At 38.3% G+C, this 120,169-nt stretch overlaps 3 protein-coding genes, 2 long non-coding RNA genes and 1 pseudogene across 6 annotated transcripts; 5 read left to right on the top strand and 1 right to left on the bottom strand.

Moving 5' to 3' along the window:
• The first annotated feature begins 21,608 nt into the window (after window positions 1–21,608).
• On the top strand, window positions 21,609–24,487 carry LOC139189015 (uncharacterized). Its single transcript, XR_011572473.1, has 2 exons — window positions 21,609–21,708; window positions 23,445–24,487. It is a non-coding gene; the product is annotated as an uncharacterized lncRNA (long non-coding RNA).
• An 18,267-nt stretch (window positions 24,488–42,754) lies between these two features.
• LOC139188562 (uncharacterized) lies at window positions 42,755–43,177 on the bottom strand. Its single transcript, XM_070806172.1, has one exon. It carries the CDS (start codon window positions 43,175–43,177, stop codon window positions 42,755–42,757), a length of 423 nt encoding a protein of 140 aa, XP_070662273.1.
• A 25,887-nt stretch (window positions 43,178–69,064) lies between these two features.
• On the top strand, window positions 69,065–72,212 carry LOC139188743 (uncharacterized). The gene is made up of 2 exons (XR_011571988.1): window positions 69,065–69,378; window positions 72,012–72,212. It is a non-coding gene; the product is annotated as an uncharacterized lncRNA (long non-coding RNA).
• Window positions 72,213–72,280: 68 nt separating this feature from the next.
• Window positions 72,281–75,113, top strand: LOC139188742 (protein ANTAGONIST OF LIKE HETEROCHROMATIN PROTEIN 1-like). Of its 2 annotated transcripts, XM_070806442.1 has the most exons (4): window positions 72,281–72,793; window positions 72,888–73,113; window positions 73,209–74,223; window positions 74,321–75,113. In XM_070806442.1, exons 3-4 carry the CDS (start codon window positions 73,867–73,869, stop codon window positions 74,855–74,857), a joined length of 894 nt encoding a protein of 297 aa, XP_070662543.1. In that variant the 5' UTR covers window positions 72,281–72,793; window positions 72,888–73,113; window positions 73,209–73,866; the 3' UTR covers window positions 74,858–75,113. The 2 variants fall into 2 exon arrangements, with proteins under 2 accessions (XP_070662543.1, XP_070662542.1); XM_070806441.1 differs by lacking the exon at window positions 74,321–75,113 and having other exon boundaries at window positions 72,282–72,793; window positions 73,209–73,795.
• Window positions 75,114–75,843: 730 nt separating this feature from the next.
• Window positions 75,844–82,996, top strand: LOC114823140 (ceramide synthase LOH2-like). Its single transcript, XM_029098503.2, has 6 exons — window positions 75,844–76,281; window positions 77,850–78,058; window positions 78,283–78,438; window positions 78,573–78,758; window positions 78,850–79,028; window positions 82,614–82,996. Exons 1-6 carry the CDS (start codon window positions 76,165–76,167, stop codon window positions 82,631–82,633), a joined length of 867 nt encoding a protein of 288 aa, XP_028954336.1. The 5' UTR covers window positions 75,844–76,164; the 3' UTR covers window positions 82,634–82,996.
• Window positions 82,997–83,988: 992 nt separating this feature from the next.
• LOC114823141 (alpha-amylase-like) lies at window positions 83,989–88,170 on the top strand (annotated as a pseudogene).
• The last annotated feature ends 31,999 nt before the right edge of the window (window positions 88,171–120,169 follow it).

The raw sequence follows: 120,169 nt of genomic DNA, 5'->3' as shown, positions 1-120,169 counted from the left end.
CTCATAAAAATTTGAAAAATTGTTTTGAAAAACCCAAAAAGAGTTGTTTTTGTGTGTTTATTTGTGTCTTAGGGTACCTTCCAACACAATGATGAGGATTTAGTTTTTAATTACCTGACTGTTAAAGAGAGTCATAAACATGGATGAAAATTGATTTCCTCTTTGGTGTATGCTTGGTTGTGGTTATAATTTATGAATTCACATGCAATCATAAAGGAAAAATCAGTTTTTGTAACATGCTTGAAGGAAGGAACTCAAATGAACGCTATAACCTTGTGAGACTTGAGCCTAAACGTTTATTTGGAGAGTTAATAATCTGTGCATCATTGTTTTCTAAAGTCGTTGCATGATCTCATTATTCTTTGCTTGGTTGCTACTTAGAAGGCGTTTCATCATTTAGTTCCAAATGCTAGAACTCATGCCTATTTCATTCAAAGCATGCTATTGATTTGCATAACACATATTCAAGATGAAGTTGTGTAGTAACCACCAAAGCCAAATTGTCGTGCCCCTATTTCATTATGTGTTTAAGTTTAACCCCGTTGAGCCTTGTTAAGCCTATGTTCTTTGTTAACCCACACTATCCTTACCTAGCCTAGTTTTAGGACCATTCATACCCTTGTTCTTGAAGCATAGTAAAGCATGACCTAAAATGAACTCCTCTTTGATAAATGTATTGCAGAAAGCAAGTGTGGGGGAAGTGATTCTTGTGTGTGTGTGTACCAAAGTCCTTAATAAGGCACGGGTAGAGAAAAGAAAAAAAAAAGAGCTCTAAAGTGTTGTTTGTTAAAAAAGGGTCCAAAACATTGAATTCGGCCCCAAGTGTTGCATGAATCTTCCCTTTATATGTAAAAGTTGATTATGCATTCTAAAGTGAATTCCAAGTGTCTATTTCATTGCTTTGCTTGCTATCGCTTTAAGAACGTTTGTTATTCATATCCTTTCTTTGTTAGCAATTACCCCCAAGCCCTGTTACAACCCTTGACTTCAATCTTGAGTGTTGTGTGTTTCAATTTGTGGAGTTCGAAATTGGTATGAGCATATGGTGTCACTGGTTCTCGCATCTAAGTAGTAGCATACAATTCATGAAATCATATCTAAACATGTTTATTAACTCCAGAAATTGCTTTCTTTGTTATAACATATGTGAGTACTAGTCTTCCATGTTTACATCAATCTTCTCACATATAACTAGTGTAGGTGTGTAGTCAGAAAATGTGTGTGAAAATAGAGAGTATCTAGTAAGGAATTGAGGGAATTCTCTAAGGCATGTTACTACATTCAAAATGTTGTTTTAATTGATTAAATGTGAGCTAGTGAATGGTGATTATGATTAAGTATGCTCGAGGGTAAAGATTGCTTAAATCTATGAAAGTGGTGATCTTTGGCATGTCATGTTTCATTGAAAATCCCTGAGGCAAATGTTGGAAGGTTAGGTTGTGTTTTGTTTGTTTTTTTTTTTTGTTTCATTTTGTTTCTTTTGTTTCTTTTGTTTTGCTCGAGGACTAGCAAAAGCTAAGTGTGGGGGAATTTGATAGGAGCATATTTATGCGACTTAGTTAGCTTGTTTTTGTGCATTTGTGTTGTTATTTCTTACTTAATTATGTATTTTAAGCTATTTTCGTGTGTTTGTAGGTTCAAATAACAAAGTTGTCAACAAAGTGCTATTTGCAGCACTTTGGAGCATTTTTGGGCCAAGATTGGATAGCGCAAGCATGGAGACATGAGGATGGACGTTTTTTAAGATTAGAAGGCTAGAAATCAGCATGTGTGTGTGGTGTTGACCTACAACTACAAACACTCATCCACTACACCCATTACATCCACTCATTACCAAACACTCATCCACTACACCAATTACATCCACTCATTACCAAACATCCATCCACTACACCCATTACATCCACTCATTACCAAACACTCATCCACTACACCAATTACATCCACTCATTACCAAACACTCATCCACTACACCCATTACATCCACTCATTACCATAACATACACCACCACCTTAATTAGATGGTGGTTCTCTCCCTAGCCTATAAATACATCCACCCTTCACCATAACAAAGGAGAGGAGAAAAGATCCATCAAAAGACACTACATTCACATCTCACAACTCCATACACTTAAACTTTCATTCCTTGGCCGAGAGAACACAATCCACCCATCCACCCTTCACCATAACTCACCTATACCCATCCACAACCATAATTTACCACTCATACATCAAACCACACCTTGTGCCGCAACAAAGAGAAGAAGGAGGACCCTTGGACGTGCTTGCCATTCAAGTTGGATTGTTGGAGCGTTTTTAGGTGTTTTCATTCTTTTGTTTTCAATCTCTAAATTTGTTTATCTTTGCTTTGTGAGTATGAGGAACTAAACCCCCCTTAGTGATAGGAGCATATTTATGCGACTTAGTTAACATGCTTTCTTGCATTTACTTAGTTAGTTATTGCTTATAAGAGTGTTTTAAGCTATTTTCGTGTGTTTATAGGTCCTAATAACAAAGTTGGAAAGAAAGTGCATTTTGGTGCAATTTGGAGCAATTTTGGGCCAAAATGGATTGCATGCATATGGAGCAAGTGGGATGGACGTTTTTGGTGTTTTAAAAAGGGTTTCAACACATGCAAAAATATGAATAATGAAGTTAAAGTGTGGAAGTATGCAGACACATACACTTAAGGAACAATTTGAAAGGAAAAGAAGTGAAATATGCCATTTGTTGGATTGCTTTACAAGATGTATTCACATTTTCAGCAACTACAAACATAATTGCAAGCTGAAATGATGCATAGCATGTGTGTAGAGGTGTAAAGTGGCTGAAAGTTGATGTTTGCAAGATGAAATGATGCAAAACATGTGGGTGAAAGTTGTCTAACAGCTAGTACATGTGGAAAAGGGATGGAATACAAGGCAAATGCATCAGAAATTGAAGAATGAAGGCACATGGACAGCTACAAAGAAGTTGAATTAGCAAAAGACGAATGATTGCCTTTTGTTAAAGGCAAGACACAATGATAAAAGAGCATGTAAACTAGCTGTTTTTGCATCATTTTGGTCTTTGTTTGTATTGTTTATTGAAGCCACTTGAGTGATTCTTTGCTTTGGAGCTTCTATAAATAGGGAGTGAAAGGAAGAACACAAAACATTACACTACATCAAAAACACAATCAGCCACACCACCCATTCTCCATCCATTCTTTTAGCCAAACCCATCTACACATTCATACACTACGTCACAAACACATTTTCAGCCATCTTTCTCTCTTTTGCCACACCCCCCATCCATCCTAAACACCACCATACCATCTCCCATCCATTCCTCCATACAAATACCATCCAAACCTGTCCCCAAAACCTTGTGCCACAACAAAGAGGAAGGAAGAGAAGCCTTGGACGTGCATGCCATTCAAGTTAGGATTGCTGGAACGTTTTAGGTGTTTTCTTTCCCTTGTTTTCAATGTTTAAATTCAATACTCTTTGTTTTGTAAGTATGAGGAACTAAACCCCCCTTTGGCTAGGGGGAATTCGAAACCATGTTTATGCTTGCAATATGATTTGATTACTTCTAATTGCGTTTCATAAGCTGTGAATTCAATTTACTTATCCGTTCGTATAAAAACTTATTTGTGTATGTTGGTTGAGAGTGCACGCTTAATTTTCATGCATGAATTTGATGCTAGAATATAAGGGAGTTTCACCTAATCGTTATGAACTTATATTCGCAAGTAGTGAAGGTTGCTAGTCACAATCGCGTTAAGTAAATTCTTGGCATAAATTTCATGCAATTCATAGTAACGAGTGCCTCGTCAATGCTTATGTTTTTCATAGAACTTAATGATTCTTGCTTGTATCTCTATTATGCAATTCATGTAGGGAACTTGTAGGGAATGTTTTGGGTTGTCGTATGCAATCATCCAACTCAATAACTTGTGAAAAAACTGAGGGTTAATTAGTGCAATTCACGGTTAATCTGGGGCGTTGAGTATTCATAGTGTATCGAAAAGCAATTGGAGATCGTTTTGTATGCAAGTGTAACATGTGTGGTGAAGAACCTCCTAGCTAGCCTTCCATCCATAAGCTTCATTCAAATTCGTTCTACAATCTATTTTAATTACAAAGTTTTGTCTTGTTTTCAATTTCGTCAAAACCAAATCCCCCTTTATTTTAAAGTGTTAGATTAGTTAGAAATCCATTTAGTTTGTGTTTTTAAGTGTTTTGATTCAAGTTGTAACCCAATTTCGTCCAAATTTGTGTTTGTGTTCAAAACTGCCCATAAAGTGTTTTTAAGGCAGTTTTGAGTGTTTGTTTGCTGTTTTGAGTCTTTTGGTTTGTTTCAGTGTTTCAAACTTTAGTTTTACATTCTTTGAGTCTAGTTTAGTGTTTTAAACTTTGTTTTTACATTTCTAAGTCATTTTTCAAGTGTTTAGCAATCCCTCCTAATCCCCTGTCCAGAACGATCCCTACTTACATACTTTACTACATTTGATAAAAAGAGGGTTTAATTTGTGTGCTTATATGTTTCGCATCACTTAGCTAGGGGGAATTCGAAACCATCATGCTTGCAATATGATTTGATTACCTTCAGTTGTGATTTCATAAGTTGTGAATTCAATTTGTTTAACTGCTTGATTGATAACTTATTCGTGTATATTTATTAAGAGTGCACACTTAGTTTGCATGCATGAATATGATGCTAGAGTATAAGGGAGTTTCACCTAATAGTTACAAACTTATATTCACAAGTAGTGGAGGTCGCTTATAAACGATAGCGTTAAATAAATTCTTGGCAGGAGTTTCATGCTCATCATAGTAACGACTACCTCGTCAATACTTATAGTTTTCATAATGCTTAATGATCTTTGATTGTATCTTTATTGTGATGTTCACGTAAGGAACTTTTGAAGAATGCTTGAATTGTTGTATGCGTTTTCCCATCCAATTCAATAACTTAAGGAGAACTTGAAGGTTAATTTAAGCGGACTTAATTAACCTGGGGTGTTGAGTTTCATGATTGATCGAAAGAACAACTGAAAATTGGTTTATGTGCAAGTATGTCATGTGTGGAGAAGAACCTCCTAGCTAGCCTTCCATCCATTCAATTTATTCAAATTCGTGCAGATTTCATTAGTTCTTTAATTTACTTGTTTTGTTTTCAAATTCGTCCAAACCAAAACCCCCTTTACTTTAAAGTGTTTTATTAGTCAAAATCTGTTTTGATTTGTGTTTTTAGGTGTCCCAAAAGTGTGTTAGAGTCCAAATCTGCCCAGTTTGTGTTTTTAGGCAAATTTGAGCGTTTTTAGCTTGTTTTGAGTCCTTTGAGTTTGTTTTAAGTTCTTTGAGTCTAGTTTGGTGTTTTAAACTTAATTTTACGTTTTTAAGTCAGTTTCAAGTGTTTTAGCAATCCCTCCTAATCTCCGGCCTAAAACGATCCCTACTTGCATTTATACTACAATTGACAACAAGAAGGTTTAATTTGTATGTTAAGATAATTTTCGCATCAGTGCACACTATATTCAAAGAAATTAAATATTGTAAACACTTTTTCATTTTAGAAGAAGGATGCCTACGAGCACCATCATCCAATTCTTCCAGTAAATTTTGTCAATCAATTAATTGAATATCTTAACTTCAAAGTAAATACAGATGACGACTTCGTGTCATTCTTTTTATTCATTTGGTATAAGAGCCAAGTGATTGGTGATTGAGTAAGTCATTTATAGTCATTTCATTCTACCCAGTTTTTGGTCTTTGCAGTAATTTAATATTTTATCTATTCATTTGTCACGTCCCAACCCTCGAATAAGGACTATTCACAAGTTAGGGTGTGAGCCATATCTTAACTATAGAAATAAATTCTATAAGCAAGATATGGTTCACACCCTAGCTCGTGAATAGTCCTTATTCGTGGGTTGGGGTGTGACAAAATGGTATCAAAGCTTAGGGATTAGATACTCTAGGATTGAACTTGTGATGATCACTATGTTTGTCGAATTAGCTTAAATTTTATGTTTTTTAACTTTGGACTAATTATGTTTTGATTCTTATATAGTGAAAGTGGCATTGGAGTCATCAGAATAATGACTGGATGAGTAGTTTCTTGTTATCTAGATTGTGGGTCTTGACTTGTATTAGTATGCTACTAGGACAATGAACTGAGGCAAGTTACTAGGAGGAGAAGGAGGAGCCCATAAAGTAACGGTATAAATATGTGTGCATATTTATATATGTATGGGGATCCATTTCCTTTGGATTTGAGTTTTTTTTTTTTTTTCTTCAGAAAAACGTTGAAGTATTTTAATGGTCTTCCTTTATAGAAACAGTAATTTCAGTACATGTTGTTTAACACTTGCAATTTGTTCGCAGGAATTTGTGTTCTTTAGTAAATGTTTGTAAATTTTGATGGGGATATGAATTCCAATGTAATTCATTCCTACTCACAAAGGAAAAATAAAGAAAAATGGTCATTGCAAACTAAAACTTTCATTCCTACACGAGTTGGCAATGTCAATAATAATTCTCATTCCTAAATTGTGATGAGCTAGTGAAATCTCATTCCTACATAGTTTTGGGCTATGTGATGAGTTATAAAATTTTAAATTATGTGTGGTGAGAATATAGGAATCCAATTAGTAAGGTGATTGGTGAGTTACATTTCCGATTTGTGTAACCATCAATTTTTCTATTCTAATTTCATTATTAGGTGATTTTCAGTAAAAGACTAATTTCGTTTTCTTATCAAGTTCACTATAGAGGTGTTTTGCTAGAGTTGGAAGGCCTAAATTGGAGAATTGCAATCCACATGACATGGAAGGGTAATCTCCATGCAACCACTCTAACTAAATACTTCATCAATGTTTTTCAACTATTACTATAATATTTGTGATATATTCTACGTCTTTTAGATTTGTTTTACCTTACTTGTAAAACTATTAAGGTCTTGCAAATTTCGAGGGCGCAATTTCTTTTAAGGAGGGTAGATTGTAATACCCCGTATTTAAAAAAAAAATGGTTATATATATGTGTGTGTGTGTGTGTGTGTGTGTGCGAAGTTATTTTTATGTAATGAATTTATTGGATTTCTTTTTATACACTATGTGTACAAGAACTTATACTTTTGATATCTAAACAAGTCTCAACGTAAGTTCATTTTGCTTCAAAATTATTTCAAAAACTAGCCAGTATTATTTCATGTTCATATGTGATTAGAGATATTTTAAGTTTGAATTGGAGAAGGGTGATTATATGGGATTGGACAAGTAAGAAGAATTTTTATGCAAAGGATCTTAATATAAGTTAGTTACATGCGATGTTGGAATGATTATTTTAGAGATGAAGATGTTATGGACACTTGGATTTTGTTACTCGTGTGATGTAAGGGCGAGTAATTACGAAGGAAATTCAAGTTTGAACAGGTCTATGGATTACTAAGTTGGATAGATATGGAGTTAGTAGTCATGATTTGGCGGGAGTTGTAAGAAACTAAAGTGTTTTCATTGGAGAATTAGCATACAAATGATTATATACGCAATGAGTATCACTGAACAAATTGCCAAATTTATTCCTAAGATGATACAAAGAATTATGATCACTTTGGATTTGTAATTTTGCAATTGAATTATGAATTATTATATAGTTAATATGAGCTCTAGGAGATAGGTTTGAACTTAGTGTTGGTTCATGATTTTAGAGAATCACTTGCAAAATTATTGTTACATACAGAACCATAATTATGAAGGAGAAATAGTGCTTCAATATGAGGATTTGGGTACTTATACACTAGTCAGAAGAATTTGAGAGTACCTATATCAATGCAGAAGGTATTCTACATGTTTCAATGTTGAAGAATTCAAAAGAAATGTATAAATATGTTGTTGAGACTTTATATAATGATAATTAGGCTTGAATAAATAGTAGAGATGGTGAAAGATGCTCTAAGAGGAGGGGATGAACATTGGTTGTCTGTCAGCTAGTTTGATGAAGATATGACGAGTTTGGGAATCAAATTAAAATGGAGAAGACAGCAACTGTATTATAATATCGTCGATAGGAAAGCAAAGCAATTTTTAGTGGATAAGCTTCCGTTAATTTTAAGAAGAAAAAGGATTGAGGAGTTGATGATTTTAAAAGAAATGAAGTTGGTCAAGAATAGATGATAAATAGAATTGGTGTTAAGCTTTTGAATAATTATTGCATTGATATAAATTGATGGTAGTATGAAAGGTGGCATATTCTTCGAAGAAATAAAAGCTTATTTTTGAAGCTGCATGGTGATGAAAATAAGAGCAAAGGACCTAGAGGGAATGAAAACCACAAGTATACACTCTTGGTGATATGTGTATAAAAAAAAAAGTGAAAGACAATAGAGAAAGTGAAGGTGGGAGCGCCATAATTTAGCGACTTGGAATTTCATAGGATTGAATAGGAGAAGTAAATCTCTGTTAGCGGTTGTGAAGCCTCTTTCTTTGCTAAAGAGAAGGTTTTTCTTATGTTAGTATACATATGGCACAGAACTTGTGGTTGTATACTGCAGATGTGTGAGGGCTTCAAAGCAATAGTGATACATAAACAGGAATGTTTGAGTTTTTTGTTTCCCAATTAGCTACAAGATCATAATGCAATCTTTAATGTTGTGGTTGGGCATCTACTGATATGGGCTGTGTGATCTGAAAACTCATTGATTGAATTAGCACATTTATAGAATGATGAGCACTTCCTGATAAAGGAGTAACATGTGAAGGCACTACAAAAATGAGTTTTGCTCATAAGCCATGTTAGTCGTGAATAAAACCAAAGCCAATTCCTTTGCGAAGAATTATACACTGGAAGTGTGAGGGTTTTCGTAAAAGGAATGATAAGGCACTGAAATTGATGCTTATTGAGTAAGCATACACAATTAAATTAAACATGATGATGCTTCTTAAGCAAGAATATGAATGGACATGTTATGAATTCAATGATGCTGGCTAATTGAATTTTGATCATTTAAAGTCAAAGTACATATAGGTGGATATGCAAAGGCATAATCTATAATGGAATTGAATACAGCTTTAAGGCTAGAGAAATGTACTTTGTGATAATTTAGCCGAGTAAGGGCTAAGCACGATGTCCAAATTGTAAAGAGTAATTTGTTTATTAAAAGAGAGAGAATAAAAAGCAATTATCTCTTATAATGAGTAACTTTAAGGTATGAAGAGTTAGAGACCTTCCTACAAATACCTTAAATGTGGGAGAAGTCTACTTTCTAGAAAATTCCTTACTAAAATCCCAACATGTACTTTTGAGGACTTCACAACTACTGTCGTATGAAATATAATTTCAAAAGATGGATTGTGCACATCATTAAAATAGTCAACCTAGTAGTGAATCCAATTATTAAAGATTTGACTAGAGAGTAAGTTGATTATCGAGGGGAATGAGGCTAAAGCCAACATAACTAATGAATCAGCCGGGCGGAATTGATAGGAGATCCCATGGTCTAAGTTCTATAGGCAAACAGGTTGTGCATGATTCAAAGAAGTTCACACACTATATACCTCATTCCTATGATGGAGGAAGTGTGTTGCAGAAGTTTTAGGGTGTATATTTATACTTAATGACAATGATATCTTATAAACAAGAGGAATATTGCAGAGTATTCTCAATCAGTGGTCACTTATGTGAGAGTAGAAGTTGGTCGCTTCTATGAGAATGAGATGGCTAAATTCTCTAAACTCTCATGAATCCGGGATTGTTCAGGACCAAAATGAACACAACCGTATGAACCATAATATATTAAGATTAGTAATGTGTGTTGCTTATTGTCTCGGTATACTGTTGCGATGAACAGTTCAAGATCTTTCACATCCACTGCGTCACCAAGTAAATCTAATAAGTATTCCCTAGGGTAGGTTCAAGTCCAAAGGACACCTCTCCCGATGCATCTCTTGTCCACCTGTACTCTCAAATTCTTCCTAATTTTTCATTCATGCGAGGGATTGTTGGAATTTATATATTACTAGCCTTTCCACGCGCTCACATGCATGTGAAAGACATTTTTTAATCACGGCGCACTACGCGTGACTTACGCATTTTAGATGAATTTATATGCGAGGATTGGTTCAATGTAGAAACATAAAATAAAGGCGACTATCATCTCTAATAATAAAGGTAGGAATTTAAAGTATTTTATCTAGAATATGTAAAAAAGAAAAGTAATAAATAACAGAGAATATCCTTATAATTTAGTTGCAACATATGCATCTTGTTGCTCTAAACCAAGAAACGTAATGGTGCACGAAAGATATTAGTAAGCATATAATATTATTTACGTACCTACATACTTTTTTTTTCTTTTTGTTTTTGTAATTGAATCAATGGTATACATTACGTTTTTTTTTTTAATTGGAAATTAAAAAAAAATAGTTTACAGTAGACTTAGTTTAGTAAAGAGTAAATACAATAATAGTGGTAAAATAAAATTAGTTTAAAGCAGATGATTTAGCACATAGTGACATAGGAAGAGAGGAGGAGGACAAAGGAATGATCTCTAACCTAAAGCTATTTGAAAACTATTTTGTTACCCCATGTCGTGAATCAACCATTGGAGGTCTAGTGTGGGGTTGTTTTAGAGGAAAAAAGATGAGTAGTTTAATTTCATATGTGATAGACGCATATTTATGCGACTTAGTTAACTAGTTTTCTTGCATTTACGTTATTAGTTCTTAGTTATTTTAGTACTTTAAGCCATTTTCGTGTGTTTGTAGGTCCAAAGGGCTAAGGTAGCAAGAAAGTGCATTTTGGTGCATTTTGGAGCAGTTTTGAGCTTGTAATGGATTACATATGATATGAGCAAGATGGATGGACGAATTTGAAGACAAAAGAGGCTAAGAACATGCTAAAAATCTGGTGAAACAAATACAAGTTGCAAGAAGGGATAAATTTCTAAAAGGATTGGCCAAAACTTCACTCAAAACACGTCAATGCCGTGACTTTTACTTCCACCTCCACCAGAAATTTGAGTAATGATGCAATGCTTAAATCACCATGACATGTGAGTGGATGATGCAATGCTTAGCTAACCATGACATGTGAGTGGATGATGCAATGCTTAGCTAACCATGACATGTGAGTGGATGACTCAAAACCTACCCCAACAACAATTCCCACTCAATGCCATGACTTACCTACCCATTCCACCAGAAATTTGTGCTTAAACAAGTCCATCATCTCCCTATAAATACCATGCAGCAACCTCATTGAAATCATCCAGAAATTAACCATTCTCCAAGCCTTTCCTTGCCTCTCCTACATATCTAAACCCCTTCCCATCCATTCCTCCAAATAACCAACCCTTCAACATCATTCCAACCTTGTTGTGGCGGCAAGGAGAAGGAGAAAAGTCCTTGGACGCGCTTGCTATCCAACATGGATCGTTGGAACGTTTAGGTGCTTTCTTCCCTTTGTTTTTCAATGGTTAAATTTGTTTATCTTTGTTTTGTAATAATGAGGAACTAAACCCCCCTTGGCTAGGGGGGGATTCAAAACCATGTTTATGCTTGCTATATGATTTGATTACTTCCAATTGCGTTTCTTGAATTGTGAATTCAATTTACTTATCCGTTCGTATAAAAACTAATTTGTGTATGTTGGTTGAGAGTGCACGCTTAATTTTCATGCATGAATTTGACGCTAGAATATAAGGGAGTTTCACCTAATCGTTATGAACTTATATTCACAAGTAGTGAAGGTTGCTAGTCACAATCACGTTAAGTAAATTCTTGGCATAAGTTTCATGCAAATCATAGTAACGAGTGCCTCGTCAATGCTTATGTTTTTCATAGAACTTAATGATTCTTGCTTGTATCTCTATTATGCAATTCATGTAGGGAACTTGTAGGGAATGTTTTGGGTTGTCGTATGCAATCATCCAATCTAATAACTTGTTGAAAAACTGAGAGTTAATTAGTGCAATTCACGGTTAATTTGGGGCGTTGAGTATTCATAACTTATCGAAGAGCAATTGGAAATCATTTTGTATGCAAGCAAGACATGTGTGGAGAAGAACCCCTTAGCTAGCCTTCCATTATCCATTCAACCCAAATTTGTTTAAAAATCTATTTAAGTTTTTAGTTTATTCGTTTTTACTTTCAACTTCACCAAACTCAAATCCCCCTTTTACTTTCTTGTTTTAAAATCTTTTGTTTACATTTATAACTTTGTTTCTTTTTGTTTTTGAGTCAGTTTAGAGGTTTTAGCAAGCCCTCCTAATCCCCGGTTTAGAACGATCCCTACTTACATACTTTGCTACAATTGTCAAAAAGAGGGTTTAATTTGAATGTGCTTATATTATTCGCATCAAATTTTGGCGCCGTTGCCGGGGAATAGCAACTTTGCTAAATCCCCATTGTTTCTTTTTATTTCTTTTTTGTGTGTTTTAATTTTAGTTTTAATTTTATTTGATTTTGTTTATTTCAGGTACTAGTTTATGACTCGTAGTTCTCAACCAGTTCGTGCACATATATCGGAGTTTGACGACAATTTTGAACGAACTTTGAGAAGGAAAAGGAAAGTACCAGAACCTAATCCACCTAGTTCTAGTTCTGAATCCGAATTTGAAGAAAAGGAGGAGGCAGAAAAAGACATGGAGGTGGACAATCGAACAATCAAAGAACTTTCAGCCTCGGGATTAGACAATGCCGCGCCTCTATGTATCCAATACCCCGCAGCAGCCCGAGGAAAGACAGAAGAATTTGAATTGAAGTCAAGCTTGTTACACCACATTCCGAAGTACCATGGGTTGTCCATGGAAGATCCTAACAAACACTTGAAAGAATTCGAGGTAGTGTGTTCGAACATGACCCCCGTCAATGTCGATGGGAGTATTTTGAAGATGAAAGCCTTCCCTTTTTCTCTCTTGGAAAAGGCGAAGGATTGGTTGTACGAATTGGCGCCCGGAACCGTCACATCATGGGAAAGCATGAAACGTGCCTTCTTGGAGAAGTTTTTCCCAACTTCTCGAGTCATCCTCCTACGGAAAAGGATAAGTGGAATTCAACAAGAGGAAGGTGAATCTTTTCCTACTTATTATGAACGTTTTAAATCTCTTGTTGCTTCTTGTCCACAGCATCAGATGAATGAGGAACTTCTTTTGCAATACTTCTACGAGGGGCTACTACCTATCGAACGTCAAATGCTAGATGCCTCGGCGGGAGGAGCCTTGGTGGACAAGACCCCCACGGCAGCAAAGACTTTAATTTCCAACCGTGCGTTGAATGCTCAACAATACGAAGGCGTTGGACAAAGGAGTAACCCACGACCACATCAAGTCAATGAGGTAAGTGCCATAACCGAACTTCAAAATCAAATGGCTAACCTTACTACTTTGCTTTCTCAGGTAATGGAAGGTCCAAAAGTGCAAAACGTGGCAGCTTGTGGCGTGTGTTCCATGCAAGGCCACCTTACGGACAAGTGCCCACAGTTGATAGAAAATGGAGGGTGGGAGACCCTCAATGCCGTAGGATTTGGCAACCAATACCAACCAAGGAATGACCCCTTTTCCAATACTTACAATCCCGGTTGGCGTGATCATCCAAATTTCAAATGGCGAGAACCCCAACAAGGCCAACAACAAAGCGGATTTAGGCAACAACCCCCGGGTTTCTATCAAAAGCCGTTTGCACCAACTCAACCCCAAGCACAACCTGCCCAAAAATCAGGTTTGTCTATTGATAATGATCAAATTTTTAATTTACTAACTTCTATGGCGCAGGGAATGCAAAATAGGGACAAAAAGGTGGACGAGTTGGAGAAACAAGTAGGGCAAATTGCCGAGTTCATGGGGCAGTTTCGAGAGCAAGGCAGGTTGCCTAGCTCAACCATTGCAAATCCAAAAGGAGGCTTTGAATCTGCCAAGGCAATCATGTTAAGAAGCGGGAAACAAGTTGGAACAGCCCCACCACCATCCAAATCAGCCCCAAACAAGGTGGAGGAAGTGATAATTGAAGAGGAGGAACAAGGGTTGGCCACGGCAAGGAAAGAGGTTCCTTTGCCGCAAGTCTCCATGGCTCCTAAGCCATCCAATCTGCCAAATAAAGGTACAACCGTGTCCAATTCCATTCCTACTAATGATTTTCCTTTGAATGTCCCCTTTCCTAGTAGGTTCAAGCAAACAAAGAAAGAAGAAGCTGAAAAGGACATTCTAGAGACGTTCCGGAAAGTGCAAGTCAATATACCTCTCCTTGACGCAATTAAGCAAGTACCTAGGTACGCCAAGTTTTTGAAGGAACTATGTACAACAAGAAAGAGAATTTCAAACAAAGAGGTTGTCCAGGTAAGTGAGAATGTTTCCGCTGTTTTGCAAAGAAAATTACCTCCTAAATGCAAAGATCCGGGAAGTTTTACAATTCCATGTGTTATAGGCAATACTAAATTTGAACATGCTATGTTAGATCTAGGAGCTTCAATTAATGTCATGCCATACTCAATATATGCATCCATGAACTTAGGAGAGCTTAAAAAAGATGGTGTTATAATTCAATTAGCCGATCGTTCTAATGCATATCCGAAAGGAGTTTTGGAGGATGTATTGGTGCAGGTGGATAACTTGATATTTCCAGCGGATTTCTACATTTTAGAGATGGAGGACTCACCAAATGTCACCCCATTGCCGATTCTACTTGGGAGGCCATTCATGAAAACAACACGCACCAAGATCGATGTGTTCAAAGGGACGTTGACAATGGAATTTGATGGGGAGATTATTAACTTTAACATTTCTGAAGCTATGAAATTTCCTAAAGATGATCATTCTTGTTTTTCTATTGATATATTGGATGAATTGGCACAGGATTATCTTGATATGTTGGAAGACGATCCACTCGAAACGACAATTGCACAAGGATTTGGCACAAAACCCAACATGGCCGTACCAAATGATGAACATGCCGAGCTTGTGGCTGCCTTGGAATCATTGCCAAAACATCATGGTAAGCCGTCTAACCCAATTCCAATTCCCGTTTCAACTAATACGTTGTTACCTTCTGTGATTCAGGCCCCCGTTCTTGAGCTTAAACCGTTGCCGGATCATTTAAAGTATGCATTCTTGGGAGAGGAAGAGACGTTGCCCATCATTGTCTCTTCATCACTCACGGCATTAGAGGAAGAAAAGTTGATTCGGGTGTTGAAAGAGCACAAAACAGCCATCGGATGGACATTGGCCGATATTAAGGGAATTAGCCCTACAACGTGCATGCATCGCATCTTTCTAGAGGAGGGGGCTAAACCAACTCGAGAGGCTCAACGCCGACTCAACCCTCCAATGATGGAAGTCGTGAAAAAGGAGATTATAAAGCTTCTCGATTGTGGGGTGATTTATCCAATTTCGGATAGCCGTTGGGTCTCACCGGTTCAAGTTGTCCCAAAGAAGTCCGGAGTCACTGTGGTGAAGAATGCCGAGGACGAGCTTGTACCAACCCGTATTCAAACAGGTTGGAGAGTATGCATTGATTATAGGAAGCTCAACAACACCACAAGGAAGGACCACTTTCCACTACCATTCATCGATCAAATGCTAGAAAGGTTAGCCGGTCATTCTTTTTATTGTTTTCTTGACGGTTATTCGGGATATAATCAAATTGTCATAGCTCCGGAAGACCAAGAAAAAACCACCTTCACGTGCCCATTTGGTACTTTTGCTTACCGCCGCATGCCATTCGGTTTATGCAATGCACCGGCCACGTTCCAACGATGCATGGTAAGTATTTTTTCAGATTTTATTGAGAAAATTATTGAGGTATTTATGGATGATTTTAGTGTCTTTGGCGATTCGTTTGATGGTTGCTTGGAAAATCTCACATTAATCTTAAAACGATGCATGGAAACTAACCTCGTTTTAAATTGGGAAAAGTGTCACTTTATGGTAAAACAAGGCATAGTTTTAGGGCATATTATCTCTGAAAACGGCATTGAGGTGGATAAATCCAAAATAGATCTAGTACGTCACTTACCCTCTCCGACTTCGGTTAGAGAGGTTCGTTCGTTTCTTGGTCATGCAGGATTTTATCGTAGGTTTATCAAAGATTTTTCGAAGATAGCACAACCTCTTTGCCGTCTCCTACAAAAAGAAGTGGCGTTTGAATTCACCAAGGAGTGCACGGCATCATTCAATCAACTCAAGGAGTTGTTAACCACGGCACCCATCATTGTTCCACCAGATTGGAGCCTACCTTTCGAGCTTATGTGCGATGCATCCGACTATGCTTTAGGGGCTATTTTGGGACAAAGGAAGGACAAAAAGCCACACGTCATCTACTATGCCTCACGGACGTTGAATGATGCACAATTGAACTATTCCACTACAGAAAAAGAACTTCTTGCCGTTGTTTTTGCTTTAGATAAGTTTAGATCATATCTAATTGGTACTAAAATAATTGTTTTCACTGACCATGCAGCATTGAAGTACTTGCTCACCAAAAAGGAGGCCAAGCCACGGTTAATTCGGTGGATGTTGCTACTTCAAGAGTTCGACATAGAGATTCGTGACAAGAAGGGAAGTGAGAACATAGTGGCTGACCACTTGAGCCGAATGGTGCATAATGAGGAGGCTTTGCCGATTTTGGAGACATTCCCCGATGAACAATTGATGTCCATAAAGGTTAGTGAGCCTTGGTATGCTGATTTGGTGAACTTTTTGGTGACAAAAAGAATTCCAAGCACTTACACTAGGCACCAATGTGATAAACTTAGGCATGATGCACGGTTTTATGTGTGGGATGACCCATATTTGTGGAAATTTTGCCCGGATCAAATTGTTCGTCGTTGTGTGCTTGATTCTGAATTTCGTTCAATTTTAAGTTTTTGTCACACATATGCATGTGGTGGGCACTTTGGCACACAAAGAACTGCCCTTAAGGTATTACAATGTGGATTTTATTGGCCTAGTATTTTTAAGGATGCTAGAACTTTTTGCTTAACATGTGATAAATGCCAACGAATGGGTAATATTGGTGCTAGGGACCAAATGCCGCAGGTTTCTATCCTAAATGTTGAAATTTTCAATGTTTGGGGTATGGATTTCATGGGTCCCTTTCCTTCTTCGTATGGTTTTATATATATTTTGCTTGCGGTTGATTATGTGTCAAAGTGGGTGGAAGCAAAGGCCACCCGGACTAATGATTCTAAAGTGGTTGCAGATTTTATTAGAACTAACATTTTTGCAAGGTTTGGCATGCCACGAGTGATCATTAGTGATGGAGGGTCACACTTTTGCAACCGGACCATTGAGGCGTTATTGAGGAAATACAATGTCAATCATAAGGTTTCTACGCCTTATCATCCTCAAACTAATGGCCAAGCCGAGGTTTCCAACCGTGAGATCAAGCAAATCCTAGAGAAGACCGTTGGGCCAACAAGGAAGGATTGGAGTTTACGGTTAGATGATGCACTTTGGGCGTATCGTACGGCGTACAAGACACCCATTGGAATGTCCCCCTTTCGGCTTGTCTATGGCAAACCGTGCCATCTCCCCGTTGAGTTGGAGCACAAAGCTCATTGGGCCGTCAAGAAGTTTAACATGAACCTCGATGAAGCGGGAAGTCACCGGAAGTTCCAATTGAATGAGCTTGATGAGATACGGCACGAGGCATACGAGAACGCAAACATTTACAAGGAAAAGACCAAGGCGTTCCATGATAAGATGATTAGAGGCAAAACGTTCGCAATTGGGCAGAAAGTGCTATTGTTCAATTCCCGTTTACGTTTGTTTCCCGGTAAGTTACGTTCCAAGTGGATTGGACCTTTTGTTATTACTAATGTTTTTGTTCATGGTGCAGTCCAAATCCAAAGCTTGAAAACGGGACACGAATTCAAGGTGAACGGGCATCGTTTGAAGCCGTACTACGAGAACTTTGAGGAGCATACCGTGGATGACATTCCCTTGCATGCCGTGGACTCCATTGAGGAGTGAATGGGTTCTTCGTCCGGCTGTACGACGTTAAAGCAAGCGCTACTTGGGAGGCAACCCATGCATGCAACAAAGGAAGACCTAGAGAACACTCCAAATTCCAGATTTGCGTTCCTAAACCCTTCTCTTTGTTGTTGTTTTCATTTATGCCATGTTAAATTGCTTAGTTGCTATTTTGTTTGTTTGTTTGTTATTTGTGTTAGTCTATGCTTGAAACATTGAGGACAATGTTTGATTTAAGTGTGGGGGGGTAACCAAAGTGTTTTGATGCAAATTCGTGGGATTTTATCACCCTTAACTTAAAGACTTGTTCCTTGCTTTTTTTTTAAGTGTTTTTAAGTTGTTTTGATGTGTTTTAGTGTGTTTTGAAGTAAAAATCCGAAAATCACATAAAAATTTGAAAAATTTGTTTTAAAAACCCAAAAAGGGTTGTTTTTGTGTGTTTGTTTGTGTCTTAGGGTACCTTCCAACACAATGATGAGGATTTGGTTTGTAATTTCATGGCTGTTAAAGAGAGTGATTAACATGGATGAAAGTTTGATTTACTCTTTGTTTATGCTTGGTTGTGGTTATAACTTATGAATTTACATGCAATCTTAAAGGAAAAATCAGTTTTTGTAACATGCTTGAAGGAAAGAACTCAAACTAACGCTACAACCTTGTGAGACTTGAGCCTAAACGTTTATTTGGAGAGTTAATAATCTGTGATTTATTGTTTTCTAAGTCGTTGCATGATCTCATTATTCTTTGCTTGGTTACTACTTAGAAGGCGTTTCATCATTTAGTTCCAAATGCTAGAACTCATACCCATTTCATTCAAAGCATGTCATTGATTTGCATAACACATATTCAAGATAAAGTTGTGTAGTAACCACCACCATAACCAAAAAGCCGTGAATCCCCTATGTCATTATGTTTTGTACGTTTTAATCCCGTTGAGCTTTGTGAGCCTTTTCTTTGTAACCCACATTACCCTCACCTAGCTTAGATTAGGACCATCCATTAACCTTGTTCTTAAAGCGTAGTAAAGCATGATTCAAATTGAATTCCTTTGTGGCAGAAAACAAGTGTGGGGGAAGTGTTTTTCATAAGGAATTATGTGCCATAGGCACGGGTAAAAAGAAAGAAAAAAGAAAAGAAAAATATGAAAAGAATGCGAAAAGAGTTGAAAAGAAGTGAAAAAGAGTTCTAAAGTGTTGTTTGATGAAGAAGGGGTCCAAAACAATGAATTCGACCCTAAGGAGTTGTTTAAATCTTCCCCTTGTGTTTTAAAGCTAATTTCTGCAATCTAAGTAAATTCTAAGTCTCAATTTCATTACTTTGCTTACTATCACTTTAAGAACGTTTGTTTTCCTTATCCTTTCTTTGTTAGCCAATACCCCAAGCCCCGTTACAACCCTTGACTTCTATCTTGAGTGTTATGTGTTTCAATTTGTGGAGATTGAACTTGGTATGAGCATATGGTCACTGGTTCTCGCATCTAAGTAGTAGCATTCCATTCATGAGATCATATCTCAACATGCTTATTAACTCTAGAAATTGTGTTCTTTCTTATACATATATGTGAGCATTCGTTTTTATATCTACATCAATTCTCTCACATATAACTAGTATAGGGTGTGTAGTTAGAAAATCTGAGTGAAAATAGAGTGCGTATCTTGTAAGGATTGAGGGAATTCTCTAAGGCATGTTACTACATTCAAAACATTGTTTTAATTGGTTAATTGTGAATTAGTAAGTAGTGACTATGATTAAGTATGTGCTTAAGTGTTAAATTGACTCAATTCTGTGGGAATGATAATCTTTAACATGTCATGTGCATTGGAAATCCCTAAGGCAAATGTTGGAAGGTTAGGTTATGTTTTATTTGTTTTATTTTGCTCGAGGACTAGCAATAGCTAAGTGTGGGGGAATTTGATAGACGCATATTTATGCGACTTAGTTAACTAGTTTTCTTGCATTTACGTTATTAGTTCTTAGTTATTTTAGTACTTTAAGCCATTTTCGTGTGTTTGTAGGTCCAAAGGGCTAAGGTAGCAAGAAAGTGCATTTTGGTGCATTTTGGAGCAGTTTTGAGCTTGTAATGGATTACATATGATATGAGCAAGATGGATGGACGAATTTGAAGACAAAAGAGGCTAAGAACATGCTAAAAATCTGGTAAAACAAATACAAGTTGCAAGAAGGGATAAATTTCTAAAAGGATTGGCCAAAACTTCACTCAAAACACATCAATGCCGTGACTTTTACTTCCACCTCCACCAGAAATTTGAGTAATGATGCAATGCTTAAATCACCATGACATGTGAGTGGATGATGCAATGCTTAGCTAACCATGACATGTGAGTAGATGATGCAATGCTTAGCTAACCATGACATGTGAGTGGATGACTCAAAACCTACCCCAACAACAATTCCCACTCAATGCCGTGACTTACCTACCCATTCCACCAGAAATTTGTGCTTAAACAAGTCCATCATCTCCCTATAAATACCATGCAGCAACCTCATTGAAATCATCCAGAAATTAACCATTCTCCAAGCCTTTCCTTGCCTCTCCTACATATCTAAACCCCTTCCCATCCATTCCTCCAAATAACCAACCCTTCAACATCATTCCAACCTTGTTGTGGCGGCAAGGAGAAGGAGAAAAGTCCTTGGACGCGCTTGCTATCCAACATGGATCGTTGGAACGTTTAGGTGCTTTCTTCCCTTTGTTTTTCAATGGTTAAATTTGTTTATCTTTGTTTTGTAATAATGAGGAACTAAACCCTCCTTGGCTAGGGGGGGATTCAAAACCATGTTTATGCTTGCTATATGATTTGATTACTTCCAATTGCGTTTCTTGAATTGTGAATTCAATTTACTTATCCGTTCGTATAAAAACTAATTTGTGTATGTTGGTTGAGAGTGCACGCTTAATTTTCATGCATGAATTTGACGCTAGAATATAAGGGAGTTTCACCTAATCGTTATGAACTTATATTCACAAGTAGTGAAGGTTGCTAGTCACAATCACGTTAAGTAAATTCTTGGCATAAGTTTCATGCAAATCATAGTAACGAGTGCCTCGTCAATGCTTATGTTTTTCATAGAACTTAATGATTCTTGCTTGTATCTCTATTATGCAATTCATGTAGGGAACTTGTAGGGAATGTTTTGGGTTGTCGTATGCAATCATCCAATCTAATAACTTGTTGAAAAACTGAGAGTTAATTAGTGCAATTCACGGTTAATTTGGGGCGTTGAGTATTCATAACTTATCGAAGAGCAATTGGAAATCATTTTGTATGCAAACAAGACATGTGTGGAGAAGAACCCCTTAGCTAGCCTTCCATTATCCATTCAACCCAAATTTGTTTAAAAATCTATTTAAGTTTTTAGTTTATTCGTTTTTACTTTCAACTTCACCAAACTCAAATCCCCGTTTTACTTTCTTGTTTTAAAATCTTTTGTTTACATTTATAACTTTGTTTCTTTTTGTTTTTGAGTCAGTTTAGAGGTTTTAGCAAGCCCTCCTAATCCCCGGTTTAGAACGATCCCTACTTACATACTTTGCTACAATTGTCAAAAAGAGGGTTTAATTTGAGTGTGCTTATATTATTCGCATCAATATGTACCTAATAATATGATTCTGTTTTACCTTTCCTTCCTTCCAGATGTACATATTAGGCTGTCAATGGTTGTTGCTATCTGAGCTGCATTAAACCTTGAACTTGGTGGCGCTAAGGACTTTAATATATGTTCGCTTTCCTCAAGGTTTGTTCTTTAGATATTTCGCATGCTTTCCTTTTCCCGAAGTTTTATAATTTGTACGATCATTTAATTCAATATGTTACTTGATTTTATGTAGAACTGTTGTGTACAAATGCCACCAATTCATCCCAACCCGTATCCCACAATTCAGACCTAAGTGAAGTTGCTCGATTCCTATCCTATCACATTTCCAGAATTCACAGTAATTCTCAATTAACCGTTACAATGAAAAGATTTAAAAGTCATTGTAAAAGATATCAACAAACGCATATTACATTCAACATAGAAATGTACAAACTCCAACCTAAAATCACTATTCGTTCAATCTTAATAGATGTGTCTTAATTATTAAAGACAAAAAAAGTAGAAATCATATTACCCACTGATGTTGGTCCTATGTCTTCTTGGTTTACTTCTGTTTGATTTTGTACTATATTTACTGAGTTCAATCGGGTTTGATAATTGGCACGTCGTCGCATTGAAATTCAAGCCCGTTGTGATGAATTCATAGATTGTCATCTTTGCCTTTATTGATTGCTCCTAATACCTTTGGTCTAGCTATCGAGAATTGTGAACATTTGTTTGTCTGAAGTGAACTTCTTCATTGCTGACCTACATTGAGAAATTGCCAAAGAAAATGAATTTTATTTTTGAAAAGAAGAAAAAATAAATCATCTATACAGAAGAGGAATAATGCAGATAAGGTAAAAACCTCTGACATATTGCTTCTATCAATTCCCTCCATACTTGATATGTTGAAATCCTGAATTGAAAAAATATATATATATATATTTGGAGGCATATATAAACAGACTTAAATATTCGTACATTTGGGATGATAAAGGCTGTTAGGTTTGCATTTGGCATTCAAAGTAAATATTAAACATGTTGTGCCATTGTCTACCATCTAACCAAATTAAGAATGACAAATATAAATACACGGTAATCACACCAGCAAAGCCTACAGTACATAAACAATGCAGAGCACAACAACAGCCTAGTAAACACGCAATAGAGGGCCGAAAACACAGATATACGCAACATGATGTATAACTGGCGAAAATTACATTTTAAAATTATCTGTAGAGAATTATACAGATGAATTAAAACCACATATTACTGATGATTATTCTTAGGGGTGGATCATTTAAACATATTAGAACGATTATCCAATTATTGGCTGGATGATCGAAAAATTTACCTCTGCACGGGTACTTGGATCTGCATTAAGTTTGATAAGCATCAGTTCACGTTCTATTTGTGGCTCCCTTGAGATGTCCTTGACCTGATAAAGCAGAATTATAAGTGAAGATAATGCAGAAACTACCAAAAGGTTTTACACGAAATACTAAAGACGTCCACTAACCTTTATCACATTCACCAACTTGTTGAGCTATTCAACAACCTGCCTCAACACCTTTTCAGTCCCAAACACAACTATGGTAAAGAGAGCCTTGTCCTTATTCAAACCAACAGCAAGAGACTCGATATTGTAACCTCTCCTGGCGAAAACCCCTGCTATTCGGTTTATGATTCCACTTTCATACCCAACAAACACTGAAATAGTACGACCCCTGATTCATGCCAATTTGCATATACAGTATTTCAATGTAAACATACACATTATTTGAAACGTTGATAGGAGCATATTTATGCGACTTAGTTAACATGTTTTCTTGCATTTACTTAGTTAGTTATTGCTTATAAGAGTGTTTTAAGCTATTTTCGTGTGTTTGTAGGTCCTAATAACTAAGTTGGAAAGAAAGTGCATTTTGGTGCAATTTGGAGCAATTTTGGGCCAAAATGGATTGCATGCATATGGACCAAGTGGGATGGACGTTTTTGGTGTTTTAAAAAGGGTTTCAACACATGCAAAAATCTGAATAATGAAGTTGAAGTGTGCAAGTGTGCAGATACATACACTTAAGGAACAATTTGAAAGGAAAAGAAGTGAAAGATGCCATTTGTTGGATTGCTTTACAAGATGTATTCACATTTTCAGCAACTACAAACATAATTGCAAGCTGAAATGATGCATAGCATGTGTGTAGAGGTGTAAAGTGGCCGAAAGTTGATGTTTGCAAGATGAAATGATGCAAAACATGTGTGTGAAAGTTGTCTAACAGCTAGTACATGTGGAAAAGGGATGGAATACAAGGCAAATGCATCAGAAATTGAAGAATAAAGGCACATGGACAGCTACAAAGGAGTTGAATTAGCAAAAGACGAAGGATTGCCTTTTGTTAAAGGCAAGACACAATGATAAAAGAGCATGTAAACTAGCTATTTTTGCATCATTTTGGTCTTTGTTTGTATTGTTTATTGAAGCCACTTGAGTGATTCTTTGCTTTAGAGCTTCTATAAATAGGGAGTGAAGGGAAGAACACTAGAGATGACACTACATCAAAAACACAATCAGCCACACCACCCATTCTCCATCCATTCTTTTAGCCAAACCCATCTACACATTCATACACTACATCACAAACACATTTTCAGCCATCTTTCTCTCTTTTGCCACACCTCTCATCCATCCTAAACACCACCATACCATCTCCCATCCATTCCTCCATACAAATACCATCCAAACCTGTCCCCAAAACCTTGTGCCGCAGCAAAGAAGAAGAAGGAGAAGCCTTGGACGTGCATGTCATTCAAGTTAGGATTGCTGGAACGTTTTAGGTGTTTTCTTTCCCTTGTTTTCAATGTTTAAATTCAATACTCTTTGTTTTGTGAGTATGAGGAACTAAACCCCCCTTGGCTAGGGGGGAATTCGAAGCCATGTTTATGCTTGCTATATGATTTGATTACTTCTAATTGCGTTTCATAAGTTGTGAATTCAATTTACTTATCTACATGAATTAAAACTGATTTGTGTATGTTGGTTGAGAGTGCACGCTTAATTTTCATGCATAAGTTTGATGCTAGGATATAAGGGAGTTTCACCTAATCGTTATGAACTTATATTCACAAGTAGTAAAGGTTGTTGATCACAATCGTGTTAAGTAAATTCTTGGCATGAGTTTCATGCAATTCATAGTAACGAGTGCTTCGCCAATGCTTATGATTTTCATAGAACTTAATGATTCTTGCTTGTATCTCTATTATGCAATTCATGTAGGGAACTTGTGGGGAATGCTTTGGGTTGTCGTATGCAATTCATCCAATTCAATAACTTAAGGAAAATCTGAGGGTTAATTAGTGCAATTCACAGTTAATCTAGGGTGTTGGGAATTCATGGTTTATCGAAAAGCAATTGGAAATCGTTTTGTATGCAAGTGTGACATGTGTGGAGAAGAACCCCTTAGCTAGCCTTCCATCCATTCACTTTTCTCAAATTCGTTTTAGAATCTGTTCAATTTACAAGTTTTGTTTTTGTTTTCAATTTTTGTCAAAACCAATTCCCCATTTATTTTAAAGTGTTAGATTAAGTAAAAATTAATTTAGTTTGTGTTTTTAAGGGTCTTGAGTCAAGTTATAACCCAATTTCGTCCAATTTAGTGTTAGGTGTCAAAACTGCCCAGAAAGTGTTTTTAAGGCAGTTTTGAGTGTTTGTTTGCTGTTTTGAGTCTTTTGGTTTGTTTTGGTGTTTTAAAGTTTAGTTTTGCATTCTTTGAGTCTAGTTTAGTGTTTTAAACTTGTTTTTACGTTTTTGAGTCAGTTTTCAAGTGATTTAGCAATCTCTCCTAATCCCCGGCAACGGCGCCAAAAATTTGATGCAAAATATATAAGCACACAAATTGAATGGCATGAAATTCGTAGGAGTTTATCAAGTTGTTTTGCATGAAATTCGTAGGAGTTTATCACCCATTACTTCTAGTGTTGTTCCTTGCTGTTTTAAGTGTTCCAAAAGTGCAAAACATGGCAGCTTGTGGCGTATGCTCCATGCAAGGACACCTTACGGACAAGTGCCCACAATTGATAGAGAATGGAAGTTAGGAGACCATCAATGTCGTGGGATTTGGCAACCAATACCAACCGAAGAATGACCCATTTTCTAATACTTACAATCCCGGTTGGCGTGATCATCCAAATTTCAAATGGCGAGAACCCCAACAAGGCCAACAACAAAGCACACTTAGGCAACAACCCCCGGGTTTTTATCAAAGGCTGTTTGCACCAACTCAACCCCAAGCACAACTTGCCCAAAACAAATCAGGTTCTTCTATTGATAATGATCAGATTTTTCAATTACTAACTTCTATGGCGCAGAGTATGCAAATTAAGGACAAGAGGGTGGACGAGTTAGAGAAGCAAGTAGGGCAGATTGCAGAGTTTGTGGGCTAATTCCAAGAGCAAGGCAAGTTGCCAAGTTCAACCGTTGTCAATCCAAGGGGAGGATTTGAAACTGCCAAGGCCATCATGCTAAGGAGTGGGAAAGAAGTAGGAACTGACCCACAACCATCTAAATCTGTCCCCAAGGAGGATAAGAAGTTGCAAATTGAAGAGGATGATCATGCCAAGGCCACGGCAAGGATTGAGCAATCCTTGCCGCAACCCCCTGCACCATCTCCACACCCCAATCCGTCCAAATCAGGTAAGAAAGGTCCAATTCCAATTAGTTCTAATGTTATTCCTCCAAACGTACCGTTTCCTAGCAGATTTTTACAAGCCAGGAACGAAGAGGAGGAAAAAGATGTTCTGGAGACGTTTAGAAAGATGCATGTCAATATCCCTCTCCTTGATGCTATAAAGCAAATCCCGAAGTATGCCAAGTTTTTTAAGAAGCTTTGTACAACAAAGAAACATTTTCGGGAGAAAGAAGTGGTACATGTAAGCGAGAATGTCTCTGCCATGTTGCAAAGAAAGCTGCCACCTAAATGCAAGGATCCCGGTAGTTTCACTATTCCTTGTGTAATTGGTAATACTCGTTTTGATTCTGCCATGTTAGACTTAGGTGCATCTATAAATGTCATGCCTTATTCCATTTATGCATCTATGAACTTGGGCGAGTTGAAAAATGATGGTGTGATTATTTAATTGGCCGATCGATCTAATGCCTCCAAAGGGAGTTTTGGAAGATGTTTTGGTGCAGGTAGACCACTTGATTTTCCCTGCAGATTTCTACGTGCTCGATATGGAGGATTCAGGCCACTCTCCACCATCACCACTCTTACTTGGACGACCTTTCATGAAAACAGCTCAAACCAAGATTGATGTGGCCAAAGGAGAAGTCACTATGGCATTTGGTGGTGACATGATTAGTTTTAAAGTTTCTGAATTTATTGAGACTCCTAATGTTGTTCGTTCTTGTTGTGCCATTAATGTAATTGAAAATATAGGGCAAGAATGTTCAACACTAATCAAGAAGAATGTACCTCGAACCACCATCGAGGAAGGAATTAGAGTGAACAACAAGGGGTGCACGGCTCCAACCTTGAAATCACCAAATCTGGCCGAAAGCACCCCTTGTGCATCTGTTCATTGTGCTGCCACTTCTTTGCCGTACATGGGTAAGCCATCTTCTCCACTTTCAATTCCCATTTCGAATAATAGGTTGTTACCTTGTTTGGTGCAGGTACCTAGGTGTATTCAAAGTGGTGGGAGAGTTCATGTTGATTTAGGGAAGCAAAGCACAAAAATCAGGAAGGATCATTATCCCCTTCCATTCAAATATCTAAAGCATGAAGTGGTTCGTAGGGCAGGTTGGAGAGGAAGCATCCCTGCATGTCGTGGGGTCTAATGAAGCCTCAAAGGAGTATCGTCCGACTGCAAGACGTTAAAGCAAGCGCTTCTTGGGAGGCAACCCATGTATTCAAATAAGGAAGATTTTTGAATCGTTCCATAATCAGTTTTGCATTTCTAAAAACCTTCCCTTTTCTGCAGTTTTATTTTGCCTTGATTATCATTTTTATTTGTTGCTTGTTTAATTGTTTTTTGTGTGGGTTTATTTTTGAAACACTGACAGTTATGCAAGGTATTTTTACATTCATAAAAAAAGAAAGGAACATTAAGCAGATAAATACAAGAGGGAGCCTTCACAAAGGCTGCTTAGGAGAAGTCTCAGTAGTCGGCCGAGCCTCAACAGTCAGCGGGGCCACAGAAGGAGGAGGTATCGGAGGTTGATCATTTGGAGCTTCACTACGCGGTACAGCCCTAGAAGACGAAGGCAAATGCTGTTGGAACAAACCCACAAACCTCCGATGATCAAGTAAAATCTGACCGTCAGATTCCTGCATCTGGTCAATTTTCCTCTTCATGTTTGTGGCATAGTTGGGTGCGAGCTTGTGCAACTGTTTATTCTCATGCTTGAGTCCTCTAATCTCCTGTTTGAGACTCATCACTTCAGCCGCCAATGATTCAACTTGACGGGTTCGAGCAAATAGGCGTTGGGCCATGTTGGACACAGAACCCGCACACTGCACACTAAGAGCCAGAGACTCCTTAACAGCCAACTCATCAGACCATCTGGAAAGCAATCTGTTATCTTTAGGAGTGACAAGGTTCCGGGCCACCACCGCAGCGGTCATGTCATTCTTCATCACCAAATCCCCAACGGTAAGAGGACTAGTAGGGGATATGAAGGATGGGTGCCATATGTTGTCTGGAGAAGGCGGGACTGCCTCTTCACCAAGGTTCAAGTCAAAACGACGGTCGGAAGGGCCAGACATTTTCAGAGGTGTTAAAGAAAGAAGAGGTCGGACAAGTCAAGATCGTAGAAGTGCAAGAAGGGAGTTTTCTATAGGCAGAAATTCAAGTGTGCTCTGAACGTCCTACGTACCTCTATAAAAATCAGCATGTGATGGGATTTCAGAGATTGAAGAGGCGAGTTCAGAAATCGAAGAGGCCAACTAAAAAAATCAAAGAGGCGCTAGCTTTCTCAAAAGCTGGGCTTGCTCAGAAACCACGGCCAATCTTCTTTTCCAGATTTGTCCGCACTTGTCACATGCAACCTCTGCACTCGACGGGATTTCAGAGATCGAAGAGGCAATTCTAGATATCGAGAGGCATCTGCTTTTCCAGACGTGTCAGCATCTGTCACATGCAGAGTAAGCTTTGCGGAAATCACGGGTAGTTTGTCGAAGCGCCGATTCCAACCATCTGCTTTTCCAGACGTGTCAACATCTATCACATGCAGAGTCAGCTTTGCAAAAATCACAGGCAGTTTGTCGAAACGCCGATTCCAGATATCGAAGAGGCACTTGCTTTTCCAGACGTGTCAGCGCCTGTCATATGCACACTCAGCTTTACGGAAATCACGGGCAATCTATCGACGATTTCTGGTGAAGTAGAAAGCACGTGAAGTTTACTGTTCAATCATCCAACGGTTGCCGACAAGAGTGAAAGAACAGTACCGGTTATTATTTCCTATAAATGTCGACCTTCACCCTCCATGGCAAGGCAGACATACATAACCTTCCGTCATCTCTGAGAATGCGTTTCCAACAAACCCTCTCGAGTCACTCAGTGTTCTTTATTCCTTGGGGTACCTCTGCAAACAACCCATCCAAAGCAAAAGTATTTCATATCATGAAGGTTGAAAGCAAGAGTATCTCATATCATGTTTTCTCCCTGTCCTTTTCCTTGTCGTTGTTTTAGGACAAGGAGAAAGTGAGTAATCAGCCAGCACTTGGTATCAATCTTTCGATCTAGAACCGACTGCCTGGAACCCCTTCTTGATTACTTACCTAGCCTTGCTCTTGAGTACTCATCTTCATCATCTTATGCTTCCTCTTCGTCTACCACATCTGCCTGGGGAACAGATAAGGAAAGTGAAAATGATACCTCGAAGCATGTGGAGACAATTTACCAATTCATCCTCAGCTAGGGACAAGGAGAAAGAAAGCAAGAGGTGGGCACTTGGAAAGATTGAAGAAAGAAACAGACCAACACCTTTACCTCGTGCCTGCCCGCCGTGCAGAAGAAACAAGCAGAGAAAAATGCAGACTGCACTATTAAATCATCCCAGCAGAAGGAGTCTGATTTGAAACCAAGGAACTCTCATATTTCTCGCTCAGAATTCCAAACCAGTTCGAGATCAAAGCTGTGGAAAGTCAACAAGATCATCTATCTCCAAAACCAGATTTGCGTTCTTAAACTTTACTCTGTCTGGTTTTTACTTTGCCATATTTGTCATGTTTATTCGTTAATTGTTTGTTTGCTTATTTGTTTGTGAGTTTATGCTTAAAACATTGAGGACAATGTTTGATTTAAGTGTGGGGGGGTAATCAAGTTGTTTTGCATGAAATTCGTAAGAGTTTATCACCCATTACTTCTAGTCTTGTTCCTTGCTGTTTTAAGTGTTTTTAAGCTATTTTGGAGTATTTTAGTGTGTTTTGACATAAAAATCCGAAAATCTCATAAAAATTTGAAAAATTGTTTTGAAAAAAACCAAAAAGAGTTGTTTTTGTATGTGTCTTAGGGTACCTTCCAACACAATGATGAGGATTTGGTTTTTAATTACATGATTGTTAAAGAGAGTTATAAACATGGGTGAACATTTGATTTACTCTTTGGTGTATGCTTGGTTGTGGTTATAATTTATGAATTCACATGCAATCATAAAGGAAAAATCAGTTTTGTAACATGCTTGAAAGAAGGAACTTAAATGTTCGCTACAACCTTGTGAGACTTGAGCCTAAACGTTTATTTGGAGAGTTAATAAACTGTGCATCATTGTTTTCTAAAGTCGTTGCATGATCTCATTATTCTTTGCTTGGTTGCTACTTAGAAGGCGTTTCATCATTTAGTTCCAAATGCTCCCTATTTCATTCAAAGCATGTTATTGATTTGCATAACACATATTCAAGATGAAGTTGTTTAGTGATCCAAGAGCCAAAAAGCCTATCCCATTCATTATATGTTTAAGTTTAACCGCGTTGAGCCTTGTTTAGCCTACGTTCTTTGTTAAACCACACTATCCTCACCTAGCCTAGATTAGGACCATCCATACCCTTGTTCTTGAAGCATAGTAAAGTATGACTCAAAATGAATTTCTTTTGATTAAAGTATTGTAGAAAACAAGTGTGGGGGAAGTGATTCTTGTGTGTGTGTGTGCCAAAGTCCTTAATAAGGCACGGGTCAGAAAAAAAAAAAAAAAAAAAAAAAAAAGTTGTGAAAATGTATGAAAAAGAGTTCTAAAGTGTTGTTTGTTGAAGAAATGGTCCAAAACATTGAATTCGGCCCTAAGTGTTGCTTAAATCTTCCATTTGTGTTAAAAGTTGATTTATGCATTCTAAAGTGAATTCTAAGTTTCGATTTCATTATTTTGCTTGCTATTGCTTTAAGAACGTTTGTTATCCCTATATTTCCTTTGTTAACCATTACCCCAAGCCCCGTTACAACCCTTGACTTCTATCTTGAGTGTGATGTGTTTCAATTTGTGGAGTTTGAATTTGGTATGAGCATATGGTGTCACTGGTTCTCCCATCTAAGTAGTAGCATTCCATTCATGAGATCATATCTAAACATGCTTAATAACTCCAGAAATTGCTTTCTTTGTAACACATATATGTGAGTGTTCGTTTTCATGTTTACATCAATCTTCTCACATGTAACTAGTGTAGGGTGTGTAGTCAAAAAATGTGTGAAAATAGAGAGTATCTTGTAAGGAATTGAGCAAATTCTCTAAGGCATGTTACTACATTCAAAACATCATTTTAATTGGTTAAATGTGAACTAGTAAGTGGTGACTGTGATTAAGTATGTGCTCAAGTGTGAAGATAACTAAAATCTGTGGGAATAATGATTTTTAACATGTCATGTGCATTGGAAATCCCTGAGGCAAATGTTGGAAGGTTTAGAATGTGTTTTGTTTACTTTGTTTTGTTTGTTTGTTTCGTTTTGCTCGAGGACTAGCAAAAGCTAAGTGTGGGGGAATTTGATAGGAGCATATTTATGCGACTTAGTTAACATGTTTTCTTGCATTTACTTAGTTAGTTATTGCTTATAAGAGTGTTTTAAGCTATTTTCGTGTGTTTGTAGGTCCTAATAACTAAGTTAGAAAGAAAGTGCATTTTGGTGCAATTTGGAGCAATTTTGGGCCAAAATGGATTGCATGCATATGGAGCAAGTGGGATGGACGTTTTTGGTGTTTTAAAAAGGGTTTCAACACATGCAAAAATCTGAATAATGAAGTTGAAGTGTGCAAGTGTGCAGATACATACACTTAAGGAACAATTTGAAAGGAAAAGAAGTGAAAGATGCCATTTGTTGGATTGCTTTACAAGATGTATTCATATTTTCAGCAACTACAAACATAATTGCAAGCTGAAATGATGCATAGCATGTGTGTAGAGGTGTAAAGTGGCCGAAAAGTGATGTTTGCAAGATGAAATGATGCAAAACATGTGTGTGAAAGTTGTCTAACAGCTAGTACATGTGGAAAAGGGATGGAATACAAGGCAAATGCATCAGAAATTGAAGAATGAAGGCATATGGATAGCTACAAAGGAGTTGAATTAGCAAAAGAGGAATGATTGCCTTTTGTTAAAGGCAAGACACAATGATAAAAGAGCATGTAAACTAGCTGTTTTTGCATCATTTTGGTCTTTGTTTGTATTGTTTATTGAAGCCACTTGAGTGATTCTTTGCTTTGGAGCTTCTATAAATAGGGAGTGAAGCGAATAATACTAGAGATGACACTACATCAAAAACACAATCAGCCACACCACCCATTCTCCATCCATTCTTTTAGCCAAACCCATCTACACATTCATACACTACATCACAAACACATTTTCAGCCATCTTTCTCTCTTTTGCCACACCCCCCATCCATCCTAAACACCACCATACCATCTCCCATCCATTCCTCCATACAAATACCATCCAAACATGTCCCCAAAACCTTGTGCCGCAGCAAAGAAGAAGGAGGAGAAGCCTTGGACGTGCATGCCATTCAAGTTAGGATTGCTGGAACGTTTTAGGTGTTTTCTTTCCCTTGTTTTCAATGTTTAAATTCAATACTCTTTGTTTTGTGAGTATGAGGAACTAAACCCCCCTTGGCTAGGGGGGAATTCGAAACCATGTTTATGCTTGCTATATGATTTGATTACTTCTAATTGCATTTCATAAGTTACGAATTCAATTTACTTATCTACATGAATTAAAACTGATTTGTGTATGTTGGTTGAGAGTGCACGCTTAATTTTCATGCATAAGTTTGGCGCTAGGATATAAGGGAGTTTCACCTAATCGTTATGAACTTATATTCACAAGTAGCAAAGGTTGTTGATCACAATCGTGTTTGATAAGAGCATATTTATGCGCCTTAATTTAGCTTGTTCTTATGCATTTGTAGTGTTTTTCCTTAGTAAAGTAGTCTTTTAAGCTAGTTTTATGTGTTTTCAGGTTCTAAGGGCAAAGGATGCAAAAGGATGCATTTTGGAGCAAAGTTGAGCTTGGAATGGATGTCATATGTTTGGAGCCAAGAGGATGGACGAAATTGAAGATTTGAAGATGATGTTTCCTACTTGAACAAGGTTTCCTAGTCGAAGTAGGAAAGCGCCTAAGTGAAGATGGAATTCTAGTTGAATTAGGATTCCTAGTTGAAATAGGTTTCCTAGTGAAATTGGGATTCCTAGAAGATGAAGATTCCTACTCAAACAAGGTTTCCTACTTGAAGTAGGAAAGTTAAATCCAAATGGCATCAAGTTTCAGCAACAAAGAAGTTTTCCAAGTCCAAGAAGGAAAAGGAATCCAAGATGAAGAAGGAGAAGAATTCCAAGTCAATGGAGGATTGAGACATGTTTTCCTAATGCTAGAAGGACTCCTAAGTGTTGTAGAACACAAATGAGAAGTTTCTAGAGTGTTCCCCTCCTTGCCATGAGTTTCCTACATTTCCTATCAGTTTTTGGGCTTTCTAGAAGCCTTATCCACCTTATCCCTATCCAGCCGCACCTAGGAGGCTTTTTCCTTTGCAAAATCTGATTGTTTAGACCTATTTCCTTGTGGATTTGGGTTATCCAAGTCCATATCTGATTACCCTAGGGTTTTAAGTGCCTATATATACTCCTATTAACCCCTAAATCAGAACACCACCTCTCACAATTCATCATTCACGCCAGAAACATACACTCACCTTTTGCCGCACCCTTGCACCACCATATTCCATAATTTCTGCCCAAAAACCATCCTAGCCGCACCACCCATCAACCTTAGACACCACCACACATCCCCCATCCATTCTACATCACAATTAACCCCAAAAACCTGTCCACAAGTTCTCTGCGTAGCAAGGAGGAAGGAGAATTCTTGGATGCACTTGCTGTCAAGTTGGAGCATTCTAGGTGTTTTCTTTCTTTGGATTTTAATGTTTAAACTTATTTATCTTTGTTTTGTACGCATGAGGAACTAAACCCCCCCTTGGCTAGGGGGGGATTCGAAACCATGTTTATGCTTGCTATATGATTTGATTACTTCTAATTGCGTTTCATAAGTTGTGAATTCAATTTACTTATCTACAAGAATTAAAACTGATTTGTGTATGTTGGTTGAGGGTCGACACTTAATTTGCATGCATGAATTTGATGCTAGGATATAAGGGAGTTTCACCTAATCGTTATGAACTTATATTCACAAGTAGTAAAGGTTGATGATCTCAATCGCGTTAAGTAAATTCTTGGCATAAGTTTCATGCAATCATAGTAACAAGTGCTTCGTCAATGCTTATGATTTTCATAGAACTTAATGATTCTTGCTTGTATCTCTATTATGCAATCATGTAGGGGACTTGTGGGGAATGCTTAGGGTTGTCGTATGCAATCATCCAATTCAATAACATTAGGAAAATCTGAAGGTTAATTTAAGCGGACCTAATTAACTTGGGGCGTTGGGAATTCGTGGTTTATTGAAAAGCAATTGGAAATCGTTTTATATGCAAGTGTGACATGTGTGGAGATGAACCCCTTAGCTAGCCTTCCATCCATCCATTTAAACCAAATTCGTTTTAGAGTCTTTTCAATTTACAAAGTTTTGTTTTGTTTTCAAAATTCGTCCAAAATCAATCCCCCTTTAGTTTCAAGTGTCAAATTAGTTAGAAATCCATTTAGTTTGTGTTTTTAGGTGTCTTAAGTCAAGTTAAAATCAATTTTCGTCCAATTTGGTGCTTAGTGTCCAAAACTGCCCAGATTGTGTTTTTAAGGCAGTTTTGAGTGTTTTGGTGCTGTTTTGAGTCTTTTGGTTTGTTTTGGTGTTTTAAAGTTTAGTTTTGCATTCTTTGAGTCTATTTTAGTGTTTTAAACTTGTTTTTACGTTTTTGAGTCAATTCCAAGTGATTTTGCAATCCCTCCTAATCCCCGGTCTAGAACGATCCCTACTTACATACATTGCTACAATTGATAAAAAGAGGGTTTAATTTGAGTGCTAGTTAATTTTCACATCAGTGTTAAGTAAATTCTTGGCATGAGTTTCATGCAATTCATAGTAACGAGTGCTTCGCCAATGCTTATGATTTTCATAGAACTTAATGATTCTTGCTTGTATCTCTATTATGCAATTCATGTAGGGAACTTGTGGAGAATGCTTTGGGTTGTCGTATACAATTCATCCAATTCAATAACTTAAGGAAAATCTGAGGGTTAATTAGTGCAATTCACGGTTAATCTGGGGTGTTGGGAATTCATGGTTTATCGAAAAGCAATTGGAAATCGTTTTGTATGCAAGTGTGACATGTGTGGAGAAGAACCTCTTAGCTAGCCTTCCATCCATTCACTTTTCTCAAATTCGTTTTAGAATCTGTTCAATTTACAAGTTTTGTTTTTGTTTTCAATTTTTGTCAAAACCAATTCCCCATTTATTTTAAAGTGTTAGATTAAGTAGAAATTAATTTAGTTTGTGTTTTTAAGGGTCTTGAGTCAAGTTATAACCCAATTTCGTCCAATTTAGTGTTAGGTGTCAAAACTGCCCAGAAAGTGTTTTTAAGGCAGTTTTGAGTGTTTGTTTGCTGTTTTGAGTCTTTTGTTTTGTTTTGGTGTTTTAAAGTTTAGTTTTGCATTCTTTGAGTCTAGTTTAGTGTTTTAAACTTGTTTTTACGTATTTGATTCAGTTTTCAAGTGATTTAGCAAACCCTTCTAATCCCCGGTCTAGAACGATCCCTACTTACGTACTTTGCTACAATTGATAAAAAGAGGGTTTAATTTGTGTGCTTATATATTTCGCATCAAACGTAAACCCAATTATCAATAAGAAAACAGAAATAAGCAGAAACCTGCTTATCAACAGACCTAAAATTGATTAATCATGTAGCTTTACAGCTAAAAAAGGGTACATACATAAGAAGCTGCACATGCAAAACCTCAACTCACAATTGAGCAAATTAAAAAAAAAAAAAAAAAAAAAAAAAAAAAAAAAAAAAACCCACATCAAAATTCACAAACTTGATACAAACTCATGTCATAATACAGTTGAAATACAAAACTATGCAACTATCTTACAATTGGGCTTTATAAAAAGGTGAGACTAAACCCAAAAGAACAAAAAATCCAGCAGTAAAATCAAACTAAAGAATCAAACCCAAGGAACAAAATCAGAAAAAAAATAATAATAATGGAGAAATGGAGGTGAAAAGAAACGTATTGGGATCTTATGAAGAGGGATCTGGGACTTGAAGTAGATGTGATCTCCGAGAAGAGTGAGAATTGAAATATATGCTAATCAAAAGTCCAAGCAACTAATGAGGAAATTTTCGAGCAGTGCAACCATGTAAATCCATGGAATTTTCAAAGCTTCGACACTATAGTCCCAATCATTTTCACGAATCTACAAGGAACAAAGAAAATGAAAAGAGTGAAAAATCAGAACTGGATGATAGGAGCATATTTATACGGCTTAGTTAGCTTGTTTTCTTGCATTTACATAGCTAGTTTCTGCTTATTAGAGTGTTTTAAGCTATTTTCGTGTGTTTTCAGGTTCAAATGACAAAGTTGGCAAGAAAGTGCAATTTAGAGCAGTTTTGGGCCAAAAATGGATAGCACATGCATGGAGCAAGGTGGATGGACGTTTTTGAAGTTCAAGAGGCTAGGAATATGCTGAAGAGATGAAGAAAATAACGTCAAGACAAAGAAGATAAGGAATCAGCTAAAAGGAAGGAACATTATCCAAAACATTATCCAACCTTATCTTATCCAAACTATCCTTATCTTATCATAATCTTTTCCTAACTTAATTCCAGCTACAAGGGGGGATCAATTTCACATTAAATCACCTAAATACCCCTTTCTAGAAGCCCTATTCCTGATCCTAAGTGGTGCCGCACCCTCTTATACTTAGCTCCTAGTTAATCTGCTAGATATCCCATTCTAGAAGCTTTGTGCCGAATTCCCTAGTCCTATTCCCCTAGGATTGTGTAATCCTTCTCCTCCACAACTTTTGTGCCGAAACCCTAGCCTATAAATACATATTTTCTGACCACAATTTCGCACAACACACCATAGAGAAATAAGAGAGAAAACTATACATGAGTGCCGTAGGTTTTTGAAGGTGTTTGGAGGCTTATGAAGGAGAAGGAGAGCCTTTGTGTTGTGCCCTTGCACCCAAGGATTGTGCCAAATCTGCCATTGGAGTGCTGGAGCGTTTCTGGGTTCTTTCTATCCTGAGTTTTAGTCCAATGTTTAGTTTAATTTGGTTTTCAATTCTGAAGAACATGTGGAACTAAAATCGTTTTAGTTAGAGGAGAATTCAAAGCCATGAATCGTGAATGCAATTTACTTATCTGTTTGATTGATAATTTGTTCTTGTGTGTTGATTAAGGAGGCCTACTTAGTTTGCATGCATGAATTTGATGCTAGAATATAAGGGAATTTCACCTAATCATTATGAACTTATATTCACAAGTAGTAAAAGTCACTAGTCACGATCATGTTAAGTAAATTCCTGGCAGAAGTATCATGCAGTTCATAGTTATGAATACCTTGCCAATACTTATGATTTTCATAGAACTTAATGATCTTTGATATGTATCTCTATTATGCAGTTCATGTAGGGAACTTGATAACAATAATTTGGTTGCGCCGCTGAGTCCAATTCAATGAATTTAGGAAAATCTTACAGTTAATTTGTGCTTCTCACGATTAATTTAGGACATTGCCATTCATGGTTTATAGGAAGAATAATTGGAAATCGATTTGTATGCATATGTGTCATGTGTGGAGAAGGACCCTCTATGTGTCATGTGTCATATGTGTCACCTTAATTTCGTGCAACCTTTACTTAGTTCTGCAACTTTTTAGTTTTAAGTCAATTTTCGTCCAAAACAAACCCCCCGCCAGTGTGTCGTGTTAGTTTAGTTAAAATTCGTTCAAACCAGTCCCCATTTAGTATTTTGAGTCTTTTTAGTTTAATTTTTAGTCCAAATCACCCTCTAGTTCTTGTTTTGAGTCAATTTAACTTAGTTTTGTGTTATTTTAGTCAGTTTAGCTTGTTTTGAGTTATTTGAGTCTAGTTTTCAACTTTTAAGTTTAATTTGTGTTGATTTGCATCCCTAACTAATCTCCAGCCTAGAACGATCCCTACTTACGTGTACTACAACTATCTTAATAGGGTTTAATTTGTGTGTTAGTTTTTACCACATCACTGGACTTGGGGATTTTACGTGTCTCTGTAGATGCCCAATGATGCGAGAATTACTTGACACACAAATTAAACCCTCTTTTTGACAATTGTAGCAAAGTATGTAAGTAGGGATCGTTCTAAACCGGGGATTAGGAGGGCTTGCTAAAACCTCTAAACTAACTCAAAAACAAAAAGAAACAAAGTTAAAAATGTAAACAAAAGATTTTAAAACAAGAAAGTAAAAGGGGGATTTGAGTTTGGTGAAGTTGAAAGTAAAAACGAATAAACTAAAAACTTAAATAGATTTTAAACAAATTTGGGTTGAATGGATAATGGAAGGCTAGCTAAGGGGTTCTTCTCCACACATGTCTTGCTTACATACAAAATGATTTCCAATTGCTCTTCGATAAGTTATGAATACTCAACGCCCCAAATTAACCGTGAATTGCACTAATTAACTCTCAGTTTTTCAACAAGTTATTAGATTGGATGATTGCATACGACAACCCAAAACATTCCCTACAAGTTCCCTACATGAATTGCATAATAGAGATACAAGCAAGAATCATTAAGTTCTATGAAAAACATAAGCATTGACGAGGCACTCATTACTATGATTTGCATGAAACTTATGCCAAGAATTTACTTAACGTGATTGTGACTAGCAACCTTCACTACTTGTGAATATAAGTTCATAACGATTAGGTGAAACTCCCTTATATTCTAGCGTCAAATTCATGCATGAAAATTAAGCGTGCACTCTCAACCAACATACACAAATTAGTTTTTATACGAACGGATAAGTAAATTGAATTCACAATTCAAGAAACGCAATTGGAAGTAATCAAATCATATAGCAAGCATAAACATGGTTTTGAATCCCCCCCTAGCCAAGGGGGGTTTAGTTCCTCATTATTACAAAACAAAGATAAACAAATTTAACCATTGAAAAACAAAGGGAAGAAAGCACCTAAACGTTCCAACGATCCATGTTGGATAGCAAGCGCGTCCAAGGACTTTTCTCCTTCTCCTTGCCGCCACAACAAGGTTGGAATGATGTTGAAGGGTTGGTTATTTGGAGGAATGGATGGGAAGGGGTTTAGATATGTAGGAGAGGCAAGGAAAGGCTTGGAGAATGGTTAATTTCTGGATGAATTGAATGAGGTTGCTGCATGGTATTTATAGGGAGAGGATGGACTTGTTTAAGCACAAATTTCTGGTGGAATGGGTAGGTAAACTCACGGAAATGGTGGAGAATTGTTGTTGGGGTAGGTTTTGAGTCATCCACTCACATGTCATGGTGAGCTAAGCATTGCATCATCCACTCACATGTCATGGTGAGTTAAGCATTGCATCATCCACTCAAATTTCTGGTTGCTTTTAAGTAAAAGCCACGGCATTGAGGTTTTTGAGTGAAGTTTTGGCCAATCCTTCTAGAAACCTATCCCTTCTTGCACTTTGTATTTGTTTCACCAGATTTTTAGCATGTTCATTTGATGTTTTCACTTCAAATTCGTCCAAACTCCTTGCTCCATGCATATGCACTTCATTCCAAGCCCAATTTTGCTCCTAAAAGCTCCAAAATGCTCCTTTTTGCATACTTTGACAATAAAACCTGAAATTGCACGAAAATGACTTTAAACACTAAACTAACTAAGGAAAAACAACATAAATGCATGAGAACAAGCCAATTAAGTCGCATAAAAATGCTCCTATCACCCAACAAATGGGTAATTGAGATAGAGTGAGAGGAAGATCAGAGCTTACATGAAAGTTGCTGGTGCGGTTGGATCTGAGTGAATTAGTGGGAAGAAAACTCCTTTGTATTTATGCTGGTACGGTTGGAAGAAAACTGCAGTTTCCTTCCATTACGCGTGTTCTTCTCGCACGGTAGTGGGAATAAACTGCTTCTACTATTTTGTTAATTTATTTTTTTATGACAAAATTATCCTGGCTCTTTTGTTTGTATTATTTTTAGCTAGTTATGGATTTTTTTGTTTAAGGGGCTTTATAGTCCAATTATTTTTGGTGAAGCCTTGAGACACCAAACTCTCATTCTGGCTTTCTAATATTAAAGATAATATTAATAATTATAATATTTAATGAAAAATATTTAACCATTTGAAAGGGATCAAGGCATGCCTTGGTAAAGGTATCATCCAATAGATGAATGTTTTTATCTCTTAATCAATCAGTATCTTAGGTTTTATATAAACTCACATTAGTATAGCCGTGAGAGAAATAGAAGAATTAAAAAACAGAGAAGAGTTTTTCTCTAAGGTCTTTTATTCTTTGTTAGTCAAATTTCGAGTCGTGTCTTGAGAGTACATAATATATGAAGTTCACCTGAGTCCGAAGATTGAAGTGTTTCGACTTCGGATTATAGATTGTTGAATCATGGGAGACAGACGCTTACCGAACTACAAGCACAAGAGTAGGGGTGAAATTTTATCTTTAGGACATTGCATTTATGCAAGCCTCAATCTCCAAGTTTGTCAGTTTTTCTAACTTTCTCTCTAGTTGTTTATATTAATCTTATACATAATTGATGTTGTGAATCTCTTTGTAACTATTATTATTGTAATTCTTTTTGTTATTTTCATATTTTCTATTATTACTTCAACAGCTTAAATCATAAATTGGCAGGTAAATACACAATCTTCAAGACAGTATGCATGGAATGCTACTAATTTGAGTTATTTTATAAGAGATACAAATTATAAAGTCAAAGCAAACACTAATTCTCTGAACCCTGGAAAACCTTAACTATGCCTTTTAGTCAAATTTCTTAACAGTTAATACTCTAGAAAAACTGTTAACTGGAATTTAATTTATAAATTGACTTGGCTAGTAAAAATACTTTTAACTTCCGCCTTTCCAATAATCTTACTGTCTCCTGTTTGAGTCCTCAAATAGGTATAAGGGCAAAGATGCGGATCAAATCCTTGGTATAAGGGCAAAGATGCGGATCAAATCCTTGGTAAACAATGGAAGATAGTTTAAAATGATTTGATGATATTTGAAAGCAAATATGAATTCAAGAAACCAGGCTGCTGCTGAAGAATGTGACAGTAAGTGATTCAACAGTACTGAGTGACCGCAATTGAAAGAAGAGCATTCCCTGCACCGCTCACACACATATCCAATTTCAAAGGGGATTAGTATACCAAATGTGATCTACCAGATCTTAAAATCTAGAAGTGATATTATTAGCTTAAAAGAGCTGAATAATACTTTGTGCTGACGATTCTCCCTCACAAACTCTTTAATGGGATCATGCTTACAACCTTAGAACTAATCTATTTCAAAGACCGATCTACCAAGTTATCAATCGCTCTAGAGTAATGTTGCAAGCTGTGCCCAAACAATTTCTCTGTCAGACCATTACTAATTCAGAAGGGATATTTCATTGTGTTTTTATTCAATGTTTGAGTAGTAACGAGCGGTCGAGCATTGTAATAACCAAGGAAGAAAATATCGGTAATATCGGAAATATCGGTAGTCCGAAAACACGGAAATATCGATGGAAATATCGGGATAATATCGATATCGATAAAAATTACATGGAAACCACGGAAATTGTAAGAAAAACTTGGAAATTTTTATTGAAACTTTGCAGGATATTTATTTAGTCAATTATCTATTAGTTTATCACAAAAAATTGGAAGGAAATGCATTGCATGATGGATTTAACTGATTTAAGTTGATTATATAGCGAGCTGGCAAACATTGTAAGTGTAGAAAATATGTAGTAATTAATGAAATAAGTTTAAACACACCATAATCATTTATATATAATGAATTAGTACAATATTTTACACTTTATACATTGTATGGTAAGATACATGAGCGACTTAGTATCACATAGAGTGAACGTGGTGAGTAGTTCAAAAGTAGATACTTGAAAAGAAATTAATCAAATTTTAGTATGATGTAATTATTTGGACTTGATTTAAAATAGAAATTTATCATATATAATATATGTAACTGAAAAAAAAAAATCAAATTTTAATATGATGTAATTATTTGGACTTGATTTAAAATAGAAATTTATCATATAGAATATATGTAACTGAAAAAAAAATAATCAAATTTTAATATGATGTAATTATTTGGACTTGATTTAAAATAGAAATTTATCATATACAATATATGTAACTGAAAAAAAATTAATCAAATTTTAATATGATGTAATTATTTGGACTTGATTTCTCTTTATACATATATTCTTCTTCCTATTTTCTAGTATTTCAGTTTAGTAAGTGATTTTAAATTTCGGAGACGAAATTCTTTTAAGAGGGGTAGATTGTTACACCCACCCCAATTTAAATTGTATTTTCACTAAGTTTGAGTTTATCTTGCTTTTAAAATTATTTTTAGATCTTAATAGGTGTGCCCAGGGGGCCCACCTTGCTTTTGTGTCCCCGTCTCTCTTTTCTCTCAGATCTCTCTTTTCCCTCACTCTCTCATCTCTACCGTGCTCTCTCTCTGCACTCTCTGCACTCTCTCCTTCTTCCCGTGAACCAACTCACACGCCACACCCTCACTTCCACACCACTTCAACGGCGACACCTCCTCATCGCTCTCTGCACTCTCTGCACTCTCTCCTTCTCCCCATGAACAACCCTCATTCTCCCTCTTCGCCCTCTCTGCACTCTCTGCACTCTCTGCATCTCTGCACTCTCTCCTTCTCCCCGTGAACAACCCACACCCTCACTTCCACACCACATCAACGGCGACACCACCTCATCGCCATCTCCGTCTCTACGTCTCTGTCTCTGCCTCGGTCTCTCCGTCTCCGTCTCTGCCTCGGTCTCTCCGTCTCCGTCTCTCCCTCGGTCTCTCCCTCTCCATCTCTGCCTCGGTCTCTCCGTCTCCGTCTCTCCCTCGGTCTCTCCGTCTTCGTCTCTCCCTCGATCTGGATCCTTCTTCTTCGATCTGGTTTCTGGATCCTTCTTCTTCGATCTGGTTTCTGGATCCATCTTCTTCGATCTGGTTTCTGGATCCCTTTCTCACCTCCCGGCGGCGGCGACGACGACGAATATCGCGATAATATCGCTAATATCGGTAATATCGCGATATTAGCGATATTATTGCGATATTTTAAAGATATTTTATTTTTACTAAAAAAAATATCGCGGGGTCAAAAAAACGATATTATCGGCGATATTTCGCCGATAATATCGATATTTAATTCCTTGGTAATAACTATCACGGCGACGATTCTGAACAAAAAGCATGGCCCAAAATGCATTGGTAGATAACCAAAAGATGGGTGCGTATCTGAACATGCTATGAAAATCTAAATAAGAAAGTACCACAGGGCTTAAAACTTCAACACAAGACTGATTTCCGGGAATTAGCAATGTAAGTGAGTTCCGTTCAGGTTGCTATGAAAAAAAATTCATTTTAGAAGTGTTCTTCATCTTCATACTCCATGTTCCCTAGTTCCGTCCAGGTTGCTATCTTCATTTTCTCTTCATCATAAAGTTTTTCAGTACCAAAGTTTATAAACTATTACCTTAGATCAAATTGAAAATCTCATCCTTTCACGCGACTATTGAATACTTATAAACTCGAGGCCAAAAACTAGTTTTGCACGTAAAATGAAATTGGTTCAGGGGCAAACTAGAGGTTCTTCATATCAAATCCTTTGCATCATTTCACTACACCTGACCATTATTCGTTTCTGACAAAGGCAATTTACAGCCAAAGAAACCCTTCTCAGTTTCCCTTGTATAACTAATGCTAATTTCTTATTTCAGCTTCGAATCGCTTAATGTGATCAAATTCTCATATCCGCTTGATTCTCCCAAACTTAAGGTTCATCAATGGAGTTGAACATATCTACTCTTTCTTCATTTGAAGAGTTATTTCCTATCCAGTTTTAATTTTCGGATGCGAATCGAAACAATTTCAACCCGCATTGCCTACTCAAGCTACCACAACAAACAACAATACCAAAATTTGATCAATGGAAAGTTGGAAATGCAATCAAATCAAGAACAACCATGACAAACCCATCTTGTATTAGGTACAAGATTTTTATATGGCTCTTTGATACTTCTGTAAGGCTCTTCACTGCTAAGTAACACAACTGTCAATCAACATAGAGAGAGAGAGAGAGAGAGAGAGAGAGAGTTTCATCTGAGTCAAACAAGAAACATCTCTGACGCGTTCTCCGGACGACCCCGACGCGGCAACGCTTAACAACGACCATTTGGACAACACCTTCTTTTCTTCTCATTTTACACCTTAGGTTGATTTTTAAAATATGTCATCAAGCTTTAATTTTTTTCATTGTACGCCATAAGATATTGAGACTCCATTAGTTTACGTCTTTGATCGAATTGATTTTTGATGACATACTGAGCGTGAGCTTTTTAGAGCAACTTCACCGTGTGGAGTAGCCCAATGGACCGGCTCCAGAACAAGGGGCAATAGCCCCAGCAATCATGTCCAGCCCATGTGGGCGATTGCACAGAAGGGGGCCCGAGTGAGAGGTCCGACGAGAATTGGTGGCCCGAGAGCCCGAGGGGCCAGGTGACGCCAAGGCGATATCAGCCTTAATATAAAAATATAAAATATTAATAAAAAAAAGTAAAAAATTTAAAAAAAATGTAAAACCCAATAGGCTTCTAACTCAACGGCTCTCGCCAGAGTTCGTCGCCAAGGCTGATGATACACTCACAGAAAAATGGCAGAGACTAAACCCAAGGGTTTCAACTCGAAACACAAAAACCAAAGAATAACTCAAGCAATTGAAGTAGGGCAATAACCTCACCTAGGTTTGAGCAATGGAAGCTTGAAGCTCTCGGCTTCAATGGTGGATCACCCAAATGGTGCTCTAATGATGCATGCAAGGATATATTCGAGTTCCTCTCATCCAAAGGATTGAGATTTCAAAGTTTGTTAGTTTGATTTGCTTCGGTTTCGAAGAAGAGGAAGGATGAGAGCTCTCTGTAGAAAGAGAATGAGAGGGTCGAGAGATTAAAGAGAGAGAAAGGTTTCAGAAATGAGGGGGAAGGGTTGCATCGTAGAGAGAGAGAGAGAGAAAGTGTAAGGGAAATGAGAGAGAGGGCTAGGTGAGGGAACTGTTCAAAGTAAAAGAAATCTCACAAGTAATTATTTTGTATTATTTTATAAAATAAAAAATACTAATATTTTATTGTCTATTATCATGGCTATTCAGTGTAGGGGTGAAGATGTTAAAGGCAGTTACTATTCATTAAGATAGTTACTGTTCATTGGAGGCTATTTAATAATGACTTGTCCTAGGGGGCCTTTACAACAGTGGAGTTGCTCTTACATGAGCTAACATGTTAGTCACATTTGCATCATGTTCAAATAAAAACTCATAAAATTAATAAATGATTAGATACTTATAGAAACAAAAGATATAAATTGATAGAATTTTAATACATCGGAGTGCAATGTGAGAAAAATAGATGTGGATGCAAATTTTCTCCTCTTCAATCTTGGACGATTTTGCACCTACAAAACAACTAGCACCTTAGGTTAAGGCCAAGAGCCTCACGCGCCCACGATGAATGGGGGGGGCTTTGGCCGAAGAACCTCCGATGCCAAAGTTAGAATTTTAGAGAGAAATAGTGTTTAGAGTATTTGTGATTTTTTGTGAGAGAGTTGGAATGAATTTTTGGTGAGAATATGTGTTTATTTATAGAGTTAGGGTTTGCCCTATTTGAATAATAGTAGTCAGCCATAGGGTTTTTGTGGGGGTTAATTTCATGTTTAATTTGCCAATTTATTGGCTAATTAAATATGAAAATAATAAATGGGTGGTTATAAAAATGAATGATTATTTTAATAAGGAAAATGGGAAAGATGAGGATGTTATGGAATGTTTGAAATAAATGGCTAATTGAATAAGGAAAAAATGAGGTAAAAACATATATGAAATAGGTTTTGAATTGTTACCCATTTTGGGTACTCCTGACTTGGTTGATGGATGATTCTCCACTGCTCGCGTGTAGGAGACCCGGTATGCCTCCAGGGTATTTTTGTCCTATTTTGTCCAAAAATCCACGTGTCGCCTAGTGAATATTTTTGGCTCCACAAATGCCCCCACACCTGTTGGGCTGCTCGTAGGAAAGGGCAGCAGGTGTAGAGATCTTCTTGCTTTAGGAAACGTAAGATTGCTTCTTATTTTGATGTTGATTCTCTCTTTAATTGGAAATTAGGCCCTTCTAGGAAAGGGAAATAAACTTCTCTCAAAGCCTATTTAAGTCCACCTTAAGTGGGTTATTAAATCAACTTTGGAGAGCAATTTATTCTACCCCACAAGAGAGAGAAAGTTAGAGGATATTTGTTCCCCCTCCTCTAGCAATCTTCTACATCTTGCCCGTGTAAAGGACCGTCTTTCGTTGATTTCTTCATCTTCTCCGTGCTGCACCGATGTAAGAAAAATTTAATTTTTCTTGCCTTCTTCTTGGATTAGTGCTATTGCGGGGCAGCCATCGGGGTGATGCAGTACGTCGGCTAGCAGGGGCCAGGAGTTGGCTCGGCATGGGCCGAGGAGATGTTGTGGCAGGGACCACTGCTTGGGCAGACTTGGCTTGGCTTGAGCCAAGGGCAGCTTGTGCGGCTGGGGTCGCGGATTGTGGCGCTGGGGCGCAGTGCTAGGCGAGCCGCATGGCTAATGTCCTTTGGGCTCTTGGACTTGACTCGGGCCAGGCTGGCGATTGAGAGAAATGAGGAGATTGCGGGTCTCATGGACTGCTGGAATGTTGGGCATGCAGGCCTTTTGCCTGCTGGAATGCTGGGTTGAGCTCCCCTGCTGAGTACCATGAATGTCGTTGGCTGCTTAGTCTTCTTTGCTGAAAGAAAGGTGGGCTGCTCCAGAAAGATGAGGTAAAGAGGATCAAGGCGGATGCATTGGCTCGTTTGATCGCTGTCGTGGAGCTTACTATGAATGAAGATGGAAAGAAGAGATCTTCCCCGCCTGCTCATGAGATGCCTAGTTAAAAAAAAACTGAAGACTTTTTCTGCTGCTCATGAGGGTCCGCTTGCTACCGAAAGGTATGTGATTGACATGACTTCTTCTAATGGGAAGAAAAATAAGGCTGCTAGATCTGAGCATGTGGCGTCTTCCATGTTGAGAATGGCTAGTACAATTTTGGATAAGATTGCTCAGCGTAAAAGTTTTATCATGCCCCCATTGCCGAAGTCTGTACCAGGACGTTCTTTGGGAGCCAAGTCCGGTTCACCTTTGTAGAGACTTGCTATTATGAAGAGTGGTAAGGTGGACTCTGCTGCTAAAGTGGCGCCAAAGCCTGCTCCCTTTGCTGCTGAGATTGATTCGCCTCAGATTGAAGATCTTAAGCTTGCAATTTCTGAGCTTCGTTTCGCTACTTATGCTAAAAAGGTAGTGGATGAGCTGCAGCGCGTCCATGTTAGTCTGCTTAAGAAAAATGAGCAGCTGAAGGGTGAGAATGATGGGCTTAAGGTTTTAAGACCTTCTCCATTTCTTCGGAAGACTTGCTTGCTTTTACTTTTAAGGCTTCCATTGGTGAAGTAGTTGGAGAAGTTAGTGCCCAGACTGGGGCAGCCAGGGGTGAAGCGTCGGATGATGCCGCTGCTAAGAGCATTACGGCTGTTGAAAGTGTGGCGACCGAGTAGTCGTGGGATGTCCAAGCTGCTGTAGTGTAGTATTTTAGGTAGCCTTTAGGATTTTCTTTGTTTTTCCTTGTAGCTTTTGTTTTGCTTGAACTCCTTTGGCCTTTGCTAGTTGTTTATAAACATGTTTTCCTTCGTTTTTCTTCATATTCACTTCTTTTGTTCATGCCCTAACCTTTAGACTTGATAGACCAGTGGCAGGCATGCTACTTTTTTATAAGCAGACAAACTTGCGTAGCCTATGCAGCCGTAGGTGTTGGTGTAGAACTTTGCAAAGTTGTTAGCCATAGGGTTGGCAGCCGGATGCCTTACTTACAGAAGCAGACAAGTCCGCGTAACCACTAGGCTGTTAACCTTGACTTTCTTCAATTCCGTAGGTTGCGTAGCAAGTATCACAACACTTTAGGACTTGGTGTAGGTTGTTCCGCGCTTGGCAGAGGTGAAGCTTATCGACTACGTAGCATGTCGGCAGTGGATAAAACTTCGTATATGCACGCTAGCTTGTTTAACCTTTCACAAGAATGTGCGGTTGTATAAGTCTAGTGCGGCTTCACTGCTCGAAAGGCAAGCCGTAGGCAGTCTTCCAGAATCCGTAGGCTACCTTAGTGCACTCGGTAGCAGCTTTAGGATTCCAGGGCAGCCGTCCATCGGATGTACTGCGTAATGTGCCCTCTCCGTCTCTAGGGCCCGGTTCCCCACGGATTAGGCCAAGAGACCCAAAATCCTTCAGTTAGCTAAGCCTTGAAAAAGACCATTGCGGCTACTTCTAGGAATCCCGGCGCAAGCCATCGTGCATCTAGTTATACTAGGGCAGCCAGGCTCATCCACGTCTGGATATTCGGAGTGTAAAGTTTATCCTCCCGTCTTGGAGAGCTGACCCATATGGGTGTCGGAGAATTGGTTTACCCTCTCGCACTGGAGAGCATGGTTGGTCCCTTGGGGGGCGCAATTCCTGCGATGAGTCCCTAAGAAGGGCGCAGTCTTCTTTTGAAGTGCAGGAGTGATTAGTTGTTGTAAGCATGCAGCCAAGCTAAGTTGTGATTACTTCTAAATTCCTCATTGAAAAACGAGTGAAACGAACGAGAACTTTAGCTGTAAGGTAGGAACTGCATAACAACTGGATAGTCCTCAGCTTGTGAGGTGGTGCCCGTCGAGCTTATTGAGTCTTCGGGTTTTGATGTAGCGGGAGGTCACACATGGTACTTCTTCAGATTGTAGGCCATCCATTTCTTTTCAATCTTTTTGCCGCTTCATGGTGGTGAGGGTGTAATTACTCTTGCCCCCTACTTTGCTGATCTTGTACGGACCTTCCCAGATGGGATCCATCTTTTTGGAGCCTTCTCTGCCGGCAGTGATGAAGGCTTTTCTGCGTCGTCGACATGCAAATGCCAGAAGTCTCCATCGGGTGGAGTAGACGCAGCTAGAGTGTGCTCGGCTACTTTTGAGGCATCGTTGGGCCACTCTGTTGCGTCACCTAGGCTCGGCGTGAAGACGCAGTAGGGAGCTGTGGAGATGAGGCCATGTCATACGCAACAGGAGATGCTCAACTGCTGGTATTGGGCCACTCTAGAGTTGAATCATTGAGCAAGGGTCGGCTAGGGCCGTGTGATGCGCAGCAAGAAATGGTACTCAACTGCCGGTACATGTTGCTCCTATGTAGAATCTTTTAGGGTGACGAGGACAAAACTTGCTTTCGAGTGTGTCCTTCCAGTGTTGCGTTCGTCAGAAAACTTTACATCCGCCAGGGTCTACGCCTTTATCGTCGCGCGTCTGGATTGGGCTGAATAGTACGTCATTAGGATGATTGCATGCGTTTGAAAGTAAAACTTGTGCTTCTGGGTTGCAACAACTATCGCCAAAGTTAGCTTTTGAATTTTTAATAACATCGAGGAGAGCTTTTGAACTGTAGAATACAGGTAACTGTGGAATACAGGTAGTCGGGCCCCCATCTCTTCTCGCATGATGGTAGAGCTTATTGCTACTTTAGATACCGTCAAACATGCGAATAAGTCCTCCGCTGCTTCTAGGGAGGTGATGTCGGGTACTTCTTCAAGTCCTTGAATATGCATTGGCGAGCCTCATCCCAAAATGCATGCTTCTCTGCTAAAGCAAAAGAGTCTGCCAGAGTTAGATCTTCTTTCATGATCAATTTTCCGAATAGCGGGTGGTCTGCTGGAAGTCCTTTTTGGAAGGCTGCTCTAGCTATCGAGTCGTTGCATCCGACTATTTTTGCCTTCTCTACTTTGAACCTCCTCACATAGTCGCGAAGTGACTCATTTGGGTTATTCTTGACGTTGAACAAATGATCAGATTTCTTTTTGATCGAGCGATAGGATGAATATTCTTTGGTGAAAACCAAAGAAAGTTCGTAGAAATTTCGGATGGATTGTGGCGGCAGGGTGTAGAACCAATCTTGCGCCTCGCCTTGTAGAGTGGTGGCGAATATCTTGCACATAAGCTCATCATTGTTTCGATAAAGGATCATTGCGCTTCGGTAGCGCTTTAAGTGTCTCTCCGGGTCTTCATCCCCTTTGAAAAATGTGAAATGTGGCATGCTGAACTCTCGTGGAGGCTCTGCCTGCTCGATCTCGTCCGTGAAGGGTGACCTGCTTATGTTGGTCATGTTCCGTCGTAGTGCCTCGTCGGTGACCTCGTTGCGTTGGAAATCATGCAATCGTTTGGTCAAGAGTCTCTCTACTTCTTCCTGAATTTGCCTTTGTTGGGGTAGCGGAGCTCTCGGCTGCCCCCAGCCATGACTTGCTGGTCTAGGCTGCTCTTCCATGTGTTTAGCTCGTCTACGCCGCAGATGCAGTGCATGTGGTGCGTTTCTAGCAGGCGAGCTAGTTCTTCGCAGGCTGCTAGTTGAACTTGAGCTGGATTGAGTGACTGCTTCTCTCCGTTCGTCGTGCTGTCTACTCTGATGTGAGGTGGATGATGCTTCTTGTGGGCTTAGCCGCGAATGAACACTTTGTCCGGAAGGTTGCTCATGTTGACTATCGGAGTGTGACCCCAACCGTGAATGTATGCTCATCTGTGGGCCTAGTCGAGAGTACACGCTCCTCCGCGCGCTAAGACGGGAGTATACGCTATTTCGGGGGCCCAATCGGGAATGTACACTGCCTGAACGTTCAGCTCGTGGCTGGTCGAATGGCTGCTTGCTGGGACGCTGCTGGAAAGGTTCGTCTGCCCTTGTCCTACTTCGGGATACCTCGTCCGGGGCACGTTGGATCCCGATGCGTTGCAAAAGTTGATTCACCAAAGTTGTCTGTTGTGCAAGGGCGCTCGTCAACTCTATGACTTGTCGAGACAAATGTTGTTCGCCATTTGGATTGGAAGAGCTTGGAAGGAATGCGCCTCCTTGGGCAGTGGAAATGTGGTAGACTCCAGGCGCGAGATTTGAGTTGGGAAATGTCAAATCCGCAAAAAAAATGTGGTGAGAATGCCCCCGGCTCGATGGTAGGTCCGGATGGTTGAGATAGTCTTGGGCCGACTTGGGCTGCTTAGAAAGCCACGGGAGCAGGCTGGGCCGTGAGAGTGGGTTGCTCGTCGGGAGCAGGCTGAGTCACGAGAGCAGACTGCTTGGCAGGAGCAGGCTGGGCCACGGGAATGGGTTGCTCGTCGGGAGCAGGCTGGGTCACGAGAGCAGGCTGCTTGGCAGGAGCAGGCTGGGCCACGGGAACAGGCTGCTTGGCAGGAGCAGGCTGGGCCACCGGAGTGGGCTGCTCGACGAAAGCAGGCTGGGCCACGGGAGTGGGCTGCTCGTCGGGAGCAGGCTGGATCACGGGAGCAGGTTGCTCAATGCGCGGTGCATGTGAATGCGAGGCTTGGGCTTGGGTCCACGTAAACTTGGATGGCACGGCTTGGATCGTGGTCTTGGTACCGTAAACCTTGGATGGCACGGCTCGGGCCGTGGTGAAGGCTCCATGGACCTCGCCACGAGTGGCTACCGAAGTAGCCATCGCGGTGGTTCCCATGGTGGCCGTGGTGAAGGCACCATGGACCTCGCCGCGGGTGGTTACCGAGGTAGCCACCACGGTGGTTCCCATGGTAGAAGCTTGTGGTGATGATGCCGCTCCCCTTATTGTCGCATTTTGCCTCACGGATCTCCGGGCCGTGGTGAAGGCTCCATGGACCTCGCCACGAGTGGCTACCGAAGTAGCCACCGCGGTGGTTCCCATGGTGGCCGTGGTGAAGGCACCATGGACCTCGCCGCGGGTGGCTACCGAGGTAGCCACCACGGTGGTTCCCATGGTGGAAGCTCGTGATGATGATGCCGCTCCCCTTATTGTCGCATTTAGCCTCACGGATCTCCGCAATCCCATTTCTTGAACATTAGAAATTTCACTTGTGGAATTTTCTAAATTTCTAGCCATTATATTTTGCTTATACGTTTTATCAAATAACCTTTGCAAGTAAAAAATTCTAATAATAAGAACGTATGAAAAATATTCAAATGGACTAGAAAATAAAGAAAAAACCTTTTTGTGCGAGAGTCTTCTACGAGTATGGATTTCAACTCTCAATGAAAGCACCAATTTGTGGATGCAAATTTTCTCCTCTTCGATCTTGGACGATTTTGCACCTACAAAACAACTAGCACCTTAGGTTAAGGCCAAGAGCCTCACGCGCCCACGATGAATGGGGGGGGCTTTGGCCGAAGAACCTCCGATGCCAAAGTTAGAATTTTAGAGAGAAATAGTGTTTAGAGTATTTGTGATTTTTTGTGAGAGAGTTGGAATGAATTTTTGGTGAGAATATGTGTTTATTTATAGAGTTAGGGTTTGCCCTATTTGAATAATAGTAGTCAGCCATAGGGTTTTTGTGGGGGTTAATTTCATGTTTAATTTGCCAATTTATTGGCTAATTAAATATGAAAATAATAAATGGGTGGTTATAAAAATGAATGATTATTTTAATAAGGAAAATGGGAAAGATGAGGATGTTATGGAATGTTTGAAATAAATGGCTAATTGAATAAGGAAAAAATGAGGTAAAAACATATATGAAATAGGTTTTGAATTGTTACCCATTTTGGGTACTCCTGACTTGGTTGATGGATGATTCTCCACTACTCGCGTGTAGGAGACCCGGTATGCCTCCACGGTATTTTTGTCCTATTTTATCCAAAAATTCACGTGTCGCCTAGTGAATATTTTTGGCTCCACAATAGAACTTCATGGCTCATTTTGAATTTCACCTCAAACATGGAGGGTGTAAAATGTAGTATATAGCCTAATTTTTATTAATACAATATAAACTTGACTGGTGCACGGTACCGGGCGTTGGGATTTGGCACCTGCACCACCTTTGGCGACTTGCCCTTTCGGTTATGCCGCTTTAGCCAGGTCAAATATGCAGCTTTGCACATCTTTCAGATTTGGTTGAGTGATGAGGTTGCAGGCAGCCGTGGATGGATGATCTGACCGGTGGGTCCCCTTTTTAGCATAGGATAGTTTAGTTGTCTTGTAGTTATACTACAGCTGGCTGGATGTACTTTCGCCTTGAGCGATAAGTTATGTAGTCTCTTCTACGAATGATGACTTTACGTAGGCTCACACCTCCTAGATGATTTCATGTAGCCTTTCTATTTTGATAATAGCCTATTGTAGTTACCGGTACATATCTGGTACGTCTATCCTTTTGTGACATATTATTATGGATAGTGTTTGCTATTTTCATACATGTGAGAGCCGCTTAGAAGTTTACTATAGCTGTTGTATTTTTGAGCAAATTACTTCATATAATTTTCTCGGTCACTTGGAGCAATGTATCCAATTGGCATTTATGTATTTGTTTCAAATGATCAATGAAACATCATCTCTCGTTTTATTTTATTTTTAATTTAATTCAATTGAGAGCTGAGAACACACCATTGTAATTAATTTAATTGCGATGTATGGTACATCAATACTGTTTAAGATTATATTCCTTACTGAAAATGAGATCAAGTATTATTGCCACTTTAGTCAAAATTTTCTTGACCATTTAAGCAAAAGTGTGTAAGGATATATGTGACATAAAATATACCCTTTCAAAGAATTACCTGGAATGAAGGTGCAAATTTTTTTCAATAAAGTTGGATAAGTTCATTAACAACCTAAAATTCAAGTGGTTTTAGCTCAATTTTCCCACATGTAGCTAACGAATGCATTATGTTAAAATTCTTCTGTGGAGGACGAAGACCCCAACAACATGTTTTTCTGAAGAAAAATCAATATGTGCGTCCTTGTTTTTCATTGACCTCTCGGACATGTTCGTTGATCAGGTGGCATGTTCTTTCCCCTTCACGGCCTCGTATTCTAGCCATTGGTATGAAAGGACAATATTAACCTCCGTACCTGACACTCTATTTGTGTCTGAAATTCACATTTTGGCCAAGATTATGTTTAGGCCAAATTGCTGATGGCTCGGAGAGAAGCCACAAATATCGGCCTAAAGCCATCTCCAACCGAAGGAGAGCCAGATGACTCGTTTTAGCCCTATAGCCCTCCAATAAATTAATATTTTAATGAACATGTTGTGCTAGGATAGCATCAAACCCATTGGAACCAACTCAAGCTAACCCACATGAAATATATCAAATGGAATGCAAGAACAAAATATAAAAGAAACCAAGATTTTAACGAGATTCCTCAACAATCAGTGTAACTGGAGTACGTCCTTGGAGCAGTAGGAGCTCACCCAATAATCCACTATCAACCAAATGGGAGTTTACAAAGTGTTGGCAATCTCACAACCCAAAACCCCAATACAACCAATAGCTCTCACACACCAAAGAAACAAATAGAGAAAGAAATATAGTGATTAATTTCTTCTCTATACAAAGTTCAAAGCTATTACAACAACAACTACCTTGGTGGGTGATTACTAACCAAAGAGAGCACTTTCTTCTCTTCAAAGAGGGGCTTCAGCACTACCTCTTCTTTCTCTTCTCTGCTGCTGCCTTTATTTTTCTGCTACTCTTCCCAAATGGCAGTGGCTACCCTAATTAAAACCTAGCCACTATCCCGTGGCTTTCACAAAGGGCCAAATAAAAAGGACTTTAGACAAGTTGCCTTTTTCTTTTCCCCAAAACAAGGAAATGACACAATGATGTTGTCCACCTTTTGTTTTCCTTTATTTAATCAAAAGGTATTTGCAAGTTGGCCACTTATTTTGGCCACTATCCAACAGAACAGTGACAAACCATATTTCTTACCATCTCCAACCGAGGGGCTAGAGGGTCATAGGCCAAACATAGCCTTGTGACAAAAAAGCATCTCCAACCGAGGGAGCCAAAGGGTCATAGGGCCAAACATAATTTATTATTTTAATTGAATTAGTATGGTTACATAAATTAAACTAATTCAATCATTTTTCGAGATGGAATGTCAAGAATTCTTCGAGTTGGAATCTCAATAATTTTACGTCTCGGATTTCGAGTGTCACGTGTTGATCTGTGAGTAACTTCGCATAATTCTTGTTTAATGTTGTTTAATGGCTTAGGTAGTTATAGGAAAAAAAAGTAAAATTTTTAAATTTTGTAAAAAAAAAAAATTGTAAAAAAAAAATTCAAATATAACGGCTAGCTGATGTCAGCAAGTAGCCGTTGGGATTCAAATTGGTGGACCGCTTGGGGCTTGCTGGCTGGCTGGGTTAGGCCAGTCGGTTGCCCCGATTCTCCTTTAATGGCCCGGTGGGGCCCACGAGCCATTTGGCCTAGCCTTCGGTTGGAGACGGTTTTCATGTCATTTAGAGCTATTTTCGGCCCTATGGCCCTCTGATAGGAGCATATTTATGCGACTTAGTTAGCTTTTTCTTGTGCATTTATGTTGTTATTTCTTATGTGATTTAGTATTTCAAGTCATTTTCGTGTGGTTGTAGGTACAAAGGGTTAAAGAGGCAAAGAAGTGCATTTTGGTGCCTTTTGGAGGAGTTTTGGGCATAGAATGGATATCACATGCATGAAGCAAAGTGGTTGGACGAAATTAAAGATCTAAAGAAGCTAGGAATGTGCCAAGGAAAGGAAGAAAATAAATTGAGGACCAAGGAAGACAAGGAAACCATTAAGAATGAGGAAAGACTAGTCAAACTTGCCTTATCTTGTCGCTACCTTTCCTAATCCTAAATTACCAAAGATTTAGTCACACGAAGGGTTCCTAAATACTTTGGGACATTTCATTACATATTGTACAAGTCCTAAACCTGCCCTAAAAGTCCAAGCCATACCATCCTTCACCATTTCTCTTCCTTGTCGTGCAAGAGAGCCATTCCTTTCCTATTTTCTGCCATAAATCACTCCATTTTACCACCCATGCCGTGCACATTCATCCATGTTCCCTCCTTGCACTCATTTGTTGCACCATTCCACTTCCTTTCCTTTGTCTACCATGTGCACAATATCCTTTCACCTCCTTGCACTCATTGATTCACCATTTACTCACCTTTCCACCCATGCCATGCATAATTACCCTTGTCCCCTTCATGCACCAGATTTCTTGCACTCATTTCATGCACCATTACACTTATTATCCACCCACGTCGTGCACCACCCTTGTCTCCTTCATTATTTCTAATTTCATGCACCAAAACATTGAATCATTGCACTCAATTGCTGCACATTCTTTGTCCCCTTCACCCATCAGATTTCATACAACTTTTACCTCCACTACATGCACTCATTGATGCACCATCCACCACCTTTGGAATCTCATGCCATGCATCATGACTTAACCTGCACCTTTGACTCATTTCTGCACCATTCCACCTCCTTTTCCTTTCTTTACCATGTGCACAATCATTCATGTTCCCCACTTACATTCATAGCTGCAAAACCACTCCATTTTACCCCATGCTTTGCATCATCATCTCACTTTCACCTTTGAATCATTTCAACACCACTCCATGCATTCATTGCTGCAACACCACTACATTTTACCCTCATGCTTTGCATCATTACTTCATTTTCACCCTTGAATCATTGCACACACCACCATTTTCCCCTTCTTGCCGTGCACTTCCTCTATAAAAGGAAGTGTGTGTGGCAACCATATAGTTCAGTTTTTGCTTGATCATTCATCCCCATTTCAATACAACCTTCATCCAAACACATCCATTCATCTTCACATCCATTCCTCCATACAAACAAACCTTCAAACACTCACCAACACCTTGTGCCGTAGCAAAGGAAGGGAAGGAAAGTGCTTGGACGTGCTTGCTGTCCAACTTGGATCGTTGGAGAGTTTAGGCGTTTTCTTTCTTTTTTTTTCAATGTCTAAATTTGTTTATCTTTGCCTTATGAGTATGAGGAACTAAACCCCCCTTAGCTAGGGGAGAATTCAAAACCATGTTCATGCTTGCAATATGATTTGATTAATTTCAGTTGTGATTCATAAGTTGTGAATTCAATTTACTTATCCATTTGAATTAAAACTGATTTGTGTGTGTTGGTTGAGAGTTCACGCTTAATTTTCATGCATAAATCTGATGCTAGGATATAAGGGAGTTTCACCTAATTGTTATGAACTTATATTCACAAGTAGTGAAGGTTGCTCGTCACAACTGTGTTAAGTAAATTCTTGGCATAAGTTTCATGCAATTCATAGTTACAAGTGTTTCCTCAATGCTTATGATTTTCATAGAACTTAATGATTCTTGCTTGTATCTCTATTATGCAATTCATGTAGGGAACTTGTGGGGAATGCTTTGGGTTGTTGTATGCAATCATCCAATTCAATGAAATTAGGAAAATTTAAGGGTTAATTAGTGCATTTCACAATTAATCTGGGGCGTTGAGAATTCGTAGTTTATTGAAAAGCAACTGGAAATCGTTTTGTTTGCAAGTGTATCATGTGTGGAGAAGAACCTCCTAGCTAGCCTTACATCCATTCAATTTACTCAAATTCATGCAGATTTCATTAGTTCTTTAATTTACTTGTTTTGTTTTCAAATTCGTCAAACCAAAACCCCCCTTGTTGAGTCATATTAGTTAGAAACTGGTTTAGTTTGTGTTTTTAAGTGTTTCGAACCAAGTTAAAACCAAAATTTGTCCAAAAGTGTGTTTAGAGTCCAAATCTGCCCAGTTTGTGTTTTTAGGCAGATTTGAGCGTTTTTAGTTTGTTTTGAGTCTTTTGAGTTTGTTTTGAGTTCTTTGAGTCTAGTTTAGTGTTTTTAACTTTGTTTATATGTTTTTAACTCAGTTTAGAGGTTATTAGCAAGCCCTCCTAATCCCCGGTCCAGAACGATCCCTACTTACATTCTTTACTACAATTGATACAAGAGGGTTTAATTTGTGTGTTAAGTTAATTCCCATCACCCTCTGGTCGGATCGGTTGGAGATAGCCTAAATGTGAGATACTAGGCCCAGTGGTGAAATGTTAAGAGTTCGACCAAGTTTTAGGAGACACGGGACTATGCCAAGGTTAAGATTGGATTGTGACTTGGTCGAGTCCTAGATAAGATAAGACTATTGGAGGATTGAAATTCATGGCTATATGAGGGATGAATTTATTACGTATGAAGACTAGGTTCAGAGTCCTAGTTCCTTACGAAGAGGCCAAGACTCAATAAGGATAAAGTTTTAGCAAATGATGGATTTGTCAGGACAATACTAAGAGCATCCCAATGTTTACTGAGGAATCACAGTCTTGGTAGGATTCTATTATTCAGTAGGCTTGGCCATTAAGGAATCATCCCTATAAATATAAGAGGATTTGCAACGTAGAGATATCCTTCAACTTAACACACAAATCAATGCTCTATGCAAACCCTCTCACACTTTTAAGAAAAAATTCTAACCGCCCTACTTATTATTAACACAAGTACTTTCTGGTAAAACAGATTTAGTTTGACAGCCAATGGACAATTGCAACAATTTGGTTAAGCAGAGTTTTCCAGAGGTAATTAATGAAGGTGACAGTTTGGTTAAATAATACTCGAGTTGTACAATCAGTTTTGGTTTAAGAGTCTTGACAGTTTGGTTAAATAACAAGTTCTCCTTGTTATGTTCCTTCCTAGTGCAAAAATATTGTTAGTATAATGGCACAAGTAAGGGTGTCGAACCACAGGGATTGATTGGACCTCTATAAATTACTAACTTTGAAATAACCCTAACTAAAGAATGAAAGTAACCAATTAAGAGTAGTTTTTGTGCTGTAAACTTAAATAACTTAAAATGCAAGAAGAATGTAGCAATGAATAATATAGTGATGTAGAAACAATGGAGATGAGGCCAGGGATTTGAATTCACCATTACAAAACCAATTCCATGTTTATAAAGTTATGCAGCATTCAACTACCAACATGTTTCCTGAATTCGTTTTACATATATATGATCAGCCATATGATGTGTGGTTTTGATCAAATTCTCCTAATCTGGAACCTAATTGGGATGTTCAACTTCGGTTCCTAATTAACAGTCTTTAGCATGCAAGAAAACATTACATAACCAAAGCAAATACATGGCAAGATGTTTGCATAGCATTCTCTTCATTCATTCACATATCTACCAAGATTAAGCATCATGTTTACTATAATCTTGATTAAATGATCTGTAGTTAACCCTAATGGTGATCAAACATTAAAATCAACAAACAAATTTCACATTAGATTTAGTGAATGAAATAGGAAGTAGATTGATAAACTAAATACTTTAACTTAAAAACATGGATCAATTTTGCAAGGCTACATCGAAATCCCTAGCTATGAACTTAGTTACACATCAACGAAAATATACAACATGAATGAAAATTAATTCAGGAGAGAGGAAACCCTTGAAGCAATTCTGATATTGAACTTCTCCAAGAATAGCATGTCAGGATGAGTCTTTGGTGATGTTAGAGTGTATAGAATGGGTGGAGTTTTGGGTGTGGATGAAAAGAGAGAAAAATAGTGATTGTAGTTGTGAAATTCGCTCAAAATGAAAGGTCTGTGTAAAAGTGGCTGAAAGGCTAGGTTTTATGATGTTAAAGTGGCTGTTACAGATTGCCAATACATCCCAGTAATTGGGCATTTAATTCCCACATTTTTTTGTTGTTATTGGTCTTATAAAAAGCCATATTCATCACCATATTCAATTTCCACTTTTAATTCTTTGTCTACATCAGCATCTTTATTCAATTCTCCACTTTTAGCACCATTTTGCCTTATTTGTCCTTAACGGAGCTCCAAAATATGATTAGGTTGCACACTATCACAAAGGAGGGTAAAATGCAACTAGTTTAACTCAAAAATATCACAAAGCGACTAGGAATGGATGGTATAAATGTATGAAATATATTAGTTATCACTCCTATTTCAACTCATTATCTCTCTTAGGTCTCAATCGGCGAAAAGTCTTTGATTCTTTTGCCAAATAAGGTCATTTCTTTAGCCTTATAGGTGAAGTGAAATGAACATTGAAAATAGTAATGTCGTTAAAAAGAAAGCATCAATGGTAAAAACATTAGCAAACCAACTAGAATTGACCTTTCCGGTGCATAATCTGCACAAGAGCCTCCTACTTCCATCACCCTAGACAATGTTACACGTCGAGAGGTCAAAATAAATCTCGGCGATAAAAAATTAATGGCAACGGCTATTGCAATTAAGCCAGCCAATTACAGCGTGTAAAAAAAGATGGCCAAGGAAGAAGACAACGAAGATGCTGAGGTTATGTCCCCATATAATGTGCTACCAAAGTCCTTTATATGACATAAATTTGTCGAACACACTAAACAACTTGAGACTATTTTGAAACATGAGCTCGATCCACTTAGTCTCAAACAAGATACAGCGAACAATTACCATGAGAGAATTAAGTAGAACCATGAAGAGACAAACCTCTTATTGACATCATTATTCATCGAGATTTGGCAGACAAGATTAAATTCTATGCCGAACATGACCCCTAATAAGAAGAAAGCCAACTAGTGGAGACAAATCCTTATTGCATCAATAGTTTGAAGAAAACTTAAGTGAGAGCAAAGTCAATTTGGAATCTCCCTATGGATTTGATGCCAACAAGTTGATGCGACTAGATTTAAAGAGAAATGAGATCCAATGATGGTTGATATGGATGAAATTCAGAGAACGATCGATTTGACTATGAAAATAGGGGGGCGGTATTCCCAAAATTCATCCATCCTCATCCTATTGCCGTCAAGAAGTTTGAGTATCCTTGAAGTTTTAGAATCCCTACTTTAAGAGTATTCTCAAGTGAGTCGAGCCTTTCATCAATCGAACGCAATGATAGATTCACCGCTCAATGTTTAAATGCCAACCACGACTTTCACAAATTGCTACTTTTTAGTTTCTCCTTGACTTCGATTGCTTTCTCATGGTACATTATTGTACTGTCGAATTCGGTGCAAGAGTAAAAAATCGTATTAAGACTTGGTCTAGTCTTAGATAAGGTAAGACTAAGGGTAGGCAAACAGGCCCTGAACCTATGGGTCGGGGACGGGTCCAGTCAGTTTGGGGAGGATACAGTGCGGGTCCAAAAATTCTAAACACCATACGAGGCGGAAAGGGTCGGTTTAAAAAGTTTGAGGAAACGGGGCCCTTGGCCTGGACCATTTTGCAACGCATACACACTGTCTCTTTCTCAGTCTGAAACTTTCAATCTCTTTGTGATTAGTTTATGCAAGAGATGTTTGTAGACCTTTAATTTGATGTCTTTGTTAATTTCATAGCAACAAGTCTTATAAAGAAGAAATGACATCAAGTCTTGATTAATGAGCAACCATGGCTATTCAATTGGGCTGAAAAATCAATTGGTTGAGCAGTTGACACCATAGGTTTGTGTTATTAAGGATAAATGCTTGAGTAGTTAATGATTGGCAGAAAAATCACATGATATTAAAAGGACAATTGAGAATTGGATGTAAATGAACTTACTAGGATTAAAACAACAGAAGATCACCATCTTTCACTGGGCAAACCTTAAACCAATATTCATAATCTCCAAATAAAATGCGTGTAGATAGAAGATTGAAATTATGATCATCATCACTTCGACATTCCCAGCATGCATCATGATCAACCTATCATTCCTTTAACCTTTACCCCATGCCCTTCCACCAAGATTGCTGGTGTGATGACACCACGTCCATTATTGTTGACGCCTGGGGTCGTCGCTACCTCGATTTCAGCTGTGGGAATCTCCGTCAGAAGATTGGCAAGAGGTCGCTAACGTGGTCAACGTCCTACACAGCCACACCAAGAAGACCCACCAAACGGGTGTCTAGTGCAAGAACCGAATCGATACAATCAAGAAATGATCTTGATAAAATTGGGTAGATCGATACTAAACAAGTGTTTTTGTTGAAAATTCGTAGGATTTCACCTCTAACTAAAAAGAGATTAGTTCCTCATGTCTTTGAAAACATAAAACCAAATTAAAAGCAACATTGAAACAAATCTAAGGATAGAATACACCTAGAAACGCTCCAGCAATGGCAGATTTGACTCCAAGGGTCTCATCTCCTTCCTTCCTTGCAAATCTGTGCACAAGTATGTATTTTCTGATGTTTTGGCTCTTGTTTTGTGTGGTGGATGGTGTAGTGATCTGATGGTAGAGGGTGGTGATCTGAATGAAAGCTGCGGCACTTGTATTTATAGGGAGAAAAGGCACGGCCTAGGTAGCATTGGAGAATGATTGGCACTCCAAAACCCAAGTGGAATGGGTTAAAACAATCAGAAACCAAGGGGAATTAGGTTTGCAGGTTCTAGAGCTTTTAGAATAGGGGGAGGCGCCAGATTTGTAGGGACTTCTAGAAATAATGCTATGTGGCTGATTTCTAGAAAAATAAGGCCTAAAACATGCGGCACCAATGTAGGAATAGATAAGGCTTCTAGAAATCAGGTTTTTAGGTCCCCTTGCAGCTGGATTTAAGGCATGATAAGATTAGGATAGGATAAGATAAGATAAGGTTCATTTGGATAAGATAAGGTTGGATAAGGTTTTGGATAAGATAAGGCAGTTTGGATAATGTTCCATGTTTCTTGCTCTTTCCTTATCTTCTTTGTCTTGGATTTATTTTCTTCATCTTTTTAGCACATTCCTAGCCTTTTGAACTTCAAATTCATTCATCCATCTTGCTCCATTCATAAGCTATCCATTTGATGCCCAAAACTACTTCAAAATGCTCCAAATTGCACTTTCTTGCCAACTTTGTCAATTGGACCTACAAACACACGAAAATAGCTTAAAACACTATAATAAACACAAACTAACTATGAAAATGCAAGAAAACAAGCTAACTAAGTTGCATAAATATGTTCCTATCAGATACAATCAAGAAGGGACCTTCATGCCATTAGGTTTGAGTCTTCAATCCTTTACGTGTTCCCATTCCACTTTGACAAAAAAAAAAAAAGCGGTGCAGCAGTTAAAAGGACTTGTGGACCCTAGAAACCAGCCAATTTCAAAAGAGTCGGGTTTGGTCCGGTTCTATTTTTTAAAATCCTACAACTTACCCTGCCCCACCTTGTTTAATTTCCAAACAGGTCTGGTCCAATCCCTCCAATTTTGAGCCTGGATCTACCCTTGCCCACCCCTAGGTAAGACTATTTGAGGATTGATATTCATGGCTGGATAAAGGATGAATTAATCACGTATAAAGACTACATTTAGAGTCTTAGCTATTTACGAAGATACCAAGACTTGATAGGGATAAAGCTTCAGTAGATGAATTATTTGTTAGGATAATAGTAAAAGCAACCAGATGTTTGCAGAGGAATCATAGTCCTAGTAGGATTCTACTATTCAGCACCCTTTGTCACGCCCCAATCCCTACATACATCCAGGATTGACGCGCAACAGTAGACATAGAGGGATGCCAGGAAATACTGAACTAAAAATAACAATAATCACATCTGTTTAAGGAAAAGTTTAGGGGTAACCTAATCACTCCAAACTCTCTGAACTTTATCTGCTACCCCCAATGCTCCATGTATTTACTAAAACCTGCACAATCACCCCTACACCATGGGAATGGTGCATCGGACAAACAATAACTCGGACAAGCCGCGAAGTTTGTGTGAGTGACAATAATGCAACATATGCGATAATAATAAAAACCATCCATCGATCGTGATTTATATACATCAAACATAAAATCATATTTTATGAAATCATAATCAAGCCATAAAAAATCCTGAATGAGTCACACAGACATCCATCAGCCCGTTTGAAATCAAACACAATGTTATCAATCAATAACTCATACAATGCACCAAAATGTAAGGCTAGAGCGATACAGTTCGGCCGAAGCCTATATCTCTGAAGAATGGGATTTTGAACCACTCAATGAAATCCAACAACATCGGGTTCCGAACCACTCAACAGAACCAAAATACCAAACAGGATTTCAAACCACTCAACGGAATCTAAACCAGGATACGATTCTGGACCACTCAATGCAATCGCAGAGTATAAGGGATTATGGATCTCTCAACGGAATCCGAGTGGATACGACTCCAGAACACTCAATGGAATCATGGAGTACAATGGATATCGAACCAGTCAACAAAATCCAAGGCAGGATACGATTTTGGACCACTCAACAAAATCCAAATGGAGCAGGGAACCGAATCACTCAACGGAATCCCAGCGGAACCTAGTTCCGAATCACTCAACGGAACTAAGCGGAAGGCCAAGGAACATGTCAACAACTCGAAGAAACAAGACATGAATCAATTTACTCAATTTAGAAGGCTCAACGATTTGAAACAAAGCACAAGTGCTCAATTGAGAATGGCTCAATAAAACGAGGAATGAAATAAATGGTCGAGATGTGAAACAAACTTCGAAGCAACAAACCCCATGACAATCGGTTAACCACCACTAGCCCTCATATTTCACAAACAATTCAACATGCATTTCAATCATATTTCACAAATATTTCCAATCCATAAATCAAATCACATTTAATAAAAATAGATTGATGGTTAATATAAAAAAATAACAAATTTATAGAAAACATATTTATAAAACAAGTCATCCACAAAGGATACTAATATAGGAAATCAGGGTAATAACCATATCACATATATTAAAGTCACTCACCTGGAGCCCGCGCTACGACTCCTTAGCAAGAATATCGAGGTTTCAAGAATAATCGTCACCTAGAAAAAATACCAAAACACATCTCAGAGTTTTATCGATAGAACATGTAATTGTAGCTTGTACACGTCATCTAGGACATGCTAGATGAATTCAGGATCCATTGACCAAAAGTCAACTGTGGGTCAAAGGTTAACTGTCGGGTTTACAACCCTAGAAATTCAATATGGAAGATCCGTATATCGGATTGTGGAACCATAACTTCTTAAGTCCTCATTATGCTCATAGAACAACATATTAAAACTTCATCGCGATCCGACGTTTGGATCTCCGCTAATTACAAATTCAAGTGAAAGTCAATTAGCCGATCAACTATGAAACTATGTTAAAACATTAGAATTTCCCTAAACAGCTGTCAAAAATGGATTCAGAGTATCGAATTACCCTAAGATAGGTCATGGGACAAAATCCGAAAAAAGTCAACAAAAGTCAACTGTCAATGCGGGGAATGTTCTAAAGAATATTCCCTCTTCTTCAACCTCTCCTCCCGCTGCCGGGAAACTAGCCAGATTCTGCAAATTTTCTAGATTTTTTGGGTAATCTTTAGAACTCCATATCTTACTCGTTTCTCAATCAAATTCGACCCATAATATACCAAAAAATGAAGTTAGAGAAGTGTAGAACAAGATTATACCTTCTTAGAGCCCAAATGGTGGCCAGAGGTGGCAGGAAAAATGGCCTGAAAGGGGACTATCCATTGGAAAAGTAGTAACTCGCCGAAATTTCTGGTCAACCTTTAAACGTCCATAACTTTGTCAATACTCAACGAAATCGAGTGATTCAAAAATAAAAATCATACCTCAGAATGAGATGAACAGATTGGTACCTTTCGTGATGGCTAACTCGTCGTGGTTTGGCCAGAAAATGGCGTGAAGGTCGCGGGTTCATCGGAAACTAGGCAAACTTTAAATCATTATAACTTTCTCATTTCTTCACCAAATTAAACGATCCAAACATGAAAATTAATCTTCATAACATGAGGAATTGATTTATACCTGTTTAGAGTTCAAATAATGACTTGAAATTATATGAACCACGCCTAGAAGTCTCGACCCAAAACATGTTCTTCGAACTCGTGTTTTGGGTTTGTTTTCAATGAAACAAAACTCAAAACTGAGTTTATGAGGGTGAGGATACACATATTTGATGTTCAACAAGCCAAAATTTTGGTGGTGGTGGTTTGTTTCACGGGAATAAAGGGAGAGTCGAGAGAAAGTGAGATAATTCTAGAGAGAGAATGGGAGAGAAAATGGAGGAGAGTGAGAGTTCCAGAAATTTTAGGTGCCCACGTGGCTGTCACATCCCAGCCCAGGCCCCCACCACATCCGGGGCTCGGCTCTACCGTAGCACAATATTGTCCGCTTTTGGGATGTTACAATCCACCCCCCTTAGGGGCTCGACGTCCTCGTTGGCACACTTCCGGCTAGGGATTGGCTCTGATACCAAATTGACACACCCCGACCCGGGATGTCCATTAGGTGACTTCAACTTATGTGCTAGCGTTGATTGATGAGATATGAGTGCAGTCGTACAGGTCACATTAGGTGATTCCGACTTGCGTGCTAATATAGATTATTGAGCACATGATTATTTATATTACTGATGAGTTGCTGTGTCGTGGTATATTTATGAATTACTGTTGATATATTTTTGAATTCACATTGATACGTGATATGATTTTCTGGAAACTATACATGTGTTACATCGAGGGGTTATAACGTTGTAGAAGGCTTCTATTAAAAAATTTATTTCTAGGGCCACTCACTCTTGTTTTGTTTTCACCCTCCAGGTTTTATTAGCTGAGCTTTCTTATTGTCGAGGATTCGTGGCAAATCTTAGTATTGGAGATTTCTTTTGAGGGTATGATTCTTAATCCACTATACTGTACTTACTTATGTTCTAACGTCACGTGTGAAGTGGTTTCATTCTTGTTCACCAGCGCACTCTGGTTTTTAGGCACTCTTAGGTTTAAATTTATTCACATTTTTCCACATCATCATACTTTATGGCTTCGTCACATTCCAGGTGTCGGCTAGGACAGCTCGATTTGGTGTCCTAGAGGACATCCCGGGTCGGGGTGTGTCTTGGCACTCACCTAATGGTTAGACAAAAATATCACATGTCTAATTAATTATCAATTTATCAAAATATCTTCGATGTTCAAAACCTCATAAAATCTTCGTTATAATTCCGAATCACATTCCGTTTGTGCCCACGCATTTATATTTATAAGTACTATCCAAATATATAAAGGTAAGTGAAAAAAAATATATATATATAGGGATCAAATACGATAAAAGCGTCAAAACTACGAATAAGATTACTAAATACAGAATACGTAATTTTAAACAGTGAAATCCGGGAACGAGATTTCACACCCTTGGCCATCAAGGAATCATCACTATAAATATAAGAGGATTTGGAACGTAGAGAAGATCTTCAACTCAACACACAAATCAACGCTTTTCGTGAATCTCACACTTAAGAAAAATGCTAACTGCCTTACTAATTGTCAGCACAAATACTGTTTGGTTAAATAGATTTAAGTCGACAGCCAACAAACAATTTCAGTTTGGTTAAACAAAGTTCCCCAGAAGCAACTAGCGAAGATGATAGTTTAGTTAAACAGCACCAAACCTGTAAAACCAGTATTCGTTTAAAAGAATTCATAGTTTGGTTAAACAACAAGTTCTTCTATTTCGACTAATTATTTATCCTATATCTCAGTCGGCGAAGAGTTTTTGATCCTTTAAGTGCCAAGCCTTTCAACAAGCATTCCTACAACATCATCAAACTCCATATTGCTTTTTCGAAGAAAAAAAAAATGAAAATAAGAATTTTTAGGTTGAAATGAAACTTCGAAAAATAAAAGATTTAAATTAGAACACTTTTCATATTTTTTTCGGTTAAGGACTAATGAATGATGGAAAACTGTTATTAGATTTGCAACAACTTTGAAGCCTTCGAGCTTTCTTCAATGGGGAGAGAGATGGAGTGAGAGAAATGAGAAAAGTTTGCTGTCGGTGCATTGGTTTGGAAAAAATAATAAAATATTTACAAAAAGTTAACGGAAAGATTGCATTCATTTGCGAAAAATTGATAAATTTTTTAAGAGTGTTCTGATATAGGCGTCTCAACTTTGAATTTCTTAGATTAAACTTAAGCTTCGTTTGAAAATTTGATTAAATATATTCGTAAAATTTTGGTGATCAATTCAGTTTTTTAGAAGTTTAGGTTTACACAACTTCTTCACTGGGCATTTCGTTTGATTTCTATTTTTTGCTTTTCCTATTATCTCATATCTATGCATTTATTATTCATCTTATTATGGTGCTGCCAAATTTTATTTTATTATTTATTATAACTCTTATTTTCGTGAATTGAGTTAGAATATTTGTAAAAATAATTGTCAGGTGCATTTGATTATTTAAATGAAAATACCCCAAAGCATAATATAGGTACGTTTAATTTTTCTTACATTTGGTTTCGTGGTACATTTGGAATCTAAATATACCAAAAGGATGACCTGACAATGGGCACATTTGGTTTTATTATACATTTGGATTGGTATATTTGGTTTCACGGTACATATAGAATCTTAACGTATCAAAAATCGGTACTTTTGTTCTCAAATATACGATAAGTTTAAGTATAGTTTTTTTAAATAGGGCATGTTATACTAACTTCGCTGTGAAGTTATTGTAAAAAATAGCAAAATTTATGTTCATGTAATTACTAAATTGCCCATATTTTTTATTTTAGTTCAGTTTTGGTGAAGGAGTTGTGACTTTTTGCATTGAGACGTTTTTAATGGATAGTTCTCTTTCTTTATTTAATTCTCATAATGAGAAATTAGTTAAATTAAATTTTTAATCTTATTTATTAAAAGAGTCATTTAATGGAGATTGATGAAATTAAATTCCTATATTATAAGCAGTTAGTCGCTAAGCTACCTTAAGCCTCTACATAAATGGATTTGTATTAATGACATGGAAATTAAATAAATAGAAAATTATTGAGGTGATAATTGATTAAAGCACTTTAATCAACTCTTTAAAGGGAATAAATGTTTAATCTTAAACCAATAGAAAAATTGTAGGGCATATAACAATAAAACATGGCAGCAAACTCTTTCAATTGAGCCTTTAGGGCACGTTTGTTTGACAGGATTCGCTGGGACTGGACTGGACTAGACTATAGTCCAGTGTTTGGTGGGTACCGGGATTAGCTTTAATGAGCTTAGGTGGGATTCGCTAGGACTAAGGGGGGGCTTAGCCGTTCTTCACGAGGGATCCCAAATTCGGGCGGACTCGTAAGCCAGAGAAACCGCGTCTTCCCACATCTCACATCCCACATCGTCCTCATCTCTGCGTCTGCCCTCGTCGTCGTCCTTGCCGTGCTCCCACATCGTCCTCACGCTCATCGTCGTCCTTGCATCTGGTCGCTGTCATCTGCCTCTAGTCGGTAAGCTTCGAATCTTGGATTTTTTTTCGTCGATTTGTGTGGATTTGTTTGTGATATTAACTGAGGTTTATTTGATTTTGTTGTTTTGGGTTTGAGAAATTCATAATATACAAGTGGATTTGCAATTGAACAAATTAGGGTTTTGTTATTTAGGTGAAATTGAGATTAGAATTTGGGGTTTTCATAAGATGAAATTGAGATTAGTCTCAGGTGTGTGCTCTCTGTGTGTGTGTTTGTGTGTACTGAAAAAAAATTTGTCTGTGTGTTTGTGTGTGTGTGAGTGTGTTTGTGTGTGTGTGTGTGTATGTAATCTGTGTAACCTGTGTAATATCTGTGTGTGTGTGAGTTGTGTGTGTAAAATGTGTGTGTAATCTATCCGTGTGTGTGTGTGTAACCTGTGTTATTTGCAGTGTGTGTGTGTGAGTTGTGTGTGTAAAATGTGTGTGTAATATGTCCGTGTGTGTGTGTGTAATCTGTTTTTGTGTGTATGTGTGTGAGTTGTGTGTGTAAAATGTGTGTGTGAGTTGTGTGTGTAAAATGTGTGTGTGAGTGTGAGTGTGAGTGTAAGTGTTTGTGTGTGTGTGTGTGTTTGTGTGTGAGTGTGAGTGTAAGTGTGAGTGTGAGTGTGTGTGAGTGTGAGTGTGTGTGCAGTGTGTGTGTGTGTGTGCAGTGTGTGTGTGAGTGTGTATGCAGTTTGTGTGTGTGTGTGTGCAGTGTGTGTGTGAGTGTGTATGCAGTGTGTGAGTGTGAGTGTGTGTGAGTGTGTGTGCAGTGTGTGTGTGTATGTAGTGTGTGTGTGTGTGCAGTTTGTGTGTGTGTGCAGTTTGTGTGTGTATGCAGTGTGTGTGTGTGCAGTTTGTGTGTGTGTGCAGTTTATGTGTGTGTGCAATTTGTGTGTGCAGTTTGTGTGTGTGTGTATGTGTATGTCCAGTGTGTGTGTGTGTGACTGTGTTCAGTGTGTATGCAGTGTGTGTGTGCAGTTTGTGTGTGTGTGTGTATGTATGTAGTATGTATGCAGTGTGTGTGTGTATGTATGCAGAATGTATGCAGTGTGTGTGTAAGTGTGAGTGTGAGTGTGAGTGTGACTGTGAGTGTAAGTGTGCAGTGTGTGTGTGTGTTTGTGTGTGAGTGTGAGTGTAAGTGTGAGTGTGAGTGTGTGTGAGTGTGAGTGTGTGTGCAGTGTGTGTGTGTGTGTATGCAGTGTGTGTGTGTGTGTGCAGTGTGTGTGTGAGTGTGTATGCAGTTTGTGTGTGTGTGTGCAGTGTGTGTGTGAGTGTGTATGCAGTGTGTGCAGTGTGTGTGTGTGTCTATGCAGTGTGTGCAGTGTGTGTGTGTGCGCAGTGTGTGTGTGTGTGTATGTATGCAGTATGTATGCAGTGTGTGTGTGTGTGTGCGCGTGTGTGTGTGTGTGCAGTGTGTGTGTGTGTGTGTGCAGTGTGTGTGTATGCAAGTATGTATGCAGTGTGTGTGTGTGAGTATAAAAACAGAGTGTGTGTGTGAGGGTAAGAGTTTGTTGCACTCTGTCCCCGTGTGTGTGTGTGTGTGTCACTGTGTTCAGTGTGTGAGTGTGAGTGTGTGTGAGTGTGAGTGTGTGTGCAGTGTGTGTGTGTGTATGTAGTGTGTGTGTGTGCAGTTTGTGTGTGTGTGCAGTTTGTGTGTGTATGCAGTGTGTGTGTGTGCAGTTTGTGTGTGTGTGCAATTTGTGTGTGTATGCAGTGTGTGTGTGCAGTTTGTGTGTGTGTGTATATATGCAGTGTGTGTATGTGTGTGTCCAGTGTGTGTGTGTGTGTGACTGTGTTTAGTGTGTGAGTGTGAGTGTGTGTGTGTGTATGCAGTGTGTGTGTGTGTGCAGTGTGTGTGTGAGTGTGTATGCAGTTTGTGTGTGTGTGTGCAGTTTGTGTGTGAGTGTGTATGCAGTGTGTGTGTGTCTATGCAGTGTGTGCAGTGTGTGTGTGTCTATGCAGTGTGTGCAGTGTGTGTGTGTGTGCGCAGTGTGTGTGTGTGTATATATGCAGTGTGTGAGTGTGAGTGTGTGTGTGTGCAGTGTGTGTGTAAGTGTGAGTGTGTGTGTATGTATGCAGTGTGTGTGTGTGTATGTATGTAGTATGTATGCAGTGTATGTGTATGTATGCAGTATGTATGCAGTGTGTGTAAGTGTGAGTGTGTGTGTATGTATGCAGTGTGTGTGTATATATGCAGTGTGTGTGTGTGTATGCAGTATGTATGCAGTGTGTGTGTGTGTGTGCAGTGTGTGAGTGTGAGTGTGTGTGTGTGCAGTGTGTATGCAGGGTGTGTGTGTAGTGTATGCAGTGTGTGTGTAAGTGTAGTGTATGTAGTGTGTGTGTGTGTTTGTGTACTGTGTATGCAGTGTGTATGTATGCAGGGTGTATGCAGGGTGTATGCAGTGTGTGTATGTATGTATGCACTGTGTGTGTACTTGCAGGGTGTGTGTGTAGTGTATGCAGTGTATGTGTGTAGTGTATGTAGTGTGTGTAGTGTATGCAGTGTATGTAGTGTGTGTATGTATGTACTGTGTTTGCAGTGTGTATGTATGTACTGTGTATACAATGTGAATGTTTTGTATTGTGTGGGGTTGATGCTGAATTGCAATTTGTTGTGGTTGTTGGTTGCAGAGAAGAGGAGCATAAACGGAAGGCTAAGACTAAGGCTACTGCATTACAGGTGTCCTTTAATTTCCCTTTTCACATGCAATGCCTAGCAATGATAGCAATCCTCATACTAGTGTTCTTAGACACATGTTTATAGATGTATAAGAGTAGAACATTTTGAATATGATGCCTCGGGTTAATGAAAACTTTTTTTTTTCAACGCCATATGTATATTTGTTGCCTCGGGTTAATGATTTAGTTAATTTGTTTTTTGTTTTTTTTTTGTTTGGATAGATATGGATCGAATGAAGCTTTTATTGATCTTATTGTTAGAGATGTCTTATTTGGAAACAATTTGTATTTGTACGATTCTTGTGGTGATGATGCTACGTGGCAAACAGAGACATGTTGAACGACCCACATTGACTAACCGTTCACTTATTAGACGAGAGATTAGTTTGTGTTATCTGAATGGTATAATAGGGAATACTGATACTGAATGTGTTAACGAATTGAGAATGGATAGAAGGACTTTTGGCATATTATGCGACTTACTTCGTCAAGATGGGAGGGTAAAAACTGATGGTTTGGTGTCTGTAGAGGAACAGGTGTGTATGACTTTACAAATATTAGCACATCATACTAAGAATCGTAGTGTTGGCGGTAGATTTTATAGGTCGGGAGAGACTATAAGTAGGTATTTCAATAGCGTATTGCAAGGAATTTTGCGATTACAAGGTTTCCTACTAAAAGTCCCACAGCCTGTGCCTATTGATTCTACAGATGCTAGGTGGCGATGTTTTAAGGTATGATGAGAAATATTTTTCATTTTCCTTAAGCTTTAACTCTTCATTCCCTTTGTATAAATTAACAAAAAGTTTTTTATTTTTTATTTTTAAGAATTGCTTGGGAGCATTGGATGGAACACACATTGATGTGCATGTACCTGAAATTGACAAACCAAGATACCGAACAAGAAAGGGTCGAGTCGCAACTAATGTGTTAGGTGTGTGTTCAGGAGATATGCAGTTCATATATGTGTTTCCGGGGTGGGAGGGTTCCGCATCAGACTCTAGAGTGCTACATGATGCAATTAGTAGGCCTAATGGTTTTAAGGTACCAGCGGGTAAGATTATTACTTAGTCTCAACTTTCTAAGTTAGGTTTAGTTCTGTTTGTCAACTACAAAACACTAATAAGGTCTTTTTTTTTTTTTCATTAGGTTGTTATTACCTTGTAGATGGTGGTTATACAAATGGTGAAGGATTCCTTGCACCCTATAGAGGAATACCTTATCATTTATCTGAATGGGAGGGACGAACACCTTCTAATAAGGAAGAATATTTTAACATGAAGCATTCTAAGGCAAGGAATGTAATTGAACGCTGTTTTGGCTTGCTAAAAGGAAGGTGGTCGATACTAAGGAGTCCATCTTTCTATCCGATAAGGACACAAGGTCGAATAATTACCGCTTGTTGCCTACTACACAATCTTATTAGGCAAGAGATGTTAGTAGATCCAATGGAGAATTTGCCAATAATAGAAGATGGACAAAATACAGAAGAAGGTGAATATGTTGGTAGTGTTCAATCATCGGACCAGTGGACTGCAATGAGGAATGATATGGCTGAGGAAATGTATAATGAGTGGAGAGCAATTAGGAACCAGCAACCGAACTAGCTATATGTTTTAATGATAACATTTTATTTTAGTATTCCTTTTTATCATGCATTTGTTAGATATTAGCACAATGATTGGATGATATGCAAATTAATTGGATATTATGCAAGTTGATTGGATATTATGCAAGTTGATTGGATATTATGCAAATTGATTATTTGTATGGTATTTTCCTTCATTAAAATATTTTTTGTTTAGGTATGGATAACGAAAATATTTTGAATGCTACTCAAGAGCCAAAAGGAAGAAGGCGTAAATGGGAAGCATTTGAGGAAGAAGTATTACTAGGAGTTCTTGAGGATTTTGTTGCTCGGAAGCAACGGTGTGACACCGGTGCTTTCAAACAAGGTACTTTGGTTGAAATAGCAAAAGCTGTCAATGTTTTATGTCCTCATTCAAATATAAAGGCAAATCCACATATTGAGTCCAAGTTGAAGAAATGGAAAAAAACATATAGTATGGTCGTTGACATGATAAACACAAGTGGATTTGCATGGAATGATGTCAAAAAGTGCGTTGAAGTTGACAGTGATGACGCATGGCAAACTTATGTGCAGGTTCATATCCTATTTTATTTATGCATTAGTTATATTCTTGCTCCTATATTTGTTACGCATGCTAAATTTTAGTTTTGCTATGTTGATATAATCTTAGAGAAATAAAGAAGCCGATGGATGGAGAAGCAAACCTTTTCCACTGTTTGATAGATTTGCATATATATTTGGAAAAGATCGGGCTACGGGTAATGTAGCCGAAACCCCTGCTCAAATGGTGGAGGAACAAAGTCATGATCATGTTGGTGAAAGTGATATTGGAGGTGATAATTTTGTTTCTTCAATGAACCAACAAAGCCAACAAAGCACCCCATCTGAAAATAGCCAAAGAAAGAGGAAAAGAGCTGTGGGAAGTTCAAGTGATGGAACCGAGGCAATTATCAGTGGACTGAAAGATTTTTATGTTGAAAGTGGGAAGAGGATGCAAATGGTAACTGAAGCTTTAGTTCAAGGTACTGCAGATCATACTGACATAGCTAATGAACTTGAAGCAATGGGTCTCTCTCCTATGGATCAAATTGATGCATTGTCTCTTATTTTGGATAAACCAAAAAATGTGGGAGTGTTCAGGGCAATCAAACCGGAACTCAAGAAAGTGTTCGTCCAAAGACTTTTAAGAGACAACGCAAGCGGATGAGGATTTTGGCTAATGTTAACATGGATATATTTTATTAACGTTAACATGGATGTATTTTATTAATCATACAGTCTTATGTTATGACTTATAACTTAGCTTTGCACTAGTATTTTGGCTTATGTTTACTAGCCATTTTGTAAATTATGGAGATCTATTTTGGCTAATGTTAACTAATGTTAACTAGGATTTTCTAAATTATGGAGATCTTATGTACTTGTATTTGTTGAAGTTGCATGTATTGGCCACTATTATTTTTCTTCTGTTGGGTGATAGAGTTTAAATCAAGCTACATTTGCAAATTAAACCCAATTCTATTAGCAGGTAATAGAAACAAAACAATTGTCAATTTTTTTTAAGATTCATAATATACATGGCAAAAATATGCTCCAATTAACCCATATCATGAGATTTGTAGCATTACTCTATTACACAATGACAAAAATTTGTAGTCCTAGTCTAAGCAAACACAAATCTGGTGAACAGTACTGTTTTTCTTATCCTGCTTCTTAGTCCGAGACTGCACCAAACGCTTCACTAAGTTAGTCCAGCTTAGTCCAGTCTAAGCCAGTCCAGCTTAGTCCCGGCAGCTAGTCCAGTCCGAGACAGTCCGGCGCAACAAACGCACCCTTAGTTTCTTACGTGGTGTTGAATCATTTGAAGGTAAGGCCTTCTGTTGTCAAATATGACAACAAGTGTCAAATCCATTTAATAATTTCTAATAAATGTTATTTTGTGTTACAAGTATTTGATTATTTATCTCAATAATTGAACTTCACAAGAGATTTAAAAATTTATAGAGTGATACTATTATTTAATATATCGGATGAAGCAAAAAATTGTATAAAATGCTAATTGCTACATAGACCAACAAATATCATTTTGAAATTTTAAATTTGACATTTCCCTTAAAAATGCTCTAATTTTCTCAATTTTTTATTTTCGAGACCACTTTATTTGAAAGGTAAAATTTCAGTAACAGCCGTGATAAAAACCCTTTACGAAATAATACCGGACACTGAAAATATACAAGAAAAATAAAGCACAAGATCCATTGCCATTCACCTCTCTCTCCCCCTTACGTGCTCGCACACTCCTTCCCTAACCAGCAAAATCCCCAATTTCGTTCCCGCACCGAGAGATAATTAGGGCAAATACAGATCCCCAAGATTGGGAAATGGAAGAAAATCGCGTGCAATTGTTGCAATGCGGTTGCTGATTGATCGAATCCATTGAGGTCGGAAGCTGTACTGGAATTTGATCCGCTGATTGATGCTCTTCGGCCGAGCCCTGGTTCCAAGACACCGCCCATGGATTCGTTCTGGAGCCACAATGTGGCACCGGACTCATGGGATTTCCTCATCGCTGTCTACTTCGCTTTCGGATTTTTCGTTGCTCGCCTCTTCTTTGACAGATTCATCTTTCGCGTAAGATTTCGAGTTATTTGTTGCCATTTCAAGTAGCTTAAGCTTTAGGTTTCTGTTGAATTTTCTGGGAAAGTTGGTGGGGTTCTGTTTGGCTTCTAAGAAAATTGAGGAAAAAGAGAAAGAAAACGAAAATCTTGAATTGTATTATCACTTTATCTTGTCCTGCTTTGCTTTTTTGTCTTTTACTAGCATTTTCTTTTCTTTTTTTTGTTGAAGAATTGTTTTTTAAGTTTTAAACTGGTATCCTAGTTAGATTGGCGCTTTTGTTTATTGGACTTAATTGATGGCAAGTAAAGGCATTTAGGAGTGACTTTCAGTTTCTAAGCTACGCATTCGAAGAATCGAAGTCAGTCTTTTAATGGTTGAGAAAGAATCTTAACATAATGGTCTTTTAGTGGGTGAGCAGAGCAGATATGTTTTTTTATTTTTTATTATGGTGATCTGCTTGAATTGAGTTAGTGTAGTAATTTCAGTGATTTGGAAGCACAAAAAAACTGCCCTATTTGAGGATTATATAGTTAGTGGTCGTTTGTGGGGGAAATCTTGTACTGATTTTCGAAGAATTTGAGGTTTAGAGGATTTATCAAATCCGTGATATTGGTTGTGAGGTTTATTATGAAATTGGTTTGATGATGGAATGTTCAAGGTTCTGATAGTGCAGGTTTCTGGTTAGGCATCTGGAAATGGTGATTTTCATAGCCCTTAAACTTGGTAGTAGCTTAACCTTGTCCTGATTTCAGGAAAAGTTGAGATTTGCGCTGAGTTGTTAGATTTGGTCCTTTGGAGTATAGGTTGACTAGTTACATATTAACTTGCTGATGGCTGGCCGTTCAAGGTTTTGTACTGCAAGTTTTGGTGTAGCATCTGAAGGGGGTGCTGGTGTTAGACCCTTAACTTGTAGATGTTTAAGGTGAAATAGATGATGCCCTTGGAATTGTTAACTGGTTTTCCAAGTGTTGGTAATATAGGCTGTTTGCACACTGTTATATTGGCTTCATCCCAATGTTTGGTGCTTAAGTTCATTCTAGAGTCAAGACTGAGTTCTACAGCATATCCTAGGTGAACTAATGTTTTTGTGTTCTGCAGGGATATAAAACAATGTACTTTATTCTTGAGATATGAAAAAAATGATCTTCCTTTTCTTTTGACATTTATTTTCACCATGGTAACGGAGCAACATACTCGTTGTAACTTCACGTGTGCCCCTCTAAACATTATCTTACCTTGAAGGCTTAAACTATAGCCGCCCACCCCCCACCACATCATCTGTAGCTAGAATGCAGCTTTACCACATTTATATGTTTTCACCAATTCACAAATGAATGCAAAAAAAGTGAGATTCAAATTGAAATATATGAACAAAGTGTCAGTCTCAGGCAAACAGTAGATACTACCTGGAACACGTGCTTAATTTGATTGTGAAATTAGCAACAGTGTTCGTGCAGAAAAAAAAAAACATATATATAGTTCAAAAGTGTTGAGATCTTAGGTTAAACTATAACCATATCTTACCTTAAAACTATATCCCTCATACTACAATATTTATGTTTTTCCTTTCTGCTTTTCAGAAAATTTCTGTCTGGTTGTTGAGGAAGGGATCTGCTCCATTGAAGCTTGATATGGCCACGCTGGCAAAGATTGTAAAATGTTCGGAGTCAATGTGGAAGCTAACATACTATGCCGCTGTTGAAGCATGCATTCTTAGCATAGGCTACCATGAGCCTTGGTTCAGAGATACAAAAGAGTACTTTAAAGGCTGGCCAAACCAAGAGCTGGGGTGAGCGATTCATACGATTGGCTTAATAGTCCTAAAACTCTCACTACTGGTTAGATAACCATTTTTTTTTTTTAAATTGCTGAAGATGGGTCAGTCATGTCTTTAATTTTGCATGATTGTTTGGAATGACTTGAATATGTAAAACTCGAGATCTATGTGAGTTGAGTTTTACAGATGTAGATGGCCAAAATTGTCTATTCTGACTCTATCATTTCTCATTTCAGGCTTCCCCTAAAGCTTTTCTATATGTGTCAGTTGGGATTCTACAGCTACAGCATTGCTGCCCTCCTTACATGGGAGACTCGAAGGAAGGATTTCTCAGTGATGATGTCTCACCATGTAATTACTGTTCTTCTAATTGGGATCTCATACATAACAAGGTATATTTCAGGTTTTCTGCAAGTACTAATGTCAGTACTGCAAAGAACAACTTTTTAGCTGTGTTTTTTTTTTTTTTTTGTGATGTGAAGGACCTCATGCAATTATTTTCTTTCGTGTTGTTGTCCACTTTCAGCTTTTTTCGGATTGGCTCAATCATTCTTGCCCTGCATGACGGAAGTGACGTATTTATGGAAAGTGCCAAGGTTTTCAAGTATTCTGAGAAGGAGCTCGCGGCAAGTGTGTTCTTTGGATTTTTTGCTGTTTCATGGGTCATACTGCGGTTAATATTCTTCCCCTTCTGGGTCATAAGCGCATCAAGGTCTGCTTTCTTGGTAAATCATTTATTAAACCGCATTTACATGTATGGTGGCTCCTCCAACTTATCTGTTCTTATGGTTGATATTTTCCAGCTATGATCTTCGTGACTGCTTGGATCTATCGAAGCCCTCCCCCAAAGCTCTGTATTATGCATTCAATACAATGTTACTGACCCTTTTTGTGTTCCACATATACTGGTGGGTTATGATTTGCTCAATGATAAGGAGACAGCTGAACAATAGAGGAAAAGTTGGAGAAGATATTAGATCAGGTAAACCATATAATCTGCTTGAAAGTTTAATTTTTACAACGTCGTATACGGCTTATGGAATTTATTTTGTGAAGCACATTATGATATTTTAGAAAGTATACTTTCTCTGCCTCTCTCTCTAATTAATCCAGTAATGGCTGGAAGCATTTAGTCAGTTTCTTCTGTTGGGTTTTTTCCAGCCCACGATAAGTTGTCCTAAGTCTATTGGGAATTAATAGTCTTAGAAGTTTAAATTGTTTTCCCAATTGGAGTTGTTTTCCCAATTGGAGTTGTTTACCCAATTGGAGTTAGTTTCTCAATTGGAGTAGGATTCATAGCTAGATTCCAATTAGGATTAATAATCCTTATTGAAGAAGACCTTTATTATGTCTATATAAAGGGGCTATTGTACTAGTTTTGATAAGGGGGGCAAAGTGTGTGCGAGAGAAAAGAAAAGAGATAGTGTATTTCTTGTTCTGTTCTTTCAGGTTTTTCGTCAAGTTCTAGTTCTAGAGATTTGGCAAGATTATTGGTTGTACTCATTATTGATATAGTGAAAGTTTGTTGTTGCTGTCCCATGGATGTAGGCACATATTGCCCAACCACTTAAATTTTATTTATCTTGGTTATTTGTTTTTCGATTTCCGGAGTTTGTTCTTGTTTTTCCCATTCTTAAACGTGATATTCTCATCTTCCGTAAAAGTCACTTTGATAATAAGTGTGTGGCTTGATATTTAATAACACCACTTAGAATAAAAAGTCCACATGTTACTAGTCTTTTTTGAACATGGTAAATTTGGGGCGTACATTACCTATATTATAATTCAATGGCTGCTTAGAGTTTATTTTAGTTGTTACTACATGGGTTGTTTAAGGAAATTTGATCAGGGTCCAGGGAACTGATCCAGGGTTGGTGACTAAGGCTACATCATATTGAATTAAAATATTCATGAGTGCTACTAGTCCTAGTAATTTAATTTTCACTTCATCTATAGTAGTTTGGTATGGCTTGTCCCAAACGACCTGGTGGTTCTCGGCTCATGCTGCAAATAGCTTGTCGACAAATGGGGATATGGCTAGGCAATGCTACTTTTGCCAACTTTTCTTTCCTGACCTAATGTAAAACAATATAGTTGATCACATTAGAAAAGGAACACGATATTAAAGAACCCAATGTGAGCATGCATGTAAAAAACTGTGAACTTGGGTTCTGTCATTGTCCTATGGCTGATACGTTTTGCTCTCCCCAGAGTCCCAGACCAAGTATTGGTGAAAGCTCTTCTCATAATCTAAGCTAAGGATTTTGGTTTGATGGCCACATTTCAAATTCTGTTGCTGTATTGTGAGAATATTCATTGTACTTGGAATAACCGTTTTGTGTTCTTTAAACCAACTGTATATTGTTAGGTTTTTTGGCTCGTCAAAGTGTCCTAGTTGGTTTAGGATTGTTTTTGGGAAAATTAGAGGTATACCGATTCTTGTCCTAGAGGGTTTAGGAAAGAATTTCAGTTTTCCTTATTCAATTTAGGTTTGGATTTCTAGAAGTCTATTTGGATTTGGATAAGTGTATTTTCCTAATCTACTTAGAATAGGAATTCAATTAGCCTTGGGACATGTAAGTTGAACCTATGCCTATAAATAGGTTGCAGCAAGGCATAAATCTGTGAGAGAGAAGACTCTGACAGCCAAGAGGAGAGAGAGAGATTAGTTCTAGTGTTTTGTAAAAGTTTTGTAATTCGTTATTATTAATCAAGGGACCGGTGATTTCTCTACCTAATGTAGAGAAATCACAACTGGACATAGGCAAAAGTTCTGCCGAACCAGTATAAGTCTTGTGTTTTCTAAGTTTTCTATATTTGCTAGTTTAGTCTATTGCCGTTGGTTAATTAAAAAACAAGGTCTAGTGTGCAGTTTTTGAATAATTGGTATCAAGAGCTAGGTTCAAAGTGTTCTACGATGTCAAAAGGGAAGATGAATGCAGATCTAGGACCTGCGTTAAAGCCCTTTGACGACAAGGATGACTTCACGGACTAGCAAAGGATGATGAAGAACGTACTAATATAGCAGGATTTGGATGATGCACTCAATGGTAAGAAGCCGACAAACATGACAAAAGCAACATGGACTAAGGTTCTCAAGAAGGCCAAGAGTTCCATCGAGATCCATCTCACAAGATCAGTTCGGTCACACATCACCGAAAAAATGACTGCCCAGGAAGAATGGTTAAAGTTGGAGAATGTTTATATGGGCAAAACCATGTCCAATAAACTTTTTCTAAAGGATGAACTATTCGGGCTTCATCTAGAAGATGGTGATATTGAAGATCACGTATGCAGGTTCTAGAATTGCATAGCTAGTCTTCAAAAGGTTGAAGAAACTTACAAAGATGATGATATGACTACAGAGGCAGAGTATATTGCATTGGCCGAAGCTGGCAAGGAAGCAATTTGGCTGAAAGGAAGCAATTTGGCTTAGTGGCTTGGTAAGTCAAATGGGAATCACTTAAGATTGTGTGAAGCTGAAGTGTGATAGTCGAAGTGCCATTCACTTGGCAAAGAATCATGTTTTTTCTGGAAGATCAAAGCACGTTGAAGCAAGGTATCACAAAATCAGAGATTGGGTGGAGTCTAAGGAGATTTGGATTGAAAAGATTCATACGGATGACAATGCCGCAGATTTCCTTACAAAGATAATGCCAGCCAAGAAGTTCAAGCAATGAGATTCGGATTGAAAAGATTCATACGGATGACAATGCTGCAGATTTCCTTACAAAGATAATGCCGGCCAAGAAGTTCAAGCATTGCTTGAACTTGATCAATCTCGTTGATTGATTAAAATGGAGCACCTCCTCACTTGAGGTGCAATCAAGCAAGAGAAGATTGCCAAGGTGAAGACTCTTGAAGATTTCCAGAGCTGCTTCAAGAAGGTTCAAAGATACTCTGGGGTGCAACGATCAAGACTTGGTTTGACTCACCAAGGTGGAGATTGTTAGGTTTTTTGGCTCATCAAAGTGTCCTAGTTGGTTTATGATAGTTTTAGGGAAAATTAGAGGTATACCGATTCTTGTCCTAGAGGGTTTAAGAAAGAATTTCAGTTTTCCTTATTCAATTTAGGTTTAGATTTCTATAAGTCTATTTGGATTTGGATAAATGTATTTTCCTAATCCACTTAGAATAGGAATTCAATTAGCCTTTGGGACATGTAAGCCGAACCTATGCCTATAAATAGGTTACGGCAAGGTATAAATCTATGAGAGAAAACTGTGACAGTCGAGACAACAGAGAGGAGATTAGTTCTAGGGTTTTGCAAAAGTTCTGTAATTCTCTATTATTAATCAAAGGAGTGGTGGAGAAATCACAACTGGACGTAGGCAAAAGTTCAGCCGAACCAGTATAAGTCTTGGTGTTTCTAAGTTTTCTATTTTTGCTAGTTTAGTCCATAGCCATTGGTTACATTAAAGAACAACGTCTAGTGTGCGGTTTTTCAATATATAGTACATCTACATTAATGCATGACGCAACACATTTTAGAAGTGAAAAGTGATGTCTCTTTAGTGATTGGATTTGTCTCCCTTTTTCTAAAGATTGTTTTTCTGCATGTTTACAGATTCAGAGGATGATGATTAGGCGGAAGATTTTCCCAAGTTCTTTTTTTTTTAGTATGATGAGGAGACTGCTTTTGACATGGTTTATCGCTGCACTCTAAAATGGTCATTATCTGTAGGAAGGGCTTTGATAATTTCTTCCATTTATAAATTTTCTATGATGATTCTAATGTGTAGTTGTATGGAGGTAGGAACATGGAGCATGTCTCATGATATATTTGTTTGCCTTTCCCGGTGGAGTGTTTGTTTTGTTAACCTTTCCGGTGTATAAATAGAAGGCAATTCTTGTATAATTCTTCTCTGGATAATCACTTGTTTCGACTTGGCCTTTGTATCGAGAAATGAAAGGTATTCACAATATAGAAAAGAGAAAATTTCTATGGTATGCTATGTGATTTGATTCAAGACCTCCCTCCTGTGTAGTAGTGCTTCGAACTCTTATTTCTCTCTTCTTTTTTTCTCCATCTGTAATGGAAAAACAAGAATAGAAACATTTCCAAGGGGACCCTTTGCTATGCCATCTTCAGTTTATGTTGCGTAATTTGTTTGTTTTCCCATAAAGATTAAAGATTGTTGTGATGTCCCAATTCCACATGCCTGCTTTTTATGCACAATTCAACTTGCATTTTCCACTACATTTTGATTGATAATAAAACCTTCACTTTGGGGAGGCTCTCACATTCAAAAAATTCGCCAATATGTCAATTAGATTGTGTCATTTGATCCGCCTCTGGACAGACAAAAATACAACTGAAATGTTCTGTCTCCAAGTGCTTTTAGGTCCAGTTTGGCGTTTTTTTTTTTTAACCAAAAACTGTTTCACTTTAAAGTTGAGCAGTAAAAAGTGTTTGGTGCTTATTTTAAAGGGAACTTTAACGAAAAGCACCTAGTATTGTTTACTTTAACAAAAAACCATATTTTTGAACTAAAAAGTCAATAATGGTACTATTTATTTTACCCTTTATTTTGTCTTTATCGTTAAAACTCAGAGTTTTCAAGTTTTTTTCATTAGTTTTCCTCATTTTAAAAGCAATGACCTCCACACATTAGCTTTTAAAAGCAACCTGTAGTTTGCTTTTAAAAGCTGCTTTAATAAAAAAGGGAGTTGAGCCTTTAGAATATTTTTAATTCATGTAATAAGCTTATTAATTTTAAACAATGGCATTATTTATCCTTCTAGACACAACTTTTGCATTGCTTTTTATACTCGTACCAGTTTTAAAAATACAGTTTATCAAATGCTTAACTACTTTATTTTGCAACTAATTATTTCTAAAAGCATAGCAAAAGCAATTTATTGAAAAAGCACAACAATCCCAAATTGGTCCTTAAAAGGCTTAAAGCAATTTTTGGAAACAACAAATTGTTTCGGCAAGGTTTGCTGGTAGCACTTCGAAGTGCTTCTTAAAACTTTCAATCCGCTTCTAATTAATAAATGCATTTATAAGTATAAGTGATCATTCGTGAAATACAAAGTGTATGTGAGCATAAGTGTTTTTTAGAGATTCGCTCTCAAATTGGCTGTTATTAGGTTTTGAGAGAGAGGTGGATCAAATTCTGTCTATCGACTTAACTGGTGCGGAGGTGTTAAAAATAGCAGACGCACGCAACCACCGAAAACAAAACTGACAACCAAGAGGAAGTATGGTGGATGAAGAACTCGAATGGAGGGGCACCGGGAATGATTGGCTTGTCACCAGGAAAGTGTGACTTTTTGTAGACAATCATGATACAGATTCCACACAGAACTTGTGGCCATTTCCATTAAGGTAAAGTCATGCAGGGATATGCATACGTTCTTACTCATCCGGGAATCCCCTCAATTGTAAGTTTCTAAATTTGATTTACCCTCTCTCAAGTAAGAAAGTTGACATCTTGGTAAGCGCTTTGCTAGTGCTCGTTTAGCAGATATAAAATATGAGATTTAGGAGGCTATGGAGTTCGGATTCTTGTAGTTATTAGAGCACAAAGCTGTTTGAACAGAAAAAGTTAACTTTCTTAGGATTTGGGTCTTATGTTGCCCTAGTGAACTTGTCTTTAACTGATTACTTTAGCTACATTAGGTATTAAAATCTGTTTATCTGATTGTCCTCGTGACAGTTTTACGCCCACTTCTTCGATTGGGGCATGAAAGAGGAGATCAGTAAACTCGTTGCAATCAGGTTAAGGAACCGGATCAGACGTGACAGTGTCCTGCGTATTCTAGCTTCTGCTGCAGATCTTATGTAGCTTCCATTTATGAGAAAATCATAGCTAAGATTGGTCCAAGGTATGATGTTGGGAAACTACCAAATTGCAACTTTTGGAAATGACTACTGCGTGTGGGAGAAAAAGCATGAGCCCTTGTTGGAATGAAAACTAACTACAACTTCTGTATTACAGGTGTATTATATGCTTATTATTGAGGAAAAACAAATAGTAGTCCTCAACCGAAAAAGAAAATTCGATTCATTAATGCCCCAATGAGGTTAGTACAAGAATATTAATTCAATTTACGTGTAGAATTTCTCTGGAAGCAACCATTTGGCCAAGTCAGGTTAGTGTTTATGTTGTCTGGTTTGATTCAAGAGCATGTTAAGAATTCTTATCGATCGAGAATATTACACACCTAAATTTTTTAACTAAACTGGTTCAATTGATGGTGTGTGAACATGCATTGTCCCTTCTTAATTGCTAAAAGAAAAATGGGGTTCAGAGTAGACCCGAATCTGAATCAGTGCTACTGCTTTACTTGACAAACAAACTTTAGTAACGCTAGCAACACTGCTAAAGCTTTCACAGACGAGCAATTATTTTCTCTACCCAATTCAACCGTTAAGCATTCATGGTTGGAATTTGATGTGCAAAAGTAGTAGACGCAGCGAACTGCACTTTAATTTCAAAGAACAGAACAGAAAACTTATCTAATGGTTCAAGACCCCTGTCGAAGTGGGAATGGAACCCCAGTCATTAGTTTATCGGCAAAGTAGCGGTCAGAGTTTCAGTTAAACAAAACAGTCAGGATTTCACTTACCAAAACAGTCAAGTTTTTCATGTCTTTTGGCAAAGTATCAGTCAGGGTTTCACTTGCCAAAACAGTCAGGATTTTGGAACCAAGTCAACTCTTCTCCTAAGATTGATCATAAATTCATAATCTCCTTATGATAAAGAGATTTATTTTGCAAGTTCGTTATTACGGGTAGTTCCTACAAAGGATCGGACTAATGACATACAATACTTGAATTGCTACAGAGTTGGTTCTCATCCTTCAGAGACTATGAGTGTAATAGGAGCATCCGTCGACAAAAGGATCACCCTAAGATAATCACCTCATGGCTATTGAGAACGAATCAAATCAGATGGTTCTATTTCTCAATCTTTCTTACTTGCTCATACGGAACCAAGGTCGAAAAGATTGAGAGTCATTCACAACTACTGATGAAGGATTCCTCAAAAAGCTAAGGTTTAGTAATCCTTTTTAGAAATCAAACGAATTCAGTCTTATACATACGCAAGGAAGGTAATCAAAAAAGAAAGAAGATGAGTCTTGTTTATATATATTGAAATAAAACATTCACAAAACAATTCAAGGCTTCAAGCTCATAGGAGACATGAACGCTGGGTCCGTTTCCCTCATCTATTTCCTTCTCTCCATCACTCTCACATCCAAATTCACTGCTTCTCAGATTCCATTTCAGGTATTTATAACCTCTCTCTGTCACTCTCCCTCCCTCCCTCAGAGACTAATGTGTTTTCGGGTGGATGGTGATCAGAGGTTCAATTGGGAATCAAGCAAGAAAGGAGGATGGTACAACATTTTAAAGCAGTCTGTACAAGACCTAGCTAGTTCTGGAATCACAAATGCTTGTCTTCCTCCACCCTCTCATGCTATTTCAGATGATGGTATGTATCTGTCCTAACTCTCTTTCGAACCTTGTCATTAGTCCAGACCAGATTTTGTTTTAAGTTTTTGTGTTATATGACAATTCTTGTACTGAGGCTTCACCTCATATCTTTCCTTTCTACGGATACATGCCAGGAAGGCTCTATGATCTCAATACAAAATATATAAACAAAGATGAATTGGAAGTCACTGGTAAGCACATATGGAATACAGTCTGTGGCAGATATAGTTATAAACCACAGAACTGCAGAGAAGCAAGACGAGAGAGGAATATGGTGCATCTTCAAAGGAGGAATTGACGATAATCGTCTTGATTGGGGCCCATCTCTTATTTGCAGCAATGACACGGCTTATTCTGATGGCAAGGGGAACTCTGACACTGGAGAGGACTTTGGCGCCGCTCCTGACATTGACCACAAAAACACTAGGGTCCAGAATGAGCTCTCGGATTGGATGAATTGGTTAAAGACTGATATCGGATTGAGTGGTGGGAGATTTTATATTGTCAAGGGATATGCTCCTGAATTTACCAAGTTGTATGCGACAAACACAAGTCCAAATTTCACATTAGGGGAACTTTGGAATTCCCTTTCATATGGAAGTGATGGAAATCCGAACCCTGATCAGGATGCACATCGTGGAGCGTTAGTGGGATGGGTGGAGAGTGCTGGAGGAGATGTCACAGCATTTGATTTCACAACTAAAGGGATACTTTAGGCTGCAGTCCAAGGGGAGCTTTGGCGGCTGAAGGACTCCAATGGCGGTGCTTCGGGGATGATTGGCGTGAAGCCAGGAAATAGTGTAACTTTCATCGACAATCATTATACAGGTTCTCCACAACATGTGGCCGTTTCCATCTGGTAAGGCCATTCAAGGATATGCCTACATTCTCACCCATCCAGGAATCTCATCAATTGTAAGCTCTTTTTCATCTAGCTTTGAGTAACGCTAGGCAAACCAAATTCACACCATTGTTGACACATTCACTAATAAAACTCGGTACACATGAAGTGATAAGGTCCACCTGTATTAGAGTGTGTCAACAATGGTGTTAGTTTTACGTTTTCACAAGCTAGAAATTTGCCATCTTTCCTTACGATGAACTACCTTTCCAATCTATATAAATATAAAATAAAAAAATGTGAGACTTGTGGCAGAGAAAGAACTGATTGATTAGCATTTGAGTTATTTCTATTCCCTTATTTATAATTGATCTTACGGTACATGCTTAAATTTGTTATCTGATTATTTTTGTAACAGTTTTACAACCACTTCTTTGACTGGGGCTTGAAAGTCGATCTCTAAACTCACTGCAATCAGATAGAGAAATGGGATCAAACCCGGCATTGCCTTGCGCATTCTAGCAGCTGATGCAGATGTCTATGTAACTGCCATAGATGAGAAAATCATCGTCAAGATTGGTCCGAAGAGCGACGTAGGCCAACTTATACCTTCAAACTTCCGCATTTCGACTTCTGGATGTTAACCATAGTGGAGCACTCAATAATATAAAAAACAGAGAGAAGGGTATCAAAAGAAAAGAGAGAAAGCTTGAGAGAGAAGATACTAAAATCTTTGATCATTTTCTGTCAAAATGAATCTTTCCACAATCTTACACTTATATCTTCTCTGATCTTATTACAATAACCTTATCCTTATTACAAGATTATTCATTACAGCTAAGCCTAACAACCTTTATAACTGCCTAGTGTAATCTATCTCCTCAATGACTGATGAGTGGCACAATCCTCATTATTCATTCTTCATACTCTAACATCCCACCTCAAACTCATGTTTGGATGATCCAAGCATAAGATTAGAGCAGTGAGTGTTGAAAAGAGGAGAGCTAAGTCCTTTGTTAAGTATATCAGCAAACTGTTCAGAAGAGGATACAAATTGAACCAAAAGCTTCTTTGCAGCAACTCTCTCTCGGACAAAGTGTACATCCACTCAATATGTTTAGTTCGCTGATGTTGAACTGGATTGAAGGATAAGGCATGGCAAACATATTATCATAGAACAATACTAGAGTATACTGAAGTTTGATCCACAGAAAATGGAGTAATTGCTAAATTCAATCCAACTATGCAACTGTGGAAGAAAGTGCCCTGTATTCAGCCTCAGTAGAGGACCTGGATACATTTTGTTGTATCTTGGATGACCAGGATATAGGGTTATTACCCAGAAACACAACCAATCATGTTGTAGACCACTTGTCATTTGGGTCACCTGCACAGTCAGCATCTCCTTTGGTATAGGTAATCCCATTAGACAAAGAACCCTTGAGATATCTTAAAATGCGCTTAACTGCTGTAAAATGAGACACCATAAGAACCTGCATAAATTAGCAAACCTAATGAACAGAAAATGCAATATCCAGCCTTGTAAACACAAGGTACTGCAATGCCCTAACGATGCTTCTATACAAAGTAGGATTGGTGCATGGTTGACCATCATCTTTGAGTAGTCTACTATAAGGAAGACAAGGAGTTGCAGCAGCTTTAGAGTCTAACATTTCTATTTTCTTCAACATACCTTGTATATACTTTTCTTGAGATAAGAACAAGCCATCCTTGGCTTTGGTAATCTAAATTCCCAAGAAAAATAATGCAAGAATCCAAGATCCTTAATATCAAACTCCTTTCACAAATCAGAAATAACTTGTTGTACAACATCAGTGACACTACTAGTTATTATAATATCATCAACATACAAAAGCAATATCAGAATTGAGCTACCAACATGCTTCACAAATAGAGAAGTATCAGAATAGGTATTACTAGAACCCAATTGAGGCAGAAACTGAGTAATCAATCATTCCAAGCTTGTGGAGCTTGTTTTAATCCATAGTGGGATTTGTGTAACTTGCAAACCAATGAAGGGTACCTAACATCTTCAAAACCAGGTGGTTGAGACATATACACCTCCTCTTGTACCATGCAGAAAAACATTCTTAACATCTAGCTGCCTTAATTCCTAACTAAACTTAGATGCCAATGCAAGAACCAACCTTGCAGGTGTTGTTTTTACTACAGGACTGAATGTCTCTCCATAGTCAAGTCATTGTTCTTAACTAAAGCCCTTTGCCACTAAACGAGCCTTGTGCCTTACTATTGTCCCATCAACATTTCTTTTAACCTTAAACACCTATTTACAACCCACCAAATTCTTCTGATAAGGAAGAATAACTAAGCTCCAAGTGTTTTGCGAATGCAATGCCTCAATTTCCTCTTTCATAGCATCAAACCACACTGGAACCTTCAAAGCAGTTTTATAAGTTGCAGGTTCTGTATGTGTAAGAACAAAAATTGATGCACTGTGTACTGAGGCAATAAAAGCTTTCTTCTTAAAAATGCCACTTTTAGACCAAGTTTGCATAAGATGAAGATTCATAGGTGGTATACTCATAACCACTTGCAAACTATCAGTACGAAACTCATGTGTCACCGCTGCAGGAGAATCTTGTGCAATAATGGACTGAGATGTAGGTATATTTGGTGGTGGAGATGGTGGTAGAGGTATAGTTGGTGGTGGAGATGGTTCAATAGGGGACACCAAAATATTCTAAAGGTTAGGGAACAAAGAAGGGGAAATGGCTGGGACATTTGATGTGGGTGAATGTTGTGGTTTTGCAGTAAAAGATACATGAGGAAAATCTAACTCATCGAATATGACATGTCTTAAGATATAGGTTTTCTTATGACTTAGCTCATAACATATATAACCCTTATAACAAGTCGCATAACCCAAGAATATACACTTAAAAGTCTTAGGTTGCAATTTGGTGGTGTTATAAGGTTTTAAAAAGGATAACGTGAACAACCAAATACTATAAGATGCTGGATCTCAGGTATGGCAGAATGAAGACTTTCAAAAGGTGAATTATGATTGATAACAGAAGATGGCATTCTATTTATAAGGTAGATGGTTGTTTGACAAGCATAAGTCCAAAACTTTGATGGTAACTTGGCATTTTGCAGAAGTGTAATGGCAGTTTCAACATGTTTGTATTTTCTCTCATCTATTTTGTTCTGGGGTATATAAACAAGACTTTTGGTGAGCAAAACCATTTTTAGTGAGAAAAGATTGAAATGTTTTTCCTATATACTCTCATCCCCCATCACTCTGCAATATTTTTATCTTTGCTGAAAATTGAGTATACACAAACTAATAAAATGTAGCAAAGATAGACGAAAAGTCTAATTTATTGATTAAGGTAAACATCCAGCAAAATCTGGAACATTCATCAACAAAAATGACATAGTACCTAAACCAATCAATGGATATACATGGTGCAGGTCCCCACAAATCACTAAGGATGACTTCAAATGGGATTACAGACCTAGTTAACACTGATTGAAAAGGAAGTTTTGGAACTTTCCTTCCAGACAACTTTGACAAACAATAGGAGATGTATCATTTACAACAGACACTTTAGACTTATGAAGTATATGAGAAACAATAGGGTTTGAAGGATGACCTAATCGGCTATGCCATAAGGTAGAAGTGACAAGTTTCCCAAAACAGGCAATAACTTGATTTGCTGAGAACACTGGTGCAGAAGAAAAGGCAGCTAAGCTATAGGATAAAGTCTATTATTGTAAAGCCCCTTAAACAAGATTCTCCTTGTGGCCTTGTCCTGAATCCAAAAACAGTGAGCATCGAAAATTAGCCAACAATTGTTGTCCAAACAAATTTTATGAACTGAAAACAAATTATGAGACAATTTGGGAACATAAAGAACTGAGTTTAATTTGATGGATTGAATAGGAGTTCTTTAGAGAGAATCTCCTATACGTGTAACATACAAACCTTGCCCATTAACAATCTGCACAGTATCATGTTGGGATATAGTGAAGCCAGGGATAAGTTGTTCAGATCATGTGTCATATGGTTGGTTGCAGTAGAGTCGGTTAACCAAACTTGCTAAGGAATTGCAGTTCATGTAGAAGTAGACATGGAAGGCATGGCATATGAAAGAGAAGCATACATTTGATTGTGCATAGGACTAGGAGCCATATTCATCATGGGAGAAGGCATCACAGAGAGGGTTTATGGCTATCACTTGTCATTTTATTGATGCTTTATAGATGCTACAAAATCGAATTTTGAAGTAATTCATTAGTTCTTATAGTACATGTGATACATATTAATTTTTGCATACTTTATATTCAATGACATGTTGCATCAATGACAAAAATGATTAGTTTTATTGTAAACCTCAAACCTCCTAATGACATGATAAAAGTAGATTAATTCTTAAACTTGTCTGTTGTGTTATTCATCATTTCATCTCTGTTTTGGAAGAGATGGAAAGGGTAAAGTGGGTAAGTCTACCATTGGAACACTGCTATACACATTGTTGAGACTTGATGCTCGTATCAAAGTGATTCTCCTGACTAATGTACATGTATAAACTATATGGGGTAATTACACTAAACTACCTTAATTTTGGGTCGAACTACAATATCATATCTCATGTTTTAAACATTGCAATTTTATACCTCAACTTATAAATTCGTTGCAATGTCATACCTCCGTTAAATTTTGTGTCAGTTTGGCTGTTAAATGATAACGTGACAAGAGTGAGGCCTATTTCTTAGAATAAAAAATTAATTAAATAATAATAAATTAAGGAATATTTTTGTTTGAAAATTTTAAAATTAATTAAACAAAATTCCTCTCCTATGCGGCTTCATCCCCTCTAACCTCCCCCACCTCTCATTTCCACCCCACTCTTAGAAATGGATTTACCTAAAGCTTAAAGCTATGAAATTCAAGCAAAATCACAACCACCATGATTGGAGAAAGAGAAAATAATCATACTTAGAAGGGATTTTACTTTATTGCTCTGCAAATGCCCAAAGAAATGCCATTCAATGTCCTCCAGAAGCTGCAACACCCAAACGATCACCAAAATTTCAATTTCTTTCAGAAGAAATAGGTTGCCCAAAACTCTTTAGAGAGAGGCAGAAGTTTTATACCTGAGGAGCTTTGTCGACGATTTCTTGGACATAGTTTTCACCAAAACAGCGATGGCTGGTGTCGTACACTTGGCGGAGCAGGGAAACTGGCTTCGTCTTTCTCGTCGTCACCGAGCGGAGCACCGTCTCGTGGACGCCTTCGATTGCGGCGGAGCTGGCCATGCCTGGTTGCTCCTCTTTTTCGGGTTCGTTTTCTCTCTCCGCTTTCTCCAAATTGTTAGGTTGCAAATTGTGATTACACATCCATTGCATCTGTGGCGTGGAAGCTTAATGATTCGCGATTGCCATTGCCTCCAATCCGACACCCTCTGCCTCGTCAACAGCTCCAGCGTCACTCTCTGGGACTCTACACCGCCAGCCACGTTGTCTCGTCAACTGAAATTGGCAATTTGATTCGAGCAAATTGGTATCCCAAAACGGCACCGTTCCAAAGTGTTCCAGCTTCGATAATCCCACTGATTCGATCGTCTTGGGCAGAAATTCACTATGAGTAAGGTTTTGCGATCTGGGTTGTACTTGTTTAAGCTTGTAAAAAATGGGAATCTTACACTGGTAGTGGTAGCGTGTACTGGAAGGTCATTAAGGCCATCTCCAACCGAATGGTCCAGAGGGCCAGGGTCGAAAATAGCCCGAAAATTGTCTCCAACCGAGGGCTAGCCAGAGGGTTCTGGAATCTGGGAAGGCCCTACGGAATCGGAGAGGGCTGAAGGGCTGGCCATTTTTTTTTAATGTTTTGTTATTTTTGTCGATTATAGCCGACATAAATAATATAGTATATATTATTAGTGTTGGTTATAACCGACACTAATAGCAATGTTAATATAATAGCAGTTTGAATAGTGTCGGTTAAAACCGACACTAATTTGAATTCTAATTTGAATTCCAACGGCTAGCCAATCACTAGCCGTTGTATTCAATTTTTGTTTTTTTTTTATGAATTTAAACCTTTTTTTTTTTCTATAACTTCCTATAACTTTTTTTCTATAACTTATATTTTACAAATTTTGGTTCATATATTTTTTTGTATAACTTCTATTTTACAAAATTTGTTTCATATATTTTTTTAAATTCCATTTTTTTCCTATAACTTCTATTTCACAAAATTTGTTTCATATTTTTTTTAAATTCTATTTTTTTTCCTATAACTTCCTAAGCCATTATACAACATCAAATTAAATTAAGTAACATGAAACAACATTAAACAATATGAAACAACATTAAATAACATTAACCAACATAAAAATTATACAACATGAAACTTAAACAACATTTTTAAAAACATTTAAAAACATAAAACGTAAATGCCTACTCCATGCTTCTTTGGGCCCAAAGATGTTCAACAAGATCTTGTTGTAGGTACTTGTTTGTGGTACAAGAGCGTATCATTCTATAGTGCATCATGTACTCATCTATAGAGATACTACCAGTTCTTGGATTGAAAGGCAAATTAGGCTCATCATATATTTTTGCACAAGCCCTTCTTGACCTATTTGGATCTTCTTGGTCGTCATCGGACTCTCCATCAATATACCCATCTCGCTCATCCTCCACTATCATATTGTGTAATATGATGCAAGACATCATGATGGAGTCCAAATTTTCTCGACTCCACCCTCTTGTCGGTTCGCTAATGATCTTCCACCGTGCTTGTATAATACCAAAAGCTCTCACAACATCTTTCAGATATGCCTCTTGGTGTAAGGTAAACAACTTTTCCGCGTCATTCCTAGGTTTGGAATTGCTTGGACAAGTGTTGCCCACTTTGGGTAGATGTCATCTACCAAGTAATACCCCATATTGTATTGACGGTCGTTGATGTAATAGTCAAGTTGAGGTGCTTTACCTGCCGTCAAGTTATTGAAGAGGGGTGAACACCCAAGAACTGTAATGTCATTTTGGGATCCAAGGACTCCAAAGAAAGCATGCCAGATCCATGTGTCATATGAGCAACTGCCTCTAACACAACAGTTGGCTTTCTCGACCTTCCGCTAAAGCCTCCTTGCCATCCGGTGGGACAGTTCTTCCAATCCTAATGCATGCAATCTAATGACCCTATCATGCCCGGAAACCCACGGTCTTCAGCTTTGCGAATAAGCCGATTTAGATCTTCTTGATTTGGCTCGCGGAGGTACTTGTCTTTGTAAACCTGAACAATTGTGTCACAAAATTCTTCAAGAGTATCAAGGTATGTAGACTCAGACATACCATGGGTTTCATCCATCGAATCAGCTGGGGAGCCATAGGCCATCATTCGAAGTGCAACAGTAACCTTCTGATAAGGTGAGAAACTAGGACGGCCTGCTCTGTCCCGCTTCTATCGCTGGATTGACCTGCTGGACATCACAAAGTAAACACTCGAAGACATGACGCCTCATCCGGAAGCGACGACTGAAATCCTTTTCTGTGTACAACGAGTTGGGGTCGAAGTACTTGTTCATCAGATTGGCATGCGACATCGCTCTGTTTCGTGGTTTGTAAGAGCGACTAGCAATAGAGCCACCCCATTGAGGTTGTTCATCAGTTGGCTGACACACCATGGCCGCAGGCATGGCTGCTGCTCTATTTTGTTTGTTTCGCCTTACTTGAACTTCTTCATCAGACTCCTCATCTTCTCATCTCATTTGCGCCCATTTTGATTCTTTTTTGGAATTGGATGAGGACCCTTAGTTAGAATCTGAAGAGGATCCAAAGTTGAAATTCATTGCAAACTTGAATTGAAAAAGATTGAATTGAAATAGATTGAATTCAAAGTTGTGTGAATTATATCCCAATATCCACCCTATTTATAGCAAAAAAAAATTCAAATCCAACGGTTAGCTGACGTCACTTAGCCATTGGATTTGAATTTAAGTTGTAGTTTTTAAATAATAAATTATGTTTGGCCCTATGGCCCTTTGGCCCTCGGCTGGAGATGGTTTTTTGTGACAGGGCTAAAACGAGCCCTTTGGCCCTCTGACCCTCGGTTGGAGACGAAGGCAAATATGGCCATGTACTATTTATTAAAATATTAATATCTTGGAGGATCTTTGAGGGCCAGAGGGCTAAAACGAGCCATCTAGCCAGCCATCGGTTGGAGATGGCCTAAGAAGCTTGGAAAAAGACAAGGGAGAGAGAGAAGCGGGGAGACAAGAGAGGGATCTTTTTAATTTAATTTTAATTTTTTCAAACGAAAAAATTTCTTAATAATTAATTAATGTTTTATTCTAAAAAGTAGGCCCTATAGTTGTCACATCATCATTTAACAATCAAATTGACATAAAATTTAACGGAAGTCTGACATTGCAATGAATTCATAAGTTAAGGTATGACATTGTAATGTTTAAAATATGAGGTATGAAATTTTGGTTCGATCCAAAATTGAGGTATTTTGTGTAATTTACCCAATTATATATATATATATATATATATATATATATATATATATATATATATATATAGAGAGAGAGAGAGAGAGAGAGAGAGAGAGAGAGAGAGAGAGAGAGAGAGAGAGAGAGAGAATTGTTATTGGTGTTGGAAATGTGCCCTAAAGCCAATCATATGATGATACTTTACGGACATTTTACATGTTAAACTAATCTAGTTTAACTATAAAGGGCAAAGATTATTGTTTGAGCCGTCTCATATAAATGTTATATGCTTAAACGATAAAGTCCAAGGAATATGTGATTGGAAGAATGTAATCTAATGAAGTTAGATTCATGAGACCATTCTTTCGTAGACACATCCTAAATGTTCCTGATCATAGGATTGCCAATTGGGCATTGACAGTCCGTCAAGATCGGTACGTGCTATGTCTTCTCTCAGGGAGAGTGACTAGTCTCGAGTCATTGGTGTGTGTGACATGATAGCAGCATATTTATGCGCTTTAGTTAGCTAGTTCTTATGCATCTTTGTTATGTTTTCTTCGTTAAAGTAGTCTTTTAAGCTACTTTCATGTGTTTTCAGGTTTAAAGGACATATTACATGAAATGATGCAAGTTGGAGCTTTTGGAGCAAAATATGAGCTTGGATTGAAAAGGACATGCTTGGAACACAAGGTTGGGATGGAATTGAAGAGTTGAAGATTTGAGGTTTCCTACTTGAAGTAGGAAAGCTAAGCCTAAAAGTTTCCATTTTGGGTTGATCTTTCCTAAATCGGAATTGGCAACCAAAGTTTCTAAAGTTGGAAGTTTCTATTCTTGGAGGTTTCCATTTTCGTGAGTTTCTATTCTCGGCTTTGGGCTTTTGGATGACCCATCCTTACTTCTTGGACCTATGTCGCACCTAAACCCTAACCCTAGCCACTTAATCAGCCGCACCTAGGCCTTGTTCATATGCAAAAGAATCTGATTATTTACCCTAAGCCCATGCCGCACCTTTCCATCCTAGAAGCCCTATTTTACAAACCTTAACCCTAGCCCATTGTTTCAATCTGATTTCATTAGGGTTTTAGGCGCCTATATATATGTGTTTTACTTCTTTGGCCGAAGATCTCCCACTCTACAAATCAGAAATCGTCTAAACCCTATTCCCACACCTTGCCGCAGCCATCCCTCTACTCCAGCCACCATTCTCCATCTCCATACACCATCTACACCTCTTGCCGCACCACCATACCATCCTAATTCCCTTCCTAAACCAAAATCACATCCAAAAGTCCCCTTAACCATCTCTGCCGCAGCAAGGAGAAGAAGAAGAAGAGCTTGACGTGCAGAAATTCAAAGTGGAATTCTTGGGCGTTTTAGGTGTAATCTTTCTTATGTCTTCGATGTTTCAATTCAATAAATTTTGTGTTGTGAGTATGAGAAACTAAACCCCCTTAGTTGGGGGGTAATTCGAAACCATGTACATGCTTGCAATATGATTTGATTACATTCAGTTGTTATTTCATAAGTTGTGGATTTAATTCGTTCATCTATTTGATTGATAATTTATTTGTGTATGTTGATTGAGATTGCACGCTTAGTTTTCATGCATGAATATGATGCTAGATTATGAGGGAGTTTCACCTAATAGTTACAATCTTATAATCACAAGTAGTGAAGGTCGCTTGAAAACGATCGCGTTGAATGAATTCTTAGCATAAGTTTCATGCAATTCATAGTAACAAATGCTTCGTCAATGCTTATGTTTTTCATAGAACTGATGTGATATTAACTAGCACTCAAATTAAACCCTCTTTTTATCAATTGTAGCAATGTATGTAAGTAGGGATCGTTCTAAACCGGGGATTAGGAGGGATTGCTAAACACTTGGAAACTGACTTAAAAACTCAAAAACAAAGTTTAAAACACTAAACTAGACTCAAAGAATGCAAAACTAAAGGTTAAAACACTTAAACAAACCTAAAACTCAAAACAGCAACCTAATGACTCAAAACTGCCTAAAAACCACTTTCTGGGCAGTTTTGAGAACCTAACAAGAACTTGACGAATTTGAGTGAAAACTTGAATCAAAACACTTAGAAACACAAATCAAAACACTTTCTAACTAATCTAAGACTTCAAAATAAAGGGGGATTTGTTTTGGACGAAAATTGAAAACAAAACAGAAACTTAAAACTAAACAGATTGTAAAACGTTTTTGGACGAAAAGGATGGATAAAAGGCTAGTTAGGAGGTTCTTCTCCACACATGTCACACTTGCAAACAAAACGATTTTCAGTTGTTCTTTCAATAAATTATGAATACTCAACGCCCCAAATTAACCGTGAATTGCACTAATTAACCCTCAGTTTTTCCACGAGTTATTGAGTTGGATGATTGCATACGACAACCCAAAACATTCCCTACAAGTTCCCTACATGAATTGCATAATAGAGATACAAGCAAGAATCATTACGTTCTATGAAAAACATAAGCATTGACGAAGCATTTGTTACTATGAATTGCATGAAACTTATGCCAAGAATTCATTCAACGCGATCGTTTTCAAGCGACCTTCACTACTTGTGATTATAAGATTGTAACTATTAGGTGAAACTCCCTCATAATCTAGCATCATATTCATGCATGAAAACTAAGCGTGCACTCTCAATCAACATACACAAATAAGTTATCAATCAAATAGATGAACGAATTGAATCCACAACTTATGAAATAACAACTGAATGTAATCAAATCATATTGCAAGCATGTACATGGTTTCGAATCACCCCCTAACTAAGAGGGGTTTAGTTCCTCATACTCGCAAAGCAAAGATACATAAATTTAGAAATTAAAACCCAAAGAAAGAAAACACCTAGAAGGCTCCAACTTGGCAGCAAGATCATCAATGGTTTCCCTTTCCTCCTTGCTGCGGCAGAGAAGTTTAGAATAGGTTTTAGGTGGTATTTAGGGTGTAGAATGGATGGGGAATGGTAGGGAAAGGTTTAGGGTTGATGGGGGTACGGCTAGGGATGATTTTTGGGCAAAATTTTGGGACTTTGGTGATGGGAAGGTGCGGCAGAATGCAAGGGCAGATTTCTGGCGTGAATGATTGTGTATGAGAGGTGGTGATCTGATCTAGGGGTTATAATGAGTATATATAGGCATCCAAAACCCTAGGGTAATCAGATTAGGGTTTCTAGAAGCCTAAATCCACCAGAAATTAGGTTAAAACAATCAGATTTTTAGTGGGAATAAGGCCTAAGGTGCGGCTAGGGTTAGGGTTTAGAGATGGGCCTATGGTGCGGCAATGTCCAAGAATGTAAGGATGGGTCATCTAGAAGCCCAAAGCCAAGAATAGAAACTCTCACAAATGGAAACCTCCAAGAATAGAAACTTCCAACTTTAGAAACTTCGGGTTCTAATTCTGAATTCTTTGTTCTTCACTTTCATTTCTTCATTTCTTAAGCTCCCTTTGACCTTCAACTCGTCCATTTCATGCCAACCTTGGTTTCCAAGCATGTCCTTTTCAATCCAAGCTCACTTTTTGCTCCAAAAGCTCCAAATTGCATCATTTCATGTAATATGTCCTTTAAACCTGAAAACACATGAAAGTAGGTTAAAAGACTACTTTAACGAAGAAAACATAACGAAAATGCATAAGAACTAGCTAACTAAGGCGCATAAATATGCTCCTATCAAATTCCCCCACACTTAGCTTTTGCTAGTCCTCGAGCAAAACAAACAAAAGAAAGAAAACAAAACGAAACAAACTAACCAAAACAAAACCTAAACCTTCCAACGTTTGCCTCAGGGATTTCCAATGCACATGACATGTTAAAGATTGTTATCCCCACAGATTTGAGTCATCTTTACACAAGCACATACTTAATTAAAGCCACTACTCACTAGTTCACAAGTAATCAATTAAAACAATGCTTTGAATGTAGTAACATGCCTTAGAGAATTCCCTCAATTCCTTACAAGATATACACTCTATTTTCACTCAGATTTTCTAACTCCACACCCTACACTAGTCATATGTGAGAAGATTGATGTAGATATGACAACGAATGCTCACATATATGTATCACAAAGAACGCAATTTCTAGAGTTAAGAAGCATGTTTAGATATGATCTCATGAATGGAATGCTACTACTTAGATGCGAGAACCAGTGACACCATATGCTCATACCAAATTCAAACTCCACAGATTGAAACACATAACACTCAAGATAGAAGTTAAGGGTTGTAATGGGGCTCGGGGTATTGGTTAACAAGGAAAGGATAAGGAAAACAAACGTTCTTCAAGCGATAGTAAGCAAAGCAATGAAATTGAGACTTAGAATTCACTTAGATTGCAGAAATTAACTTTAACACACAAGGGGGATACTTAAACAACTCCTTAGGGTCAAATTCATTGTTTTGGACCCTTACTTCAACCAACAATACTTTGGAAGTCTTTGTCTCAACTTTTCAACTCTTTTTTTCATACTTCTCATACTTTTTCTTCATTTTTTTCTTTTTCCACGAATTTTTTTTTCTTTTCTTTCCACACGTGCCTATGGCACACAAAATCACAAAAGAAATACTTCCCCCACACTTGTTTTCTGCCAACATAAATCAAAAGGAATTCAATTTGAATCATGCTTTACTATGCTTTAAGAATAAGGTATGGATGGTCCTAATCTAGGCTAGGTGAGGATAATGTGGGTTAACAACAACATAGGCTAAACAAGGCTCAACGGGGTTAAACTTAAACATAAAATGATATGGGATACACGGCAGTTTGGCTAAGGTGGTGGTAACTACACAACTTTATCTTGAATATGTGTTATGCAAATCAATAACATGCTTTGAATGAAATGGGCATGAGTTCTAGCATTTGGAACTAAATGATGAAACGCCTTCTAAATAGTAACCAAGCAAGGAATAATGAGATCATGCAACGACTTAGAAAACAAAGAATGCACAGATTTTAACTCTCCAAATAAACGTTTAGGCTCAGGTCTCACAAGGTTGTAGCGTTAGTTTGAGTTCCTTCCTTCAAGCATGTTACAAAAACTGATTTTTTTTTCTTTTATGATTGCATGTGAATTCATAAGTTATAACCACAACCAAGCATAAACAAAGAGTAAATCAAACTTTCATCCATGTTAATCACTCTCTTTAACAGTCATGCACTTAAAAACCAAATCCTCATCATTGTGTTGGAAGGTACCCTAAGACACAAACAAACACACAAAAACAACTCTTTTTGGGTTTTTAAAACAAATTTTTCAAATTTTTATGTGATTTTCGGATTTTTACTTCAAAACACACTAAAACACACCAAAACTGCTAAAAAACACTTAAAAACAGCAAGGAACAAGTCTCCAAGTTAAGGGTGATAAAATCCCACGAATTTGCATTTAAAACACTTAGTTACCCCCCCACACTTAAATCAAACATTGTCCTCAATGTTTCAAGCATAAAATCACACTAAACAAAAAGAAACACACAAACAACAACTAAAACAACTAAATAGGCAGATTCGAAATAAATAACAAAGTGAAGAGTTTAGGAACGCAAATCTGGAATTGAAGTAATTCCTTGGTCTTCCTTTGTTGAATTGCATGGGTTGCCTCCCAAGTAGCGCTTTCCTTAACGTCGTACAGCCGGACGAAAAACACAATCATGCCCCATTGGAGCCCACGGCATGGAGTGGGATCTCCTCCACAACCTGCCCCACAAAGTTCTTGTACATTGCATCCTTGAACGGAAATGGATAGTGATGTTTGTTGATGGGTGCGTTGTGTTGCCTAAGGTTCATGTTCATGCGCCCACCATCGGAGATTTGCTTGGGTGCCTGCACCAAAGAAGGAAACCACCTATCAACTTTAATGGGAATTGGATTTGGACTAGGTGCCTTACCTTGGTGTTGTGATGAAGTGGCAGCAACATGAACTTTTTTTTCTCATGGTGTTCTCGGCCACATTGGGTATCTTAAGGGCAGTGGCCGTGGGGTCCTTATGCTCTACTCCAATTCCCTCGTCTTGCATGGCTCTTGATGCAACCTTTGTGTTAGGGGCTGAATGGTCTGTCCCTATCTTTTCTATTGTATCCACAACACAACAAGAACGAACAACATTAGGAGTCTCAATGGATTCAGAAATTTTAAAACAAATCATATCACCACCAAATGCCATAGTTACTTCTCCTTTGGCTACATCAATCTTGGTTTGAGCCGTTTTCATGAAAGGCCATCCAAGGAGAATGGGCAATGAAGGAGCATGATCTGATTCATCCATCTCAAGAACATAGAAATCCGCCGGAAAGATCAAATGATTAACCTGCACCAAAACATCTTCCACAACTCCCTTTGGATATGCATTAGATCTATCGGCCAATTGTATGATTACACCATCATTTTTTAACTTGCCTAGGTTCATAGATGCATAAATTGAATATGGCATAACATTTATGGATGCACCTAAGTCTAACATGGCAGATTTGAACCTAGTATTACCAATGACACAAGGAATGGTGAAACTACCCGAATCTTTGCATTTAGGAGGTAGTTTACGTTGTATCATGGCAGACACATTCTCACTTACCTGTACCACTTCTTTCTCCCGAAAACGTTTCTTTGTTGTACAAAGCTTCTTCAAACACTTGGCGTACTTCGGGATTTGCTTGATTGCATCCAAGAGAGGTATGTTAACTTGAACCTTCCTAAATGTCTCTAGAACATCTTTTTCCTCCTCTTCATTCTTGAATTGCAAAAATCTGCTAGGAAAGGGCACATTGGGTGGAATAATGTTAGAATTAACCAAACTTGGACTCATCTTACCTAGGGTGGACGGATTGGATGGCTTAGGGGCCATGGGTGCTTGCGGCAAAGGTGGTGCTACCTTTGCCGTGAGTGGACTTGGTGTCTCCTCTTCAGATTTCAACGTTTCATCCTCTTTGGGACCTGATTTTGGTGGTGTAGGACCTGCCCCAACTTCTTTTCCACTCCTTAGCATGATTGCATTGGCGGTTTCAAAACCTCCTTTTGGATTCGCAATGGTTGAACTAGGAAGCTTTCCTTGTTCTCTAAACTGCCCAACAAACTCCGCAATCTGCCCAATTTGCTTCTCCAATTGATCTACCCTAATGTTCGTGCTTTGCATTGCTTGGGTTTGCTTTTCCTGCCCATGAGTCAACTTGGTTAGTATCTTAAGAAGTGCATCATTGTCTAGGGACGTACCTGAAGCATTTGGGTCAGATTGTGGTTGGTTTTGATTGGGTGTGTACGGCTTGGTGAAGAACCCCGGGGGTTGTTGCCTAAAGCCTCCTTGGTTTTGAGGTTGTTGGGGCTCCCTCCACTTGAAATTTGGGTGGTCTCTCCAACCGGGATTATATGTGTTTGAATATGGATCGTTCCTTGGTTGGTTGTGACCTTGAAACCCAATTGCATGGGCGCTTTCCCATCCACCATTTTCAATCAACTGTGGACACTTTTCAGAGACATGTCCTTGGATGGAACATACGCCACATACAATTGGTCCTTGCATCTTCATGCCCTCGGCCATCTGAGACACAAGAGAAGTAAGATTAGCCAATTATGAATGAAGATCGGAAGTTGTACTTACCTCATGTACTTGGTGCCGTGGGGGTCCCCTTTGGCCTACTCCCTCATATTGTTGAGTGTTCAACGCTCGATTAGAGATCAAGATCTTGGCAGCCATGGGTGTTTTGTCCACCAATGCTCCCCCCGCCGAAGCATCAAGCATTTGACGTTCTAGAGGTAGGAGACCCTCGTAGAAATATTGCAAAAGCAACTCCTCCTTCATCTGATGCTGTGGACAAGAAGCAACAAGTGATTTAAATCGTTCATAATATGTAGGAAAAGACTCACCTTCTTCTTGCTGAATTCCGCTTATCTTTTTGCGTAGGAGGATGATGCGAGAAGTTGGAAAGAACTTCTCCAAGAAAGCTCTCTTCATACTCTCCCAAGAAGTAACAGTGCCGGGAGCTAACTCGTATAACCAATCCTTGGCTTTATCCATCAAAGAGAATGGAAAAGCCTTCATCTTCAAGATACATCCGTCAACATTGACGGGAGTCATACTAGAGCAAACCACTTCAAATTCTTTCAAATGTTTGTTAGGATCTTCCATGGACAAGCCATGGTATTTAGGAATATGATGAAGCAAACTTGACTTTAATTCAAACTCGTCCGTCTTACCTTGGGCAGCCGTGGGGTATTGGATGCACAAGGGTGCGGCATTATCCAAACCTGAGGCGGAAAGCTCTTTGAGTGTACGGTTGTCCACCGCCATGCCTTGGACTTCTTCAAATATCCCTGTCGTGGCCTCCTCCTCTTCTTGTACGTTTTCTTCAAGGTCAGATTCGGAATTGGGTGGATGGTGTTCTTGCTGGTTTCTAGCTCTTCTCAATTTCCTCTCAAAGTCGTCGTCAAAATCCAAGATGTTCGCACGAATCGTTTGAGAGCTTCTAGTCATACACTAGTACCTAAGAAACAAGAAACAAACTTAGATCAGAAACTTAAACAAAATCAGAAACAAAAACAATCCAAGGGATTAGGAAATTTGCTAATCCCCGGCAACGGCGCCAAAATTTGATGTGATATTAACTAGCACTCAAATTAAACCCTCTTTTTATCAATTGTAGCAATGTATGTAAGTAGGGATCGTTCTAAACCGGGGATTAGGAGGGATTGCTAAACACTTGGAAACTGACTTAAAAACTCAAAAACAAAGTTTAAAACACTAAACTAGACTCAAAGAATGCAAAACTAAAGGTTAAAACACTTAAACAAACCTAAAACTCAAAACAGCAACCTAATGACTCAAAACTGCCTAAAAACCACTTTCTGGGCAGTTTTGAGAACCTAACAAGAACTTGGACGAATTTGAGTGAAAACTTGAATCAAAACACTTAGAAACACAAATCAAAACACTTTCTAACTAATCTAAGACTTCAAAATAAAGGGGGATTTGTTTTGGACGAAAATTGAAAACAAAACAGAAACTTAAAACTAAACAGATTGTAAAACGTTTTTGGATGAAAAGGATGGATAAAAGGCTAGTTAGGAGGTTCTTCTCCACACATGTCACACTTGCAAACAAAACGATTTTCAGTTGTTCTTTCAATAAATTATGAATACTCAACGCCCCAAATTAACCGTGAATTGCACTAATTAACCCTCAGTTTTTCCACGAGTTATTGAGTTGGATGATTGCATACGACAACCCAAAACATTCCCTACAAGTTCCCTACATGAATTGCATAATAGAGATACAAGCAAGAATCATTACGTTCTATGAAAAACATAAGCATTGACGAAGCATTTGTTACTATGAATTGCATGAAACTTATGCCAAGAATTCATTCAACGCGATCGTTTTCAAGCGACCTTCACTACTTGTGATTATAAGATTGTAACTATTAGGTGAAACTCCCTCATAATCTAGCATCATATTCATGCATGAAAACTAAGCGTGCACTCTCAATCAACATGCACAAATAAGTTATCAATCAAATAGATGAACGAATTGAATCCACAACTTATGAAATAACAACTGAATGTAATCAAATCATATTGCAAGCATGTACATGGTTTCGAATCACCCCCTAACTAAGAGGGGTTTAGTTCCTCATACTCGCAAAGCAAAGATACATAAATTTAGAAATTAAAACCCAAAGAAAGAAAACACCTAGAAGGCTCCAACTTGGCAGCAAGATCATCAATGGTTTCCCTTTCCTCCTTGCTGCGGCAGAGAAGTTTAGAACAGGTTTTGGGTGGTATTTAGGGTGTATAATGGATGGGGAATGGTAGGGAAAGGTTTAGGGTTGATGGGGGTACGGCTAGGGATGATTTTTGGGCAGAATTTTGGGACTTTGGTGATGGGAAGGTGCGGCAGAATGCAAGGGCAGATTTCTGGCGTGAATGATTGTGTATGAGAGGTGGTGATCTGATCTAGGGGTTATAATGAGTATATATAGGCATCCAAAACCCTAGGGTAATCAGATTAGGGTTTCTAGAAGCCCAAATCCACCATAAATTAGGTTAAAACAATCAGATTTTTAGTGGGAATAAGGCCTAAGGTGCGGCTAGGGTTAGGGTTTAGAGATGGGCCTATGGTGCGGCAATGTCCAAGAATGTAAGGATGGGTCATCTAGAAGCCCAAAGCCAAGAATAGAAACTCTCACAAATGGAAACCTCCAAGAATAGAAACTTCCAACTTTAGAAACTTCGGGTTCTAATTCTGAATTCTTTGTTCTTCACTTTCATTTCTTCATTTCTTAAGCTCCCTTTGACCTTCAACTCGTCCATTTCATGCCAACCTTGGTTTCCAAGCATGTCCTTTTCAATCCAAGCTCACTTTTTGCTCCAAAAGCTCCAAATTGCATCATTTCATGTAATATGTCCTTTAAACCTGAAAACACATGAAAGTAGCTTAAAAGACTACTTTAACGAAGAAAACATAACGAAAATGCATAAGAACTAGCTAACTCAGGCGCATAAATATGCTCCTATCAAGAACGTAATGATTCGTGCTTGTATCTCTATTATGCAATTCATGTAGGGAACTTGTAGGGAATGTTTTGGGTTGTCGTATGCAATCATCCAACCTAATAACTTGTGGAAAAACTGAGGGTTAATTAGTGCAATTCACGGTTAATTCGGGGCGTTGAGTATTCATAATTTATTGGAAGAACAACTGAAAATCGTTTTGTGTGCAAGTGTGACATGTGTGGAGAAGAACCTCCTAACTAGCCTTTTATCCATCCTTTTCATCCAAAAACGTTTTACAATCTGTTTAGTTTTAAGTCTCTATTTTGTTTTCAATTTTCGTCCAAAACAAATCCCCCTTTATTTTAAAGTCTTAGATTAGTTAGAAACTGTTTTGATTTGTGTTTCTAAGTGTTTTGATTCAAGTTTTCACCCAATTTCGTCCAAGTTCTTGTTAGGTTCTCAAAACTGCCCAGAAAGTGGTTTTTAGGCAGTTTTGAGTCATTAGGTTGCTGTTTTGAGTTTTAGGTTTGTTTAAGTGTTTTAACCTTTAGTTTTGCATTCTTTGAGTCTAGTTTAGTGTTTTAAACTTTGTTTTTGAGTTTTTAAGTCAGTTTCCAAGTGTTTAGCAATCCCTCCTAATCCCCGGTCTAGAACGATCCCTACTTACATCTTTGCTACAATTTGATAAAAAGAGGGTTTAATTTGTGTGCTTATCTATTTCGCATCAAATTTTTGGCGCCGTTGCCGGGGATTAGCAATTTTGCTAATCCCTTGGATTGTTTTTGTTTCTTTTATTTCACTTTGTTTCTGATTTCGTTAAAGTTTCTGACCTAATTTTGTTCCTTGTTTCTTAGGTACTAATGTATGACTAGAAGCTCTCAAACGATTCGTGCGAACATCTTGGATTTTGACGACGACTTTGAGAGGAAGTTGAGAAGGGTTCGAAACCAGCAAGGACACCATCCACCCAATTCCGAATCTGACCTTGAAGAAAACGTACAAGAAGAGGAGGAGGAAGCCACGGCAGGGATATTTGAAGAAGTCCAAGGCATGGCGGTGGACAACCGTACACTCAAGGAGCTTTCCGCCTCAGGTTTGGATAATGCCGCACCCTTGTGCATTCAATACCCCATGGCTGCCCAAGGTAAGACGGACGAGTTTGAATTAAAGTCAAGTTTGCTTCATCATATTCCTAAATACCATGGAAGATCTTAACAAACATTTGAAAGAATTTGAAGTAGTTTGCTCTAGTATGACTCCCATCAATGTTGACGGAAGTATCTTGAAGATGAAGGCTTTTCCATTCTCTTTGATGGATAAAGCCAAGGATTGGTTATACGAGTTAGCTCCCGGCACTGTCACTTCTTGGGAGAGTATGAAGAGAGTGTTCTTGGAGAAGTTCTTTCCAACTTCTCGCATCATCCTCCTACGCAAAAAGATAAGCGGAATTCAGCAAGAAGAAGGTGAGTCTTTTCCTACATATTATGAACGATTTAAATCACTTGTTGCTTCTTGTCCACAGCATCAGATGAAGGAGGAGTTGCTTTTGCAATACTTCTACGAGGGTCTCCTACCTCTAGAACGTCAAATGCTTGATGCTTCGGCGGGGGGAGCATTGGTGGACAAAACACCCATGGCTGCCAAGGTCTTGATTGCTAATAGAGCGTTGAACGCTCAACAGTACGAGGGTGTTGGCCAAAGAGGACCCCCACGGCACCAAGTACATGAGGTAAGTTCAACTTCCGATCTTCATTCACAATTGGCTAATCTTACTTCTATTGTTTCACAGATGGCCGAGGGAATGAAGATGCAAGGACCTGTGGTATGTGGCGTATGTTCTATCCAAGGACATGTCTCCGAAAAATGTCCTCAACTCATCGAGAATGGCGGATGGGAGAGTGCGAATGCCATTGGGTTTCAAAGCCAAAATCAGTCAAGACACGATCCATACTCCAACACATATAATCCGGGGTGGCGAGACCACCCAAATTTCAAGTGGAGGGATCCCCAACAACCTCAAAACCAAGGAGGCTTTAGGCAACAACCCCCGGGATTCTTTCCCAAAACCTACGGCCCACCCCAAAATCAAGCCCAATCCGGCCCAAGTGCCTCAGGTACGTCTCTTGACAATGATGCACTTCTTAAGATACTAACTAAGTTGTCTAATGGGCAGGAAGATCAAGCTAAGGCTATGTAAAACCAAGATAAAAGGGTGGATCAACTTGAGAAACAAATTGGGCAGATTGCCGAGTTTGTAGGTAAGTTTCGAGATCCCGGACAACTTCCTAGTTCCACCATTCCAAATCCGAAGGAAGGTTTCGAAAGTGCAAAAGCAATCACCCTAAGAAGTGGTAAGGAAGTTGGGGCAGGTCCTACATCAAAAACAGGTCATAACGAGGATGAAATTTTGCAAATGGAAGAGGAGGCATCAAGGCTGCCCACGGCAAATGTGGTTCCACCTTTGCCACAAGCTCCTAGTATCCCAAATCTGCCCAATTCGTCCCACAAAGGTAAGAATGTGTCCAATTCAGTTCATACTAATGTTTTCCCTTCAAATGTGCCTTTTCCTAGTAGGTTCATGCAAACGAAGAAAGAAGAGGTAGAAAAGGATATCCTTGAAACCTTTAGGAAAGTTCAAGTTAACATACCTTTATTAGATGCAATCAAACAAGTTCCGAGGTATGCTAAGTTCTTGAAGGAGTTGTGTACCACTAGGAAGAGGATGTCGACCAAGGAAGTGGTAAAGGTAGGTGAGAATGTGTCCGCCATCTTGCAACGTAAACTACCTCCCAAATGCAAAGATCCAGGTAGCTTTACCATTCCTTGTGTCATTGGGAATACTAGATTTGAATCGGCCATGCTTGATTTAGGTGCTTCTATAAATGTTATGCCATATTCCATTTATGCATCTATGAACTTAGGAGCGTTGAAAAATGATGGGGTAATAATACAATTGGCCGATAGATCTAACGCATATCCAAAGGGAGTTTTGGAAGATGTTCTTGTGCAGGTTAATCATTTAGTTTTCCCGGCGGATTTCTATGTCCTTGAAATGGATGAATCGGACCATGCTCCTTCGCTGCCCATTCTACTTGGAAGGCCATTCATGAAGACGGCCCTGACAAAGATTGACGTGTATAGTGGAACTTTGTCCATGGAATTCGATGGGGAAGTTGTTAATTTTAATCTTTCTGATTCCATTAAATACCCTAGTGAGGACCATTCATGTTTCTCTATTGATATAATTGACTCTTTGGCGCAGGGATATCTCGACGATTTGAATGACGATGCGCTTGAAAAAGTCATTACACGAGGCATGAAAATTACAACCAAGGGGGCAGATTCTAGTGTAACCCACGACATACATGGACTAGGCCATGCCGTGCACCCTAATGAGGAAATAATTGAAGTTGTGGCTGCCCTTGAGTCCTCACCTAAGCTTGATGGTAAGTATACTACCCATGAGTCCATTCCCATTTCGACTAACAAATTGCTTCCATCCATAATTCAGGCACCTATCCTTGAACTCAAGCCTTTGCCAAGCCATTTGAAGTACATTTTCTTGGGAGAAAATGAAACACTACCTGCCATTATTTCCTCCTCCCTCACGGCACAAGAGGAGGAGAAATTGCTTCGAGTTTTGAAGGAGTTCAAATCTGCCCTAGGTTGGACATTGGCCGATATTAAAGGTATAAGCCCTACAACTTGTATGCATCACATATTTCTTGAGGAGGGTGCCAAACCAACTAGAGAGGCTCAACGCCGTCTTAACCCTCCGATGATGGAAGTAGTGAAAAAGGAGATCATAAAGCTTATAGATTGTGGGGTTATCTATCCAATCTCGGATAGTAAGTGGGTTTCGCCCGTTCAATGCGTGCCAAAGAAATCCGGAGTGACGGTGGTAGCTAATGCCGAGAATGAGCTTGTCCCTCAACGTATTCAAACCGGTTGGAGGGTGTGCATTGACTATAGGAAGCTAAACACCACCACGAGGAAGGACCACTTCCCATTGCCGTTCATTGACCAAATGCTTGAGAGGTTAGCGGGATATGCTTTTTATTGTTTCCTTGATGGTTATTCTGATTATAATCAAATTGTCATTTCACCCGAGGACCAAGAAAAAACCACTTTTACATGCCCGTTTGGTACCTTTGCATATCGTCGCATGCCTTTTGGTTTATGTAATGCACCTGCTACATTTCAAAGATGCATGATGAGCATATTTTCTGATTATGTAGAAAAGATAATTGAAGTGTTTATGGATGATTTTAGTGTATTTGGTGATTCGTTTGATAGTTGCTTGAATAATCTAAGTTTGATCCTAAAACGTTGTGTTGAAACTAACCTTGTACTTAATTAGGAAAAGTGTCATTTTATGGTTAAACAAGGTATCGTTTTAGGTCATATAATCTCTGAAAAGGGTATTGAGGTTGATAAGTCGAAAATAGATCTTGTACGTCACTTACCCTCTCCGACTTCGGTTAGAGAGGTTCGTTCGTTTCTTGGCCATGCAGGATTCTATCGTAGGTTCATCAAAGATTTCTCGAAGATAGCACAACCTCTTTGCCGGCTCCTACAAAAAGAAGTGGTGTTTGAATTCACCAAGGAGTGCACGGCATCATTCAACCAACTCAAGGAGTTGTTAACTACGGCACCCATCATTGTTCCACCGGATTGGAGTCTACCTTTCGAGCTCATGTGTGATGCGTCCGACTATGCTTTAGGAGCTGTTTTAGGACAAAGAAAGGACAGGAGGCCGCATGTCATTTACTACGCCTCACGGACGTTGAACGATGCACAATTGAACTACTCCACTACGGAAAAAGAACTCCTTGCTGTTGTCTTTGCTTTAGATAAATTTCGATCATATTTAATTGGAACTAAAGTAATTGTTTTCACTGATCATGCAGCTCTGAAGTACTTACTCACCAAAAAGGAGGCCAAGCCACGGCTAATTCGATGGATATTGCTACTTCAAGAGTTCGATATAGAGATTCGGGACAAGAAGGGAAGTGAAAACGTGGTGGCTGACCACCTAAGCCGAATGGTGCATAATGAGGAGTCTTTGCCAATTTTGGAGACATTCCCCGATGAACAATTGTTGTCCATTAAGGTTAGTGCACCTTGGTATGCCGATATTGTTAATTATTTGGTGTCAAAACGTATTCCAAGTGAGTTCACTAGGCACCAACGTGATAAACTTAGGCATGATGCACGGTTTTATGTGTGGGATGATCCGTACTTATGGAAATTTTGCCCCGATCAGATTATACGTCGATGTGTGCACGATTCTGAATGTTATTCAATTTTGAGTTTTTGTCACACGTATGCATGTGGAGGGCACTTTGGCACACAACGCACAGCCCTTAAGGTGTTACAATGTGGATTTTATTGGCCTAGTATTTTCAAAGATGCTAAAACGTTTTGCTTAACATGTGATAAATGCCAACGAATGGGTGGTATTAGTGCTAGGGACCAAATGTCGCAGGTTTCTATCCTAAATGTTGAAATTTTTTATGTTTGGGGTATTGATTTTATGGGTCATTTTCCTTCTTCGTATGGTTTTACATATATTTTGCTTGCGGTTGATTATGTGTCGAAGTGGGTGGAAGCAAAGGCCACCCAAACTAATGATTCTAAAGTGGTTGTAGATTTTATTAGAACTAACATTTTTGCAAGGTTCGGAATGCCACGAGTGATCATTAGTGACGGAGGGTCACACTTTTGCAATCGGACCATTGAAGCGTTATTGAGGAAATACAGTGTCACCCATAAGGTTTCTACACCTTACCATCCTCAAACGAATGGCCAAGCCGAGGTTTCCAACCGAGAGATCAAGCAAATACTTGAGAAGACCGTTGGGCCAACACGGAAGGATTGGAGCTTACGGTTAGATGATGCACTTTGGGCGTATCGTACGGCGTACAAAACCCCCATTGGGATGTCCCCCTTCCGACTTGTCTATGGCAAGGCGTGCCATCTTCCTGTTGAATTGGAGCACAAAGCACTTTGGGCCATCAAGAAGTTTAACATGAACCTCGAGGAAGCAGGAAGTCAAAGGAGATTGCAATTGAATGAGCTTGATGAGATACGGCACGAGGCGTACGATAATGCAAGCATTTACAAGCAAAAGACCAAAGCTTTCCATGACAACATGATCCGTGGGAAATCATTCTCAATTGGGCAGAAAGTGCTATTGTTCAATTCCCGTTTACGTTTGTTTCCCGGTAAGTTACGTTCTAAGTGGATTGGACCGTTTGTTATTACTAACATATCTTCTCATGGTGCCATCCAGATTCAAAGTCTCAAAACAGGTCATGAATTCCAAGTGAACGGACACCGTTTGAAGCCATTTTATGAGAACTTTGTTGAACAAACCGTGGATGATATTTCTTTGGGTTCCGTGGGCACAAATAGAGAATGAATGGGCTTTTCGTCCGGCTGTACGACGTTAAAGAAAGCGCTACTTGGGAGGCAACCCATGCAATTCAACAAAGGAAGACCAAGGAATTACTCCAATTCCAGATTTGCGTTCCTAAACTCTTCACTTTGTTATTTATTTCGAATCTGCCTATTTAGTTGTTTTAGTTGCTGTTTGTGTGTTTCTTTTTGTTTAGTGTGATTTTATGCTTGAAACATTGAGGACAATGTTTGATTTAAGTGTGGGGGGGTAACTAAGTGTTTTAGATGCAAATTCGTGGGATTTTATCACCCTTAACTTGGATACTTGTTCCTTGCTGTTTTTAAGTGTTTTTGAGCAGTTTTGATGTGTTTTAGTGTGTTTTGATGCAAAAATCCGAAAATCACATAAAAATTTGAAAAATTTGTTTTAAAAAACCCAAAAAGAGTTGTTTTTGTGTGTTTGTTTGTGTCTTAGGGTACCTTCCAACACAATGATGAGGATTCGGTTTGTAATTACATGGCTGCTAAAGAGAGTGATTAACATGGATGAAAGTTTGATGTACTCTTTGTTTATGCTTAGTTGTGGTTATAACTCATGAATTCACATGCAATCATAAAGGAAAAATCAGTTTTTGTAACATGCTTGAAGGAAGGAACTCAAACTAACGCTACAACCTTGTTAGACTTGAGCCTAAACGTTTATTTGGAGAGTTAAAATCTGTGCATTCTTTGTTTTCTAAGTCATTGCATGATCTCATTATTCCTTGCTTGGTTGCTACTTAGAAGGCGTTTCATCATTTAGTTCCAAATGCTAGAACTCATGCCCATTTCATTCAAAGCATGTCATTGAATTGCATAACACATATTCAAGATGAAGTTGTGTAGTGACCACCACCTTAGCCAAAAAGCCGTGTGCCCTACTCCATTATATGTTTAAGTTTAACCCCGTTGAGCCGTGTTTAGCCTTTTCTTTGTTAACCCACATTACCCTCACCTAGCCTAGATTAGGACTATCCATACCCTTGTTCTTGAAGCATAGTAAAGCATGATTCAAATTGAATTCCTTTTGATTTATGTTGGCAGAAAATAAGTGTGGGGGAAGTGTTTTTCATGAGGAATTGTGTGCCAAAGGCACGGCAAAGAAAAGAAAAAAAAAAAAAAAAAAAGAGTTGAAAAATTGAGAAAAAGACTTCCAAAGTATTGTTGGTTGAAGTAAGGGTCCAAAACAATGAATTTGACCCTAAGGAGTTGTTTAAGTATCCCCCTTGTGTGTTAAAGTTAATTTCTGCAATCTAAGTGAATTCTAAGTCTCAATTTCATTGTTTTGCTTACTATTGCTTGAAGAACGTTTGTTTTCCTTATCCTTTCCTTGTTAACCAATACCCCGAGCCCCATTACAACCCTTAACTTCTATCTTGAGTGTTATGTGTTTCAATTTGTGGAGTTTGAATTTGGTATGAGCATATGGTGTCACTGGTTCTCGCATCTAAGTAGTAGCATTCCATTCATGAGATCATATCTAAACATGCTTCTTAACTCTAGAAATTGCGTTCTTTGTGAAACATATATGTGAGCATTCGTTTTCATATCTACATCAATCTTCTCACATATGACTAGTGTAGGGTGTGGAGTTAGAAAATCTGAGTGAAAATAGAGTGTATATCTTGTAAGGAATTGAGGGAATTCTCTAAGGCATGTTACTACATTCAAAGCATTGTTTTAATTGATTACTTGTGAACTAGTGAGTAGTGGCTTTAATTAAGTATGTGCTTGTGTAAAGATGACTCAAATCTGTGGGGATAGCAATCTTTAACATGTCATGTGCATTGGAAATCCCTGAGGCAAACGTTGGAAGGTTTAGGTTTTGTTTTGGTTAGTTTGTTTCGTTTTGTTTTCTTTCTTTTGTTTGTTTTGCTCGAGGACTAGCAAAAGCTAAGTGTGGGGGAATTTGATAGGAGCATATTTATGCGCTTTAGTTAGCTAGTTCTTATGCATCTTTGTTATGTTTTCTTCGTTAAAGTAGTCTTTTAAGCTACTTTCATGTGTTTTCAGGTTTAAAGGACATATTACATGAAATGATGCAAGTTGGAGCTTTTGGAGCAAAATATGAGCTTGGATTGAAAATGACATGCTTGGAACACAAGGTTGGGATGGAATTGAAGAGTTGAAGATTTGAGGTTTCCTACTTGAAGTAGGAAAGCCAAGCCTAAAAGTTTCCATTTTGGGTTGATCTTTCCTAAATCGGAATTGGCAACCAAAGTTTCTAAAGTTGGAAGTTTCTATTCTTGGAGGTTTCCATTTTCGTGAGTTTCTATTCTCGGCTTTGGGCTTTTGGATGACCCATCCTTACTTCTTGGACCTATGTCGCACCTAAACCCTAACCCTAGCCACTTAATCAGCCGCACCTAGGCCTTGTTCACATGCAAAAGAATCTGATTATTTACCCTAAGCCCATGCCGCACCTTTCCATCCTAGAAGCCCTATTTTACAAACCTTAACCCTAGCCCATTGTTTCAATCTGATTTCATTAGGGTTTTAGGTGCCTATATATATGTGTTTTACTCCTTTGGCCGAAGATCTCCCACTCTACAAATCAGAAATCGTCTAAACCCTATTCCCACACCTTGCCGCAGCCTTCATCCATTCCAGCCACACCCATACACCTTGCCGCAGCCATCCCTCTACTCCAGCCACCATTCTCCATCTCCATACACCATCCATACCTCTTGCCGCACCACCATACCATCCTAATTCCCTTCCTAAACCAAAATCACATCCAAAAGTCCCCTTAACCATCTCTGCCGCAGCAAGGAGAAGAAGAAGAGAAGCTTAACGTGCAGAAATTCAAAGTGGAATTCTTGGGCGTTTTAGGTGTAATCTTTCTTATGTCTTCGATGTTTCAATTCAATAAATTTTGTGTTGTGAGTATGAGAAACTAAACCCCCTTAGTTGGGGGGTAATTCGAAACCATGTACATGCTTGCAATATGATTTGATTACATTCAGTTGTTATTTCATAAGTTGTGGATTTAATTCGTTCATCTATTTGATTGATAATTTATTTGTGTATGTTGATTGAGAGTGCACGCTTAGTTTTCATGCATGAATATGATGCTAGATTATGAGGGAGTTTCACCTAATAGTTACAATCTTATAATCACAAGTAGTGAAGGTCGCTTGAAAACGATCGCGTTGAATGAATTCTTAGCATAAGTTTCATGCAATTCATAGTAACAAATGCTTCGTCAATGCTTATGTTTTTCATAGAACGTAATGATTCGTGCTTGTATCTCTATTATGCAATTCATGTAGGGAACTTGTAGGGAATGTTTTGGGTTGTCGTATGCAATCATCCAACCTAATAACTTGTGGAAAAACTGAGGGTTAATTAGTGCAATTCACGGTTAATTCGGGGCGTTGAGTATTCATAATTTATTGGAAGAACAACTGAAAATCGTTTTGTGTGCAAGTGTGACATGTGTGGAGAAGAACCTCCTAACTAGCCTTTTATCCATCCTTTTCATCCAAAAACGTTTTACAATCTGTTTAGTTTTAAGTCTCTGTTTTGTTTTCAATTTTCGTCCAAAACAAATCCCCCTTTATTTTAAAGTCTTAGATTAGTTAGAAAGTGTTTTGATTTGTGTTTCTAAGTGTTTTGATTCAAGTTTTCACCCAATTTCGTCCAAGTTCTTGTTAGGTTCTCAAAACTGCCCAGAAAGTGGTTTTTAGGCAGTTTTGAGTCATTAGGTTGCTTTTTTGAGTTTTAGGTTTGTTTAAGTGTTTTAACCTTTAGTTTTGCATTCTTTGAGTCTAGTTTAGTGTTTTAAACTTTGTTTTTGAGTTTTTAAGTCAGTTTCCAAGTGTTTAGCAATCCCTCCTAATCCCCGGTCTAGAACGATCCCTACTTACATCTTTGCTACAATTTGATAAAAAGAGGGTTTAATTTGTGTGCTTATCTATTTCGCATCATGACATCAAGACAAGTACGTAGGTGCTCAGTAGAGAATGAGTTCACTGAACGCGATCAACGAAGAGTTCTCATACTCATGTCATATGAGAACTCATGTTTGGGATAATGCAAATTAGTCCTTTGACCTGAGGCATCACAATTGTCTTGTGGTTAAGTCCTTGATCTTTGATTATGTCAAAGTCACCCCATCGGGGTGTCCACGGCATCGTTGGGGTTAAGCCACTTAGTCATGGAGGCAAGTGAATGCGCAACAAGGGATCTCTAACCTTCAAACCGTTTGAGGGAGAATACTCTATGATATGATTTAGAATCTCTGGCCAGAGTATGAATGAGATTTAGAAAAGTCGTTCTAAATCACATTCAAGGAAATCATATAAGCACACGAATCACATTGGATAGTAGACATGAATAAATAAACTATCAAACCAAACAATGTGGTCAGGAGTATTAGATTAGAGAAAGACCGTATTGCATTTGTAATCCCAAACTGAATAGGTTTTCTCTACCTCTTCTGATTAGCTTGGGTAACCATGATATGCTGCAAGGTGTCACTCATGGTTTGTGGAAGCCCTAAACGTGTGTAATCACTAAAGGGAGAATTGAAATTAAGTTTCAATTCACAATCGATGTAAAATGGTTTTAATCGCCCACTGCCTCGCTAAAAGGAACCTAATGGATCGCACACCGTGTAAGGAGGAGATTGAAGAAACAATGGAGATGAGTAAGAATGATTAAATGGTTTAATCATTTATTTATGGCAAGGATTAATTAATATGTTAATTAATCAAACGAATAAGTTCGTTAAAGCCCTCGGGATAGTTTTGGACCTTAAGGCCCAATGGGCTTCGAACGTCAAGCCCATTAACTTAAGTTGTATGACAACTTAATGAATAATGATTCACAAAGGCCCAATTAGTCCAAAATATCCTAATGGCCGGCCATATTGTTTAGGGTAGTGAACTTGGACTTATTTACAAGTTTGCCACTCAAATGAATAAAGGTATAAATATGACTTTATAGCCAAAATTCATTAAGGGTTTTCTTTTGGAGAAAATTGGTGAGAACTTGTCTCTCCATTTCTCTCTAAAGAGGCCGGCCACCTTGGGGGGTGCATCTTGCAATCCCACTACTCCAAGGTCACTCATTTCTTCTCCAATCTCTCCTTGGTGAAGAGACTTGGAGGTTCTCAATTTTGGGAACTTGGAGAAACCTATTCTTCCATCCAAATCCATAGATTTAAGATGCAAGGAATGAAGGCCCTCTCTTTGGGTGATTAGCCTTTGCTTATGCAAAGAGGAAGTTACAAAGGTATAAATTTCAACTTACTATGTTTTGAGTTGAGTTTTGGTTCACCAATCTACTAGGCTTTGAATTTCATGGTTAATGTTTTGTTTTTAAGTGCATGCAAGCATGATTCCGTCTTTAATTGTTAATTGCATGCTTAATGATGTTGCTTAAATGAACATGTTTTCACAAAATATTCCTTCAATTGGCACTCCAAAATTCTCATTCTACACTCCAAACTTTCTATATTTAGAAAGAAAAATACACTTATGAGGAGTGTAGAATGAGATTTTTGGAGTGGTAATAACACTTCCCTATATATATATATATATATATATATATATATATATATATATATACACACACACATTTAACATTCATTTTCATATTTCAATATTTTAAATCCTCATGCCATTTCAATATAGAGATATATATATATATATATATATATGGATAAAAAAAAAGGGGTAGACGAGTAAAAAAAAAGAAGGGTAAATGGCTAAACGGGTATACGGTTATGGTTAAATGGGTACACAGTTATGGGTACAGTTAACCGTTAGCAAACGGTTATAGGTATAAGTATAACCGTTTGCAAACGGTTATAGGTATAAGTATAACCATTTATGCAATTACCCAACGGGTAAACGGTTATGCAAGTATGGACTTAAACAGTGGGTAAATAACCGTGGTTAGCCGTCTGCCATAACTGACACACCCCGATCGAGATCAAGGCATGCTGGCTGTCACGTGAGGGTGACGTAGCCATGTGCACAGTGCGGAAGCGATAAGGATAAGAAATATACGAATAAATAAAAACCGAAAGCTACTAATGTGCACTAATAAGCAGAAAGTGCTAGGAGTGAGATACAAGAGTAAATACTCCTAATCAAAGCATAGAAAGTCTAGGTGCAGTCCCAGAAGATATCCTACGAATATTTTATTCTGTCAGAACCGCCAAGATCCTCAATGCCACCAACAGCAAGTCTACCTAAAACCTGGAGGGGGGCAAAATAGAAAACGTGAGTGGGCAAAAACAAAGGTTTTAAGAACACATTTAACTTTCAAATGCTTTAACCCCTCGCCGTAAAACATGTATACTTTTTCCTAGAAATAGAATATAAACATATACATATGTCTATATATATATATATATATATATATCAATTCAAATCATGCTACACATATTCATAATCATAAGTATGACATGCCAAGATATAAACAAGATAAGTAACTCAAGTGAAAATAAATTCATGGAAAATAACACATTAGCTGGAACCCCTGCAGAAGTCTGTACGGCTGCATTCATAGCTCATTAGTCAATCTAGCCAGAGTCACTGCAAATGACTTATACGGCACTACACTGCACACAAGTTGAAACCACTGAAAATGTATGTACGACAAGACTGGGTGTAATATAATTATGCTCAATACTACGCTCTCATGATAGTTGTGCGATAAATCACTAGTCACCTACGAGTCGAAATCACCTATAATGGTCTGTACGACAAGACTGTGCACCTAAATTGGATCCAATGTGAGCATAGGGTACGGGAGGTGACATTATATATAGGCATGTGCCATATCTCTGGCTAATCACTAACACCGGGGTGCAGGTCTATGAGCTCTATGCTTCTCAATTAATCACAACCGTTATTCACATTCACAATTCATAAACTCACCTGGGCTTACCTGAGCGTCCACAGCACCACAATTATATATTATGCATCATATACTAATTCATATACTAAACATAAATTTATATGCATGGCATTTCAAGGCATACTTTCATTTAAGCGCATTTTCTGGGAAAATATCAAGTATATAAGTATATACTGAAAACCAAAAGACCACTCATTGGTATGTCTAAGGGTCGTAGCCCTGAGTCGCCCTTGACTGCGCTCGTCGTCGGAATAAGTCTCCCCTATATGCAAAACAACTATAAAAACGTTAATTTAAAGCACATAACCAATACTAGCTAATAACTTCTCATACATTGCTTAAATGGGATGTTTGAATATATCAACGTGATCTACACAACCTCACGAACATCCCCATATTTTTAGAAAAACTTTCTGACATCCCACGCGCTGGCAAGGGCACAGCAACATGTGAGGCCACGCGCAGGGACCCTAACGAAATCCCTTAACCCCGTTAGGAATATTCCATTAAAAAGTAACAGAAACC

This window comes from Malus domestica, chromosome 10 (genome assembly GCF_042453785.1).
Source record: "Malus domestica chromosome 10, GDT2T_hap1".
NCBI lineage: Eukaryota > Viridiplantae > Streptophyta > Magnoliopsida > Rosales > Rosaceae > Malus > Malus domestica.
The sequence above is the reverse complement of the archived record's forward strand: the minus strand, read 5'-3'. Positions and strand labels throughout refer to the sequence as shown.

Coding starts and splice junctions, on each gene's coding strand:
- LOC139188562 (XM_070806172.1), bottom strand. CDS start 43,177: ATGGATCCAGAAACCAGATCGAAGAAGAAGGATCCAGAAACCAGATCG.
- LOC139188742 (XM_070806441.1), top strand. CDS start 72,284: ATGGATCGAATGAAGCTTTTATTGATCTTATTGTTAGAGATGTCTTAT. Junction 72,794..72,887: donor CTAGGTGGCGATGTTTTAAG/GTATGATGAGAA, acceptor TTTATTTTTAAG/AATTGCTTGGGAGCATTGGA. Junction 73,114..73,208: donor TGGTTTTAAGGTACCAGCGG/GTAAGATTATTA, acceptor TTTTTTCATTAG/GTTGTTATTACCTTGTAGAT.
- LOC114823140 (XM_029098503.2), top strand. CDS start 76,165: ATGGATTCGTTCTGGAGCCACAATGTGGCACCGGACTCATGGGATTTC. Junction 78,059..78,282: donor TGGCCAAACCAAGAGCTGGG/GTGAGCGATTCA, acceptor TTCTCATTTCAG/GCTTCCCCTAAAGCTTTTCT. Junction 79,029..82,613: donor TGGAGAAGATATTAGATCAG/GTAAACCATATA, acceptor GCATGTTTACAG/ATTCAGAGGATGATGATTAG.